Source organism: Oryza brachyantha, chromosome 11 (assembly GCF_000231095.2).
Source record: "Oryza brachyantha chromosome 11, ObraRS2, whole genome shotgun sequence".
NCBI lineage: Eukaryota > Viridiplantae > Streptophyta > Magnoliopsida > Poales > Poaceae > Oryza > Oryza brachyantha.
The window spans coordinates 3,610,599-3,752,617 of NC_023173.2; the positions used below are offsets into that span (position 1 = coordinate 3,610,599).

Here is a 142,019-nt window from a genome sequence, read left to right on the forward strand (position 1 = left end):
TCTCACACAATCTAAATAGTAGTTAAACTCTCAAAAAAAAAAAATAAAATGACAACAACATACCCCAACCACAAAAGTGCTTGTCATGATATTTCAGAGACAAGTGAAACGAATGGCATAATCGTACACACTACTAATCTAAACCACTTAAAAATAGCTCAAAGAATAATGACAAAACACCAAACATCTCTAACCCAAATTAAGACTACACTAATCATGCATCAGTTAATTGCATGTTAAATAATAAGCCGATTTAATTAAGGTGATAGGCACCCCGGAGATAACCCACACACCGTTGGATCCACTTGGACCTAGTAGCACGCAGTACAGGTTTCTCCACACACACACACGCGGCCGGCCGCCGGCGGCGATCGAATACCTCGGCCGCCGCCGCCGCCGCCGCCGCCGAAACCACGCGCGCCGCCGGCCAGAATTAAAGCCCAAAAGGCCGTATCAAACATAGCTAGTCCAACAGCACATGCATCCATATATCCATTTGTATAACACGGAGACGATCGATCGATCAAGTTGACGTGGATCCAAGGAAGCAACTGAAGAACACGACGACGACGAAGAAGAAGAAGCACATCATCTAGGTTGATTGTTTGGTTTTTGCGGGTGGTATATTTGTAAATAAGAAATGATTTATGAATAAAATTTTTATTTATATTCTTTTAGCTAGCGATCTAAAAATCAAGACTAAAAAATAAAATACGATATTTTTTTCTCAAAATCTACTCTAAATTTCAATTTGGTATATAAGAAAAAGCGAAAGCGAAAAGATGAGGCGCTAGATATTTTTAGTTTACAGGTCGGCATATATCGATCTTTCTAGTGCTAGTTGCTGCATGCCAACAATCTGATATATGATCAGTACGTGGCAGCGTCATCAACTTGCATATATACGCTAGCTTAGCTGCAGGACCATTATATTGATTGATTAATTACAATTAGGCACGTTGTATACATGTATGGACAGCAGCAGCTAGCGGCAGGCAGCATGTGTGCACGACACGAGCCAATTTGAGCCAATAATTAACGAGGGTTTGGCCATAGTGGGGTTGCAATTTTGCCAACCCAACCACAGGAACATACATGTGTGGTGGAATGGTGGATTAATTGGGGGGTGAAAAGGAAGGGGAGAGGAAAAGGGATGGTAGCTTGCACAACTGCACAAGTGGGATAGTTAGCAGCTTTGGCTAGCTTCATGGGTGTCCATCATTTTGCCTATTCTATGAATAAGTTTATTTACAAATAAAAAATTAATTTATGAACAAAACATTTATATACGTGTTCTTAGTAATCTAAAAGATAAGGCTGAAAAATAAACTATGATAAAAGAACCTAAAATTAACTTCTAATTTATGCTTCAAAATTCAATTTTGGCTTATAAGTATAATCATAAGAAAAAGATAAATGTGATGGTGATGGGTATAGTTGTCTTGTGGTGGTATACTGCAAGAATCATGGATAATCATGTTAGAGGTGCGACATGTCTGATGGTTACTTGTAGTTAAGCTTGTTTATTGGTGTGTTTTTTTTTTGCATATGTGTTGGAGAGCGACAAAAGGAAAAATATTTCGATCTAATGATAAAAATAACCTAAATTCACATTAGTGTAGTCCTCTGCAAGAAAACATGCTACTATAGAGGATCCCAATTCAGTTGGGGGCTAGAAAGAAGGGATACTAATAGACAACGGTAGCGGTGGGCTCTATAAGTGGAGTATAGGTGGTAGTGTGTCTGAATCTATGGACGATGGTATAGGGACGAGACCAACGATGCGGCAATGCTGAGAGAGTAGGAAGGGTGAGGGGTAGTGTACTAGGGTCGTGGGTTGGAAAGTGTTGGTTTTTTTTTTTTTTGCTTAGTTTTAGATCTTGTCAGGCAGAGGCTATGGAAGTGAACTTGGAGTTTTTTTTTTTCAATCGGTTTATCCTGTTGTTTCAATTAACCGGGATAATAACCGAATTGATCGATTAATTTGGTTAACTATGAACAACTTTGTAACTGAAAATTAGTATCGGTGTTGGTCACTTTGGTTCATTTTTTCGGTCTTAATGCCCATCGTTTGTTGTATTTTTATGGCTTATTAGATGGTTCACAACTAAACATATACTTTTATGAAACCTATTTAAGCAAATAACTAGCAACAAGGTGATATGTATATATATATATATATATATATATGTGTATATATATATATGTGTGTGTATATATATATATATATATATATATATATATATATATATATATATATATATATATATATATATATATATATATGTATGTATGTATGTGTATGTATGTATGTATGTATGTATACATATTTATATCTTATGCTCCTAGCAAGAATTGCGTTGGTCCCTTCGGTTTTGGTTTTTCTGTCATAGTTACTTTTCCTATCCATAGTCATATTTTTGTAGATTGTCACATGCTTTGCCAACTAAACATGTACTTTTATGAAATTTATTCAAGCAAAATATAGAAATGAATGATATATATCATTCTTATGATCCTATACCTACAGTACAGTATCCATGTATGCATGAGTCCCCCGTTGCTAATTGTTTGAAAGTGTCCATATAAAAATAAAGTCAGGAACTGTGTGCCACTTGTTGCTAGCTAGAGACTAATTACTTAGCTTAATTCCTCTGTTAACAAAAGGCGAGTACTGTCTCCGTTTCATATTGTAAGATCTTTTAGCTTTTCTAAATTAATCAATTGATAAATATATATAATTTATATATATATCTGGATTTATTAGGATCCATATAAATCTAGGCAATGTTAGAAAATCTTACGTTGCGAAATGGAAAGAGTAATTAATTAGCTTAATTATAGTGGCTGAAACTCGAAACTGAATTTTATATGCACAAATTGACACGACTTTGTCTCCTCGGTGGACTTCAAAATGGACGTCCATTGAGTTGGCTGTACGTATACACACACTAGCAGTCCAAGTGTACATACGAGGTCAACTACAAAATTAATAATTAAATATGCCTCGTAATTATTCTTCTCTCTATTTTACATTGTAAGTTATTTTTGTTTTTATCCTGAGTCAAATTTATATAAATTTAACTAAATTTATAGAAAAATATACAAACATCGATGTAGAAACTTATATTTTTCTATAAATTTGGTTAAATTTGAAAAAAAATAACTCAGGATAAATCTAGAGTGAATCATAATATGAAACTAAAGGAGTACTACCTCCGTCCTGAAATAAGATCATTTTTCAGTTTTTTGATAATGTTTTGACTCTTCGTCTTATTTAAAATTTTTTTGCGATTAATATTTTTATTCTTACTAGATGATAAAACATGAATAGTACTTTATGCGTGACTAATTTTTTAAGTTTTTATACAAATTTTTTAAATAAGACGAATGGTCAAACATTGGACACGGAAAAACGAAAAATAAAGTTATTATGAGACGGATGTAGTATATGACTATGCTACCTTGTTTGGAACGAAATAATGTGAGTAATTAAGAAAAAGAAAAGGAGGACAACTAGCTGCAGGTTGCAATGCTTATTCTTTGGATAATCATATCGGGTGCATGTACCTGAAATATATAATTTTTGAGTCAACTCACTTGTCGCGATGTGCTCAATAATTAATGAACTTTGAGATCACTGATCAGGCAAGGGATCAGGTCAACGAAACCAGATTGGGAGAATACCACGATCGATTTGGTTAATTATTCCACGACGATGATCCATCTCGATCTCGGCTACTATAGTAATGTTATGCTAGCTGTATAATGTATGGAGCTGAGGGAAGTATATATGCCACGAATTTGGTCATAGGTTTAATATTATGATAGTTAATTTATCGCCAAAAGTATTTTCAATATCCACAAAATTTATTTGTTCAAAAGGATATTTGCTTATGAAATTTTATCATCTACGTACCACACCTTCTGCCTTTTTTTTAAATATACGATATTGTTGATTTTTCGATGTGACATTTGACTATTACTATTATTGAAAGAATTAGTATAAGTATAAAAACACAGGACATATTTGAAATACCTTAATGATAAAGCATGTCACATCTCACAATAAAATGAATGGTACTTATATATCTTTTTAATACAATGAATAGTTAAAAATTTCATATACAAAAGTTAATACATCGTAAATTTTAAACCCGAGATAGTAATTTTTTTGTGCTTATACCCTATGGCTACATCAATGACTTGCCACATGATTCAAAACACCCTAATGTCAGACAAGTCTAAGAAACTCCACACTTCAAAAGTGTAGGGTTAATTTAAAATATAGCAAATTTCACAAAACCAGATATACTTTGGCTAAATTATTAAAAGGAGCCAATTCAAGTTGTTGTATCATAAAGCTATGGATTTAACATCAATTTTAGGTCAAAACTACAGATTTAAGGGTGAAATATCATAAAGCTACATATTTTTTAAAAAAAAATTAAAAAAAGTTATCACAAAAGTGTAGATTTTATAGTTCAAAAATCCAGCACAATCCTTTCTTGAGTCATAAATGTTGTAGTTTTGTTATTAAATTGGTGCTTCATATGCTGTTATAAAGTTTGTAGTTTGTGATACTTCCCCTTAAATATAAAGTTTGGTGATAAAGTTAATGTTGAATTTATATTTTTAGGATACAATACCTTAGTTTTTTAATATGTTGGTTAGAATATACCTAGTTTTGCTAAATTTACTCTTTAAAAATATCATCCTCTTTAAAAATAGTTTCAATTTTTTAGACCTTCACAGTGATATACATAGTAAAACATATATTTTCGGTAGAAATATTTATTTTTAAAACAAACCATCCCAAAATATACTTTACAAAATCTAGACCATTTAAACATGCCATCGCACCAGACGTGTAAATATAACACGGTTGGCGTGGCTGTGTTTTGTCACGACGGTTTAACTGCTATGGCAAAACTTTTGTCATGTTGGGGGCATGTTAATAAAAGATATATAAAAATTCCAAAATATGGCGAGGAGATAAAAACAACAAAACATTCCATGCGCATCATTCTACCCTTGTACGTAGAAATCTTCTTTTGTTTTTTTTCTTGCTTGCACGTGACAGAGAAAAAGAAGAGCATTGTGGGTAGCTCGTGCGTGCGACTTGCTCTCAGAGGCCGAGATTGCGACGCATGCATCTGATCGGCACGCATAAAACGGCCGATAAATCTGTGCGTGCTCTTCCGCTTGTTTTTATAGTTAGGCTATTTCTTTCTTACCGAAAGATTTTATGACCTTTCGATAACTATTTAATAATATAAACATATAATTAACTGCTACTTTGGTCTTCACTGCACTATTAAAAAACTACTTTTAAAAGTTGGGATAATGAACATCAACATATTTTTTTGAAAATAAAATACAATATTTAACTGTTTTGAAATCTTGTACTTAAGAAACGAGCAAAAATGTGAGAAATGGGGTCCGGATTCTGCTATAATGCAGAGGATCATTGTTCATGTGAGTTACACAGTGAAAAAATTCCATAAACAGTAATGCAAATACTGCTTTGGGTACTGTACAATCACTGTAGTAATACTGTAGTAGCAGATCTGAACAATCCGTTTTAGATCTAACGGTTAAAAACAGTGCAAATTTAGTAGCAGTAGTAGATGCTAGTACAGAGGATCCAACTTTGAGAAAAGAAAATAGACTTAACTGTGGCAGCAGATGAGAGATATTGTGCAGCACTGATGACGATGATGGGGGCATGCTTGCATGTGGAGTGCGTGCGTCACCGGTGACGGCTGCTGTGGGGAGGAGAGGGATTGATTGCTTGGTCCACACCATGAGGTGTTGTAACAAAAACATGTCAGACCAGGGTTATTTAAGGTTGGGTAACCGTTTAGGATGTGGTTTAGCATACCAAGATACGATTAATTTAGGTCTAATCTTTTATGTTTATCCTTATCAAATACTTCTCGAGGCTGTTTTTATTTATCAATTGTTCTTTACGGGTCTGGCTAGCGTAGTGGGCCTAGTTTCTTTAGGTCGCAGTTCGATTCTTAGCAAGCACGTCAAGCCGGAAGCCAATACGTCCACCACGCACATGCAATAATATAAAAGTCCAAAATGGATGTAAAATAATAGAACGAACTGAGTTTTCGGAGGGAGTATAGTACTAATACGGCGTTGAATCAGGTGTAGCCACATGTCCATGTGTATGAACGTACTTTGTCAATTATATGATACTAATGAGTCTAGACACACATATATTAATCCATGAAAAAAATCTAGGTTAGACCAACATATCTTATATTATTATTTCAAATTTAATGTTTGATGTCTTGGTGAAGAATTGCGTATGTAAATATTGATTGAATTAAACTAAGGAATACGTAAGCCCATAACTACCCAAATGCTAGCTTTTATATATATGTAAAAGAATTATTACTATTGCACTTTGGCAACATATAAATGGAGTTATCGAATAATCTGCAGTAGAGTTGATGTATTTGCCTGAAGTGCAAGTTTCTAACCGTGCTGAGTACATCAGCCTAGGTACATGCATGTTAGGCAAGCACGTACAACCACATACACGTAATGCCCTCCTCCCTATTCATTTCTTGTCCCTCTCAACAAGTTGGTTATTAGGACCACCAAGATCCCATCAATATTTTTGTAGACATATATCATCTCTCGCAGGTCGCAATGCCGTATCTATAAAATAGCATAGATGAAAACATTTCAAAAACACACACGGATACGCTCTCGTCTTTTCGTTTATGTTTATACTTATAAGACAAAATTTAAAATTTTAACTTTAGATTTGGAGTTAATTTTAGATTTTTTCATCGTAATTTATTTTTCGGTCTTTGCTTCTAGATTACTAAGAGCAAGAAAATAAAAATTTATTTATAAATTATTTTTTGTTTATAAATATATTGTTTGTCTTTTTGCTAGAAACCCAAACAATAACCCCCGTATATATACAATACTATACACAAATGATCGGTAGTAGTAAAGCTACATAAATCTAGATGCGTGTATAAAACCACAAACTTATAACACCCTCGAGCCTATTCATTGGCTCACCTTCTCGATCAGCACGTTGGGTGGAACGCAATAGTAATCTCGTCCGGATATTCATATACATATATTACCCACCATTATATATATATATATATATCTAGTCACAAAACCACTTAACAGTTTACGAAAACAATCCGTAGGCGCGCCATCCATCGTCATCCTCAGACGGTGGTGGCAGTGCATCCGCTACCCGTGTGCGCGGAGCAAAAAGAAATGGATGCATGCTGTGGCCAGCTTCTTCCCCAGCTGCTGCCGCAGGTACTGGATGGTTGATGGATGGATGCAACGTGACAAGCAGCAACGTATTTAACGCGGCAAGGCAGGCCGAGCCGATTCGATCGATCGGTGGCCGGATCGTTTTGGCGGCGAGCGAGTTGCACGTAGCGTGTGCCACTAGCGATATGATCCAGCAAGCCACCAGATGGACACACCGCTATCTAGGCCAAGTGTGATAGCTCCGGGTGTAAATACAGCAGCGAATTAATATTGTAACTGATTAATTAATAATTATAAACGATTTAAAAAACAATTATTATGATTTTTGAAAATTCTAAAACTTTATTTAAAAAAATACTCTGCTTTGCGGTGCGAAAAATGTGTACATGAAAAACTGATAATATAGGTTAGGAAATATTACATCCGTCCTTAATTAATTAACTGTGGACTTTCGTGTCTAAAATTTAACAGTTTGTTTTATAAAAAAATATGACAAAATTTTAAAAATAGTCATATATATATGTTCTACCATCAAGTAACAATAAAACTATTAATCATAAAACATTTTAGATCAAACATTAAATATAAACAGTAAAAAATGTCCTTTTTTACTACAAATATACGACGAGAGTCGCTAGGTAAGCAGTGGGGGATGGACGCGCATGCAGCCGAAGCGTACGTCTCCACCATGAAAGCAAAAGCTACTACTGGTACTGTAGTAGTATGCTTGCCTCCATCAAGCCAGCTAGGCGTGGATCTCATTCTCATCTCATCTCATCTCGCCCCCGTTTTAATTCGGATCCGATATCCCTCCACCTAGGTTTTGGTGTAGCTTTCCCCCCGATGGTATATGCTTCGAGGCTGAAGATTCTATCATCTCCTTGAATTTGAGTTTCTACTGCATTTACTTCCATTAAAAAATTGATATTTAATTAAGTATTATATATATATATATATATAACATTTTTTTGAATTTTAAAATTCTTTTCATTAGCTACTGAAGAACAACATATTCCTACCGTTCTACCAATGTTCTTGACCATATGGTTTGATGGATGTTTTTCCATCTACCCACCGGGCCCTTGAGTCCTCCACGAGGATCACGAACAAGAACCATCGCCACTGATGCTATCAACCAACACAGATTTCTTTATGGATTATGAAATCATTTTCCGTTAGCAATTTTTTCACACAAAAAACTTTCTATATAGAAGTTATTTTAAAAATGAAATAAATTCATTGTCAAGCTTTTAGTAATTAATTCTTTATTGATCATATATTAATAATATTTTTTGTTTTACACATGGCTAATTAGCCGAATAAACTGCTGAAAAGAACACCTCCTAAATTATCATTGCGGAGGTATAGAAAACCTCTAAACCGATGTAGATACTCTCGTACGGACGCATCGAGCTGTAAGCAGCTACGTGTCTATATATTATCGTGCAACATTCTCCTATGCGAGTTGATTTCCCTCTCCCAACAATTGATCTCACCTTTGCCGTCCTCTTATTGCCTTACACCTAGCATCGCCTCACATGAGGAGATCGCTGTCACCCCCTATTGCCCTCTCCTTCACGCGAACCATCTCTTTGGCATGACGTCCCCAAGATCCTCCTACTTTCTTGGATCTCCCTTTCACACGTTCTCTCACCGGCACGATCACCACTACCACCATGCTTACTCATTGTTTTCTCTTGTTACCTCTACCAACACGATGGTCATTTGAAGCTCTTGGACCAACAAATCTAACCACCTAGAGCTCTGGAGGCATTGGCTACCACAAGCTTGGGCGTGGCAGAATCTGGCCAATGTGAGGGGATTGATGGCACAAACTCACTCCACATCCTTAGTGCAGCGGGGGGCTACCACAATCTTCCTCTACACATAATAGGCAACCACTGGTCCTCTTGCTCTAGGTTGCTAGATTTGGCTGTCTAGAGGTTGGAATCGTGACGGTTGGAGGTCCTTGTGCGTCAGACCTAACTATATAACCATATAACTTATAGTGCATCAATTGATGTAACTCATATGTCATAGGACAAATCCGATGATGGTGTGATGTGATGTTATTTAGTTTTGTTAGATCCTTATTTGATTCTCAGACATGAATAGTTCATGTTGGGTCGTGATTCAGGTCTACTAGCTCAGAGTGATTATGTGATTTTTATAAATGATTTATCTAGATTTTGTGATCCACCGCCTTGTATGAACTGGCTTAGTGTTTTAATTTAATTTGTCAAAAGCCATTGGCACCGGTTCACAAATCCGATACTAATGATTACCCCTTATTAGCACTCCAAATGTAGTGTGGTTCTAACACCGACAATATATATATATATATATATATATATATATATATATATATATAATAGTCATTGCTATTTTCTATTAAATGCTGTCTAAAAACAAAAGAAATAATATTTTATATGTACATTTGTCTCAGAAGAAGGTGCTACTTTCATAAATTTCATAAACTTGGTCAAATGGAAACTTCATCATCCATTTTTAAAAGAAACTTATCGAAAACATCAATATTAATAATTAGTCAGAGAGATTGCAATGATATATGAATATTCTCGTCGTGCATTAATTACCGGAAGACTTACATGGCTAAGCTATCCTGGTTAGTCGCCTGGGTACACAGTTTGTTATCGATATAGAACGGTATATATATCCCGGTTTATTAGTCGTGGAATTCGTCTAGGATTAAAAAATTTCTTGGTTCAGCATTATATTGTCTTATTATAAGCTAAAATTTAAATTTTTAACATTAAATTTAGAGTTAATTTTGATGTTTTTTCATTGTAGTTTATCTTTGACTTTTAGATCGCTAACAACATGTATATAATATTTTATTCACAAATTATATATATATTTTTACAAATATACTGTGAAATGATCGCCTTCTATATTTACCTAGCAAAAGTTGACAAATATATATAAGTCCCATTAGATCTCATATTGCACCTCTGTCTAGCTATAGTTAGGTCATATATTAGCGGTAATCATGCTACATAATGTATATGCATGCTAGCTCATAAAATATTTATTTAGATTATCCTGGTTTATTTTAGTAGTAGTTTATATATACAATAATGTTTATGTTGGAACCTACCAGAATGTCCATGAACGAGATTAAAATAGCTGGGAAGATAGGCATCCATCCATGCAATCGATCGATCTGTGGTTAGGCCGAACGTTTCCCACGATCGTCGACAAGATAAAGTTTGTTTTTTTTTCTTTTCGAGCTTTTTTGCGAATGGGTGGTACGTGACGGTAGTGTTCACCTTTATTTAGTTTAATTATTTTTTTCTCTCTCGTTAATTGTTGTTGGTTTTGTGTGTTTCAACTCAACGTGTCGTACACGTGCTAGCCTCTTCACAACTTGTCACTGTTGTACGGTAGTCGCAAAAACTGAGTTTGTTACCTGTATTATTTTTAGTTTTTTTTATTAACTTGTATGCGCGTATTTATCGAGCTACTGAACAATATATATATTTTTTTGCAAATGTTTTTTTATAAAAATTTATCGTCTAATCTTTCTAAAATATATTTTTAACTTTCTATATTCTATTGTTTGCACCATTTAATAGCGATTAGATAAAAAAAATCTTTCGTCTTTAATCTACTTATGAAAATACACAGCTATAGTGTGTAGTCCTGATAAATGTGCGTTGTTTTTAGGTTTTAATGTCCAAGCATGTGGATGTGGATAAGAAGGAAACCACAAAGGCAGATGATGAGCATATCTGATGGAGACAATGCATGCTTTATTTTTTGCTGCTTGAGAGCAATATTTATTCATTTATTGGCTGTAAAAGGGGTACATAATTTAAAGCATAGCTCCAAAAGTTAGGTAACATCAACCTTTCACAAAATCCATGATAAAACAGTAAAGATTTACGGCCACCACCGTCATCATCAGATCAACATCTTGTTTTACAGGGACTCCTTTGTGAGAAGATGGCTTGTTATGCAGCTTATGCTACGTAGCATATATACTGTTTCTCCAACTTTTTCGCGTGTGCAACTCTCTAATTCTTGCACTCTAATTTTAAATTTTATGTATATGTATATAGTTTTACCCAAGCCGCTTGATTCATAATTATGCATATGGTAAAATTATATCTATAGGTAGCTAGTATTATAATACCGACAATATCATATTATCATCTATAAAAACAATCTAAACCATTATTAATTGACATATTTCACAACAATTTGCAAAAATACTTCTAAAATACAATTATCAATATTTCGTCGAAAGCTCTCTATATATAACCCTTTGAATGAAATAAGTATAAGAACCGAAAAGTCTCGAGTATTTCTTCCCTTTTATAAATAAAGTACATTGGGCACACCATACTCATATAACTATAAACGTGTTGTCCCTTGCATACTCTCTAGGATAGATAGTAGGCTCTAGGGCTTATTGTATCAACTAGCATATTACACATCTATTGCAAAGAGATTTTATTAAAAATATCATTAGTATCTTATTAAAATAAAGTTAACAAACAATATTTTAATATATGTCTTAGTTATTTTTTATTTTAAAAATAGGAGATGGTTAGTGATGGGGTAGATGACAGATTCATCGTCACACCACTAATCCTCTTTATTAGAATACAAGATAATGAGCAGTCCTAATGAGCACATACCCATATGTATGCCTTTCTTTCCTAAGAACCTGAAACAACTGTCTAGGCAAATAGATGATTGTTTGGCTTATTGAGACACAATTATAAATAAAAATATATAAATAAAATTTTATATATATGTTTTTAGCGATTTAAAAGCCAAGTATTAAAAGTAAACAATGACTAGAAAACTCTAAATCTATTCTAAATTTTAAACTAAAATTTTAAAATTTAGCTTATAACCGTGAATAGAAACGAAAGAGATGGAGAGAGAAAGCCCAAGAGTCGAACTCATGACGGCCGGCCGGACACCCACGTCATTGCAGCTGCCCTGCCACGTAAGCTACAGTCGGTCATCATTTCTATCACCACCAGTAGAGCCCACCAGAAAAACATATACAACGTGAAAAAACAAACAGCCTCCATACGAAGCTTCTTATTGTCCTAGTTAACCCAAACCTCCATGCATGATGCGAAGGTGACACGGCAACAGCGCGCACACGCCCCCGCAAACGTGTCACATCTATTTTTCCCATGCGATAAAAACGACCAATTAATTAAACGGAGGTAGCACCAGTGCACCACAGCAGTGCTACTCCCGCGTTCGTTACTCCAAGTTAGTGACCCAAATTCTCTTTATCTTTCACATGCACGTTTTTAAATTATCCAACAAGAGACAAGGTGTTACTTTTACTAGTTTTTTTTTGAAAAAAGGGCTTTTAAAAAATCACATCAGTCATTTTTTTTAATTTTTTATAATTAACAGTTAACTAATATTAATATGTTAATCTTTTGCTATGATTTTTCACCCGCCACTGATCCAGACTAGATCAGGACCCCCATATGTAGTGGGGCGCTCTCTCTACATATATATCTCCTTGGTGCCGCCGCGGCCATGGATGCATGCACGGGGGCGGTGATCGAGCAGCGCATGTGGGCGCCATCTGTCGCCATCACCGGGCCGATCGACGAGGATGAAGAAGAAGAAGAAGCTACGACGACGACGACGCATGAATCATGCATCATCAATTCAGCCAACCGGCGGCCGGCCGGTGATCGATCGACGTGCGGACGCAACACGGCGCGCGGTACAAACGAAAGCTCCCGTGGAGGCCCCAGCTACTCGCTAGCTAGCGGCCGGCGAACCAACCAGCTACTAGAAGCGAGCCTTTTTTGCATTGCGTGCGTACGTAACAGCGGCATGGACGTACGCTTGCTTGCTTGCACATTTCCTGGCTAGCTTTGCTAAGCCTTAATTAATTAATTTAGCGGCGGCAACGTACTAGCTGGAGACTTTAGGGTGAAAATTGTCGCAAGCTACTCTCCCGTCCACAAAACAAATCAATGTTTTACTTTTTATCTATAATAATCGTCTTATTAAAAAAATTACGGTTAATATTTTTGATTTTGTTAGAATATTACTTTACGTATGACTAATTTTTTTTAATTTCTTAAAATACTTTTAAATAAGACGGATGGTCAAACGCTGGACACATAAACCTAAAGATTGGTTTGTTTTGGGACGGAGGGAGTAATTTATTAGTGAGCTAGGTCCTTGAAAGAAAAAAACGGTGTTATATTAACTAGTACGGGTATGTAGTCTGATAGTATCGGAAAATACTGGTTCGCTTTATTAGTACTAAACGTTATGTCTGGGTTAACTGATTGGCTTTTAGCGTTTCATCAAACTTGGTTATTGGTTACCTTTAACTTTTTTTTTAGTTTTTGGACCAGAAATAATCAAGGTGTCAAATACCTGAATATATATATTTGCATTTTTGATTTATGATATTAACTATTCAAGGGTATAACGACTAAATTAACTTTTATTTTGTTTTAGGAAACCAGATAAGTGATTTTTACATATAATTAATTTTTTATGAAACACATCATTTATACTTAGAAAGACATGCTCATAAAAATAAAAAATCTAGCAGAGGAAACGGATATGGCCACATTCTCGGCATGTTGAAATTAATAAACAAAGGAAAACGGATAAGTTGATTCTATATGTGCAATACAGGATCATTGTTGTTTGTAACTTATAATTTCTCCCAAAATGTAATCTGGTTTCGTTGTATCTGGTTTTCTATTACAACGGAGAATCTCTACTTCCATATAATGTATATTATAGTTGGTAGACAATATAAGATCATATTCAATATTCGCATACTTTGATCCACCCGTGTTAAAGGCATACCACTCCTCTATCTTTTCGCTTATGTTTATGCTTATAAGTTAAATTTTAAATTTTAACCTTAATTTAGAGTTGATTTTTGGTTTTTTTTACCGACGTTTATTTTCCAGCCTTGGCTTTTAGGCCGTTAAGAATACGTATATAAAAATTTTATTCATAAATTATTATTTTTATTTACAAATATATCATTTGATTTTTTTTCATGAAACATCTAAATAATCATCCCGTATATGTATGGCCACCTATGTGGATGTGCTCCTAGTGCTTGAGAATTAGGTTGAAGGCGCAGTGGAACCGTTAATTAAGGATAAAGTATAGACGCTATTAGTTCGATGTACGAAGATGGGTAAATTAATGATGAGTATGACATCCAGCATATATGGCATGGTTCCAAAATTCACGGATGTTTTGGGAAGGCAAAGCAAAGGGTAACCGAGAGCAATGTTAATATAGATAAGATCACAAGTATATCAAAAATATACTGCACATGTCTTTGAATGCTAATAAAGTGAATGTGTCTCTTTCATAACGAAACAAAAGGTTATCTTTTAGTATAGTGTTGTTTTGATCAGCAGGGAAAAAGATCCAAGCACTGCAATGAAAACAGCATACTCTGCAGTAATAATAAAAAACACAGAACTAAGCTAAGCATCAAGTGAATATATAAAAATGGTTTTTTTACCCAGCTAATTGGGTGTTTCAATTTCTTGTTTGACAATGTCAACCCACCATTACTCTCCCTGTCAATTAAACTGGCTCAACTTTTTATCTAAGTGACGGCACTCATGCCAATCAATCTTAATTGCATCACCATTATGGCATTCACAATTAAATAAGTTCTCCCTCCGTCCCAAAATAAACCATTTTTTTACTTTTTACCTATAATTTTTGACTCTTGGTCTTATTCAATTTTTTTGCGATTAATATTTTGTTTTTATTAGATGATAAATCAGGAATAGTACTTTACGTGCAACTAATTTTTTTTTAATTTCCTGAAAATTTTTTAAATAAGACGGATGATCAAACGTTGGACATGAAAACTGGAGAATTGGTTTTTTTTGGACAGAGGGAGTAAGTTGTCATAGATGACGTAACAAATAATGTAATACAGAAAGAGAAAAAAACACATCTTCATGCATGATATATACTAGTTTTTGATGAGTGATATTATATTCATATGTATTAAATTAATAGTTTATATCATAGACTGAGTTCGGCCATCCAAGTAAGTTATTTATCCTTCCTCAGTTTTTCACGCGTACGCTTCTCGAATTGTTAAACGGTGTATTTTTTTAAAAATCATATATAAGAAAGTTATTTTAAAAATCATATTAATCTATTTTATATTTATAATAATTAATAATTAATTAATTATATACTAATCTATTATTATTTTTTCACGCTATATAACTAACCCTTCCCCTTACCGACCGCAGCCATAACAGTGGTCTCTAGTACTGGTTTTAGTTTTTAATATAGATATAGAGGTATAGAAATCACGAATTCACGATCAACATCATGCATTAGGATTGCTCTTATTAACGCCAATTAACACGAAAAGCCACGTGTCTCCATCGCGAGATCATGCTGCCTCCCCTACCCGTTAACCCCTCCCTGTACCCTACCCGACACGCCGGGGCAACTCCACGTCACACCTCTCCCGGCCCCACCCGCCAGAGACACGCACGCCCCACCTCCGCGTGGGGCCCGACCGGCGGGGCGGGGTGAGGCTGCCAGGCTGGACACGTACACCCGGGACAGCTACTGCTACGTGTACCCCGCGTGACGCACCGGCGCGTACATCCATCTGCTACGGGTACCCCGCGGGGGGCTGGGGCGCGGGGTGTGGGCCCCGCAACGGCGACCCCGGTCGTTACCACTACAAGAGTCGTTTCCCCCTCCGCTCCTCCGTCTCCCTGTGGCCGTAGCCAAATTAGCAATTTTTTCTTTTCTGCTTCTTCTCTCGCGCGGCGGTGGAGGAGAGGGAGCAGGATGCCGGCGTGGTGGAAGGGGAAGGGGAAGAAGAGCAAGGGGGGAGGCGGGGCGGCGGCGGCGGCAGTAGCGGTCGCCGGTGGGGAGAAGGCGGGGAGGAGCTTCGACGAGGCGCTACTCGGGAAGGGGGGAGGGAAGCAGCAGCAGCAGGTGGCGGTGGTGGTCAGGCACCCGCTCCCGCGTCCGGCGTCGCTGCCGGCGCCGCTGCCGTCGTCGACCACGCCTGGGTCCGGGTCCGGGTCCGGGTCGGCGTCGGCGTCCAGCGCGGGGAGCTCGTCGCTCGGGTCGTCGGCGGCGTCCGACGAGCCGCCGGATCTCGGGACTTACAGGTGAGGAGGAGGAGGAGGAGGAGGTTTTGGTTGGTACTACTCCGGTGGTTTGCAATTCGTTCGTGCCGTGCTTTCGGGTTTGGTAGGTGGGTGGGGTGGGGGGTAGTTGGTTGGTTTGGTTCATCGAGTGGCTAAATTATCAATTCGAGCTTCGGTTGTCCTCTGCCGTGCTGAATTCGCCGTGGAGATTTCGTTTCGGTAGCTTCTAATAACTGCGCCGTGGCTGCTGCTCATCTGATGAACTTTTGCCGAGAATTGCGTGATTGTGCTCTGTTTCCGTGGGTTTGGTGGGAAATTGGGGTGGAGATTGTGCAGTTCGTTTCATCTGTTGCGGGTGTCACGGATTTGATTTGGGAGGTTCTTTGCTTCATACTTTTTGGTGCTCTACTTTTTTTGGGGTGGAATTGGAGCTGTACACTTTGATGCTTATCTGGTTTGTTTTCCATCCAGGTATGTACGTTAGTGGCGTGGGCTGTTTCGCCCCTGGAAAGTAGCACACTTGTGCTCTACTTAACTCAATTAATTATGCGATTGGGGAATTAGTTCAATTGGAGATTGATTCTACTTCCCAGTTGACTAATCATCTCAATCAGAGGGGATCCTCGTTTGATCCATCTCTTCGCTGTATCATTTGCGATTTTTCCCCCCAGATTTTCTTCATTCGATCAATTTTGCTCTTAGAACATTTTTTTTCTCTATTTTGAATGCTTTTTCTTCGCCTTTCCTTTTTTTTGAAATCATTTTTTTGTTTGGATTTCCGTTTAGTGATAGATCGTCGTGATCAGCTCTTTGAATCAGTGTTTTTTTTGTGTGCCTGGAATATTTGTTATAAATGACGTGTGTTTTGGGGACAATTCCAATTGCTGCTGTGTTAGTCCATCGGATTTATTCGGTATGCGTTGATTGAACTAATCCAGAAACACTTTTGGGTCCCCAGTACCTGTGTATATGCTTACAAACATAGGGGATGATAATTGCCTAAGAGGCAATAATTGGTGACTTCCTCCGAATGTGGGATACTGCGAAGGGCATTATTTGTATCCCAATTATTGTTTTGAGATATGGTAGCTCTAGATGTTGAAGTTACTGCCGTCAAGTGATTGTTCCTTTAATGACTATGCCTTTTAATTTTTAACTGAAGCTTGTTCATGTCTGATTCAATAGGGTGCCAGATGCAAGCTACGCGCTTCCGGGCAGAACGCTGGCTATTGATTCTCGGAAACAAAGCCCTTTGCTTGAAGAAGGACGCTTTTTCACAAACAACCAGGTTTTGGACCATGCGAGGTTGTCTGAAACTTCAGTTTCTCCAAGGAAAGAATCGTACCTTCTCAATTTGGATCTTTCAAATGATCGAACTGCGTATTGCCATGGTCGGAAATCAACGGAGATTGTTTTCAACACAAGAGTGCCAAGCTCTCCCCCTAGCTCTAAAGGCCAAATTCCCTGTCCAACCTCCCCTGTGCAATCAAGAGCATTTGGGCAGTGCCCAGGATCCCCCACTGCATGGCAGGATGATTCACGTAGCTCAAGCTCACCTCACCCTCTTCCCCGTCCTCCAGGTCCTCCTGGTCCTCCAGGCTCCCCATGCTCATCATCACGTTCCGTCAGTTCACAGTGGAAGAAGGGCAAGCTGTTAGGTAGTGGTACATTTGGGCAAGTATACCAAGGATTTAACAGGTGCCTAATTTGATTTTGAAAGCATTTTACTGTTGTCCGCCCTTTTGGAGCTGAACATTTCTTTTCTACAATGCATACTGACTGAATTGCTATTTAAAATGTACGGAATGCAGTGAAGGTGGCCAAATGTGTGCAATTAAAGAGGTCAAGGTTATTTCTGATGATTCTAACTCGAAAGAGTGTCTCAGGCAGCTACATCAGGTAATAATCATCTTGTCAACATGTTGCATCTGCCAGCAGAAATTTAAACTTTTATCTCTTTTATACTGATTACTTCCTATGAGCAGGAAATTGCGCTTTTGAGTCAGTTGTCGCATCCAAACATTGTTCAGTACTATGGCAGTGATCTGGTAAATATGCAACTCGTGATGATTTTATGATCTTGCCTTGGACATGTAGTTGCATCATAAGTTAAACAAATACATACAATCAATCATTACAAACTCTGAAATTAGGCAATGACAACAGTTAGATTAATTGTCAGTAAATATTTCGTCATATACTACTGTTGTGATTTTTTTTGAGGGAAACACTGGTGCATATTTTAATGAAATACAATTTTATTTTGCTATTTTATGTATCATTGCCTGAGTATGCTTCATTTTAAAATGCAGTCTAGCGAGACACTGTCAGTCTATCTTGAGTATGTTTCTGGGGGATCTATCCATAAGTTGCTTCAAGAGTATGGTGCATTTGGGGAGGCAGTCCTTCGGAATTACACAGCACAAATTCTTTCTGGCCTTGCATATTTGCATGGACGAAATACAGTGCATAGGTATGACACTGATTTACATCATTAGTACTGCATGTAACGGTATTTTTTTTTGTGGAACCACATGTTACTCTTAATTGTAGTCGCTGAAATATTACCTTTTTTCACAGGGATATCAAAGGTGCCAATATACTTGTAGATCCTAATGGTGACATCAAACTTGCCGATTTTGGGATGGCCAAGCATGTAAGTACAACAGAGTGTTAATTATCTGATAATTCGAGAATTGTAATGGATCTATTGTCTTCCTATGATATCATTTTGTTGACTCATTGTATTTATACAGATATCAGCGCACACATCTATCAAGTCCTTCAAAGGAAGCCCTTATTGGATGGCGCCCGAGGTAAGTTGACAGAAAATTAAAAATCTTCTATACTCTGCCACTTTAAGTTTAATGCCAATCAGTTTATATTGTTTTCTCACGGAATTTCAATTTTCCTCAGGTTATTATGAATAGCAATGGCTACAGCCTTTCAGTTGATATTTGGAGCCTTGGCTGCACCATTATTGAGATGGCAACTGCAAGACCTCCTTGGATTCAGTATGAAGGGGTAAGTTTGTGTTATGATTTTTGTATGGTATAGCACCCAACTTCCATTGAGACCATGCTAACCTTTTCGTAACTGATTCACAGGTGGCTGCAATATTCAAAATTGGCAACAGCAAAGACATACCTGATATTCCGGATCATCTTTCTTTAGAGGCGAAAAACTTTTTGAAACTTTGCTTGCAGCGTGATCCTGCTGCCCGCCCTACTGCTGCTAAGCTAATGGAGCATCCCTTTGTCAAGGACCTAGTTGCGAACAGAAGCTTCAGGTCTGGCATGTCAAAGGACCTCTCTCCAACTTCCTTCGACAGAAAAGGAGGAATGGTACTACTTCTACATACAATCTTTGTGCTAATCAAAGTGCCAAAAAGTTCTTTTCTTTTATGAAACATACTTGTGATTTATATCATAGCTAGTCGTGAACAATTGTGGGGAAAGACAAATAAGAATGGGCACTGTCATATCTTGCCTTCAACTCCGAGTAGTTTCTTACCATTAATGATTATATCATTTCAGGTACAGACAAGCAACAGAAGCTTATCTCCTCTACGAGATCCAGACCTCACGATGAGAAACTTACAAGTACCAACTTCTGCCATTCCTTCAATTTCTACCCGCAGGATCTCTGCCATGTATGTTCCCCTTTTTGTCAAAATCATCATAGATCACATCTTGCATTTTGTCGTCTTTTACATTTGTCTAACAGAGTGTGCTTGGTGCAGCAATCCATCCAATGTGCGGATGAACATGTCCCTACCCGTGTCACCCTGCTCTAGCCCATTACGGCAGTACCGGCAGTTGAATCGGAGTTGCATGCCATCACCTCCTCATCCAGCCTATTCAGCTGGAGCAGCCAACTACAGCCCTATCAACAATGCGCTGTACCCAACAAGACCAAGCAACCATCTTCCAGATCCATGGCTCGAAATCTCTCAATTGAAAACACCACCATTTGATTCTCCAAGAAGATTGTAGAAAACCCACTCACTGTCTGTATACTGGAAATCTGGAATGAAAGATGTTCCATAAGTTAGAAGAAAAAAAGGGGTTCTTTTTTTTGTTGTTTCACCCTTTCTGTATGTATCTTCCTCTCAGGATGCTAGTCGCATCGCCATTGTACAAATGCACAAATGAGTTCAGTGAAAATGAGTAGCATTTCAGATTACACCTGTACCTGTTGTCTCCTCCTATGATCAATGTCTGGCTTGAATTCTACCATCGAAAAATGAATGCTCAGTAATCTTCAGAAGTTGCATCTGATTTTAAAAAAGATGTTGCAAAGCTGAAAAAAAATATCATGGAAGCTGTATCTGATGAACATGGAACACATCCCCTCTGTAAGCCACTTGCTTCTCTTCAACACCCAAACCCCAGATATGCCCTTGCAGCTTCAGTAAACCCTTGGCATCATCTCCATGGCCTTTCTTGGCCATGGCACCCTTGCCACTGTCACTGGCATGATCACCACTGTCAGCATGCGCCGCCTCCCAGACGAACCGGAAGACGCCGAGGGCGCGGCTCAGCTGCTTGACGGCGCTCCTGATCGCCGGCTCGTCGCCGTCGGTGAGGAACATCGCGGCGTGGACGGTGACGTTCTTGCCTCCCTTGCCGGAGAGGTGCTTGCCGGCGTGCACCTCGACGTCCCGGACTGTGCCGTAGAGGTAGAAGAGGAGCAAGGTGTAGAGGCACTTGGATGAGTGGCCTAGGCTCTTGGAGAGCTTCTTCTGCACCAGGCAGTCTTGCCGGCGAGCCTCCTTGAAGGCGATGTCCCTCTCGACGACGACGTTGCGGATCTGGTACAGCCCCTCCTTCATCGCCGACACCTTGTGCGCGTGGCCGGCGAGGCGGGCGTCGGCTTCGAGGCTCTTGGCGAGGTCGGTGAACATGTCGAGCACTTCTTGCCATGTCTTCGACGGCGGCGGCGGCTCGGCTGGCTTGTTGAAAGGGGTCGGGCGCATCCAGGACGGGGACGAGGACGTCGCCGCGTCGGCGGTGTCGGAGAGGAAGCGGAAGCAGGCTGCGGCGATCTGCTCCGCCATCTGGGCCGCCGCGGAAGGGTGGCCCAGCGCGGCCATGTCGGCGCGCAGGTCGCGGAGCACCTCCTCCAGCGCGCCCCGCCAGATGTGGTGCTGCGTCACCTGCGGGCAGATGGTGAGCCGCACGCTCTTCCTCAGCTGCGCCGACACGCCGAGCACGTCGCACACTAGCGTCAGCGAGCTCAGCGACGTGGCCTTCAGGGGCGGTGCCGCGCGCTGCCACGCGGCGAACCTCGCCGCCAGCTCGTCGAACTCCGCCATCCGGTCGACGACGCGCGCCTCCGCCCCGACGGACCCCGTCGCCGCTTGCCGCGGACCGCCGCCGCCGCCGCTCTCCGACCCGGCGAGCCGGACCATCCTGGCGTAGGCGGCGCGGTACCAGCGCCGCGACGGGGGCGGGGCGTTCTCCTCCTCCTCCTCACCGCCGGTCGGGCCAGGCACGAAGTGGATCCCGCGGAGGCCGCCGCCGGCGAGCACGCGGAACGCCGCGTCGGCGCGTATCAAACACTTCACCTTGCCGCGGCATTCCATCGAACACGTTGTGCGCATCCGCAGAACACCTAGAGCTCACGCGCGCCGTCCTCTTCACTCACGCGAGCCGCCCAGGTATGCGGACGCTTTCCCCCGAAGGGCTTGCTACAATATATTATTTACAAATAGGTCCCTGGTTTAGAGTTTCAGACAATTCCAAGGACTTCTCTGCATAAAACCAGAACGGCGATTGCTCGGCGGCGGCGTCGGCGGAGGCGCTCTCTCCTGCGGCGTCGCCGGCGGCTGCGCTCCATGTGGTACATGCCTTCTCGCTCTCTGTTCCATACTCCATAATAGATCGATTTGTTTTGGCGTGGAATGGAATTTCATCGACGGGTATATACGATTTTAGCCCTAATTCTAACGCTAGGTTATGCGTATCTTGGCAATTTAATTTGGGATTTGTTTTGGCCACTGAATGTCCTATTGGATGATCACAAGAAATGTTGCTGTTGTGAGTTCTTGGTCGTAGTTGCAATGCGGCTTCAGATCGATTTTGTGCAATCTCATCACCCAAGCTCAGTAGATTTGGTACCATTCAATCTGTTATCTTAGTGCTGTTAGATACTCTGTTGTGACTTCCATTTGTGCCTAGAACTATTAATTTCTTTTTCCACAAAGTGGCCGTTGCAAGCGTTTTGGTCGTCTGTTGAACCAGATGGTTATCCTGTTTCTTGTTTGCGGTTGCTGCGTTGTGATTTGTGACAAATGATCAAAAATCATCATGGTTTGTTTTTCGTGTGCATCAGTTGGTGGTACTGGAACCTGGATAGAAGTAGAACCAAACTACTGAGTCACTGAAGCCTAAACCTAATCTTCGATAACATTGCATGGTATATGAGGATCAGTAAATCTTACATTTTTTATGGTTTTGTAAGGCTATATGTTTTATTGTATTTTATTGTTTAAAGTAGCATTTGCTTAGTTGACAAAATACCGTGGCTCTCATGGTACTTGATCTCTACTCCTGTTTAGGACTTTTTTAAGTTAAAACATATAAGACTTGTGTGCAAGAATTCTTAGGCGAGTCCTTTTGTGTAATTTTCAGTTTCTCCACGAAGATGAAAAGGGGGCTGCTATATATAAACCTTAGATTGTTGTGAATCCAAGCAAGAGGTAATCTCATCCAAGGTAGAATAGGAGCAATAGGAACAACTCTGATTGGGTTGTCTTCTTATAATTTTTGCACTTTCCTGTTACAGATCATACTTGCTGCTTATTCATGATGATGTTACTGAGCTTCCTGAATTTTGGGCAAACATATGAAAGCACCACTCTAGTACTAATCATAAATTGTCCTGTTATTTGACTCAGAAAGGAAGGACAAATGAGAAATTAAACAAATATTAAACCTTATAACTTTATTCCAACTAGGCTCTGACCTATTATCCTGTTAATCTCATCATGGCCATTCTTATTCATACGCTTTTTGCCCTGTTTGGTAAATGAGTTGAAAAATGGGATTGGGACAAGGAAATGAGTGGACGATTAGGATGAAATGAGGTGAAAATAATGGATGGATAGGATTGAACATTACCCTTTGGTGGATGTGAAATCCTTTCTCAGTTCCATTTGCCAAATGCATTCTTATTTTGCCAAATGCATTCTTATTTTCGAAATAGGCATTGGACCTATGTATAGAACTATGTCTCTGAGCATGTCATCCACTCTGTATAACCCAGGAATGTGGGATGGTTGTATGAATTCCTTCCTCACAAAATCATCAAAGCAATTTGTTGCAACATACTCTATGCTATTTTTAATCATACCATTGTCGCTGATGACACCATTGCTCATCCAATAGCTTATCGTTTCCTCGCTTGTAATGGTCTAGCGTGGATATGTACTGAACACCCCAAAGTAGCATTGCAGGTGTTTGAGAAGAAGTTTGCAATCCAGCATGAATGGAGTAACAAACTTGGAACTGGATGCCACAAACTGCTCGCAGAGACTCAAGACAGTGTATCAGTACTTCTCGTTCAGTTTTTCTCCAAACCATCCACAACTTTTGCAGCTAAAGGACTGCACTACTGTAGTCCCTCAATGTCTTAGCAATCTTTTTCCAATAACAATTAATTTCTGGTATTCTTCAGGGCGTGCACCAGCTAGGGTATTTTCAATGAACATGCAGCCAAGGTCTTCCTAGTTGCCAACTGTTGATACATAGTGGTATTGATGGCCTTGCTTCCTGCTCTACATTGTGGCAAAAATATTATAGTATGTCATTCATTCCCCTGGGGTAGCTAGAAACACCATCAAGAACAAGTAGACATCACCTTTGCTGCTATCCCGTGGATCACATTTGAAATATCAATGGTGATATTAGCAGTCAAATCCGGCTTCCTGCACAAAGACCTTACCAAGACCATAGCTGGACTAGGATGTTCTTTGCAATCTACCCATATTTTCATTGAAATGGTTCCTCACCTTACGATTGTTTCATACAAGCTGCGCAAGTGTGGTTTTACCTACTCCTTTGACACCCCAAATGGGAAGCACACAACCTTATGGAGGAGTTGATCCATTCTTGTTCCCGTGACCAATCTTGTCTATGCAGACGCTGGAGAAGTGGTGCAGAGGTAGCTTCAGCAATAATCAATGGCCTGCTTCCTCTCATTGACTGTGCCAACCATCCTGTCATGGATTGACATAAACATGATTACTGGTCGATCCACCACTCCTCTGCTTGCACTCCAGTCTGAGGAATTGAATGAATTTGGGAATTCCATCAGCAGCTGCTTCTAGCTTCTTGATAATAGCAGCTATCTTCATGGTGGTTTCCTTGCATGGAAGGGGCTGTGCTGTTGCGATCTTGATGCATTTGAATGTGTTACTGGAATTTATGGTGGAGCTTACCTTGTTGGACCTTTCTCCCCAGTTGTGCAGTGTTTGATCACCTTGACATGCAGCGTCCTCAAGATCACGCAGCCAGCGTAGTAGCCATGAATTGGTGATGGCACACCCATTGGCTTCCTCCAGAGCGGTATGAATTTCGATGAGAAGCTGCTGCAGGTGATGGATCTTCTCATCGACATGGTTCTTGCTTATGCGATTCTGTATAAAAGAGACTATTGGTTGGATTGTCTCTCCTATGACCACTGGGCATAGTGCCTCTTGTGGATCCACCGTGTTTTTCCCTTGCAATTACTGAGAAGATCACACAAAGAAATGAATATGGTGTGTAGCCAAAGGCTGCAATAGGCTGATAACCAGGGATGAGCTCCAGTCTTCAGTCTTCGACATCAGAGAAGCAAGTAAGTATTGGATGCCAACAGTATAATTAAAAGGCAGATGTTTGCAGTTAGTCAACAAAATGCTTCAATATTTTTTCTTAAGGAAGAATCCTAACTGTTTTCATTTATTGATGGTAAGCTGTCTACTTCAGTATGACCTCATTTTATAACCAGGAAGTTTCTTTGGTGCCTCTTATATCTTGAAATCAACTGGTGGTATGAAAAACAATGTCATTGTCACTATCTTGCCTAATTGCCGCTGACTGCTTCCACTTCATTCAGAACATGGCCGAATTGTTTACATGACATGTTCAATTATTCAGGTTCATTGAGTCATTTTCTAGTTTGACTCCATTGGTAGTGTGAGCAATCGCCAAACTATGATCATCATTATTGTTATTATTATTGTTGTTATTATTATTATTGTTGTTGTTATTATTATTATTATTATGTTTTTATATTTCCTGTTGATTAATCCCCATCCCCCTCCCCCCCTCCACACACACACACACACATACACACGCGACCACCACAAAAAAAAAATGCAATCATTGTGCTGCTTTATGCAGGTTCTGCGAAGTGCTTGACTCTGAAAGATGGGAATGCCCTTATTGCCTGTTTACATTGGCGTCTGACTCGTTGGCCTGACAATTGCACTTTAGAGACCTAGCTAACTGATTCAGAATCATATCTTGAATCCTAGAATCCTCTCTTAAACTGTCAACTATGCTAAATGAAACATTGTTCTGATCATTTTGAGTGACTAAAGAGTTACTACTGTGCTAAATAAACAGCCTAAGGCCCAAGGGTTTAAAAGATCATTTGGCAAGTTCTGACACCTGAAGTCCTGAGTCACGTATTCAGAGGTGAATAGTGAACTGCATAGTAGCAAGACTTGACCTACAAAGCAGACAAATGGGAGTTAGCATTCTGGAATGGCACTGCAATGATCAAGTGACCATGAAGCTTTGTTTCCTTGGTTGTTTACCCCTACATTAGGTAATTCACCAGGCAGGCTATGCCCTGAACTTGTTTCAACATGTGTTTGTGTAAGCCTCCAACTGTTACCATGAACATTGAACATGTCGAAAAAAATGGTCTTCCCATGTTTCAATAATTCAAGGTAAATATGGAAAACGTGTCTCTTTCTGGATGATCTGATGGGTACCTCCAATTTTGCTGATGATTAATTCCACAGTGGGGCCTTCTCAATGAGAAAATCCATCAGGCTCAGTTGGAAAGAAAATGACTGCTGAACCTCTCTCAATCTCAAGTGTCTTCCTGCAGACTACCTGCTGTGAACACAATCTAATGGTGTTAATAATATTCAGTTAAGCAAAACAGATAAACAAGGATTATGAAGTCTGAACTAGTTGGGCATACTGCTTTTAGCAATATTTGCTCAACAAAAATTATCAGATTCAGATTTTGGAACAACTAGCCAATCCTCAAATGCAAAATATCCTAATGGATTTTCCTTCAAAACAAAAGTTAATATATACAGAAATAACAACAGCAGGAACGTAATAAAGTTATTAAATACACAATTTTGTAGATTCTGCAATTAATGGTCATCCTGCAACAGTTAGCCATCTGTTCACCTCTAGCAGTTTTGCAACTTCAGTTTGACAATCTAGAATTTCCGGTCACAGAGTCATATGTACACCTTGGCTATATAAGTGTGACCAAATTGTTGACTAGGAGTCTGGAATTCATCTTATGTTGTAACCTTGTCTATAAGACATAAGCAGCTTAATTTCTTTGGTCTTTCACTGTGGCAATTTGAATAAGATGTAAGCATTTTTTCTAGGCCAGTTCTGCCATTCTGATTTCTGAATATACTGCAGTTTACTTGCATTTGTGCAAATTTGGAGGGAATGCATAACTGTCAAACTATTTTCCAACTACAAGAGGAACCACGCATTCAAACAGAAGCTGCACTCTAGAGCTATGTTTCAGATGTGAAGAATCATTATTGCCTTACCTACATTGATATACTAATAGTCTCTTTGTCCAGTCTTGCATTACTTTTTTTTTACTAAAATAGACTTTCTTCTGCATTTTTGCACAAACAGTATCAATAACTGAATATTATTGCACCAACAACCATGATACAATATTGATTTGATCAGTAGTTTGATTTTCTACTTGGAACTGAACACATTGACATGAGAAGTTGAGAACCTCTTCCATTGATTTATTTTCCAGTTTTGGAAGACCGCTAGTTCAGAATTCAGAAGATAATAATCCAAAATTTTAATTACCAGGATTGATTAATCCCTTTTGATATCAGGCTAATGCTGTAGTAGTTGGAAGCCTGGACTTTGAAGTCAATATCAATATGGAGTTCCAAACCAGAAACAATCTCTAAGCAGCAACTGCATTCTACAAGTTACCAACTGCCAAGACCTACTGTCTGCAGAATTAACAGTGTGTGATTGATCAGATCTGTTAACTATTGCCTTTCTTGAGAAGCCAGTGCCAATCTGTCCAGTTCCTACTTCCTTCAGAGTTCAGACAGAAGATCAACAGAGACATATATATGCTTGCACATGCATTTGCTTTTCACATTAGAACAGATGATCCATCCATGGTTGGCAGAGTGGTTTAATGATCTCTGACGACATGCATGGGAGAGAATCCTAAGTTTAGGCACCAGTTAAGGTTGCCACTCCAAATGGCACCTGACTCCACTGCATCACCCATGGAGGCAATACTTCCACTGCATTTGTGCAAAGGTGGTAAGCAAAAATGGCATTCATTCATGACAAAACCAACAATAGTTTCTTGTTGCTATCATGCATGTGCTAGCAAGGCTGTGCCTCTCATGAATCTTGGCTATTTCATCCTGTCCAAAAAGAATCTTGATGATCAACAATAATTACTCCTCTATGTCATGATATTTGACAATTTTGACTTCACATTTTTTCAGTTTGACCACTCCTATTTTGTAAACAAATTTACAAGTATTACAAAAAATATATTACTGGTATGTTACATGGTAAACTTAAACATATAACCCCATTCATTATAATCAAATGATTTAAATGATATTAGCGGCTTCGCCTCTAGAAATTAACAAACATTACGAAACAGAGAGAGTAACAAAGTGCATGTATGCATGCAATTAGGATGATGATTGTATTTGGAGCCTTGTGTGTGGCTCTACCTCTCTATCTATGATATATGAAAATGGTAGGGATGGCTGTTGCACCAGTGCTGCCCAGGGAGGATTAAAAAGCTTGCTAATTCTGGGGTGGCTGGTGTATATAGCTCACCACTTATATATGCTGGGTAGCTTCTTCTGACCAAGATGTGGTCATGGTAAGGAAGAAGCAACTGTTGGAGACAACCAATTGGTTGCAACCTGCACTAATTCTGTATCTTTTCAGTTGCTTGCCTGCATTTCATTGGTGAAATTAATCAAGCTTCATGTATACATCTAATAGGAAACCTGAAAACCTGATTGTGTACTACTAGCAAGCTGTATATAACAGGTTCTTCTTGCTATTTTATGGGATGAAATGAATGATTCTTTTTTTTTTCAAAATTTGTTGTAGGAGTTGCCTTTTATTTGCAGTGTACTTGAACTTTAACAGTTCAATTGCATATGTACTTAGGATGATGACCGTCAGAGTGTCAGTTCCATGAGGGAAAAAAATCACATATATTCTTTATCTATATTTATATGAGATAGATTATACAGAAAAGAGAGGAAGAAAGTTAGTTGGATCAAGGTCGACTGTTCAGAGCGAACCAGACTAGTTTGGTCAGACCTTGTTCAGCTACGCTAATCTACTACCTCCTGACCTAATCCAGTACATGTGTTCTTATGCAATTTAGTTAGTTAATTAGGCTGGACTTGGTCACTTCTGAGTCGTCTCGGTTTAGTTACCATAAGTCCATAATATTCCAGATACAGTAATCTAAGAACAGTTAAGCTAATGACATATATTATACATACGAATTGTGAATTCGGTGATCGATGAAGAGAAGAATTGTTCCTCAAGTCTCAAGAGAAAAAACAGTTAATGCTCTGCATTATTAATATATAAGTGACTGGAGCAACGACTTATGTATAGTTAGGATAAACAACTTCCTCTAGAAGTAAACTATTCATATTTACTTGAGTCAATTGAGTGATTCTGTCAATGCTATAGCCACCAAATCTACCAAAACACCATTTCTTTATTCCATTGTATTTGCCTGTTTACACCAAAGTGCTCATGCTAGCCAGGACAAATTAACCAACCAAGGAGTAAAATTACCTGACAGAACTTAACCAGAAGAAATTAAAGTAGTATTGCTAGTTCATGTGTCACACAATCAACCAGTTTAACATGCATAATGGTACAAAATGTTAGGTAAATTGTGATCATAATTATCTGATTTGATCAAGTGAAGATTGCTTACCTGAAAACCATCAAACCCATGATATAGTACTGATTGTGATACGAACACAGATACAGAATACAATTCATGTTTTTTTCTTGCATTTTTAACACTTAACACGTTATTTTCAACATGCACGTGCATGTTTATATATATATATATATACGCGTTCACATAATATGTTTAATTTCAGGTGTAGATGTGTTGTACTGAATCTGACCTGGTCATGATGTACTCAGGCCAGCCAAATATGACCAAGTACACAGAAAGATCATATAATGTCCAGACACATTTGTTCTAACCCTAGCTATGGTCTGAATGATTAATCATCCATCCCATGAGCTCAATTGCTACTAACAAAGCATCAGCTGGCCAGCCAATGTTACTAATGCCCACAAAAATTTACACTGCATAGTGGGTACAAAACAGAACCCTAGTTACTTAATCATGCATTGAATACATCACATACAATAAATTCATGAATGGTTACAAACACTAATTAATCATTATATTCTTTAATTAAACATCCTAATCTCTCGGTAGTTGGGGCATGGAAATAGTTTATGCAAATGCATGGTTAGCTTGTTAAGGATGAATACGAAAGCATGTAGCTTTGATGGAGTTCGTTTTCTTGTCATTCCCATCTCTTCTTGGGATTGGTTGCAAGTCTCTGTCAGTGATGGAAAACAATCTCATGCCTTTTGAACATTAACCGATTAATCCAACCGTGCATGCACACTAATGTTTCCAGCACCTACGTCACCAAGGAACCCTAATTTTTAGCTTGAACCATACGTGTGTTGGTTCTTTCAACTTAATTAACCAAACTCTGCTGAGTCACTGTACCGTTTAACGATCACAATTATTTGCACACGAATTCTCAGGTTAAGTATCCTAAATTACACATGTTTTTCTAGATGATGGATAAGATTTGTACTAATTTGTATCACTTCAGTAATATATAGGCTGATGTATATCTATTATTATGGAAAAAATATTCAGTTTAAGGAAGAAATTAATAGCATGGCCAGCTAATAAAGTGCAAAATGTTACTTGCATATACAAACCACTCTAGATATATATGTACGCACACCATATCAATAATGTTCAATCTTGTAAAGTTTATGATACTTTTGGTTAATTCTCAAGGATAATCCATGCCATCACAGCATATATGCATCTGCTAACGACAAAATAATGCTTATTACCACAAAATTTCCTAAACAAATTAACAAAGGTTAGTTCGAATGGATATACATATATGTGATCTGACTTATATTTAACTAATGGTATGGTCCACACTAATTCTTCAATTGTGTGGTGGTTATTTTGTCAAAGCTCACAATCTTTTACCAAGCAAAAACTTCTTCTATACTACATTGATTCAGAGATAGCTTTCCTACTTTTTTTTCCCCCTTTGAATCACTAGATACACCCTTTTGTTACATCACTAACAAACTTTCCAGGAACCAAATCAATTCCAATTGCAACAAGGTAAAGCTACATCAATAACATATGCCAAGTCAGAGTGACAAAACTAACTTTGATTAGGTACTAAATTATTGTTCATATATTACCGGCTGTTGCGAGTGTGTTTTCATGTTTTCTTGAACGGAATCAGGGACCTGAAATCATATACAATTCCTTGTTAATAGTTCTTGGTCTCTTTTCAACATCAGTATCTCATAGGTGAAACTGCTTTGACTTGAAAATTCATCATGTGCTATGTTAATTCGGTTGCCCATGTATACTAAAGGAATTAATGCAACTGATTCGTCTGATTGGTTGCTTCCAGGAATATGATAGCAGATATCATTGTCAAACTTATAGATAAGCTAAATTGGTAACCAAAATGTAATAATGATATTCGTTGGTGGGTTAATTAGTTTTGAAAGATCAGCTCTCAACACTGCCTTGAAAGGTCTATTTAGCAAAGGTAGCAAAATTACTTGTACACACATGCTTATTTAATTATCTGATGTTCACTGCAAACTTAGATTTCTTGCAAATTGTTTTGAATAGTGGTTGTATCAAATTTCCACTATTTGCTTTTCTTCTGTAGATTTTTTCTCCATTGTTCCTGGGGCCTACCTTTTCTTTTAGAACATACTTTTGGTTGTGGCTCATTACTTAGGCTAAACAGCTTCCTGTTTTTGGTTGCATAAACATGTGCATGCCTCACTAAAACTAAACAAAGTGACAAGAATTATTATGAGCACATCTGTTTGGGAATCGAGTATGGAATCCCAAGACACATATCAATCAGTACTACCACCTTGCATATATCAGATAATATCGAGAACAGAATTGCAGACAAATGCAAGTCATATACCAGTTAAGTGGCATGCTTAAGAAACTAACCTCAAAATGACCTTATATTTAGCTCCTGAAAGTGAGAATAAATTTTATTAAACCACAAAGAGTATGTGTACATTCTACGGGGGTGTGATCGCTTGGCTTTTGCTGGAAAAAAATAAATGACAAATTTATAAACAAAAAATAATTTGTCAATAAATCATTTATATATGTGTTCTTAACAATCTAAAAGCCAAGGCTAAAAAATAAAGTATGATAAAGAAATCCCCCAAATCAACTAAATTTAAGATTAAAAATTTAAATTTGGAATTGTAAACAAGCATAAGCGAAGAGATAGAGGTGTAGATCTCTAGTGCCATGTCGTTCTTGTTTTATTAATTAGAGGTTGGGTGCATCTTATGTATACAACGGCCGAAAGTGGTCTTAGAGTAACTGTATCACTTTGATGTAATTGTCTAATATCAATAGAGCTTCCTTTTATCTAAGAAACTGCATCTCCGTGAAACGGCATGTAGCCTAATGGTTGCAGTGACCTGAGTAGCACCCAGGTCCTAGATTCAAATCTCTATAGGAGCATAAATTTCAGATTTAGGTATTTGAGAGGCTAAGTTCTCTACTTGGGCTAAGTTCCTAAAGTTCTCAAAATAAAAATGTCTGTATATATCCGAGTGGATATAGAGGCCGGGTAAAAATACCCTTCTCTAAAAAAAAGAAAGAAATTACATCTCCACCCTCTGCCCTAGGGGAATGTATTACAACAAACACCACATTTCCTTATCAAGTACATATACATGTAGTTAGAGGTGAACATCAAGCTCATCAATTACAATGCAAGCAAGGTACACAAATATATCATCACACTGCCAACTAACCGCTCATCTCTCTCTGATCACATCCATGTACACAACATATATATGTGTTACTCCATATCTCCCATACACAACGAACAGAGGCAGCATGCAAGCTTGAATGCGTCCCTTCTTTCTGCAGTGCATCCCATGCTGGAAGACACTGCAAAATCATCTGGGCTTTCGACGACGAAACATACAATATATGTGCAGCCAACCACCCCTCATGTACCCTAGTTCATCGGTCATTACTAGGGTTTTCTGTTTCTGTTGAGTATGGCTGCAACTGCAGAGCTGGAACGGTTTTGCCTCCTGTGGGAGCTAGTGTGTATGGGCTCAGATGTTGACCATAACAAACTTTTGCAATGGAAGAGAGATCATCTCCAATTCTATCTCCATTGCATTTGCATGCAGTATATATGCATTGTATAGTAGTACTAAGCATATAGTTTAAACTTTACAAGCTATATATCTGGGACCAAACAATTGACCAAACTTAGTTTCGTCGAATTTCCTGCGCAACTGTGTGCAGAGATACTCTAAAGTTCATTTGAAAGTATGTTTGATATATAGGTCTTGTTTCTAGGGTGAAGCTAGAAATTTAGTTCATCGGGGTCGGATACACTAATCTTGCTTAATTATTAGTATCATATTAGCTACTACAATAGATTTTGTTGGAGGTCATCGGGGTCAGCTTCATCGGGGTCAGCTGACCCCGACGAATGACTCTAGCTTCACCCCTGCTTGTTTCTGTTTCCATAAATGTAGATGAGGAGATCGTGATATTGTATTTGAAGCAGACATGGTAAGATTGTATTTAAAAAGTTAAAGTTCACAAATTCGCGCCAACAATTCGTTAACATTTTGTTGAATTTCCAGCGTAGTTACGCTGACAGACCGAGGTTCATTTGAAGGTAATAATTAATTAAACTAATCGAATTTCATTTCAAAGTATAATTATGAGTAACAATTAAGTTAACTAAACGAATTTCCTAGAGCTAAAAATAAATGTACATTTGAAAAAAAAGTACACAATAAACTCCTTTTAGCTACTTCTCTCTTTATAATGTAATGCTATAGATTAAATGCATACTTTTTTAGCGTAAAAGTTTTACAAATGGATTAATATTTCAAATTTTTGTTCCGTATATGATGTTGATCACTGACCATATATTTCATCTTATAACCATCTAAGATAATAAAATGTGATGCATAGAAAATTTTCTTTCAGACATATTACCATTGATCACTACAACTGTTTTCTTTTATTGATGAAGGATAAAAGATTATCTGATTTTGTATAGCTAATTAATGTTATAAATGATTGAATTAACTACTAAAAAGTTAAAAAAAATCTAATGTGATATGACTAACTTCTACGTATATAATTTTTTTAAAAAAACAAACCATTTAACTATTCGGGAAGAGTGCGCGTGAAATTTAAGAAAAAAAACTAATAATAAGCTAGAGAGAACAACACAATATATACATGTCCACGGAGCTAGCCCATTTCGTTTTCTCCCTAGATGCTCAAAGACGTAAACAACACGAGCATTGGGCAGATAACATCTTTAATTAATTTGTTGTTAATTAACAATACTTTGGTGATGTCGTCTTGCATGCATGGAGATCTCGAGAGAGAGATCTAGAGAATATTGTTAGAGAAGTTAGAGAGGAAGTACAAGGCACAAGTAATCAAGGGATTGGTTTGTGTTTGATGGGAGCTGTGAGAGGAGTGGTCTTCATCCAATACCCAAACATGCAAACCCAACTTGCTGAGAGCGATATATATAAATACATATACACTTAACAAGACACACGCACATATATATAGATAATGGACTGTAGATTAGCTAGAAAGAAAGATAGACATATGTTATTATGGTGTGTAATTAATTATATGCTAATTGTTTGATTAGTATGGAATTAAGGAGGCCCAAATTAACCTTCTTGTCATGCTTAACTAAACTAAAGGGGACCTATCATCCAAACCCTAACTTAGTTAGCTAGCCAAGACATGTGTCTCTCTCTCTCTTGTGTATATATATGGGTATCCTAACACTGCCCATACCCCCTTCTCCATCACTCAATCTCCCATTTCCCCTCTACTATTACTACATAGTTAAGCTTGATTAGCCCAAGAAACATTTCCCCCTTCTCTCCTCTCCAGCTAGCCTCTCACTTATCATCAACAAAAACTATTTTGGATCTTAATTCGATCGATCGAAAGAAAAGATTTAATTATTGTATGATAGCTAGCTTGAGGTAGCTAGCTAGACTTTTGCTTGGTTAGTTTCGATTTGGTCTTCCGGTGAAGAGATCGATCGATCGATGGGGTCGTCGTCGACGACGAACACGTCGGACGGCGCCGTGAAGCCGGCGTCGTCGGCGTCGTCAGCGTGCCCGAGAGGCCACTGGCGGCCCGGGGAGGACGAGAAGCTCCGGCAGCTGGTGGAGAAGTATGGGCCGCAGAACTGGAACTCCATAGCCGAGAAGCTGGAGGGAAGATCAGGTTGGTGTTGTTGGTTACACTAGTTTTCATCTGATCATTAATTTCTTCTTTGATGTTTACCTTGTTTCATTTGTGATATGATGCTAAAGTTGCAAGAAATATGGTGTGTCTTGTTCATCTACCTAGAGTTTTGGTTGTGTTCTTTGCTTCGATCTTTCTCATGGAGACGATGAGGATTATATTCTTAATTTTGTCTACCAATTAGTAGATGGGGATTATATTTTGTGTAGTTCAAAATTTTAGGGGCATCTATATATACATGCGTTTGGTTTGAACCAGATCGAAATTAATCTTGGATGCATATATGTTATGTGTTATATTAATTTGTTCCTTTGACACGAGAGTTGTGGAAAAGAATTAAATTAATTTGCTTGATTTGGCCTCCTGTCCTGCTTGTGTGTTAGTTTGTGGGCAAAATTTCTGTGATGCATGTACTTTAGTCTAATCCTTTGAAAGAAATTACCCATGCTCCCCATACAGTTCTTTTTATAGGTCATTTAGTTAAATTAGAGCTGCCACAGATTAACTGCGGGTCGACCTGTGACTATTCCTATATATATTTTTATGAAACGAGCGTTTTAGTTTTTGATGCTCTTAATTATTATTTTTTTCATATCTTGAAGATATATAGAGCAATACAGTTGTCAGGATATATCTGAAAGTTCTTCCATTTCTACAACTGGAAATATCACAATAATCATTTTATTGAAAAGATAACATTTTCCTAAATAGAAGACAACTATATAGGCCAGGAGGACTTTTAATTTGATCCTGGGTCTAACCTAAATTACTAATGTTGCAACAAATATTGTTAATTTTGCAAGGATTATTCTGCCATTTGAAGTTTCCGTTCAAGCATATTGTTTAACTTGGATGTACCTCTTTTATGATCAATTAAATTTTTTTATCAATCTAATTATATCCTAGCATACTTGAACAAACATTCTTCAAGTTTGCACAAATTATGATGTCCCCCTGTTCCAATTTCATATTTCAAAATCAAATGAATTAATTAGCTATCTCCAAAAGTCTTTCTATGATTCTTTTTGTCAAGGGAGTGTATGTGTACTATTAGTTTCTTGATTTGAAAACAGTTGTTTGAGTATATAGTAAGACAAAAATTAAATATAACTACCAAAAATAATATAATGAAAAGATGAGCTAGCTTGCATGCATGAGCAGTCTGGGTTGTTCATACGACTCACCCATGCATGCATGTGTGTGTCAAAAGTTGATCACCTACACGTACACATGGTTTTCACTAATTAACCTCTCATATGCAATCATGTCTCACAATAGACTATATATATATGCGCCAAGTAGATACATCTATAATTATCATTTACAGTATTATCATACGATTATCAAGTCATACAAGGTTTACCTTTCAATCTTTCATACTTTTTACGCACTAGATTCCGGCCCTAGTGGTACGACATTTTTGGCTAAATTTCTACCAAAATCTGGTCGAATTTTACTATTTTATATTTCAATTCTCAAAAACCATTAATCCAAATGTCGCTCGGAATCTGCATGAGGGTCAATTTCCTGTTCACCAGGTGTAATTACTTGTAAACAAAAACAAATTATTTCACAACATTAGCAGTTAGGTAATTATATTTTGACCAATAATAACAACGTCTATTTGTCTCTAGATGTTTGACGCCGTTAAATTTTTTATACATGTTTGATTATTTGTCTTATTTAAAAAATCTCATATTATTAATTATTTTTATATCATTTCATTTATTGTTGAATATACTTTTGTGCGCATATATATATATATAGCTTCACATATTTTACAAAAGAATTGAATAAAAAAATAATTAAATGTGTGTCAAAAAGTTAACGGTGTCAAATATTTATAGACGGGGAGTAATAAGCAAATAATTAATTGCATGTGAGATTGATTAATAGTGAAATAATTAATAATGTGGTGATAAATTGGGTGGTGGAATGGATCAGGGAAGAGCTGTCGTCTCCGGTGGTTCAACCAGCTGGACCCGAGGATCAACAAGCGGCCGTTCACGGAGGAGGAGGAGGAGCGCCTGCTGGCGGCGCACCGCCACCACGGCAACAAGTGGGCGCTCATCGCCCGCCACTTCCCCGGCCGCACCGACAACGCCGTCAAGAACCACTGGCACGTCGTCCGCGCCCGCCGCTCCCGCGAGCGCTCCAGGCTCCTCGCCAGGGCCGCCGCCGCCTCCTCCTCGTCTCACCCCTACGCCGCCGCCGCCGGCGCCAGCCAGCTTGACTTCGGCGGCGGCGCGTCGTCGTCGGCCGCCCGCGGCTCGCTCTGCTTCGGCTTCGGCGGCGGCAACGGCTTTTCGTCGCTGCTGATCAACACGTCGTCTTCTTCTTCCCCGGCGCCGTTCTTCAAGCCATTCACCGGCGCGAGCTTCGAGGCGCCCATGTACGGCGGCGGCAAGCAGATGAAGACGCTGCCGCCGACCGCAGCCGTGGCGCCGCAGCCGCCGCCGCCGTCTCTCTCCACCATCACCTTCGCCTCCCCTCCCAAAAGAGAGGCAGCGCTGGAGCTGATGGCGGATCGCCGCCGCGACAACGGCGACGATGGCGACGTGCCGCCGCCGTTCATCGACTTCCTCGGCGTCGGCGTGTAGTCTTGTTAGAGAAGAAGAAGAAGAAGATCAAATTAATTTGTTGTTACTTAATCCATCATTAGTAGGTGTTGCTGCATCATTTGCATGTTAATTGCGTCGTATGCATGCACTAGAGACTAGCTAGGGTCAGTGCTGATGGATGGATCGATCAAAAGAGCGGATCGATGAACATAACATACCCTCCTTTAGAACTTTGCCAAATAAGGTTTAATTCCCTAAGAGGTGAATCCATTAATTAATTAATTAATTACCTGCTCATAGTACAAATTGTGAGCTTTCTTGTTTAATCATACTCTTTGCCCCTCTCTCTATTTTTTTTTTTTTGATGTTTCTCTTAGCCCCTTTGATGGTCACATGCATTACTAGAAAAATGTTTTTTTTTTCTTTCGCAGGTCACCTCGAGGTTAAAAATGTCCTGCAAAAAACTTTTTTCGTGGATGGTTGGGAAAAATGCCTATACAAAACCCCCATTTCGACGGGTCTTGCATGGTCATCTGTTTGCATATTTAAAGAAAAAACCAAATGACATATTTATAAATGAAGAATAGTTTATAAATAAAAAACCATAATGAAAATATTTAAGAATAATTTACATATATGTGTGTATGTATGTGTGTGGGTGTGTTTTCTTAGTAATATAAAAGCAAAAACTAAAAAATAAACTATAATAAAAATACTCTAAAATCAACTCTAAATTAAGATTAAAAATTTAAATTTTGATTAATAAGTATAAGCCAAAGGTAAAAGACGAGGCTCGATCTTAATTGAGCCACGGGCGGTTCGCTAAACGCTCGTGAAATTAGGTTACCGATCGCCGGTGACGTCAGCTCATTTCGTTGATCAATAATGCCCTAATTAACTGGTTGTACAACAGCGATTAGGCCACTTAATTAGTTTTAATTATCACTAAAAAGGCACTTAGATATATATAAGTCGTCGGATGAGAGGAGCTGGAATGTTAGAATTATAATCAACATAAAAATGGATAAATTTTTAACGGTGATTAAGCTTTGGTCATGAACAGTTAACCAAACCAGTATTATTGATATAGTTAATCACAATATATCTTGTGAATGATGTTCGATTCCTAGCTTATATGTGTCGTCACATGTTAATCCAATCAAACTAAATAAAGTTTAATTTGACAAAACGAAAAACATGCATGGTGTTCATTGCTTTTTGAGTACAATTCCTTGAATTTGGAAAGAATTAGAAACGGTACGAAGTCATGTCATGAGATGCAATATTCGAACGAGGACAGATAGCTAGCTCCCAAAAATACTTTCAACCCGACAAATTTTAAGAAGTAATTAAATTCGTACAACCTCCGGTTTAACTAATGATAGACGCATGCATTAGCGTCCATTCTGTTTGCATCAATTGCTACCTGTTCGAGTAAAAGTACAAAGTGACCAAACATTCGTGCAGAGAGAGTTCAAAATCTGAACGACTGATCATGCATCTTCAATTCTTTGACAATTATATTCAGGTTGTTGCAACTCCTTGCCATTTTTAACATATATAGTAATTGCATGTTTTTTGATTGAGATTTGTTCCGGTCCAACAAAAATACCTCGAGGTACTGGTACTTCAAGGTACCAAATCATTTTTTACCATTGGATCTAGCTGAGTAGGATATGCACTGTTAAATCCAACGACCAGAAATAATTTGGTACCGCGAGGTACCAGTACCTCGAGGTACTTTTTGTTACTTTTTGTTGGACTAGAGTAAATCTCTTTTTGATTACAGCAAGCAAAGGAGAGAGCTGATCAGATTACTAACATATATACAACTGGGTTTTATTAATTGTTTTGTATGAGGCAGAATGTTTAAATTAAACATGTTGGTTAAAACATTGGGCATCAGATGTAACTATCATCTCAGATATGTATGGTGCCCTAATTAACAGAATGCGTAAAGTATGTACATCCAAGTCAACAGAGACCTTGAGCATATATACATTTGGTGAAATAAAATGACATCTGTTAGGATGGTAGTTGGGATTTGGTGTATACTGAAACCTTGGGTTTGTGTTTATCTTTCAAGGTAACCAATCAAGTAGATTGTTGACATGCTGTGATTAATTATATATAGGTGAATGGTGCATCATACCTCATGGAGTGTTCAAGATTTCCAAATTAATATATGTATATACAGTGAGCAAAAAACTACTGTCTATGTGCTATTTTTCTTGCTGGTAAGTCTAAGAATCTTTGCAGATCAAGAAGTGTTAGGAAAAACATATATCTTCTACCAAAAGAAATTATTTCAGAAATAAAAGTTGTGTGTTGATTGAACGCAAACTATTTAGTTATATTGAAACATGAAGGTCAATGAAGCAAACTTTATATATTGTAGAGAACTAATAGTGATGAACATATATGAACATCAATGTTGATTAATTGACTACTAATTAGGTCCTAATCAGCCACTACAGATACAGATTTAAAAACCGACCACACTACATGTGGCAACATTACTAGTTCATCGATCCTAGCAGAGACAAACAGACATTTTCTGTTAAGAGAGGGGATGCAGACAAACTCTTCCAAGGCACTATATTCAGTAATAGGAATTTTAATGATATACTATCTCTAGGAGTGCAAAAGCATCCAAATATAAAGGGAAAAAAATACATGCTCCATAGTCTATCAACCTATTACAGTACTATTTATTATACAAGCATCTTTATTAAAAATATATAATCCAATTTTCGTAAAATAATATATCAGCCTTGAATCATAATTTACAAATAGACTGAATTCGAAGGGAATCATACACAAACAAATACAATGTGAACTAGTTAGACACTCCCCCCGTTCTATATTATAAGATGTTTTGCTCCTACCTAGATTTATCCCTGAATAATCAATCAATATGTTTTATATATTTGTCTAAATATATTAGTATCCATGAAATCTAAGGATCGCATGTAGAACAAAAGTAGTATTGTATATTCTTGTGTCTGCCCTAACCATACAACCCATAAAAGTTTTTGCAAAATGAATATGCTTCATATATGGGAAATAAAATGGAAGTGTATTTTGGTTATAATACAGCAATTGGTCAGCAAAATTTACCACAATTTGGCTCCTAGCTAGCAATCCCAAGGCACCAAATTTGAGCTTATTCGTTCTATGGATCCACGTATGGATCTTTAAAAATTTCATGTTAACCCAATTAGACCTACACAAGCCTGGCCCAAGACAGCGGCACTGGGCTATCTAGCTCTGTAGTATCGCCAACAAAGCATCTCTAAGGGCCCTTCTTAATTCTCATACTGGTAATCTCCCATCCTAGTTAAAAAAAGGTTATGCAGAACCCTAAATTTACTGTTTACTATTTGTTCAAATGTCATATATCTTTACTTACTGATAATAAAGATATTTTTTTTCTCGAACGCAAAAGATTTGTACGTTAAAATAATATTAGAAGGAAAGAGTTTTGATACACGACGTCTAGAAGCCTGACAGGCTTAAGGCACAGACCTAAGAGGTAAAAATAGGGCGACTCTTGATGTTGCGCTTCGTTACAATAAGAATATGAGATGGGCATTCACGTTACAATCAACTGCATAGGATATATTAATTGTTCCAAATACAGCATGAATGAATAATTATGGCACTTTTCACCAGGGGCCGTTCGTTTCCAATGAGGAATTTTAGATTTCCATAGGCACGCTTTTGAAGCTCATAAGCAATAAGTTTTGTACAAAAGTTCTTCATAGAATAAATTTTCAACTTTAAAATAGTTTAATCGTTTATTTATACTCACAAATAGATAATTGTAACATCGTTTAATCTCAGTTATCTTAAACATCACCTCAGCTGTGGTAGAACTTAGGAGCGGAACCAAAGATTTACTACGCTTGAGGCTCAATAATAGAATATAAATATTTTGGATAAATTTTAACTAAAACGTAGTAATTTTCAATGCAATTTTTTTACCTAGTGGTATTATTCATGTATTTTTTAAAAGATTTCTGATGGAACATATATTGTCAAAAGTTTTAATTATGAATAACCATAGTGGCAAACTATAGCAAGACATTTATAAACAACATCTAAAAAACCCTTACAGTGTTGTAGATTAATCCATTACATAGAAAACTTAGCAAAATCTATTCCTTACTATAATAAAGGTAATTAGGACTTGTTTAGCACAACTTCTGATTTTGGCTTCTCAAAATAAAAAGGAGCTAAGCCAAATGGAAAAATTCTAAAGGAGATCTGCATGTCCAGTTCGGAAAGATCCTCTGACGTAAAGTCATAAGGATGTTGTCACTGACATGTCGGCCCCACTGTCTATGGGCACGCATGTCAATCTCTTGACTCCCTCGGACTTCACGTAGAGGATCTCATTCTGTCTAGTTCCCCCACAAGCTAGCTTACGAGAAAAGACTACCTAACATCATTCATCCAGACTACTTTTGCAATCCTTCAAAAAACAAAAAAGGAAGAACCTATTATACTTGCTCCATGGTAGCCGCAATGTCATCAACAATATTCTTTGCGTCCATCATAATACCAGCTAATCCTCTCCCCGCAAATCCAGCACAGTAGAGTTCATTTTCACCTTTGCAGTGGTTTGGAAAAATCTTTCTTAGGAAAGCTAACTTTTGTAAACATCCTTTCACCGTTCTGCAACCAACATAAAGAGATTTTTAATCTTTATTATGGCTCAAAGTACTATATATACATAGAAAAATGAGGGATGTTCAAGAGCAATTAATGGACAACCAATCCTTAATAATCAAGGTACCTTTAGCCATGTATTCACTGTCCTTTTGTAGCCTATGGCGAACAGAATGCCATCAAAAGGAATTTCGAGATTTGCCACCATGAAACACAACACTATTTACATTGATAGTAGATATTCCAAAACATCTGGCATAGAAATAAAATAAACTCAGGTTTAGAAACATATATACTACCATAAATTATAAATATTTAGAATTAATGTGTATGCTTACTTTGATAACTCCTTGAATTAATTTTGCCGTGCCAACATCAATGACTGTAGACCGGCCTGTCTGTGTAAGAGAGGGCCCATTTTAGGCCTCATAATTCCATATCTCCAAAAATGAAATTTGCTGCCATTACAAGAAGAGAGTCAACTGTGGTCACATGTAAGCCTAGATTTTGCACCAAGGTCATTCCAATCTGTATTAGTTCTTTGGTCATTATGTGTACCTACATTCAGGTTGCCATGCAACTATCAGTTGACCTTTCAAAATTATATTTAATTTCACATGAAATGAAAATAAAAGAATGATTGATTAGATAATGGACAGGAAAATGCATATGCTATAGCAATCAAAATGTGTGCACCGGAAAAAGCTTGTATTTTACTTTTCATGTATGGAATAATATCCTATATAGATGGCTCCCCCAAAAGAATCATACATGAAGGCTATAAATATTACATATGGAATTTAACATGTCCATTCGCTACTAGATTGGCTGAACTCCACAAAATGAACATTTTGTTATCCTAAAATGTCATAATAGCTAGGGAATTATGTGATGAACATTTATGTGACAACTGTTACAAATTAAAAGTGTGAACATGCAAATTATGAGAAACTACTCACCGGACTACGGACAACTATAGAGGTGTTGGATCCATGGGTGGCAAGATCATAAGCGATCTCCATGCGAGAGTTCAAAGCACCGACTACCAACACATTCTTCCGATGACAAGAAGGACCACATTCTCTGCCATCTCCATGGTTGAGATCAAGCAGAAAGATGTAAAATAGTGAGAACTAGTGAAGAGGACAATGATCTATATATGTGTGGTGAATTTTGTGTTTTGTGCTGCTCAATTATGATGCTATATTTATATGCTAGTGATGAGGATAAGCGGTGGTATTTGTAGCGTGGGGAATGGGACGAGTTCACATTGGTATGTAGCAGATAATGTAGTTTTTTATGTAATTCTGGAAGATTCCAATATATATTGCATTTATGGCTGCACAAAGCCTATCTCTATATGCTTATCTCATTCTGGTTATATGTTGTAATATTTTATAGTGTTAATTTGGAAAGAAACTGGACAGTACATTGAAATGAGGTAATTAATAGGAAACAAAATGAAGGAGAAACTTGAGAGTATATTCAAATGTGGTAATTATCTAGGAAACAAATGGAAGGAAGTTTCCATGTTACCCTAAATTATTTCATAGCTCCCATGCTACTAATGTCCCCTCCCATAAAAAAACAACTTTTGGAGATGAATCTAGACAAAACTACGTCAAGCAGGCTGGTTAACACTATCCATATTTGTTGCTACCAATAGGCGTTCATTATCCTAAAGTATATGTATCATTTTTCTGATAATATGAAAACATCCTTCCATTTGTTTCATAATTAATTACCCCATTTGAATGTACTCTCATGTGTTTCTTTCCAAATTAAACAGTATAGTATATTATCAGTATATAAACGGAACAAGATAAGCATATACATGCAGATAGGCTTTGTCCAGCCATAAATGGAATACATATCGGAAACTTCAAGAATTACATAAAAATTTGTATTATCTGCTAAATACAAATGTGAACTCGTCCCATTTCCCATCCTACAAATACCCCCACTAATCCTCATCCTTAGCATATAGCAGCACAAAAACACAGAATTCACCGCAGATAGATCATCGTTCTCGGCACTAATTTTTTCAGTTCTCACATCTTCGCATTGCGCTGCTTGATACCAACCATGGAGATGGCAGAGGAGGTGGTCGTTCTCGTCATCGGTGCAGAGCCAGCGGGCCTAGTGACTGCGGCCTGCCTCGCACGGCGACATGTTCCTTATGTCATGGTTGAGCGAGAGTCGTGCAGCGCGTCGCTATGGCGACACCGCACGTATGACCGCCTCAAGCTGCACCTTGCCAAGGAGTTCTGCGAGCTACCACACATGGCTTACCCGATGGGAACACCGACATATGTACCGAGAAAGAGGTTTGTTGAGTACCTTGATGGTTACATCGATCGGTTTAGGATTCGGCCGAGGTACCGCACCGTTGTCGAGTCAGCGGTGTATGACGATGGGAGGAGTCGGTGGGTCGTGTCTGCGCGGGACATGGCCATTGATGTGGAGGTTAAGTTTGTTGCGCGGTTCCTTGTCATTGCCACCGGCGAGAACAGCAAGGCAAACATCCCATTAGTCCCTGGTCTCCCCGGTTTTGTTGGAGAAGCCATCCTCTCATCGGTATACAAGTCTGGGAAATGTTACACTAGGAAGAACATATTGGTAGTCGGTGCTGGAAACTCAGGCATGGAAGTCGCTTATGACCTTGCTACACATGGAGCCAACACCTCCATAGTTGTCCGTAGGCCGGTAAGTAGTTTCCTGTGTCTTGCATGTTCATGTCCATTATCCAATCAATCATTCTTTTATTTTTCTTTCCATATGAAATTCATCATAATTTTGAGTGGTCAACTGATAGCTCAATGGCAACCTGAATGCAGGTACACATAGTGACCAAAGACCTAATACGGCTTGGGATGACCTTGGTGCAAAATGTAGGCTTACCTGTGATCATAGTTGACTGTTCTTGTGATGGCAGCAAATGTCATTTTTGGAGATATGTCAAAGCATGGCATTGTGAGACCTAAAATGGGCCCTCTCTTACTCAAGTCACAGACAGGCCGGTCTGCAATCATTGATGTTGGCACTGCAAAATTAATTCGCGGAGGATTTATCAAAGTAAGCATACACATTAGTTGTAAATACTTAGAATTAGTGGTATATATGCTTCTAAACCTCAGTTTATTTTATTTCTCATTTAGGTGTTCACAGGAATATCTACTATCAATGCAAATAGTGTTGTGTTTCATGGTGGGAAAGAAGTTCCTTTTGATGCCATTCTGTTCGCCACAGGCTACAAAAGCACAGTGAATACATGACTAAAGGTAACTTTGATTATTATGAATTGGTTGTTCGTTAATATCTTCTTGACATCCATCATTTTTGTATGTATAGTACTTTAGCCATTATAAAGATTAAAATCCTTTTTTATTGGTTGCAGAACGGTGAAAGCATGTTTAAAGATGGCTTTCCGAAGAAAGGTTTCCCAAATCACTGGAAAGGTGAAGATGGACTCTACTGTGTTGGATTTGCGAGGAGAGGATTAACCGGTATTGCCATGGATGCGAAGAATGTAATAGAAGTATTGCTAAAATAGCTAGACACATGATGTTTAGTCTTTTCTAGTAAGCTAGCTTGTGTGGGAACTAGGCATGTAGATCTCCTTTAGAGTTCTTCTATTTGGCTTAGCTCCTTATCTGGAGAAGGCAAAACCATAAGTTGTAGCAAACATGCCTAATTACCGTTAGTAAGGCAGAGATTGTTGTTAAGTTTTTTTAATGTAATGGATGAATCTTCAACAGTATACAAGGTGTCTTGAAATGATGCTTATAAATATGTTGTGATAGTTCACCCCTACGGTTATTTATAATTATAACTTTCGACAAGATATAAAATTCCCATACACGAAGCTTTATACTGATGCCTAGCATGGTGTGTAGTAGTATATATTTACCATGCATAATATATAATAGCTGAAAGGTTAATGTTTAAATCCATTTATAGAAGCTTTGTGGCACCTATGGATTACAGGTAACTCATTGTGCACACCATAAACTATTTTCTTGGTTCTTCTCTTTCTTGGTTAGTTTGCCAGCCATGAAAACAAGCTTTGCAGCCGTACAACCAGTGGAGCCCAGGAGAGCTAGAGTGGCATTTCAAGGTGCATGTTGCAGTTTCTAATTAAACTGCATCATGTCTTTCTCAAATTGTTTTTATTTTCATCATACTAGCAAAATACACATGCTTTGCTATGGTATTGTATTACAAAATGTTATAGAATTTTTTTATCAACTATACTAATATCACTTGTTTGAACCAAATATGAACTATTCCACAATATCAGGAAATACTACGGGCTAATTTATAAAAAAATGGTAGAAAGCAGTGGAGTGGCAAATTCACTGTCACTCCACCACTATATACCATGGGCTATTTACAAAAGAATTTTATAAAGCTGTGGGGTGACAGATTCACTGCCATCACTACTAGAGACATTTAAAGTAGTATAGATAAGACATTTAAAGTAGTATAGATAAGGCATAGAGACTCCTCATACAGAGACTCTCTCTAACTTATAACCATTATATTAATGGTGGGTCAAAATGTTTACAAAAGGGAAACATAACTGCCTGAGGCCACGTTCTTTTTGTGTGGGGGTAAGTTAACTTATCCCGGCACGGAAAACGTAGTAATAGATTAATACATGATTAATTAATTATTAATTATTAAAAAATATAAAATAGATTAATATGATTTTAAAAAAACTTTCCTATAATTTTTTTTGCAAAAAATACTTTGTTTAGCAGTTTGGGAAGCGTACGCGCGAAAAACGAGGGCGTAAGTTAACTTATGGGGGGGGTGAACGAACACGGGCTAAGTAGGCAAACAAATGACTGAAAAAAGGAATACGAAAAAAAAGATGATAGAAAGGTGAAAGAAAAATAAGAAGGAAGAAGAATTGGAAAGAAACATTAATTTGATAGGTTCAATCGAGCTTGGCATACCACTGTTGAATCATCGTACGATAGTTCGGTTTTTCTCAAATTGTTCCAACATAATTATCATACTTTTGAATGAGTACCTCGCTCTGTGATAGCATTATTATCAGTATCTACCATGCATACCTAACACAAATTAACATCTCATATTCATATACAAGTCATATGTGCTACATAGGACAAAAGATTAGTATAAACTTTGTTCAAAAACAAAATGGCTGACAAGCCAAAAAATATACAAACAAGTAAAGAAACAATAAAAACAAATATTATTTGTCGATGCTCTTGGTAGTAATACTATGGAGTGGCTAGCAAGGCGCAAAGATCAATGGTAAGCAGTAGACAAGAGGTTACCTAGGTTCAGACACTCAACATGAGATAATATTCTACTTCTGCTTGGATATTGTATTTCGGTGGAGAATAGATCAACAATGAAATAGCTAATCTAATGTAACGTGCCCCTCATAGGAGACCCTTGCCTCCCTTATATACCGAGGGATAGGGTTATAGATAGAGACCTAATCTGATAAGACCAAGGCCTACCAGGCCTAGATTCAGTATAGTCCAACAATCTTGGCATACAATCCGAATATTACTATACTCATAACCGACCTAGTACAAGATTACATTGCCCTTCCTTGTCTAGTACCCTTTCCTATACGAATAGGTACAGGTTAAGGATACCACATATATGGATATCCTACAATATTAAAAATTCTATATATGTCTAGTAGTTGTGCCTCATACCAACCCCCACAAACAAGTGATAGTTAATGAAAAAGCCTACAAAGAACTGTTGTTAACTCTTTCCTAACTCTAAGGGTCCCTTTGAAATACAAGATTTTCAAACACACGGGAATAGAAAAAAAAGATTGAAGTGTTTTATCAACCCAAATTATATGGATGGGTGAAACACACGAAAACTAAAAGAACAACCATTTGGGTCGAACACAAGAAAAACACAAGGTCCAAATTAAGGAACCAAACAAGCCCCCCCCTAAGGGCAGATTAGGTGAACTACCACACAACATGAGATCTGGCCACTCCCATGCACGTCCTAAGCTCTAATCTAGGTAGGTTAGAGCATCTCCAACAACAGACTAATATGAGTCTTAAAAATAAAATATTGACATTAAAGACTAAAAACGCAGTCCAACAGATGACTAAAAACACTCCTAAGTTTTTAGCATCCCCAAGCACCGGTACTTTTTGAGCCAAATTTTGGCCTAGCACTAGAGTTCCCAATCTCACAATTCGTGCCAAATCACAGTCTTTCCCTCCATCCACATATGACATATCACAATCTTTCAATTATATTTGTACCATTGAATGGTTGTGGTTCTAAAAATATTACCGATGCAGCTAGTAATTTTCCCTGTTTCAAAGGATGGTATGATGATGAGTTGTTACATATTAGGGATTACAGTAATTTGGAGAGTCAGAGTTTCGTTAGTCACTGAACATAGTACTAACAAATTAAATTATGTGGCGAAGGACCATGCATGTGTTGATCAGTTTGTTAGGAATTTTTACCAGCAAGAGAAATACCAAATGACTGACGGGGACCTAGCTAACAATAATTTCCTACGTGGCCAACTAACGATTTTTTAGGAACTAGTTTTAGAGAAATTGTTGGAGTTGGGACATGTTTTGGGTCTAAATTCTTTTGAGATGACCCCAATCCAAAAGTCCAAATTGATGGCTAGAGAATGTTATAGTAAAAAAGATCAAACACCCCCCTATTTTTAGGGGTGGACTAAAAAGAATCCCACTTTAGGGGATGACCCGCTTACCCAAGACGGGCCTCATAAGAAAATGTCTACAGAAAAATATTTTCACAGACGGTGGAGACTATGCATGAACCAGGCCAAGCACACCCACTCTCTTTAGGATGTGTTTGTTTCAGGGATGGAATGGGTTGGGATAGAGCCAACTCATCCCTGACCCTGTTTGGTTGGTGGATGGGTGAGATGAGTTGGACTTATGAGAGAAATATTCCTCTCAGATCTAGGTCCAACCCATCCCACCAAAACGGTGGGACGGATCCGTCCGTCCTAGGACCACCACGACGCACAAAGGGAGTGTCCATTTTATTTATTAAATTTATTTAAAATATATTATTTGTATAAATATACATCCAATTACTTTAGATTATTCATGTGTTAATCCTAGTATTTAATATTTTATTTTGGATATGAGAGGTAACTTTTATCCCATTTCATCACTTTAACCAAACAAAAAATAGGTCCAATCCATCACATCTCATCCCTCCCACTAAACAAAAAACAGGGTCCAACCCATCCATCCAACCAAACAGAAAAATAGAACCAACTCATCCTACAATCCAGGATACATCCAACCCATCCCACCTCGTCCACGAACCAAAGACATCTTTATTTTCTCTTGTTCCACCCCTGTCCTCTCCTCAGTCTTAATCTCTCTCACCGTCACTTTGGTGGTATTATCCAGGGTTTACGTTACCGCGGTTACCGCCGCGGTAACCACGGTAACCGCGCCCTCTACGGAGGCACGGTTTCGGTAAGCCGCGGTAACCGAGTTTAAATTTGAGGAGAATTTAAAAAATTTGAGGAAATTTAATGAAAAAATATATGTTGTATATGTTGATATATAGTGTAGTTTTATCAAATAAATTAATGAAAAAAATATATTCCCAGAGTAATTAAAAATCATAAATGAGTATTTCGGAAAACAAAATTAAAAAATGGCATATTGCAATTAATATTTCATAGAAAGATGGTCAAGAATATTTTGTGTTGAGTCATTATTATTTACACTAGACACTAGGGTATATAATATTGAAATACAAATATATAACGATATATATATGAAAAATATGTATAGAGAAAAATTATATGTGCATCTTAGTACATACATAATAGTTTTATTCGTAATAATTGGTAGTGGTTATAGTTGTGACACAGCAATCAAAATAAAGTTGTTGTTACTTGTTATTGGTGTGAATTATTTGGTGAAGGGTTATATGACGGTGTATGTTCGTATGTTGCAATATCAAGAATTTAGAAAATGTCATGTGAAACTTTTCTTGTTTTCCCTATAACATGTCATATTTTACCTATGTCATAAATATAGCCACAAAATATTTTTTTATTTTTCATGTATTTTTTTAGATTTTTTTAAATTTTTTTTTGTATTTGACATCACACCCACGGTTTCCTCACGGTAACCGTGGTTTCGGCTATAAAAATCACGCGGGAAGCCGCCGTAACCGTCGTTCTCATGTGCTGTTCCAGCATGTAGTTACCGCGGCTACCGCGGTAAGCCGCGAAAACCACGCGAGTTTAAATTCAAATTTTTTGGATTCAAATTCTTCACGGTTTTTACGGTTACCGTGTGGGATCCGCGGGAGCGCGGTACCGCGGTTTTAACGGTTTGCGCGCTAAGGAGAACCCTAGTGGTATCAGGAGCATCGGTGGCAATCGTGGGAGGGGTGGATCTGCCGCCCCTGGGTACAAGAGCAGTGACGACGATGATGTCGGCCGGGGAGAACTATTAATTATTTGTTTGATGATGCATTAAAATTAATATATCAACCAGGTCAAGCGAAACATTTTAAAGAAGAATTTAAAAGAACATTTAGAATAAAATAAAATAAAATCTCACATGAAAATTCACACTCTATGCCTGATGCCCCATCGAGAATTACTGGCCACCAGTTTGCCATGGGAACGAGGAAAGTTCCTAGTTTGTATTTTAGTAGTGCCGTTGAACAAAAATATTCTTAGAACCTAATTTCCAGCCGTGTGGAGTGGTAATTTACAACATATGAATCACATTGCATATTCTCTCTTGATGTTGGAATCTCTAAAAATTAATCTTGTTGCCCCCATCGTGTGCATGCCAATCTCATTATGTGTCTTGATTAATTAGTAGCCAGCTAGCCTAGCATGCACAGCCTAACATAAATAGTTTCATATCCATTCTATGACTCAATTACACTTTGTACAAGGCAATAACTTGGCATACATATTGCTCTCAAAAAAAATAAAACTTGGCATATATATGCTGTCTGAACGATTGGCCAACCGGAAAATTTTATATATACTGTATATCAAGTGAAGAGTAGCAGACAGAGGATGCATAGAAACATTTGTTTAATTTTGTCCCGACACTCAAGTGAAAGGAATCCCTAAGAGCAAAATCAATTTCTTGAAAATGTGTTTAATTACTAGTCCAGTAGATCAGAATGAACGGTTAGAAAAAAAAATAACTTTCTAAAACCTCCATTCTACATATCATAAGTGGATTTAAGCCTTACATTTTTAGTTATTTTGGATTATATGCATCAATAAACATTGCTTCTCCAGGTCAGGCAACTTCTTTTAAGAAAATGGAAAGTTTCAACATGCAATATATTGTTAGATGTTTCAAACCATTCATAGTGAGAAACTATCTCAAAATATTAAGAACATTATAGTTAAAACATTGTGGAAGAATCATATTCGTTACAAACTCCACAAAGTGACAATGAGAGACAATTAGGCCCCTGTCTGAAACTCTAATCTTTCATGCAAGTTCTCCATACAATGAGAGCAGACATTTTGCAATAGCTTCTAAATAAGGCGAGCTGTTTCCACTAATTTTTGCATACAAATTAAGTTGGATTTTATACCAGCAGAAGCTGTGCAAACATAGCCATGTCTTAACATCATGTTCAAGCAAATCTAACCCTTCTTCAGAAACAAATTTTAACGAGGCACTTGATCCATGGTGGTGACGATGTCATCAGCAATATTCATGGCATCCATGGCAATACCAGCCAGTCCTCTCCTCGCAAATCCAGCACAATAGAGCCCATCTTCGCCTTTCCAATGGTTTGGAAAACTTTTTTTAGGGAAACCATCCTTTGTAAACATGCTTTCACCATTCTGCAACCAACAGAGAAAAGGATTACATATCCTTTTGCAATAATGAACAAAAAAAGAATTATACATGATGCAACTACATATCATTATGTAAACAAAGAGATTTAGAAGAAGAGTTTAAAGAACTACAGATAAGTTTTTTTTTACCTTTAGCCACATATTAACTGTACTTTTGTAGCCTGTGGCGAACACAATAGTGTCAAAAGGAACCTGCCTCCCACCATGAAATTCAACATTGTTTGTATTTATCTTTGATATTCCTTGGAACACCTAATAGAGATGAAACAAATGGTGTTTTAAGTTTCGACATCAAGTGAGGCCACAAACTTCACTAGCACCAACCAAAAATAATTTTATATCTTAAAGAGTATAGATGTATAATTACTTTGATAACCCCTCCTTTGATTAATTTTGCGGTGCCAACATCAATGACGGAAGATCGGCCTGTTTGTGACTTCATTAAGAGAGGACCTATTTTAGGCCTTGTAATACCAAGAGTTGACATATCTCCAAAAATGAACTTTGCTGCCATCACAAGAAGAGAGTCCACTATGGTTACTGGTAGCCCTAGATTTTGCACCATATTCATCCCAAAGCGTATTAGTTCTTTGGTCATTATGTGTACCTGCATTCAGATTGCCATGAACCCGTTAAGATGACCATTGTATTAGGTATAATTATGTTGCTAGAAAGTGCAAAAATGGCAGCATTGGATAATTTAGAGAGATATATAAGGACATTCCTCATGTGTCATGTCTGAGTGAATGATGAGTAAATAAGGGGATCAAGTCAGAACCGGGGGTAAATAAGGAACCAAGTTAACTTTCAGGGTAAATAAGGATTTATCCAATGATAAAAGTAGCACAAAATTTGTACTACACGGAGAAATCCTAATTATATAACAATAATGGAATTAACATATACCTTCACTAATAGTCAAATTAACACGCAAAAAGGTAACACGACATAAAGTGCAACCATATATGCAGGATAAATAAATATGAGTACGTACCGGACTACGAACAACTATGGAGGTGTGGGCTCCATGCGTGGCAAGGTCATAGGCAATCTCCATGCCAGAATTCCCAGCACCAACAACAAGCACACTCTTTCTAGAATAGTCTCTTCCGGACTTATACTCCGACGAGTGGATGGCCTTGCCCTCAAACCCAGTAAGGCCAGAGACCAGTGGAATGCTTGGCATGCTATTCTCACCGGTAGCCACGACAAGAAACCGCACAACAAGCCTTGCAACAGCACCAGTGTCCGTTTCCCGTACCAAAACAGACCAATGCTTCTTGCCTCCATCATACATTGCCGACTCGACGGCGGTGTGGTACCTCGGCCGAATCCCAAACCGATCGGCATAGCTATCTAGATACTCCACAAACCTATCCCTAGGGACGTACGTCGGCGTGCCAGCCGGGTACGCCATGTGTGGCAGCTCACAGAACTCCTTGGCGAGGTGCAGCTTGAGACGGTCATACGCGCGGTAGCGCCACAGCGACGCGCTGCAGGACTCACGCTCGACGATGACACAGGGGACACGCTGCTTGGCAAGGCACGCCGCCGTCGCCAAGCCCGCCGGTCCGGCGCCGACGATGAGAACCGCCGCCTCCTCCACGGCCTCCATTGGATCAATCAAGGAGTAGCAAAACAATGCAATGGGTGAAGTAAACTAGCCAAAGTGTAGATAACTGTGTGTTCTGTGGTACATGATGATGAGGATTAAGGGGGTATATGTAGCACGGAAAATGGGACAGATTCACATTGCTACACAGGTAATTAATGCTTTTTTTACGGTTTGGATGCAATTCTGGACAAATGTTTATCCGTTGTTTGCATTAAATGCGGCTCTATTTTCTGATGTTTGTTGCGTTTATATGTGCATATTGTGTTACAGTGTTAATTTGGAAATTATAGGGACGACGTGTGTGTTCAAACGAATTGATTATTTCCATATGAGGAAAAAAATTGGACGCTTTCACACCATTCTTTTTTGGAATTTCGTTTCCGGATATGCGGCTAGTCTTGGCGTCTATTCGTTTCAAAATTTACGAACATAAATTGGCTGATCTTTACACGTCCTGTTTGCATGGCAGCCACAAAGTGAAATATATCGTATTTTTCTTTAGTCAACACCCGCCTTAATGAACGTATATTTTAGGAATTTTTCTATTTTGTATTTACTCTATTACATATTATAAGATTTATATGATTTTACATAGATTCATATATATACTAATAAATCTAGACACATATACATTGATACATGGATGAATATAGATAAACTCAAAAAGTCTTATAATATCAAGTGAAGGGAATAGAAGATAAACACATACGATCGATCATACATTTGGGCACGCTGAGTGTGCCATGTTAAACATGATGAACAAACAAATGTTAGGGTTGAGATTATAGATTTTATAAGCACCCTAAATTGAATTTACATGGAGTGAGTATTGTTATTTTCAGTGAAAAATTTGTATGACCAAAAATTTATCACTCTCTTAAGCATGTTTTATAAAATCTGCTCCAGCTGTCCTCTTCATTCTTCCCTTCCCCCGTCTCCTACAAGTGTGAAGTGCCACACGTTTTGAAATTGGAATAGGATTAAGAGCTAAATTTGAGAAATAGCAGCGTATTGTCTCCATTATTTTCTGGACTTACCTAGATTCATCTATGTATAAATGTATATGTATATATTTTGTATATATGTCTAGATTTATTAGAACACATATGAATATAGACAATACGAAAGTGTTATAATGTAAAACAGATGGAATAATTAATTGGTCATATTCTCAATCCTACAGGTGCTATCTCAGCTAGATGGTATGCCAACAAACGATGCCAGTACCTACACAAAATGCCTCAATATCCAATCACAGTGGAACAGTACCTACTTCCTCCATTTTGATAATTCAAATCATTTAGAACAACGATATGGCCACCAAAATATTTTTTTAACTATGATTTTTTTATTATAATATATAAATAAAATAAATAGTTTTTTGTTTTTTAAAGTACTTCTCAAGGCTTACCAACGAATCATTTCAGTATTATAAGCCAAAAATTTTTTAATGTGTTTAAGAGTCAAGGTGTTAAAAGTTTAAGTTTAATCTTGTGTAATAGAACATGGACTATTATGCCAAAGGGAGTAAACACAAACGCAGTTAGCACCGAGAATCATACCGGTATAGAAGTGAAGAAGGATCCGATCTCGCAGAGTCTCAAGGCCAAAATCTCACGCAATGATCAGAAACACAACGAAAAGAAAATGACTGCCACTGGAGATTGCAGCAACCAAAAACATGCTACATGACTAGACTTCTTAAGGGTCATACGCAGTAGAAATATAGACTATCATACTCCAAGGTTATGATACCTCTAAGCCCTTGTTCGGTTAGTGGGGGATTGGACGGGATTAGGCCACAATCCCCGTGGATTTCTCTCCCGCGGAATAAATCTTAGCCCACAGAAAATTGTTGTTCGGTTAAGCCTAATCAGAATTCTAGCCCGACCCATTCTAGGATTTTCCATTGTCTTGGCCAAGGAATTAATCCTCTCCATCGGTGGTGTGGAAAAAATCCCGTCATCTTACGTGATAATGTGTAAAATTTCAACCTACTGTTTTATGGAAGGGATTATGGAAAAGTTGAGGATTCAAACCCCACAGGGATTGTGTGACACGGGAGGGATTCACCCAATCCCTCCGGGATAATTTTTCTCTAGGGGATTAAATCCCAACTAACCGAACAGGGCCTAAGAGTTTTTTTTTAACATCTTTAAAAAAGTATATCAAGGTACCACTTTTTTTAACGTGAAAATTTAGTATCCTAAGATACAATGTACCTTGAGAGTGTGAAGTGCCTTAAGGTATAATCGCACCAAACTGCGATAATCATGTGGTTTGATGTCCAAACTGCGAAAATTTTTGAGTTTTGAATTCACACGGCTTTTAATAATAATCATGATTATCATCGCTCCGGCCAGGACCAAGGTTTCGGCCTCCTCCAAGATAAATGGAATCCTGGTTTAGCATCAAAGGTAGAACCAAAGTGCTAGCTCAGCTAGAAATGTTGTGCCAATACCTAAAGGAAACGCCACAAAATCCGACCAGACCGTAACAGAAGCTAAACAAGAATGCAGAGTTACACGGCTAGAACAGCTCACACAATGATCAGAAAACACAGAGGACTGAAAATCCCTGCCACTGGAGATTGCAGTAACCAAAAACATAAACTTTCAAATTGCATTAGTCCTAGAACGCTGAGTTCTTTAGCATCATAAGCGGTAGAGATATAATACAAGCAGTCATACTACAAGGACCCCTCTGAAGTTCATGTTCATGCAGAGGTAGATATCGTGTAAGAGCTTTTTTACCGTCCTTGAAAAAGTACCTTAAGGTATCATCCTTTCTAGTGTGGTACTTTAAAGTGCTAAAAATTTGTACTAGAATCCTTAGTACCTTAAGATACTTTTTAAGAATGGTAAAAAAGCCCTATCGTATAACATATATGGTAAGCACAGACATGAGTCACTACATAATCAAATGACAAACACCAAGGTTGTCAACCCCCCAGTTCTTCTGATGACAAACACCACGGGTGTCAACAGCTCAAAACATCCGGCCGCTGCTTGATCCGGATGGCGAAACAGACCTCAAACCTGTATGGGAGAAGTGACACATTCAATTTTTTTTTGTTAATAGAATAATATACTGAATTGCAGGATTGTTCTTGGTACCGGCCAGTCGCTAAAATTGTTTCTTAAACAGTTAGCCTTATAAGGTTGTTCTTTTTCCCTATATTCAAAACAGTGGTCATGAAACCTTAAGGATATCAGAGGTTGTCTTTGATAGAAGACTCCTGCATCCTCATAGACAGGCCTTTCATACAGAACTTATTGTGTCTAGTGCACAGCGTTTGCTATTTTTTTCTGGTCATAAGGGTAAGCAGTACAGTTTTGGTGGATCCGAATAATATGGTTGTTATATATCCTAGCCTACCCTTTATTTGTAGGGACAATTGCAAATTTAACACTGCTTTAAAACGTTATTGCAAAACTGCCATTAAAAAATTACAAAAATACTATTAAAACTGTCATTCGGGTGGCAACCTCGTAATCTAGAAAAAAACAGTGGCAAATTTACAAATGCCCCAAATTTTTAGCATGTGCATGTCTGATTGCAAACTCGGAAGATTGCATGGTAATCAGAGAGAGAGAGTTACATAAGGTGGACCAATTAGGGCACGTACAAAGGTGTCTATTAGCTGACTCTCTTAATCGTCACGTAAGCAAATTTGGTGATGTGGAGGAAAGAGAGGGAAGGAGAGAGAAAAGCTATTGCCATGCATGACAACGGCTTAGAGTCGACTCTTAGCATTTATTAAAGAAAACTTTTTTTGCATAACAATGTATAAAAAGGAAACTAACTTAATAAAAATATTTTATTGCATTAATAAAGAAACCACATCTGACTCTACCTTTGTACGTATCATTATAAAATAGACTCTTGTTGATGACGTGGCTTTAGATAGAGCCCACAACGGGCTCTACCTTTAAACATGCCCTTAAATGAAGAATACCACTGGGGTGTCACCTGGAGTCATGTAAAATGGTTAACCAAACAGTTCATGCCGAGTTCTTACCTTTGTGCAAGAATGCAGATTGCATGCACATAAGCAGAAAATTTCAGCTAATGAGATAATCACTAGAAGTATAATACATTTCGAAATAGAAAAAAACAACTGCACTGTAAAAACATCAATAAAATACAAACTTAACGCAGAAGGTAACTTAAAATTGCATTAAAAAAAAGTGCTACTAACACACAGAACAAGATCTAAAGTGTTCCTTCTTGTTCCTTTTGTGTGGTACAGTAATTGTAGAAATAGAGGAAACACCACACACCCCATGAGGGGGGGGGGGGGTGACCATGTATTAATATAGCATTTCCAATATAAAAGATCCCCAATTAGAGGAGTATACAAGGAACTAGAGGATACAAAAGAATCCTATACATATATGGCTATATATTCCTAATATTAATGTTCATACTATCCGTAGATATAGAAAACAGCAACATCTTTTGAAGCTAAAAACAGCAACATCACAACCACAAATCGGTTACATATGTAGCAAAGTAAAATACGATGGCATACCCATCTAAAGCCAAATGATCTAACCTCTATATGCAGTTGAAATCAATACAGAAAAAAAATTCAATCAAAATGGCCAGGACAGGACAAGGAATAATATAGTATCTACCCATAAAGTATCAATAGCTGAGGACATGCAAAATAATATCGATAAATTACCCAGATTTATACAACTCAAATCTGCTTAGTGTACAATTTCGTGGTGCATATATTGCATTTCAACGATTATAAAGACTTAGATGCTTGCTGTATAGTTCCACACATCCTTGACTTTCTCTTCAACGTGTACATGCAATAAATTTCATGTGCACTCAGATTGTGAGCAATTAATTTCTTCTAATTAAATAATATTTTGCCTCTACATGGTTTCCTAATTTATACGCATATTAACACAATTTAAAAATTAAAAATGGAAGTGTCAATAGATTACTCACATCCATATCCATAGAGTTCACTAGTCCGTTTGATGTTAATTCGCTCGATTGCTATACCATATCTACCCAGGGTCATCAAACATTTGCAAACCCACAAGTTGACTTCTTTGCATTCAATTTCAACAACCTTGAGATGTCTGGATGCAAATGGCCATTCTGGTGTACTGACATCTACATCCAACGAATATTTCGGTGCCTGTAGCAATCAAATATGATACTAGCTCAATCAACCATGGACAGTAACTCTAATAACATGCACCTATAAAACAATACCTCTGGGATTTGAATAGTAAGTCTCTCCAAAATTAGTGTGTTTTGTAGAAACCAGATAAGTTCACTGAATTCAGGAGTCACACACCATTCACCGAGCAACAAAGTCTTCAACTTAGCAAATGTATGATACGAAAGGTGCAACTTCAAATCCCTCCTGAAAACATACTAAACAAAGTGCAAAGGAATTAGATGTAACATAACCAAGGGGAAGCAATGGAAATATTTAACAACCAATCTCTCTACAGGTTTATAGATCTAGCATTTCCATATATACGTCAGACAAACTTAATGAGCTAAACCAGAACCGGAAACATAATAGTTGACATTGTTATCTCCATTTTTCATTATAATACATTATGGGGATGCAAGAACAAAGAGTACCAAGCATGATGAAAATGACTAAACCATGGTTAAATCACATGACGCTACCATAGTCATGGATATGCTAACTACATATATATGTAATGGTGGAAATAGAACTATAATAACAAATAATGAGAGAAGAAGTCTGAATATACTATACGTTTGCAACTTCAGCTGACAGCTCCAAGTGTGTTGCTTCCAACAAGCTTTTGAGACACACGCAGCTGGTGTGGTCAAAACGAGAACCATAACAACCTTCACAAGAATCATCGCCACAATCACCAAAGGCACTCTTCTCACATCTGTCTGCACAATACCCATCAAATCTAACAATGGCTTCTACCAAGGATGGCATGCTCTCAAGAAATGGAGCCCTACCATGGCAGCTCTTTAGCTCCAGTGAAGCAAGACTCGGAAAGGACATGTGAGTGCGGGTGGCTGGATGGAAGTCACAGAAGACAAGAACCAGTTTTGTCACGGAAGGAGACGAGATTTTCTGAGCATTGATGTGGCAATTGAACATCTGCAGATGCACCAGCGCTGGACAGTGCGAAAAATCGAAGAAGTTGTCGTTGCCAATTACACCCGTAACCTCTAACTTGGTGAGGCGATGAGAGATGAGAGGCAGTTCAGGCAGTGCGAAGCATCGGCGCCGAGACCGAGAGGCTTGCAGTTGCAGTACTCGAGCTTGGTGGATCACCGAGGCTTGCACGATCCAGTCAGTGACATGCACCTGCCATTCCCACCACCTCTTCTCCGGGAAATCGAAGTCGAATTTGCAGTACTCCAGACGCGCGGCGACGCGGCGGGAGCTGAAAAGGCCGTCAACGAAGCGGACGAACCTGGCGGCCGGCCACGGATCCCAAACGGTGACGACGCGGGCGACGCGGAGGCCCGGCGCTTCCCTCCAGAGGTGGCGCCACCGCGGGCGAGCACGCACGTCCGCACCGCCTCGTGCGCCGGGAGCAGCGACAGCACCCGGTGGAGCACGTTCTCCGGCAGAGCGCTGATGCGGTCGGGGCCTCCGCCTCGCTCGAGCATTCCGTCGAACGGCTGCCGCGCGTCGCCGCTGAACACGTCGCACCGTACCGCATACGCCTCGACGGCGCGGCGGGAGTGAGAGAGATATAGATAGATGAAGATTGAGAGAGAGAGAGAGAGAGTTGCTCTTGATCGCCGCGCCGCCGCTCCGGTCTCCGGGCCTCCGCCGCTTCGGTCGCCGGACGTTGGCTTGAATTAATGCGACTATTTGATCCTTGTGCTGCACTGCGCTTAGAGCAAGGTCTTGTTCGGCTAGTCTAATTAAAAAATAAATTATAGATTTCATCAAGAAATTATGACACGAATCTTTTAACCTTAATTAATTCGTCTTAGCACATGTAGGTTACTGTATCACTTATGGCTAATCACGTACTAATCAGGCTAAAAAAGATTTGTCTTACGATTTCCTCTATAATTATGCAATTAGTTTTAGTATTCATGTATATTTAATGCTCCATTTAGGTGTCCAAAAATTTGATGTGATGTTTTTAGGAACTAAACAGGGCCCAAATTCAATAGTATAGCCAACTATTAGCTTCAATTCATCTATAGTCAATCTAATAGTCAATTCATACAATAGTTACCTACAAAACATTAATACATGGTTTAGAGCCCGTATTGTAGCTAGTTATAAATTACTAGCTCACTACTCTCTGTCCTCTCTTACTTCTTTAAAATATGTTGAGAGAAATCCCTATATGCCACTGAAATTATACATGGTTTCTTTTATGCAATGCAAAAAATCAAACTTCCCTTTATGTCAGTGACTTAATTTTTTTCTGCCTTATATGTCACCGTCGTTAACTTTTCCATCCAACTATAGCATTTTGCTTATGTTCCTTTTATGCCACTACATGCTAAATGACACGAAATATAGAATTGAAAATTGATATTTTTTAATAAAATTTGGTATTAAGACAACAAAATTGAAAATTGATATTTTCGAATAAAATTTGAAAATTGATATTTTTGGATAAATTTGAAATGACCCGCAAAATAGAATTGAAAATTTAAAAAATTTGCTTATGTTCCTTTTATGCCACTATATGCCAAATGACCTATATTCTTGCCACACCTTAGCACATTAACCATGAGAATTTTGAAATTTTCTTTAGCGCTGGGAAGTTTTAAATTTTATTCAAAAATATTAATTTTTAATTTTATGTTTCGGGTCATTTGGCATGTAGTGGCATAAAAGGAATGTAAACAAAATGCTATCAGTTAACGGAGCTGGATGAAAAAGTTAACAGCAATGGCATATAAGGCAAACAAAATTAAGTGAATGATAAAGATAGAAGTTTGATTTTTTACATGACATAAAAGAAACCGGGTATAATTTCAGTGGCATATTCTCTCAAATATATTTATAGCTAGCTTATAACCTCTACTATTGTACCTGCTCTTATTGGTTTTGAACTTTCGATGCAATGCACACATAGCGCCATCATAGTTTTACTATAACCCAAAAAACTTATTTTATAAGTAATACTTTTATATACAATTTTTAATAATTTAAAACCAAATGTTGGAAAATGAACCATGATAAAAATAACTTGAAAACTAACTCTAAATTAAAGGAAGATCCTCCACCGGTTTCTTAGGCCATTCAGAGTAGTGTCTTTCATTTCACAGTTTTCAAATGTAATACGTCAGCGATTTAGGGGGTGTTTGGGACAAGGGGTTAAACTTTAGCCCCTTGTCCCATCGAATGTTTGGACATTTATTATAAATAGTAAACATAGACTATTAATTAAACTCATCCATAATTTTGGGCTAATTCACGAGATGAATCTAATGAGCATAATTAATCCATGATTAGACTATGTGATGCTACAGTAAACATGCTCTAATTATGGACTAATTAGGCTTAAAAAATTCGTCTCGCGGATTAGCTCTCATTTATGAAATTAGTTTTTTTATTAGTCTATATTTAATACTTCAAATTAGTGTCTAAACATTCGATGTGACATGGGACTAAAAAGTTTAGCCCATCTAAACAACCCCTTAGTTTTGTTCTATGAAATGAAAGGACATCTCTTATATTTCTCTGTCATTTCACAGTTTCATAGACTTGGTAGACCATTAAATTCCTGCATGAGAGTATGATTAAATGTGCCATACAAATTACAGATGAAAGAAATGTTTGGCCTCAATAGACTTTTATTTGCTTGGAAAATGCCATGAGCCTTTCACTAGGATAAAAGGGTTTTGTTCTCTTTACTAATAAAATTCTTGTCATGTCATTAAAAAATCTGATGTGACACCTAATACCAAATGAAAGAACCACTAAGAATGACCTTATAGATTGTTGCTCTTGCTTGTTGCGCCACCACTTTAGAACATTCTCGGTAGATACTCATATCATCCTGCATCTTATATCATCCTGCATCTTGAAAATAGAGTATATGCGAAAGAAATGTTGCTCTAGCAAATACATCATCTCATAATAAAAAATAGAGTTATATGAAAAAAATTGAGAGATCTGTCGAGGTACTCTTCCAACTATGTTGCATGATTTACATAATACATCTAAAAAGGAATACAGGAGACATCCCAGGTTGTTGATGGGGACATTGTTATTCTGAACTCATAGGCTCTGTAAATTTTTAGCAGCACTATATCAGTTTGTTATCATTTATGAACCATAAATATTTTGTTTGTGTTCAGCTATTCACTTCACACAATGATTTGGTGAACACAAACTTTGCATGATAGTTTGATATAAGAGATTTTTATCATCTTTGAAATAGTATCTACTATAATTTTTTAGTGTAAAAGATTATTACCTTGAGATATAATATATCTTAAGTGCCAGAATTTCACACTAAAGTTTTGGTATCTAATGATACTTTTTAAGTATGATAAAAAAAACTATTGTATAATGTTATGCCCTGTATAAATAATAAATTGCCATTGGTCGACGGCGCAGATAATCACGGTAAGAAAAGCTAATATCTGATCAAATCTGAAGCAAGACAAACATGGGAAGCAGAGGATAGTCAGCAACAAAACACGAGACATAAACATTAGCAATTAAAATAAGATATAAAATCACGTTGTGAAATGTAAATAGTCAGATGAAGCGCTTCTTCCTGTCAAAGATTGGGAACTATCTAGGGGCATCTTCAGCATCTCATTTCAATTTGATCATTATATCTTTATTTAGATTATCATTTAAAACAGTTTTATTCTTTAAATCTCTTCCTACTCCAGATCATTCATATATGACATATTGACATCTTCTATATTTCTTTAGAATAGAAAATAGAGAGAACATGTAAATATGTATTTTCTCTCTCCTAATATAGATGACATCTAAAAATAGAAGATGATATATATGATCTGCTGGAGCTCAACTTTTACTCCTCATTCTCTATTTTTGGAATAGAGGATAAGATAGCTGATCTACTCGGGATGCTCTAACAAGCGTGCCCAACATACCATGGAGAACACGCAATTGGCTGCTCAGTTCTGAAATCTGCATCTAGATACGTATGAACAAAATTAGTCACATTTTATTTCTTGAGTTTTGACCATTATGTTGTGCTTTTTTCTTTGACATAGTTTTCTCAAATATGAGTTTTCTATAATAAAGTATTTAACGAGACAACAATGTAATACCGGTATTAGTAAAGGTTATTACTCCTTTTTCCACCCATATTTTTAGCAACATTTTAATCATCCTTTATTCTCTATGTATTTTTTTTATTTTTACCCATTTTTCCTTCATTTTCTTTTTTCTCCATTTCCTATATTTTCTCGACCATTTTCTCATTTTATTCTCATCAGCCCCAATTGACACGAGCAAGCTAGACGTGACACGGTCCGGAGGCTCGATTTATCCTGGCCGAGACATTGGTTAGTGGACCGGCACGACATAACATATCAGAGCAAGGTCCAGAAAAGCTAACTATGCTTTAAAATCTTTTTATGTTAGTAAGTGCTAACATAAAACTAATTTATATAATAGTTACACATGAAACATATAGTATATCATAAATATAAGTTGGATTTATCATACACACATAATATTTTAGAGTTTGTGTCGTAGCTGGTTATAAATTTATAGTCTGTTTTTCTCCCCTCTCTCTTATTTCTTCTCTTCTCCATATAAATATAAATATAACATGGTAATTTTTAGAGTCCGCTTAGATACTCGCTCTTACAGGAGTCATGTCTTAACATGCCAGTTTGACTGCCGTAGAGTCATTCTGTTCTAAATCCTTAGGGAAAAAAAACTAAGGATGTAATCATTTAACTTCTTAAAGATAAAAACGAAACATCATATTTCTAAATAAAAAACTATTATAATTTTTTTATGTAGGTGTTTTTAAGGAAACAATAAAAATAAGCCATCATAAAATAAAATCCCAAAATCATGAAAATTTAAAATTTAACTTATAAACGGAAGCACGTGGGTGCAAATCCATTCTCATTTCCTTTCGCTGCACTTTCTTCCCAAATCCCAAACCCCGCCGCCGCCGCCGCCCGCAGCGAGGCATCCCGGCGAATGGCCTCCCGCCTCCTCCGCTGCTCTGACTCCGTAACTCTCTCTCTCTCTCTCTCTCTCTCTCTCTCCGTTGCGCAAGGTTCCGTGATTCGCCGTGGCGGCTAGTTCTTTTCCCCTACGACATTTTTTTGGGCCTCCCTCGTGTGTCTCGGGGAGGAGACGGGAAGCCCAGGCGGTGCGTCGATGCGGTAGCCCGATTCCGCGGGCGATTTTTCTTCTTCTTCTTCTTCCCCGCGTCGCCCTACTCACCCGGCTGATGTTTTGACAGGGGATTTAGGTTTTGTGTGTGTGTGTGGGGGGGGGGGGGGGGGGGGCTCGCATCGGGTGAGGTTGCCCTGATGTGTGGGGGTGGAGGAGGGAAGAATTTGTGGTGTCTCGGCTTAGGATTAGGGTTCCAGGTTCCACCATGCGCTCTTGCTGTGTGAAATATTGGGATTGCTTTTATCAGTTTTTATTCTTCTTTTCCCGGTTCTTGTGTGTTCCGTCTTATGTCTTGCGTTTTAGTGACCCTGTTGGTTAATGATGATATTCTGGTTAAATGTGATGTATGCTTTCCCTGGTTGATGCCACTATCATGTCAATGTCTATGGACTCATGCTATGCTCCATCTTGCTATGTGTATGACAAAGGCCTAGATTTAACGATGTTATGTACTCTGTATTAGAGATCAGTATAGTTTGTGTGATGAACTTATTAATGGTAATGTTATAGGCACATTGATATGTAAATAATTTGGCTTTTATGTCATTCAATGGTTAATCAAAGCTCAATGTTCACCATCACCAAGTCCCAAATGTACCGTTCTCAACAAAAATATAAGGAGATCATTATCTTATTTATGCAAGATAAGCGTCCAGAACTCCAGATCAATTGACTTTTCTAGAACCTGCTTCATATTAGTGCTCAGTTCGGTGGGAGCATACGTTTCAGAAAAAAACATGTGCAAAAAATTACAGTGACATTTTGGGATGAATACATGGTGTGTTCTACGGCTCAAACCAGAAAAGTTTTAAAATTTGAGCACTTGACTACTCTGCTTAGCCGACCTGTCTATGTTACTGGTACTGTCTTCCAATTTGGTCATATGGAAATAGTTTATCCACAGTTCTTGTAATTGTGTTCACATGTGCAGAAATACATAATATACAATGTTGTGTTTAATTCTCATTTTATATGAAATCTACACTATGCCATCTACTACTCATGTTTGCTAACTTATTTTTTTCTTGCTAATCATTCTGATTGACTTGCAGACTTTAGGCCTATTCAGGAGTTTTACACATGCCAGGGACTACAGCACTCAACTTTCAGGTTATTAGATGACATCTTCTATATTGATCGCTAGTGATTTCTAGCTTTGGCTCTAATACGTAGGTGTTTTTTCAGCTCTTATTCCAATTGGTTCCCAGGACTCAAAGCTGACAAGGTAAGTACTATATGTATAGTTCTTTATATGCTATAAAGTTATATTCAGAGGTTACATGTCTAGCTATATTTCGTGGTGTTCTCAGTGCGCTTCTTTCTATCATTACTCGGTGGGTTGTACAACTTGTATTATTCAAGTAGTTCCTTTTTCTCCTCTATTAGACCAAGCATTTCATATGCATCTTCAACTCTCTGTACAATATTGTTGCTTGGTGGTTTACGACCACGTGCTTCATGATTTTTGAAGAGCTCAAATCATCAGCAGAAATAGGAAAATGTAATCCACATAAGTAGGCTTTATCTTAATATGAAATTTGTAAAAACAATTTGCGGCATCATCAATCACTGATGACCCATCAGCTTCTTTAAAAAAATCATCAACTTCAGTTATAAGAACAAAAAGTACTTGATGGACGAAAGCTTGAATACATACCTTGACAAGCCTATCTAATCTATTATTTCTATAGTAAATACCCAACATAAGATGGCAAAAGCGCCATGGAACTAATTGCAGATCATGTGCTATTTTTTCCTCCTAGATTCTGTAAGCTTCCTTGGCTTTATCGTCCTTCTGAAGCTATTTTATATTATATCTTGTTACTTTATGATCTCGGGCGGCATGGACAAAACCATCTCAGGCTGGTTCTGGCCATTGCCATGTGTCCATGCTTCCTTCTCTGGGCTTCCTAGAGTGGCGTCAAAATGTGGGTTTTTCTTACATGGGATCTGATGGGCTTGACCCAAATAACCAAATAACGAACTGTCATCATCCTCCATCACTGTGGCAGCCTCCCTTTCTTCACATACCAATTGGACTCAGAGGCTCTTCTGCCGCCGCCACCGTCCTGATGTTCATCCACCTCCGGCGACCGTCCTACCGACTACCCATCACCAACCTCGCTGTCTACTCATAAGAGTAATTCCATTTCCCTTGTTTTGTACCGTCCCTCTTGGTTTTTTCAAATCATACTTGCTACTGGCCAACTGCTTGCTATCTTGCTTGGGTTCTTGCTCCATTTAGAAACCCAGATAATATCAGGATTCAACCTTGTTTTGGACATGCTGACGCCATCACAGCATTCTTTTCGTTTTATTGGCCTCTAGTTCAACTAGGGCAAGCAAATGTATAGTTAACCTAACGATTGGAGATGCTTGGAACTCTGGCATTGATAGAGTTATGTGACAAAAGTATTTGGTGTTGTCGGTGGAGTATGACTTAAACTGGAGTATAAGTCATGAGCTTTTAGCTTCTTTGTTCTTGTTATTGAGTGTTATTTCTTAACAAGATTGCTTCTTACTATAATCCTTAGAGAATCTTTATGTTGGTTGATCTGTTTCTTATGTCACTGTTCTCTACATTGTGCAGAATCCCGAGTTCACACATTGAGGTACTCTCCTTTCCTTCACATATGAGTTTGCACCCCTTTTACATCTCAAGTCACTGTTGCCTTTATGCCCCTCTGTTTTTAGCTCATCGCAGGTTGGTGTAGCAACCATACTACCAGAAATTTATCTGCACATGCAAGTAATAGAGTTTTCAATGATCGAGGGTATCAACAAGGGGAGTTGAAACCAAGTCTCGTGAAGGTGTGTACACAAAGTTAAAATTTGTATACTTATTTTTGTGGGTCTTTCATGGCTCATGCTACAACTCTTGAACTTTAACATCTCTCTTAGTTGCTTAGTGTGCCAAATTGGCATAATTACAATTTTAGATCATACTTATGGAGGATTATCTATTTGTTCACGGTTAATCAACATGCCCTGGTATTTTGCTACCATGGTAGAGTCCTTGCTTATTTTCCTGGTTACTCCCCTCATGTTTTATATTCAGCCCATTTTATTTCTAATCCAGCCACAGCTTCACTTGGCTTTCCACTGGTAGATGGTTTTGTTTTTGTGACATCGTGACTCATGACTCTTGTCTCTTGAGATTAGTGGATGTTTACCTTCAGAGTCCTAGAGTTATACAAGATGGATGATTGATTGTTGATTTGCTTTATGTTGCAGGACGATGATGTAATCATCAAGCGCATACAAAATAGTACAGAGGAATTGAAACAAGGGCCAGTTGGAAAAAATCTATCATCAACAGAAAAAAGAAAATTTCTTGTCAACACTGTACGTACAGCTACTCTTCCATATTGTTGATTTACTGTTTAACTGTACCAAGTCTCCATGATTACTTGGTCTTTGTTTATAATTGCATCCAGGTAGACATCAATCTATTATTTTGATGAGCTAACGTATTTACCACTTGAACTTCCAAATTGTAGCTGCTTGACCTCGAGGATTCAAAAGAAGTTGTTTACAGCACCCTCAATGCTTGGGTTGCCTTTGAGCAGGAGTTTCCTCTGGTCTCGATAAAGCAAGCACTGGTAGTTCTTGAAAAGGAGGAACAGTGGCACAGAATTGTCCAGGTTTGAGTTATTATAACTTGCATGATTTAAATTGTGTTTTGTCGTTTCTGAACCCTAGCTATATTAAATATTGGCTAACTGCGTTGTTAGGTGATAAAATGGATGTTGAGCAAAGGACAAGGGAAAACTATCAGAACATATGAGCAATTAGTGTGTGCGCTTGAGAAGGACAATAGAGCTGAGGAAGCTTACAGAATCTGGGAAGACAAAATAGCACATGATCTGCAATCAGTTCCATGGCGCTTTTGCCGTCTTATGTTGGGTATTTACTACAGAAATAATAGGCTAGATAGGCTTGTTAAGGTATGCATCTCAAGCTTTCGTCCATCAAGTAATTTTTGTTCTTATAATTGAAGTTGATGATTTTTCAAAAGAAGCTGATTGGTCTTCAGTGATTGATGATGCCGCTTAGTTTTTTTTACAGATTTCACATTATAAAAAAGCCTACTTATGTGGATTACATTTTTCCTGCGTTTCTTGATGATTTTAGCTCTTCAAAAATCTTGAAGCATGTGGTCGGAAACCTCCAAGCAAAGATATTGTACGGAAAGTTGAAGATGCATATGAAATGCTTGGTCTAATAGAGGAGAAAAAGGAACTGCTTGAAAAATACAAGGAGTTGTACAACAAGCCACCGAGTAATGGTAGAAAGAAAGGCAGGCGAGCCGTCCAAAAAAGCTGAGAACACCACCAAATCTAGCTAGACATGTGGCGTCTGCACCTCTAAAATTATGGCAGCGAGCGTCAAGGAAAGCAAATGAAGAACATCTGAATATCTGCCAGTACAGTAAACTTGCCGTTGAGATAGAGATCTGATTGTCAGATTAGAACATCTGTATGGTAGTGCAGTTGTTAGAATTTTAACCTGTGGTCATTTTTTATAGAAGTGCCGCTCAAGCATTGTTATCAAAGTTTCATTCTTAACCAATCTGTAAGAAGCAATCCGTATGCAAGAGATGGATGTCGTGCATGCATAGAGATTGTTGAGACCGAATTGTATTTGTCAAAGATTGGGAAGATTAGAGTATGCAATGGTAGTACAGTTGTTGGAATTTAATCCTGTGATGAGTGTTTCGTAGAACCGTCGCTCAAGCATTGTTGCTATTTCCTTGTTCCGCTGTCCAAATTTGTTGCTAACAGGGCATCCGAAATGAGTTGAGAACCTGATCTGATGCAGCGAGCAATTGATGGTGTTTGCTATTTGTTTCTTTTAACCTAAAGAAGCAGCCCCGACTGGTAGCATGATAACCGTGAGAACATCAGCGGTTTGCCATAGTTGTCCTGTGGTTTGAAGCAAAAATTGCTGCTGGTGGTGGTTTCACGCCGTTACCGTGGTGATAACCAAAGGTTTCGTAAATCCTGACCATGATTATTGAGCTTGCATTTAGGCTATGCCTCATTTATTATGGCTCTTTGGGATGACTGTAATTTCCGAACTGTTAAATGATGCCTGTGTTTTTTTTAAAAAAAATCTATGTATTTCTTCTTAAAAATCTACTAGTTAATTATTTATGCAACAAGCGTAAGATTTCAGCTTGATCGAACCAAGCGTTAAAAGCAAGTAGTCATGTTTACAGAAAAATAAAACTATTTTTTTGAAAAAAAAGAAACATGTAAAATTTATTGGGATTTGACCCGTCTTCGTGGTCAACAAAGCTGCCGAGGGGGCCAAGTTAGAACCACGTTTTCGAGTTGATCAAGGTCGATTCCGTTGATTGTTCAATAAAATTGACGGCCATGTTAGAGCCATGATTTCGAGTTTGAAGGGCACACAAGTTGACATATTTTCTTTACGTGCCTACCTGAATTTGTGCGTCTGTGAGGCTTCCAGTTCCAGCCTGATATGCCAAGAGACACGTTGGTCACGAATTTTTTTTAGAATTAACATTATTTTAATGAAAAATCATAAAATTAGAGGGCATCTATGAAAAATCACAAATTTAGGGTCCTATTGAATTGCCGTAACCCCTATCGAATAGTCAGCAGTCGACTAAGGAGGAGATCAGACTAAATCGTTAGCGTTGCATTTCAATAGAGGCCTGTCTAACTTTCAAATTTAGATTTATCTAACTTTAGAAGTAAGACATGCCCCCTATCGAACTGCGGCAGTTCGACAGGCCTGACTGGCTCAGTAGTCGAACGAGTGGTGGGCCCTATCGAACTTTCTAAGTTCGATAGGCGATAGGTCCCAGTTGGACGCCCACCATTCGATAGATCCCTAAATTTGCGATTTTCCCCGGATGACTTTTACTTTTACGATTTTCTATTAAAATAATATTAATTCTCAAAAAAATCCCATTGGTCACTATGCCAGGCCTCAGCTAGCTAGGCAAGCGGCTTCAGAACAGAAGAGAACTAAATGCATAGCTGCAGTTACTTTTCGAACAAAATGACACCATTAATTGTATGAATAAAAGGTAGAAACACATCCCAAGTACAGATGCAGAAAGCTATGTCGAGACAGTCTTAAAAAGATAGGATGAACAACCAGCTCCAGCAGCTAGACGGCCATTTGGTCTGAACAACTCATTTCTTTCCCAGTTGTTCGTACTGGTGGAACTAACATTAGGAATCTCACAGACGAAATACAAAAGAGTTCATGTCACTGCGAAATCAAATCCTTGCATTCCTGAATAATTAAGAGGGGCACATCAAGTAGAAGATTCTTCGTCTAGGTTTGAACCCAGATGTCCTTCTCCTTCCTCGAAACTGAAGACTGCAAATATATGTCGAGTACAAAGTTTTATAAGGCATAGGTAGGTGTGACTCAATCAACAAGGGCTATATCACAAGTCAACAATATTACTTGTGTTAGTATACAGACCTACTCATTAAAATCTGTGTCACTAACTGGAAATTAAAGCTATTCAACAAATAAGCAGCTTAAATTTTAAAAGTCCATATCATATGACAATATCTATATTTATTTAATTCAATAGGAAAAAAAAACTCTGTATACTTTCATGGATCATATTTGATAACAAAATGCATTGGATTATGCTTTCTCTTTATCCCATCCAAATGCTGTTTGACCCTATCTTTTTTTTTTTGGCTAAATTTGTATTTGTAATTTTAGTTCTTTCTTTCGCTCATTCACAGATTACAAAAAAAAACAAATTACAGAAATATTGAATGAATGGAAGTGTCAATATTTAGCTTACGTGTTGCCGACCGGTCCATCCTTTTGATAATAACTTCAACGTCCAATGTAGTCAAGAACTTCAAAATTTTGCAAACCCCCTCATCAACTTCTTTACAGTGGACTCTCACTACCTTAAGATGTTTTGATATTGCGGGTGGTTTCACTAATGCACTGTGATTTTCTTCTATGCCTATTATAGGTTTAGTTTCCTGTATCAGGGAAATGAATTTCACCTTCAGTTAATCATGCCCAATAACATTAACAATGAAGAGGTTGTAAAAGCATATACCTTGGAAACTTGAAGAGTGAGCTTCTCCAGAACCGGTGAGCGTTCGAGAATACAAGCCAGTGCCCAGAAATTAGTAGCAACACACCAATCATTTAGTAACAAAGTCTTCAACTTGCTAAACATAGGGCACCATCTTAAATCACTCCTGAAAATACGCTGCACAAAGTGCACATGAGAAGGTCAGCCAATCTTTGTTGTGAAAAAATGATTGCTATAGTGTCAGATGATGAATATAGAGAAATGCTACAGAATAAGGGACAGAAGAAATAACTTCAAGCAATACCATTTCAGGTCCAGCTATCAGCTCCAAATCCCTAGCTTCTGATAAACCTCCCAGGAGCACGCATTTGGCACTACCATCCCCAATCTCATCTGCCATACCATAACAACCCTCACAGCTTCCATCTTCACAACTGACAGCGTAAGTATTACCACACCAGTCATCACAATCCTCGTCAGGCCGAACAAATCCGGTGACCAACGACGGCATGGCTTCCAGGAACGGAGTTCTTCCCCAAAAGCAATCGAGATTGAGCGTAACGATGCTCGGGGCGTGAACGCGAGTGCGGTGGTGTTTGCTGAACCGGGGACAGCGGAAGCCAAGACGCTGGATCGACCGGGAGCTGATCTTCTTGACGGAGACGAAGCAGCAGCTGTCGGTGAAGCACAGCGCTTGCAGCGCGGGGCAGCTCGAGAAGTCGAGGGAGCACCTGTCGAACCGCAGGCCGGAGAGCTCCAGCGTCGTCAGGTGCCGCGAGACGAGCGCGACGCCGGCGTCCATGTCGACGTACGTCTCCATCAGGTTGGTGATCTTGAGCTCCCGGACATGGCACACCAGGGCGTACATCACCCACATCATGACGTAGCGGTACGCGTTGTCGTCGTCGATCACGTACTCCTCTCGGCACGGCTCGATGCCCAGCTCGAACCTGTGCAGAGGGTTGCTGCCGCGGGAGAGCACGAGGTGGTTGACGAACTTGTTGAACGCCTCCCAGTGCTTCCATCTTCCCGAATCGGCGACGCGCAGGACGGCCGTGCGTCGCCAGAGATGGCGCCACCGCCGGGACAGGACGGAGGTCATCACGGCCTCGTCCGCCGTCAGGAAGGACAGGATGTGCTGGAGGAGAGCGTCCGGGAGGACGTCGATCCCGTCGTCTTCACTGGCGTGCCCGTGCCCCGTTCGCTCGCTCTTTCGCTTAGGAGACATTCTGCCGAACAGGTGGTTGGCCACTAGCTAGCTACCACGACTGGTCGCACCTTGCGGGGCTCATGTGGGGTGGGGGAGAGGGACGCGGCGGCCGCGGATCTCGCCGGAGGAGGATTCGCCGGCGGCGTCAGGGGCGGTCGCCGCTGCTTTATCATGAAAATTTGGAATCCATCAGTAGATCTAGCCCTAGCTGTTGGATCCAACGGCTAGCGTATCATCTTCAACCTTTGGATCAGTAGATCTACCCTCCAAATCAGGCAGAAAACCTACGAATTAGGATTTTAGGGTTAGAGACGGTGGGAGGAGGCAGGGGATCGGTAATGGCGGCTTTAGAGGATGGTCTAGATGTTGGAAGATCAGCGGCGTCTAGTGGAGAAGGATGGACGGCGAGGTGCCAATAGAGCCGCCAAGGCCACGTCGATGGAGGCGGGTGGTGGCTAGTGGAGAAGGATGGGTGGCGAGGTGCCAATAGATCCGCCAAAGCCACGTCAATAGAGGCGGGCGGTGGACCGGTGTTAAAGGTGGGGAAACCTCAATACTACTTAGAGGGACGAGGCTAATTGGGTAGGGCTTGTCGACATGGTTGGTGGCTTCCCAACGCCGGTGAGCCGGGGGTCGCACGTCGGGGATAGGGGAATCAAAGCTGGAGTTGAGAAAGAGGATGAAAGTGGTGATGCGAATCTAATAGAGATGAGAGATGGAGAGGAGGGTGGGAAGCGATGGGAAGGGGATAGTGACGGCGGCGGCCAAATCAAGAACGGAGTGAGGAGAGAAAGTTATATTAGGGTTGATACTCTAGCATAAATTTTGAATTGATTATAGTCGTTAAAAAATAGATTGATGGGCTAGGCTCTTTTTACGCAATAGAACAATAGGTGGGCCCAACTAAATTTTTATTGTTGCCCATGAAACCAATTAATGTCTACCCTCGTGAACCCATGTGTTGTATAGGTTACTAATATTGATATCACAAAAATAGAAAAATTAACTATGCAGTGAATATTGTGTTTATGGAATTTTATTGTGAAGTTGTCAACTTCTAAGAAAAATAGTTTTAATTTAGTAATAGATCCAAAAAAATATTAATTAGAACATCTACATATAGAATGCATGCTAATGTTTCTCTCGTTAGTTTTAGTTTTATTGTTCAAAATTAATAAGTCTCAAAGTATTGGTTCTTGCTCATCTCAAAGTTTCAATTTGATTTTCTTAATTAATTCAGACATTTGGAATTTCCGAAATACCAAGCTGTAGTTAGTCTAGAGTATCACACGACTAAAAAAACGATATTCGTAGAAACCCCCTACTACACCTACTACACATGTGCGTAAAATACAATCATATTATGATTAGTTAGCCAGGAAGAGAGGGAGTGCGCTTCCTCCGCACATAGAAATATCTATATTTTTGCACGCAAAAGCACCCATAATATTTGGATCCAGATTTTACATAGTCACAATAGTGACTACAACTTATAGTTGGTGTTGTCACCACAAGATGGAGATCCGACGGCCTAAACCAGCAGTGCGCACTGTTCAAAATCTATACCAAAACACTGCAGCATATTTTGTTGTTGACAATATTACTGGAACGGTCATTACGTGCCGTTGACCATCAAAATAAATGGCTAAAATTGCATGCAGTTCTTGAGATGCGGTCACAAATGTGATCTCAATTCATAGTATTTAGCTTCTTTCCCGAGATGCTTCTTTCAGCTCATGGTTTCTCTCTCCAAAAAAAAAGGTAAATATAGGGGAGAGGTTTTATGAGTCACCATTTCGTGGCTTTTTCTCTGCAATAAATTTCTAAGTATGTTACTATTGTTCGAATACTACTGGTTTTTTTTCCAAATCAACAGGGAAATTTTCCTTTTGATGGATGAATACACACTCACATTTCGGCATGCTCAGGGTTTACATTTCTGAAGCATTTTCTGGGGCACCAAAATTCTCAGAAAATTTGGTCCGAGAATTCCAAAATTAATTCAATTAAAATCATCGAAACGTGAGAAAGTACGGTAAGATCATCAAATAAATTAAACCACATATAACCGAGATTTCGATCTATCAGTAGGTACTTTTTTTTTTTTTTGAAATCTTGGTCTGCCATTTTGAACCCTGATCATGTTCAGCTTGCACCTGCCAAGTAGTATCTCTAAAGCAATTAGCAAAATGTCAGTAACGGCTTCTTCAATATTAGCAAAATGAAACACACACAATCACAGGCAATTTTAGTTGTCATATTTGGGAATAAATAATGCAGGCATAACTATAATCAGTCGTTAAAGAAATGCAAACAAGAGAACACGAGATCGCCATGTTATTATTACATTATAACTTTCAGTTTGCTGAAAACATAGACTGACAACTCAAAACACTGACGCATTTACGAAATATTACAATTGAAAACTACACATGAGACCTTTGAGCTATGGCTGCAAGCAGCCTTGGCATGGGGGCCATGTCAACATCCTGCAGACCTTCTAGAACGCGAAGCACTTCGCCCATCGATGGCCGATCAATTTCGTTTTCTTGGATGCACCAGCACGCGACCTTGCAAACCCTCTCAGCCTCCTCCAGGTTGAAGTCGCCGTGCAATCTTGGATCCAGCAGATTCTGCACATCACCCTCATGGAGCTTGCCGATGGCTTGCACGGGGAAGTAATCAAAATGGTAATTGTTGCTGGTCTGTGCCTCGGACAAGTTCCTCCTTCCCGATACGATTTCCAGCAACACCATGCCGAAGCTGTAGACATCAACTTTTGGAGTAATCGCGACTCCGCTAAGCCACTCCGGTGCGAGGTACCCTTTGGTTCCCCTGAACGTTGTCAGGACCCGGCTAAAATCCCTTCCGACAAACGCCGCCATCCCAAAGTCTGCGATCTTGGGGGCAAACGACGCGTCGAGAAGTATGTTTTCCGGCTTGATGTCGCAGTGTATGATGCACTCGCGGCAGCTCTCGTGCAAGTAGGACAATCCTCTGGCGACTCCCATGGCGATCTGATGCCTGGTCCTCCAGTCTAGGATGGCACCATTGCTATGAAAAAGATGGGCATCCAGAGAGCCATTCACCATGTGTTCGTACACCAGCAGCCTCTTGTCACCCTCGTAGCAGAATCCGATCAATTTGACTAGGTTTATGTGCTGGATCAGTCCCAGTGAGCTCACCTCGGCCCTGAACTGCTTCTCTCCCTGATGCAAACCGTCCAGCCTTTTCACTGCGACAGGAGTCGAGGAATTGCTTAGCACCCCCTTGAACACGGAGCCGAAACCACCTGACCCAAGCTTCTCTGAAAAGTTCTTGGTAGCATGGCTCAAATCGGTGTATCTGAACGCCGCTATCCCACTGCTGCTTTGGCTGTGGTGCAGTGGCACGCCACAGCACTTGGATTTGTTCCTCCGAATCAAGAACAGCATCAGCAACCCAAAACCAACGACGCCTGCAGCTGCAGCAGCAGCTGCAGCTACAGCAGCTGGCTTTCCTCTGCTGCTGTTGGCTGAAGAAACTGGCATGTCCTTGGCAGCGAGACGGAGGAAGAGGGTGTCTTCAGAGAGGCTCTCGATGCTGTCACGCAGCTTCACGTTGAGCAGCTCGCTGTGCCAGACGAAGCACGTGCTGTCCTTGTAGGCGTAGGCGTTGCAGGAGCAGTTCCTGAGGCATGCCTCCTGACAGTCGCTCTGCGTGGCAGCGTTGTCTTGCCGCTGCTGGTTCGCGGGCAGCGCGACGCGCGCGATCGCGTGGAACATGTCGGTGGATCTCCGGTCGCCGGAGGGGCAGTCCAGCGGCGTGTTCCTGACGCAGCCGCCGGATCGATCCTTGAGCTCCCAGTCCTGAGGCGACCTCCGTGAGAAGCTCTCCAGGCAGTCGCAGAACGGGTCGGCGTTGCCGTTGCAGACGCCGAAGGGGCCGCACGTCGCGAACGGCGTGCAGGCGTCGGGAGGCTGCGCGTACACCTCCTTCCACGACTGGGCCGACGGCGACCAGATGCTCAGCTTGAGCTGGCCGGACATGTCCACGGAGACGAACGAGGACGACGACTCGTTCGACGACTGGTACATGAAGTACTCCTCCTCGTCGTTGTTGACGTAGTACGGCGTCAGGAAGCCCCTCGTCTCGGCGTTCATCTGCAGCAGCGAGTTGAGCAGCGGGATCATCTTGTACGCCAGGTTCACCGACGACCACGTCCAGTACTCCATGTAGGGGTCGTCGCGGGAGAGGATGATGCCCCGGGAGTTGAGCTGCACGGAGTACGCGCCGGGGCCCGGGTCGATGAGGTTCTTCTTGGAGGTGCCCCTGCGCTCGACGCCGGTGCGCTTGTTCCACCCGAACTTCATGCCGGGGATGGCGAGGTCCGTCGGGTGGTCGAAGCTCTGCCACAGCGACACGTTGGGCGGGGCTCTCAGGACGAGGTTTCCGCTGTCCAGGAGAACCGCGGTGGTGGTGCTGTTCATGGTGGTTGTGGCAGCGTCGGCCTGTGCAGACCAGACGACGATGGATCCAGTGCCGTTGCTGACGACGACGGCGAGGCTGCTGTTGCCGCCGCCGTCTTGCGAGAGCTTCAGCTTCGCGAGCTTCATCTCCGCGTCGGTGATGGGCCTCGCCCTGTTGGCGACCCACACCGGGGTGCAGACCGGGATCATGTTGAACCACACGGCGAGGTACCAGCCGGGGGAGGTGACGTTGCCGACGAGCTTACTACCTGCGGGGAGCGCGGGCTTGTAGAAGCCGAGCGCGAACTTGCCGTTCCTCGAGACGAGCTTGTCGCCGGCGGCGAGCGCCTGGCCGGCCCCCGCCGCCAGCGTGTCGGTCGTCGCGGCGGAGGCGCATGGCGGGGAGGAGATGAGGAGGATGAGGGCGAGGGCGAGGTGGGTGTAGAGGTGAGGAGGCATGGAGGAGAGAATGTTGGAGAAGTGAACAGAGAAGATAGTGGGTTGGAGGCGTAGCAGAGGAGAGCGTGGATATATGCAAGAAATTCTATGCAGGTTTGACTGTTTGATGTTTGAGCTGCCAAGTGACATTAGTTAGGCCCTCGTTGATTGAAAAAGGCAAACGTTGTAAACGAAAAAAAAGCTATATATATATATAAATAAATTTAAAAATAAAAGGCTGAATTTTGATTAAAACCATAAAATCAAATTTTAATTAAAAATAAAAATTTAAATTTTAAAAAAGAGTGGTTGCCCGGACTGAAACTGAACTATCACAAGACTAAACGTTGATTTGGACATGAGTGACAAGTTGGTTAGCCAAGCCGCGTGCGTGCATACATACAGACACACAGTAGCCTTGGAATTCGGCAAGTGTAGACTGGTCCCTATCGGCGTTTATGTTGGTCAATCGGCAAGACCAGTCGGCTGCCTCTCCAGACTGGCAGATTTTGGATGCATGCAGGTGCAGTGCACAAACGAAGCAGTTTTTTTTTAAGCAGTTTTTTTTAAGCATATGGGTGTATGTATACTCGTTACTTGTATATTATTTAAATAGTTATTAAAAATTATGAAAAAATTTAACAAGATAGTTTAATATGAGTTATATCACTGCACCAACATACAAGTTTAAATTCAACTTCTACAAGTTGTAGCAAAAATAACAAAAACAATTATGAATATGCGTATACATAGTTTCAATTTTGTTTGTTTTTTTGCTACAACTTATAGAAGTTGAATTTAAACTTGCATATTTGTGGAGTGATATAAATCATATTAATCTATCTTGTCAAATGTTTTCATATTTTTTAATGACTATTTTGATGACATGCAAGTACACGGGTGTAGATACACTCGTGTGTTAAAAACTGTTTCCCGTGCAGAAATGAACAGGAAGCTAGTGCGAAGCTGCACTTTGTTAATTTAGACCCCGTTTAGTTCCCAAAAATTTTCGCCCAAAAACATTCCATCAAATATTTGAACATATAAATAGAGTATTAAATATAGATAAAATGAAAAACTAATTGCACAGTTACGTGAGAAATCATGAGACGAATCTTTTGAGCCTAATTAGTATATAATTAGCCATAAGAGCTACAGTAACCTCCATGCGCCAATGACGGATTAGTTAGACTCAAAAGATTCATCTCGCGGTTTCCATACTAGCCGTTTTTTCATTCTTGTCCGAAAACACATTCCCACACCCAGTTAAACGTCTGATATGACACGCAAAAGTTTTCATTTCACCAACTAAACACCCTTAGCTGTTGAAATGACACGAAGAAAAAAGAGGATGGGATATGTGGAAAAAGAACAGATGCTTACTGTGCAGCTTCGTCTTGGGGTTGTCGTGGACAGGACTGGACCACCAAGGCACGTTAGTGTGTGTGTTTGGCATAAAATTCAGGGGAATCTTCGTGTGGTCTCTAATAGATTTAACACGGTAGCGAAGACCCGAGTTCTACCGCCCCCACGTTAAATTCTCCCTTTTGTGTTTGGTTACGTTACAGTTGGCTCGTATAAGAGATATAGAGAAATGTTTTTTGGTTGACTACGGACGTGTCAGTCGTGTTAGAGCAAGAACGTGCTCATGCAAACTCCATCCCATCGCCAGGTGGCCAGGCTGAGGAGAAATGCTCGGCCTGAGCATCGCAACTTAGCCTGGCCCGTGCAATACCCCGCACCGCACCCGCACATGCATCGCATTGCACCCACACATGCAAAAAAAAAAATCCCATAAGTTCACCGCGTGGCTTCTCACGGCCTCCTCATTTTTTCCCTTCCACCCATGAACTAGGGTTTGGGCATCCTCACCACTGCCTCATGTGTTGTGTATCAAAAGACACACAACAACCTAATACAAATATAATCTCATGGTTTGTGTTGTTTTTTTATCATGACACGGGATAGGAGAAAACACTCCAGATAGATGGCTAGAAAGTCAAAACAAGTCAATCTATTGTAGTTGTTCTCCTCCTACTAGCTAATATGCTCGTGATAATGCTATGGTGTCATGCACATCATCTTGATTGAACTTAGTACATGAAACTATTAATTAAGAATTAAAATAAACATTATTTTTAATTTTAAAGACCAATTTACATTACACATTGTAGTAATATGCATTAAGACACTATAAAGTTGGAATTGAAGTAATAATAGAATGTGTACAGGTTAAGTAACCAGTAAATAATGCACATTATAATTGTATAGATTTGTGGTATGGGTCATATGAAATGAACAAAACTATTGTGTCACTCTCTAATAATACACGATTCAACACCTAAAATTTATGCGAGGTTAAAATCAAATATCATTGTATCTTCTTCTCACAGTATAATAGATATCATAGATTTACCATGTGAGTTTTTTCTGTTCGAAAAAGCATAAGGTTCTGACCCTATGCCACGAACAAGAGGGAATAGACTGTAGAGGCAATCTCCGTACCTATTCTTATAGAATATGAATTCGGGTAAGCAATGCTCAAGAACCACCGTAATACTCATTATGATGTAATGTGTGTTCGGGGTATTATGCTTTTATAACCCTAAGAATACATGTAGAAGTTACCAGAATACCCTCTAAAAGAGTAGGTGTTATGCTCAGAAATTTAGTCAATTTCCAGATAATTTTGCATGTTAAATCCCCCTCTAGGAATCAAACTGAGATACACATGACAAAACAATATACACAGATACATGCAAGAAATAAAACGTATAGTAGAGGCATCTAGTCCACACAAAGTGGTTGAAACAAGCATAGCTCCATTCCGTGGAGGATGTAGAGTCGATCTAGGCCATTCGACGTGTAGATAATTCTGTATCGTTGGATATGTCCCGTGAGACAATGAGTCATTGGTCACATTAGTTAATGTACTATAGGAGAGATGACTATATGAAAGGTCATGACTATAAGTCTACATTGTTTGTAACAGCAGATAATACAACAATTCAATAAACCGATGACTTTTCGTCATCAACCAAGTTATAGCCATAGATATATAACGTTTACAACTGTGCATGTCCATGTAAAATAAATATTGCTGGAAATGAAATTCATATAAACAAATAATTTATTTTCTATGAGCAATTAATACGAATGATGGAATTATCAAATAGTTTATGAAACCATAGTTATTTGAAACTCTTACAGGAGATATAAGAAGGACGAAATTTCTCTATCTAATGTTACTGTAAAAAATTTCAAATGTACCATGAACACATGCAAACCCAAGACAAATGGCAAGAGCTCCACAATTGGCCGGCAAGATTGCTCGTCGCACACCATAGCCGACAGCTATTCATCATTCTCTCAGGCGGATGCAATAGGCATACATGAGGGCTGAGGATCAATTCTGCATGTATGTGATATGAGGCGTATATTTTGGGTGATAGCTAACATACATAGGCAGTGGGATCAGGGTGATTTTGGGTGCAAGGCTAAGGGAGGCGCTTGTTCGTTAGATTTGATGCAACTTAATATAGAGCATCGGATGTGTCACGCGATGATGATGATAAGTAAAACACGTTTGTGCACCATAGGATAGATAGGCCTCAGCCATCTAAACTACTCAATTCATTAAAGTTAAGTTTAATTTAGAAGGGTGGGACTAATGTACATAGCCAATCACTTCTTCACGCTTGTACACTTAGATGGGCTACTATTGAGGCCCATCTAAACGAGGGCCTGATTGATCCAGATGCAGTTAGAAAACGAAGGCCAATCACAGCAAGCGAACGAGCTGAAATGAACACGCTCTCATGCAGCAGCTTAATGAAGTGACAAAAACGAAAAGCACACATCAGGGTGTTACAACATTCAGAATCATGACCAAAATACTTTACCAGATGTAAGTACACTTAAATATTTCAGGCTGTGCAATGCTGACAAAGCAGGGAGAAAAATCTCATATGGTACCACCTGTAAGCAAATTTTGGCACAACCAATATCAAGTAGTACTGCTAAACAAAATCGAAAGGGCCAAATGCAGCAGGACAAGAAGCTCCTATAGTATGGGCACTGTACAGGTAATGGTAATTTACAAACATGGCACATCTACTTTTGATGCTATTTGGGATATCACATAAATACCAAGACAACAATCGCGCAAACATAGCCCTTCTGCTGTCTCGGGTGACTCCCAACTCACATAGACGGATACATCTATAATTTACAGTTACTTTGCATCATGTATGGCTCCATCCTCTCCTAGATCCAGTCCAAGCTACGTCAATCAATTGTCTGTACAGCAAATGCAGCTCGGGGTACCGAATTCCAATAAAAGTGAACTGGGAAGCTTCACCAGTAGCAAACCTCCTAGTATGGCCTCAACTAGATCACTGCCGATTACTATACAATTCTCAACCACTCAATGGGAGACATATGGTATGCAAGTTGCAATGCAGGCGCCAATAGCCTCTGTGCTTCACAAGGGACTCCAGGTATACGAAATGTAAAACACAAAAGCGTGTTTCACTCATAGAACTCATATCGACTGTACCTGGCTAGTCAGCCCCAGACTGACCTGTGCTGTCTGAAGATTTTCACAACGATATAAGCAAACTGATTTTTCAAAGGAGCCAGGTGCTCCTGAGGGCTATATCATAAAATCCCATTCAATACTCTCTGGTAGTAATCATACTGCCGAGTACGCCAGGCATCCATGCTGCTACTGATCAGTGAAAGCACCAGAGACACACATTGCTGCAACCATACCAAGACAGCATTAGAACTGTAGATCGCCCATCTGCAAACGATGAATATACAAGATAGTTGACCAACCTCTTCAGTAAGACTCAAGTGGAACCTCTTCCTCAAATTCTGAATAGTGCGAGGACCACCTTTAAAGCACGGGAAGCCAGAATCCTGATGGATGCACAGTTTGGCATTATACACATGAAATATGATTACGGTATTGACAGATTTAAATTGCATGATAATCACAGAATAGAAGAAAATAATACTCCCACCGTATTTTAATAGATGATGCCGTTGACTTTAACACATTTGACCATTCATCTTATTAAAAAAAATGCAAAAATCTAAGCTGTAACAAAAATATATTTAAGAAATCCAATTAAAACAAAATATATGGTAATTACATAAGTTTTTTGAATAAGATTAATGATCAAACGTGTGACAAAGTCAACAGCATCATCTATTAAAATATAGAGGGAGTATTAGGTACATAGATGTAGACCCCACCCTCAAAACAAAAAGAAGAGGAAATTAAAAATGATGTGTATGAGCAACCTGAAGCTCGGAGTAGGCAACTGAAACGTTTCATAACCTTGATATACTATATGGTAAATGAGTTTTAACCTAAACTGAAACTCGTTAGAATGGATCTTCTGCGCATTCAAGATAGTCTGGCGCACATGGATGACAAATACTACTTCCTAGTTATGGTATGAAATGTTCTATACACTTGGTATATTTATGTTTTTTTAACTCAATTCAACTCATTGGAATAATCATTCTGCGCCCAAGTCCATTTGCAGTAAGACATCATGCGACAACCCACATGCCAACATCATGCAAAACCAACCGCCTTTGCAATAACAGTTCATATCAAGTAGAGTGCGCAGTAAAATATTCTGCAGACATGCAGCAGCAAGTTTCCATTTCAAGTTACTGCATGTATTTCTGGTATTATCCTTGGGAGTAGAATAGATACGCTAAATTTGTTTAGTGAGACTCCAGGTGTGCGTTCAAAAATATTTTTCGGAAATAGGATGCTTGCTTCAACAGAGCAGCTTGTATTAGTGTGTGTTCGTCTATTCTGGGATAAAGCACGTCTGCACGTGATTTTGGTTGAACAATTTTTTTCAGCTTTGTTATGGTAAGTTATTTTGTAAGAGATGAGGTGGTGATGCAAGTTACAACCAGTTTCGTTCAAACTAATATAGTGGGATACATTCAGATTTAGGACCAGATAGTCCATCACTTCAATTGCCACTAGTCTGAAGCATGCAAGCAAAAACCTGGGTTACTTAAGATGAACAGCATCTGATAGGCCCATCCAATATAACAAGGGTTCTAGACAAACATCAATATTTTTAGATAGAAACAGGTACCTGCAACATTTCTACTAGCAGTATAATACGCTCTGCATGCTTCCGGCAAGTAAGGAAGCCTTGAATGCATAGAACCTGAAGAATAAAAATTTACATGGCTAAATGAGACAATTGAACTTGGAGATGTCACAGTAACCAAGAGAGAGTAATTCAGTGCTAGTCAAACACCTTGAAGTAGTCAAAGAACTCACTGGGGGTTCCCTCTGCATCAGAATCCATCACCTATCATAGTCCCCACAACAAAATTTATTATAACTCTTCAATTTACCATACAAGTATATAGCTTAAGTTAAGCTGCCATCTTACTTCAAGAAGTTCCCTTGTCAGTTTAAATGGTGCACTTTCAAAATTAACCCCTCCAGGAGAGTTGGAAAGCATAAAGCCAAAATCAATATGAATTATATGCCCTTCTTCATCTATTAAGAGATTTCCATTGTGACGATCCTTGACCTGCAATTTTTTTATCAAAAGTAAAGTCAGCAATTCTTTAGACCCAATCATGACCAAAAAGAGTATAGCATTCACAAACAGAGTTAATTTAGTTCTACATAATGAAACATTTGAGAAAAAATAAAAACAAAATCAAACAGCCTTTCTAAAATTTGGAAGTAAAATAACTATATTAAATGTGTATTGCAAGCCAAGAAAAGTTCAACTGAAACTCTAAAGTGATCTTACGAAAATTATGCAGCACAATAAATGCACTGGAAATTCCTTTCGAATTATGACAAACATCCAGCACATTAAATATCCAGTCACAAGTCACTGGCTTCCCCCTTTCTCTTTAACATAAAGGCTAGAGGACGTTAATATTAACTCCATTTCACAATATAAGATGTTCTAACCCTCCCTAGATTCATACAGATACAGATACAAACAGATCAGGATGAATTTAGGTATGTCCAAAACATCTTATAATACGGAACAGGGGAAGTAGTTAATTTTGGCTAGCCCTTAAACCTTTTGTACTTTATTAACAATATTCCAGAAAGAATCTATACAAATTGGAACCGTTGGATGCTCAGTTGACCCAATCAAACCTCAGAGAAAGAATGGGGATTACAGGCCAAAGTAGAAGAGCAATGGATTCGTTCGAATAGTGCAACAGTTCATTGGTAGCTAATTTTAGAACACGAGGGTCCAAAGCCACTGTCATTTGTTGAGATGACCTTAACTTCTCAGCCCCCACAGAACAATACCAACAAAATGATTTCCATAATTTAAGAAATATCGGATATTATAGAGTAATAATTAGAATCGTATATGCATTACACATATAAACTACAATATTGGATTTAATACCTGGAGCAGGTAGCACAGGATTGAATATCCAGCCATGCTTTCCACAAAGTTTCTCTGTTAGAAACATAAAATAAATCAATAAGCTGTTCAGATGCATTCTTAATAGTATGAACTGTTTTTACGATTCATTTAGTGGACACTACTGGCTAGTGTCTAAAGGAAGTTCAAACTGAAACATGACATTAAATTCCACATACAGAAACAAACCAATCAGCACTCTACCTGGGCAAGTTTGAAGTTCGGAGAATTTTCTTCGTACTTGGCTACATAGTAGTCACGGAGACTTGCAATATTGGGGAACCGACTCTTGATGGAATGAATTGACGCCTGCAGTAGCATGACAGAAAAGGCCACGCTAATAGCTTTTAGGATGCACAGAAATTCTGAAAGCTAACTTAATTATAACGGAAAGATGATTACCGTATCAGGAATAGTCTCAATTAGCGCTGTATATGCAGATGTGACGATAACTTCATAAGGTCGCAGCCAAAGTGGTAGACCAGCTTCTTGATATATATCTGAGAGTGCAACAAATTTTCAAGGCAAGTTACCTGTTAGAGACATTCTAAATGTTGCGATCACAAGGTAAAGGCAAATCAACCGATGAAGTTCTTTCAGAATATCGACCAAAAGCAATGCCATAGTAGACAACAATACAACATGACTATATCAGAACTGCAATTCCAGTAAGCAGTGCTGGTAGACTAAAGTACATTAACATTGTGCAAAATTCAACTATGATAATCCTCGCTGAAGTGGACTCTGGACAGAATGGGGGTGTTTTTGTGCAAAATAGTTTTCATGTACCTCCACACATCATCATTTTCCAGTTATCAGGACTTAACATGATAAATTGTTTTCCTATGTCCTATATACTTCAGCAAACAGCACACTGACATGCTCATATCTGAGACATATAGTTGCTGATGTACCAACTGGAATTCAAACATATCCACAAGGATAAATTTGGTATGTCTTCAGAAAAATGGTACACATTTAGTAATAACCAATGCTTGATGAAGCCACAAAACAAAATGGAAAACCTCGACTTAGATCAGGACTAAAAACTATCATGGTAAGATAGACTTTTTACCATAAAAGTGTGCAACAAGCTGTACAGCTAAGTGTTCCTGTCGGCAATCATCTCCACTCTTGACAATAACCTGCAATTGGTTCAAACATTTCATAAACCTGGCATTAACTGATGCATTTCATATGCTCAATCTGAAGCATGACAACAAAGGTTAGTAGATCGCTTGCAGTTTAAGGGCTTATTTGATTCCTAGGATTTCCAAATCATGGGATAGGATAGGAATGCATGTGCAAAACCATAGGATTGAAGAACATAGGAAATTTTCCTATAGTTGCTGAGCCAGCCAACCAAAGGATTGAAAAAATGGGGCTGGCGTGGATTTTTTTCCCCTTACTTTTGCGCCAAAAGTGAAGGGAGAGGAAATTTTGTTGTTGTCTTCCTTTGGAACATTCCTTTGAAACGAATAATGCTACAGTGTCCATTCCAAAGGATTGCGTGTTTCCTACACTTTTCCTTTGAAACAAACGGGCCTTAAAGTTAGGGGCAAAAATTCAGAAAAACCGATTCCATGAAAACCCTGACGGTCTACTTAGTTCTCCACAAAATTAGGTAAATTATTTTATTTATAAATGCAGATAATATCAATCAACTACATTTTGCTGATGCAAACTTTAATATGAACATCAATAGATAAGTCGATGATATAACTGTAAAATAAAGGGAGTAGGGAGCATTGAATTGAGGAACAGGACATTAGGATAGGGATTGAGATAGAATGGTAAAGTAACCCTAACCCTCAATAGTTTCCCAACCGAATGTCCTATTTCTCCATCTTTCCCCAACTCTATATCCCAATCCCTATCCCACAGTCCAATTCTTGACTAAAACACAAATATTTATCAAATAACAGCACATTATTGGAACTTACAGAACGCAGATCCCAGCCAGGTAATTTTCCATGAACGGAAAACCTCCGTATTCTCTCTCTTTTAACAGCCCAGAGTTCGCCAGCCAAAGCATCAGTTGGTTTAGGATCTCCACCATCAATTGCCTATGTGAAAACAGAAATTAATAACTTAACAAAGATCGACAGAAGAAACCAAATTATTAGTGATTCGAGGATTCACCTTAGAATCTATATTTTGAGCACTCTGACCAACTCCTTTCAGTGGAAGACCAGGTGGAGCTGCTCCTTTTAATGCTGCAGCCTAGTCAAGGAAAACAATTCAGCAAACAGTTGTATAAGAGGTACCAAACTGTAAATTGGACGTTCATGCAATAAACCACCTAGTCTTATTGATGACTACTAATTCCTATTGTCGGTTAGTTAAATATCTAGGATATTTGATACTACCTCCATCCCATAATAATCTCATTTTTCGTTTTTCTGTGTCCAACGTTTGACCATTCGTCTTATTTAAAAAATTTGTACAAAAACTTAAAAAAAAAGTCAAAGTACTATTCATATTTTATCATCTAGTAAGAATAAAAATATTAATCGCAAAAAAAATTCAAATAAGACGAATGGTCAAACGTTGGACACGGAAAAACGAAAAATGAGGTTATTATGGGACGAAGGTAGTAGTTCATAAAAGAATGATGTTTAGCAAGATTGCAAAAGTTCATAAAAGAATGATGTTTAGCAAGATTGCAAATTACAAAAAGAAAAGCATAGTTAGAGAAGTGATGTTCAAATCTTCAGCTCTAATTAAATTAAAAATCAAACTCATAAATCAGCTGCACCTTGACTTCCTCTATGGCGATTGTACTTGGAACACGACGATGGTCCTTCTTCCGGATTGGTTCATTGTCATCAACATCATCCATGTTAACTCCTGGAACCGCAGATAAAGTAACCTTTACCCACTCCATAGGCTGATCAGCCATTGGTTCAGAATCTCCCGAAGGATCATGTGAATCTGCTGTAGATTGTCGTGACCTACGTCCCGAATCAGAAATTGCAATACTCCTTGAACGACCAAGTTTCTCAACTGAGAAATTAACATTTACAAATTTTACTTTGGCCTCCCACAATTGAGCCATAGCTTGGTCAATAACCTGAGAGGTAGACTTCAGCATTCTGTCTGTTTCATAATTTTGTGTTTCATGCCGACTCCACAAAGGATATGCCCATGGAGGTGGCTTTGGCAATTGCACATCTCCATTAGCCAAGGGTATCCCACCTTTTGACAGTTTGTTAACATCTGACCCTTTGGACTGACTACAAACCGAAAAGCAACTGAGTGAGAATGAACTCTGGCTTAAGATCCAATGATAAATAAGGCTAATGAAGATCATCACTTTTGCCATTTAGCAAGCATAAGGTCCTTTTCGACAAGTATATAAAAAAACACTACTAACAAAAACAACAGGTTTTACCATAAATTTCATCAAGATTGTAGACAAACCTTGGTGCTTCAGCTTTCAAAACTTCAACACATATAAGATAAGGAGCTTTTTCCCTGGAGTTAAGAAGCACAGCCTCATCTTCAGGTATATGAACCACTCGATATATACCCTTTCCCATCGGAAAGCATACTCCTATGCAAAAAACAGAAGGCAGATTAAAAAAAAAGTGAGGGGGCATGTAGTTGCTGCTTTGCAATATGTAGCTAGTGTCAATGCTTAATCCAAAAGGCAGCATACATTGTTTCTTTTCTTAAGATTTACTGGCACTTTGTTAGAGATAAAACAAAGAAAAGAAATAACAACAGCCCTTTTAGATGCATGGCAATGCATAGTTTACCATTTTGCTGCCTAGACTTCAATATAGTCAAAACCAGATTACAGTTTACCAGCTTCAGTAAATGGAATAACAGTGATACATAAAGAATAAATGAAGATAGCAACTCATGCAACAAAATTATAAAAGAACAGGCCAGCTAATTAAACTACAGGTGATTTTGTTCAGTTATTATTGTCTTCATTGGCTCATTTTTCTTTGCACAAAAACCAATATGTACAAGGGCGCCCCAAGGGCGCCCATAGAGCATTCAAATCTGATTCAAAAATAAGATATTTTAACTTGTGAACAAGAAATGTTTATCAATAAAGAAAGGTGGCCAGAATTCAAACTGCAGCCAGAAAAACAATGGAGCAGTAAAGCACAGGCCATCTGGGACAAGTCAACTGTCAAGTAGCTTCCACCTAAAGATTATAATGTGATTGTAGAGTTACAGCACCAAGATTTTGATGCTGCAAGGCTCTGGATACTTATGAGTAAGAACTTAAAAAGCAAGTATAGCAAACTACGAGGTAATGAACTACAGTGATATCCATTGGATTGCAGAAACTACCTCCATTTTTCTCGGTAGAAGCAATCTGGGAATTGATCTCTGTAAGCGACTGGCACAGGAAAAGACAGCCCAATGGGATAATTAGAATAGTTTAACTATTATAACATAAAAGATTTAAAATATGACAGAAAGGGTGTAAAGCAAATATTAATACTGTTGTCAACCTAATAAAAATTCTGCATACCTCTCGAAGGGCAATCTTCCGATCTTCCATAGGAAATATGTCTACCAGGCCATAAGATGTATCACACAAAGATTGCACGAGCTCTAATGAAGCATAGTAACAGCCTTTTCGAAGCTCTGCTATCGCGTTGTTTGGTAAAGGTGGTTTTCCACTTTGCTTATCACTATTTCCATTGTTAACAAGGTTTTTCTGAAAAACATATGGCTTCAGTTAGGAAGGCCTTAACACTCCCAGAAAAAGGTACAAGTCAAGAGGTATACAGGCAGTGCAATCAGAGCAGCAGATGTTACCATCATCAGACATCTAAAATTCATCAAATTAAATGCGCTTTCAGGACATATAACAGAATTATATCATAAAGCTGGGCAGTTGGCTAGAAAATATGTATTTCATACATTGGAAATACACACATGCAATTGCAAGGAATGAGATTAAATTAAACAGTGAACCAACAATGCTTTACATAAGACAGCCCATATATGATATTAGCTTCTTTATCAGCATGATAGACTAGTTGTAGCGTTGTACAATCCTATTTTTCCTTTTGCAGGTGAAAACAAATAGGAACATACTTGTAATAACTTCTGAAAAATTCAAACCTAAGCTACACCTGAAACACTACATGTTGCACATTGCACTAATAAGTCACGACTCATGGGTAAATATTGTTGGTAACTACTAACTAGCCATAAAATGCCATCTTACACCTGAGGTAACAAATATAAGTTTGTGCTGAAATCAGAAGAGGGTACTACTAATATGGCGATGCATGGTACTACAAATATGCATATTGATATCTAAATTTCACAAAAAAGGAATTTCAGAGAGCAGATTTCTTGCCTCTTTCAATATCTTTGAACTAAAAAGCTCAGAATCTTCAATTGAGCGGTCTCTATCTCGGAATAGCCGCTTGAAAAAGCTCTCTGATCCTGGGCTACCCTCAGAAATACTGTTAGGCTGACCACTTTCAATATGCCCACTCTTAGCATCTTCAGGGTGCACTCTAAACAACCCGCGGAACGACAAGAACTCTGAATTTTCCTCTTCATCAATACCACTAGTCCCCTTACCATCATCATCATTTTTATCAATCACCTCGCTTCTCCTCTCATGCTTGTCTTTAAATAATTTGCGGAAGAAATTTTCCTTGTCACCTTCCTCACACTTATCATCATCATTCCTGTCATGAGATGCTCCCTTTTTCTCTTCATTCTTGTCCTTGAAAAGCCTACGGAAGAAATTATCATCATCCATGGTCCGATGTCCTTTGTAATCGTCCTCTTTCTTGTTTGGTGTAGTGCCTTCTTTTTTCTCTTCGTTTTTCTCCTTGAAAAGTTGCCAGAAAAAACCATCCCTCTTGTCCTCTTCGATGTTCCCAACAGACTTTTCCTTATCATCTTGCTGTTTACTATGCCCTCCATCTTTCCTCTCCTCATTTTTATCTCTGAAAATTTTGCGGAAGAACCCTTCTTTATCATCATCCTCCAAGCTCTTGCCCACTCTTTCCTCATCCCCATGCCTTCCATGCAGGCTTTCTCTCCTCTCCTCATTCTTGTCCTTAAATATCCTGCGGAAGAAACCTTCCTTTTCATCATCCTCACCCTGCCTATCCTCCTTATCACGGAAAAGTCGCTTCAATAAACCCTCTGAGCTTGGTGTCAATTCCACGTCCTCATCCTTGCTGTCCTTTAGCAACCTGTGGAAGAAGCCATCTCTATCTCCTTCTTCCTCCTCGTTCTCCTTCTCCTTCTCCTTGCTAAGCAACCTCTTGAAAAATCCTTCCTTGTCACCATCCTCTTCCTCCCTGTCCTTGCTGTCTCTAAGCAACCTTTTAAAGAACCCTTCCTTGTCCTGATCGTCATCCTTCTCCACGGAGCGCCTAAAGAATAATGCTGCATCACGCACCTTAGGTCCAATGCTTAGTCTCTTGAGTAGCTTGTTATCCTCTGATGACGGTGTCGCTGGCTGCTTCCCTCCACTAGCCCCAACATCCTCTGCAGCAGCTGCATTGCTTACACCTGCCGGGGGGCTCAAGCCAAGCGAGGGTGATGAGGCAAGGGACAGAAGGCGCTGCTTCGAAGAGCGTATCCTGCTAAGCATGGGATTGCCGCGTGGACTAGCGATAGGGGACGGCGGCGCAGGCCGGACGAGCGGTGGCCACTCTCCCTGCACCGTGGCCGCAACCTGGCACTGCTCCTGCACCCTGTCAATCCCATCCACATCATCGGTGTCCTCGAGCTCGAGCTCGGCAGCGAGGAGCCAGTGCACCTTGAGCGCAATGCGCAGCGACTTGGAGCAAGTGTCGATGACGAAGCGGTCGAGGGACGGGCTGGGCTTGTGCACGAGCATGTAGCAGACCTGGAAGAGGTAGGCCTCGAGGCCAGGGAGCGGGAGCGTGTACATGCGGTTGCAGAGGTAGTCGCGCACCCCCTGGTGGTCATGCTTGTAGAGGTAGCTGACGGCGATCCACTCGCAGAAGAAGGCGGAGTCGAAGAAGCGGACGAGCCAGCCGCTGCTCCCCACGGGGTGCGCCGCCGCGTCGCCGCCAGCCGCTGTGATCTCCCGCGGCGACTCCTCCGGCCCGAAGCTCAGGCTCCGCAGCCCGAGAAGCCGCACCATGGCCAAGCCTCGTCACTCACCCCCTCCTCCTCCCCCACCTCAGCACCACCATCGGAACCCGAACCCCACCCAGGGAGACGACCGCAGCTCGATCCGCAAACCCTAGGATCCGGAGCCCGAACAGCTCGCGCTCCGCCACCGCCCCCAAACCCTGGCCTCCCTCCGGCGAGGGGAGGGGACGGGACGGGACGGGACGGCTCCGGGCAGCTCCGATCCGGAGCCGCGCGAGCCCCCCTAGCTCTCGGAATCGAGCAGCCGAGCAGCGCCCGAGATGAGATTCGAGCGAAGAATCGGAAGCGAGCGAGCGAGCGAGCGAAATTGGGGGAGGATTCGATTCGATTCGATTTTGGTTTGGATTTGAAATGCCGCGGCGTCGTCGCAGCAGTTTGTGGGAGACTTTGGTTTGAATGAAAAGAAATTTCCCGTGAAAAAGAAAAGATTCGTACGGTTTTCTTCTCTTTTCTCTTCTCCGGCGTGGTGGGGGCCGTGGTGGAATCGGCTGAGGCTGGTGGGGGCGGTGATGGCCGCGTCTGGATCCTCTGTGGCTTCTCATCTGCTTCTGCTCCGTGTGTCGTGTATTCGTGTTGCTCTTGGTGTGTCGCGGGCCTATGGATAATTCTTTTTTGCGCCAGTGAATAGATATTCGCTAGATCGCTAAATATTACAGGAATGGTTAGGGCCACGAGTTCATTTAAAACGTTGGTAAGATAACTTAGCCCGCACAAAAAACGTATAATATATTAGTACATAATTAATTAATTAATTAATTATTAAAAAATATAAAATAGATTAATATGATTTTTTAAAACAACTTTTCTATAGAAAATTTTTGTAAAAAATACACCGTTTAGCAGTTCAGGAAGCGTGCGCGCGGAAAACGAGGGAGATAAGTTATCTAACATGGGGGAACAAACGCAGCCTAGATTATATATCTTATAACTGAAAAAAAGTAAAAATGGTTTTGCAATATGTTGATTCGGTTGAGTATATATAACTCGGTTGAGTATATATAACTACGCAATGCTGCAAAAAGAGATAGTCAAGAGAAGTTTTAATTTAACTCTTTGTTTTCTTATAAAATAGATCCTAACTATGCAAAAAAAAGAGATAATCAAGAGATATCTATTGTATAAATGTTTGATTTTATAATGTATGTCGTCATTTGATGATATATAAAACCACTAAGCTCTACCATATGCATACGAAGTATGTGATAGCCTACTCTCCGCTGTATTTACCCAACCCGGCCATTGTTATAGCATGGTGGTAGTATGCATTTTTTTATTGAGTGAAAGAAATGATTCGCAGAGAAATTACTTGAACCGAATGCTTCTAAGGAAGCTAAGGGTTGCCACACAAAAAAAAAGGAAGCTAAGCGTGTGTTTGGTTGAGTTATGGCTTTTGGAAAAGCCACCGTGAGCTGTGGCATGTGGGAAAAGCCGAAGGCTAATTGGTTAAAGCAGTTGTGATGAAATACTTGTAATGCCCCTAAAGGCCCGTGGCACTCTTTATATGCAAATTACTCATAAAAAACTAATCTATTTCATATTTAAATGGCTAATTAGAAATAAAAAAACCTACAACTGTTGGAGGAGCGCCAGCGAGTGAAGGGCGTTGGCGGGGCTAGAGGGCACCAGGCCGCCCAACCTAGCCAGGGGTGGCACGTTCAAGATGAGAAAGAGATGGCAAAACAGAAAAGAAACAAAAAATTTTTCTCATGACCTGTGTGGCAGGTGGGTAAATATTTTACCCTATAATATAAGCCAAAGAAAGTAGGGGTAAATGTGCTTTCGATTTGTATTACAGTAAAAATAGCTTGTTGAAAAAACAGACAATGGCTCTTAGGTTGGTTTTTGGCTTCTGCAAAAGAAAAACAGGTTGAACCAAAGGCACCCTAAATATCAAACCACCCAAAAAATCGTCTCTTTGCCATATGATTTATTTGTATGGCTAATTTTAATACAAAGTCAAAGCATAGATAAAAATATCACACATGCTTGCCATTACGGTGGTAATAGCTTAGGTCAGAGATAAATAGAGTAAATCCATATCTGACCTACCGACTGACCCATGACAAAAACTTGAACTGCACATCAGACACGGTACATGTGAGTTCATGGAACCGTGGGCAAAATTACCATCCACACTCACAACATTAAAATAAAAACAATGGCAGATTTACATAAGCAAACTTTTTGTGTACAAATAAATGCATATGGACAATTGAGGATCTGAAGCCTGTGGCCCAATCAGATGGAGTGGGCCGGCCCTCCTGACGGCCCATTAGGCTGATATCACGGAGTGGAAAATGTCGGCCCATGGGCCCTCCCGTTTGCTTGCCGTCGTCCATCCCGCCAATCTGCCTTGGTCTTCTCTTCTTCTTCGACTTGTGAAGGCAGCGTGGCGATTAATCAATTGACGGCAGCAGACGGCAAAGCTTGACAGCTGAAACACGTCCGAAGGAGCAAAGTCGACCTGAATATACATTAGTGGGGTTGATTGTTTGGCCAAACGGCATATTTACAAGTGAAGAATATTTTATGAATAAAATTTTTATACATATATTTTAGCGACATAAAAATTAAGATAATAAAATTGGATGATAAAACATAAAATTAAAATTAAAGTTAAAAATTTAAATATTAGCTTATAAGCAGATGCAGAAACGAAAAGATGCGTCATCTGCTCGCTGCTGCTACTGCTACTGTTAATTACGAAAGCTGTGTTGACCTTGCGTGTCTGTGCGTCCACTTGGCGGCCAGCGGACAACGCACCACTGCCAGAAAAGGAGCGAAGTCAACCTCTGAATCATGTTCAGTTTGATCGGTTGAGGTGGGAGTTCAGATTGAGAAAATTTTTGAGAAATTTTTGAGAGAAATGTCACGTTAAATGTTTGACCAGATGTTGGAAGGGGTATTTGGACACGAATGAAAAAACGAATTTTACGGCTAGCCTAGAAACTGCGAGACGAATCTTTTGAGCCTAATTAATCTATCATTAGCACATGTTGGGTACTGTAGCACTTATGGCTAATCATGGGCTAATTAGGCTCAAAAGATTCGTCTTGAGATTTCTTCCATAACTGTGCAATTAGTTTTTTTTCATGTATGCTTAATGTTTTATTTAGGTGTCTAAAAATTTGATGTGATGTTTTTGGAAAAAAAATTAGAAACTAAACAAGACCTTACTTCGTCTACTGCTGCTGCTCTTTAATGTTTGTTTGCCTAAGGTTTGTTGATTTTTTTTTCTTAATGACCGCGGCCATTTGACAGCCATCGACCAGTACCGGCCGTAGCTAGACTATGTTCTAACTCGATCAAAAGAATTGAGATTTTATTTTATGTTTGTGATAGTTATTTAATAGTATAAACTGTTAAAAATATATTTTAAAAATATGAGCTAGTGACTTATATATAGAAACTTATTTTTAAAAAGAGAATCCACCATGTGTCCTGGAGTTTGTTCTATGCTTTATACCATGACTTTGTCACATTCTACAATATGTTATTAACTTTTACTTAACCTATACAATTTATTCGGTTATTCTGATCCGTTATGGTTGTACAATTTTATCCAAATAACAAAAATACTCGTAGGACAAACTTTCAAAATTTGGTCAAAAATTCTAAAATGTTGGATTATAAGTTTTCGGCCAAATGTTGGAGTTTACTACCTTATGTTTATAATATGATTTCAGAATAGGTATATGTTCAGACAGCCATGGAGAAACTCTGGCTTAGCTGGGCTTGACCCATTCAAATATTCCTCCAGCTATGTCAATTGACAAGGTCTCTCTTGTGTACTATAATGTCAAACACCGGCACTCCAGTTAATTACTGCACAGCTAATTGATTACCTCAACTTCTTCTCTGGTAAGAATGTTCTGCCTGCTTGGAATGGATCCTCAGGAGAAGTAGCTTGTTCTTCAAGAGGTAATTAATTAATTAGTTCTCACCACCTGTGCCGTATGGGGAGAAATAATTAACTTTTTGCCACTCTTACAAATGATCACTGGACCCATATGTCACTCACTGGATCCATATGTCATAGACATATGAGAGCCCACATGTCATAGACAGCGGGTGGTAAATCTGTAACGTGTTGTTTGTGAAAGTGGCAATGTTTCTCGAGTTCTAAGAAATTAATGGTCATTCTCTGATGAGACTACAACAACTCTGAATTTGTCATACGAAAGGCTACCTTGCTAGCTAGACAACAAGACAATGCCATGACTTGCAAGAAAGCTCTACCGGATTCAGTCATTCAGCCAGTACCCAGTGGACAATTAAACAAGCATGGCAGTGCATCCGATCGATCTGTGCAATCCTGCATTAATCGAACAAAGAATTCGACCATACTCGTGGCTATGTCTGCATATATACATATGCATGCTTGCCAACCAGTCCTTTGCTTGCTTGTTTGACATGGTCACTCTCTGAACTTGTTTATGAAGATCTTAAGTTAGTGGTACTCCCTCTGCTTTATTTTTTAATTAACGTATTTGATTTCTGTATCTACGTTTGATTATTCGTCATATTAAAAAAACTATAATTATTGACTATTTCGTTATGATTTAAATCATTACTAAAGTAAATTTAAGCATGATATATAATTTTATATATTTATATATAAAAAATTAAATATCTTAAAAGTCACTGTATCAATTAAAAAAACGGTGGTAGTACCCCCTCCATCCCAAAATAAACCAGTTTTTCACTTTTTACCTATAATTTTTGACTCTTCGTCTTATTCAAAATTTTTTTACGATTAATATTATTAGATGATAAATTATGAATAATACTTTATGTGTGACTAATTTTTTTCTAATTTTCTAAAAAATTTTCAAATAAGACGGATGGTCAAACGTCGGACACAAAACCGAAGAATTTTTTTTTTTTTACAGAGGAAGTACGTGGTATTAAGTTCGAAGCTTCTGAGGTCATGCATCAGGAAATGGAGGCCATGCATCGTGTTTCGTCTTGTCTGTCTAGTCGTTTACACATGGAAATTTGATGGCCTTGGATAGTTAGCTGTCGCGCGTGTTGATGATGGTTGGGAAACAGGTGATAGGCCTGCTGCCTGCAATTGACTTACCATGCAGTGCCGGATGGCTGCTCTTTCGGTCCAGAAAATGTAGGGAACAGTGATGTGGAGAATTGTTGTTTTCTATTTCAGAAAAAAAAGAATGGTTTTATGACCTTCGGTGGAAATTATCGAGATTCTTTTTCCTCAAATGCTTATGGTACTATTCTATCACTCGCTCGAACCGTTGCAGTCTTACACCACACATTGGATGACAGGAAATCTTTTTATCTCTACTATTTTAAAAAGAAGTTTTGTTCACCCACTCGCTCCTTTATCGCACTCAAAAATTCATTCCCCCACTACAAACAGAAAAGAAAAAGAGACAAAAAAATAATCAGCCCACGTAAAACCACTGACCGAGAAAAAAAATCAGGATTAAAACAAAACTTAAAACAACCCATTCTTGCAATGTATGGTTATCGTACTAATGATTTATTTTCCGGCAATTATGAACATCTATGCGTTTTCTTTTAAAAAAACAGTACACATGCCCATATGACTCTGTAGGAAAACTGATGTTCGTCCTAGGATGGGCACAATCAGTCATGCTAAAATCGATCGACGGTATTGAAAATACATCGGTGGTTGCATATGAAAACATGGTTTAATTTCCTCTTAACACATGCATCCAGATGGCACGAGCGTGCCTTTTGCAATCAAGAGGGAGTACCAAATCGTACATGTGAGACATCACAAATATTTTGTTACAGGTGTTAAGCCACAGCGACACAAACAAGCTACCACACTCTTCAGTTTTGCTTGTTCTGTGGTTAAGACACAATTTCGCTTATGTTTATGCTTATAAGTTAAGATTTAAAATTTAACTTTTTATTTAAAGTTGATTTTGGATTTTTTTATCATAGTTTATTTATTAGCCTTGGATTTATATCGTTAATGACACATATATAAATGTTTTATTGATAGATTATTTTTCGTTTAGCAATAGGATGTTTGTCTTTTTTTAAAAAAAAAGAAAACGCCAAAAGATGACCCTGAGTTGAAGGAAATGGCAGAGTTTTCACTGTAGCTGGTCTGACAAAATTGAGTCATAGCCTATAGCCATGCTCTTCTGCTCCCAAGTAGTCAAGTGTCTTTTTTCTGCAGGGTCTCTTGAATGAGACAGGTAATCTGCGTTAACTCCATTTTGAAGTACTCTTCGCTTGTGATCCTTCCAAACGTGCCACCTAATGTAAATTGTCACCTCTTCAGACCTGAACAAATGGTGTGATATCGACGTATGCGAGAAGATGCCACGTAGAAATTTTGATGATGTGTTGTATGTTAATTACAAGGCGGTCTAATAGATAGCTTAATGCCATCTATACAGCTGCACAACTGTATATGAAATCAAACCATTAATGAATTATTTGAATATATTTGAAATAGCTAAGTCCCTCGTCTTTTCAGTCATGCTTATAAGACAAAATTTAAATTTTAAAATTTAAATTAAAGTTGATTTGTTTTTTAATTGTAGTTTATTTTCAGTTTTACTTTTTATCACTAAGAATATATATAATTTTACCCATAAATTATGTTTAATCGTTAATAAACAATTTCGCCTATGCTTATAAAAAGCAAAATGATGAGGCTAATAGACATACGACCTATGTTTAATCGTTAATAAACGGTTTCTGCAATTGACTTAGGGCATGTTCAATGGTATAGCCTATTATGAGCTCTATCTAAAGTCATGTCAGCAGAAAAAAGTTCTATACAAATGATAGTCTCTCAAACTGGCTCATCATAATTATGGACTAATTAATTTTTTGTTCACATTCTATCTGGTCGGCGTCTCTAATTAGAGTCAGTATACGTGCAAAGCAAATTTTCTGGTTGTCTGCTCGTTTTATGCGTCAAGAGTCGATGTTTTGCTGACACCATGCAAAACAACTCATTTTCTCTCTCTTGTCGTATTTCTTCCATGTCATGTCAGCAAGCATGCGACGATAAAGACAATAATAAGAGTCCTTTGTACATGCCCTTAGATGTTTGTACATGCCCTTAGATGCTATGCCGGATGGCTGCTCTTTCGGTCCAGAAATCTTGGGAACAATAACGTGGAGAACTGGTGTTTTGTTTTTCAGAAAGAAAGAAGGGGTTTATGACCTTGGGTAGAAAATATCAAGATTTTTCCCTCAGATGCTTAATCTCAGATGCTTAATGGTACAATTTTATCACTCGCTAACCCTATAATCTATTTTATCTCTACTTTTTGAAAGAGAAGTTTCATTGGTCCACTCATTCCTCCCTATCGCACTCAAAAATTCACGCCCCCCCCCCCCTACATACAGAAAAGAAAAGGACCCAAAAAAATAATTGGCCCACGCAAAAACTACCGACCGAGAAAAAAATCAGGATTAAAAAAAACTTAAAACAACCCATTCTTGCAATGTATGGTCATCGTACCAGTGATTTCTTTTCCGACAACCGAAAACAGTTTTTTAGCACGTGGGTGTATATACACCTGTTACTTGCATGATATCTAAATATCATCAAAAAATATAAAAAAAAATTGATAAGATAGTTTAATATGAGTTATATCACTCCACTAACATGCAAGTTCAAATTCAACTTCTATAAGTTGTAGCAAAAATAATAAAACAATAATTAATATACGTATACCTAGTTTCAGTTTTGTTTGTGTTTTGCTACAGTTTGTAGAAATTGAATTTAAACTTGCATGTTTTTGGAGTGATATAACTCATATCAATCTATCTTGTTAAATTTTTTATATTTTTTATGACTATTTAGATGACATGCAAACACACGGGTGTACCTACACCTATGTGCTAAAAACGGTTTCATGTTTTGTTTAAAAAAAGACAGTACACATGCCCATATGTCTCGGTGGAGAAAAACCGATGTCCTAGGATGGGCACAATCAGGGGCGGATCTAGCGTGGAAGCTCTAGCCCCTTATACGCTGGATCTGAATGAAGAAGAAGATAACCAGTCCCTAAACTTCTCAGATCCTAAATTCGTCCCTGAGCACAATCAGCCATGCTAAAATCGATGGACATCATTGAAAATACATTGGTGGTTGCATATGAAAACATGTTTTCCTCTAACACACCCGGATGGCACGAGCGTGCCTTTGCAATCAAGAGGGAGTACCAAATCGTACATGTGAGACATCACAAATATTTTTGTTACAGGTGTCAAGCCACAGCGACACAACAAGCTACCACGCTCTGGAATGGGATAGATACTCTTCAGTTTTGCCTGTTGTGGGGTGAGGACACAATTTCGCTTATGCTTATGCTTAACAAGTTAAAATTTAAATTTTCAACCATCTATTTAAAATTGATTTTGGATTTTTTATCGTAGTTTATTTTTCAACATTGGTTTTTAGATCATCAATAACACATATATAAAAGTTTTATTTATAGATTATTTTTCGTTTATAAATAAGATGTTTGACTTTTTTGAAAAAAACGAAAGATGATCCCGAGTTAGGGGCATTTAACTTTTTGCCACATGCTACGGTACTCATCTTAACAATTTGTCACTCTCTGTGTCTATGATATGTGAGTCTAGATCACATATGGATCCTGGACCCACATGTCTCTAGGAGTGGCAAATCGTTAAATATCACGAGTTGGGAGCAAGGCCGGAGCTTTCACTGTAGCTGGTCTGACAAAATTGAGTCATAGCCTATAGCCATGCGCTGCTGCTCCCAAGAGGTCAAGTGTTTTCTTTTTCTGCAGGGTCTCATGAATGAGACAGGTAATCTGCATTAACTCCATTTTGAAGGACTCTTCGCTTGTGATCCTTCCAAATGTGACACCTAATAATGTAAATTGTCACCCCTTCATACATGAACAAATGGTGTGCCGTATGGGAGAAAATGCCATATAGAAATTTTGATGATGTGCCGTATGTTAATTACAAGGCAGTCTAATAGACAGCCTAATGCCATCTATACCGCTGCACAACTGTATATGAAATCAAATCATTAATGAATTATTTGAATATATTTGAGATAGCTAGGCCTCTCATCTTTTCGGTTATACTTATAAACCAAATTTTAAATTTTAAATTTAAATTAAAGTTGATTTGGATTTTAATTGTAGTTGATTTTCAGCTTTACTTTTAGATCGCTAAGAATATATTATATATAATTTTTACCCAGAAATTATGTTTAATCGTTAATACACGGTTTGGTTTATGATTATGAAAAGCAAAATGACGAGGATAATAAACATACGACTTATTGTGTGTGTTGTCTAGATATGACAGTGGATAGAGTATAGATAACAATCGCCTAAATCATTGTTCATGCGCCTATGTTTAACTCTTCTCTCTTTTGGGGGAAATACAGAGGGAGCCATATCTTAGATCAAAACTTGTAAACTTAAAGATTTTGAAAAATCTCAAACGATCACACGTGTAGGGAATACGTAAACAGAGAATCACGCAAATGGCAAAAACAAACTTAACTTCGCTTGTCAGATATGAAATTAATAAACAACAAATACAAAACAATTTGCATGGTTTGTCAATCTCTCCGTGGTTTGCCAATTTTATATCTCCATGGTTTGTCAGTTTTAATTATATCTCACAAATGAAGTTGAGTTTATTTTGGGAACTTTGCATGGTTGTATAATTCACCTAAGCCATGTGCCTGATTTTTTTTAAAAAGATTTTTTTAATATTTGTGGATTCAATGGTTTTCACCCTAGATGTGTTTTTTCCATATATATTTAGCTTTATTTCTCGTTTACATGGCCCGTACCAATCTTCAACATAGTCGTCTCTTGCGCAAGGGGATTCAAACTGAATGACCCAAAATTCAGATAATTTGGTCCATTTCGATGATCGAGACAACATTTGGCCCTCATTTACCCTTTTTTTTCCCCCGATTGTTGATAACATTTGGTCAATCTTTATCTGAAATTTCTTCATTTTTCCATTTCGTTTTGGGGTCAAAATTTTGTGCAATCGAATTTCAATATCATGCTCAATCCAGCGTATTGTAAGGGCCAAATGGTAGCCCCCCTCCAAGGTCAGGCTAAGGACCAAATGATCCAGGCATTGATACTTCATCAGTTTGCATTTACTTGTCATTTTTGATTTTCAGTACTCTAATTTTGTCCGTAAATAATTCAAAATAGCTTTCCTAGAATGAATAAAAGTTTTGTAGTTATGTTTTACCTTTATAATGTGGAATTTTTTTAAGTATTTGTACTTGTGTTCAAAAAAAGATGAGTGGTCAAAGCAATGCCATGGTGCCAAATATTTGTGGGGTGATTATTTTCATGAAAAAACCAAATAATATATTTACAAACAAAAAATAATTTGTGAATAAAAATTTTATATGTGTATTCTTAGTGATCTAAAAGCCAAGGTTGAAAAATAAACTTTAGTAAAAAGTCTCTAAAATTAACTTTAAATTTAAGATTAAAAATTTAAATTTTGGCTTATAAGCATAAGCAAAAGACGGGGGTGTTGCAAATGGAGGCAGTACAATATTCCATTAAATTAAAATTACTATGATTTTCAATCAGTGGATACTGGATAGTATTATGGTAGCGTGCGGCTGACCTCTGGGGAAAAAATGGTGGAGATGGTTTACAAAATTCTTTCCCTGACCTCTATAGCTGCTAAATCATCTGCAATTAGGATTCTACTATAATAAATAGGACCCAGAAAAGAGCTTGCATTTAGTTCTTTTTTTTTGCTTGCCAAAGATGATAGGCAGAAACACTGTTTTGACCTGTAGATGATTTCGTATGAAAACATCCATCTAGATATGATCTATTATTCTGCATAAAAAATGCCTGGCATTATTTAAATTACTAATCGTATTTTTGTCAAAAGGAACTTACATCTCAGCCTACTGCGAATAGTTCTTCTACTATACATCGATCTCTCGTATGCCCATCACATTCTTGCAAGTTATGGGAGAAAATCTGAAAAATACGCTATTTATATTTGCCATTGTATCGTTATTCAAAACTGTATTTTTTTTACACGTTTGCTATTGATCAAACGTTTAATTTTTTTTGTTATTCTATCAAACACACGTGCAATGTATGGAGGCTAGAGGAAGGATGTGTATGAGATTTTTGATTTACGTGCATGCTTTTATATTATCATCCGATTGGATTTGATGAATAGAATTAGAACTTTCAAACATTTAATTAATAGGTGGACCCTTCTATTTATATACTTTATCCATTCCTAAAAAAGCCATATTTCTACCCACGAATTTAGACAAACACTCATCTATATTCCTAGCAAAAAAATAGTTCTTTTAGAACGGAGAGAGTACGTTGTTCCGTTGTTCCTCTAACTTTCATTAGGACACAGTTAATCAACATAAGATTGATTAGTTAAGTCACAATCGAAAAAGAACAATGTCAAGGTCCACTCCCTCCGGCACGCTGGCAGCCGTCGGCCGATCGTCATACGTGTCCGGCTCCGGCAGCGAGCGCGCGATCCTCCTCGCGCTCTCCAAGTAGCCCTCGAACTTATCGGCCGCCGCATTCTGGGCAACGCCGCCGCCGTCGTCAGTGTCGCTGCTGGTGGCGGAGCTGGAGCTGCCGGCCGCGGGGTGGTGGTGGTCACGGCGCAGCAGCTCATGCGTCATGAGCTGACGCTTGAGCGCGGCGCGGCGGAAGGACCAGTTGCCGGTGGCCCAGTCGAAGGCGTAGAGCGGCAGGAAGCGGTGGCCGTGCGCCGCCACGAAGTCGATCGCGGCGAGGATGTAGCGGAACTCGTCGGCGGAGAGGTAGTAGGCGAAGCTCACCCTCGTCCACCCCGGTTTCACGCCGTGGTGGCCCCCGACGATGGCAGCGCGGATGCGGAGCGAGAGCTCGTCGTCGACGCCGAGGAGGGCGTGGCCGTACGGCCCCGCGCAGGCGCACCCGCCCCTCGCCTGGATCCCGAACAGGTCATTCAGGAGCTTCGCGACGAACCGCCCGTGAAGTGGCAGCCGCCTCCTGATCCGCGGCGGCGTTGTGCCGTCGCCGCCGCCGCCGCCGCCGCCGGGGAAGACGAGGAAGGAGAAGATGGGGAGGCGCCTGGCGGTGACGTTGCCGAGCACCTTCACGTTGGGGTTGCCCAGCAGCCACCTCATGGCGGCGTCGGCGTAGACGCGCTCCCGGAGCGCGACGGCGCCGCCGCGGCCGACGCGCTCCTTGACCCAGAACGCGAGCGCGGCGCGGACCTTGCCCACGATGGGCGGCGTCCCGGCGTCCTCCCGCTCCTCGACGTCCCCGTGGTACACCGTGTCGGACTCGCTGAAGCCGTTCACGTAGGCGACGGTGCCGCCGCCGCACGTCGTCGGCGGCTGCGACGACAGCCGGTAGAGCGCGCGGCTCATCAGCAGGATCCCCGGCGTGCCCGGCCCGCCGACGAACTTGTGCGGGCTCAGGAACACCGCGTCGTAGCCGTCCATCTCGCCCGACCTCATGTCGATCTCCACGTAGGGCCCACTGGTCAGTCAGACAGACAGACACGTCAGCTTCAGACACGCATGCATGCATGCATGCAATCATGGGTGATAAACTAATCCATGAATATTTTCAGAAAAAATATATTGATGTTCAATTGTTTTAACTGAATTTAAAGGAGTTTCAATTATATGTTGGCATTAAAATTTCTGGTTGTGTGATGATATCAGTATGACAGTATGAACAGCAGTACTGCAGAGAAGAGAGACGAAGCAAATCATAATGAAGCATTGTTCCTGAACGGCAAATGAAAATAATTAATAATAATTTCAGTCTTCAGAAGCTAGCTCAGAAGTTCCGATGGGTTATGACAGGGAAGGTCAATGCCCTTCACTGTCAAGATGAGCTCCTAACTAGACTATTCCTTCCTTCTAATAAATTATATACAACCAAAAAAAAAATTGGAGCAAGGAATTGGTTCAAGATTGCTCCAGTCATCATCAGAAGAAAACACCTACAAATGACTGAATAAATCTCTACATACAGTTTAATTAATGTGTGTGTGTGTAACACACATTCTTAAAGTCATTCTTGCATGTTAATGTATTGCTTTGGTGTGCCATTTGGTACATATGATAATTAATCACTTATCAGGTCAAAATGGCGATGTCATCCACTGCAACATGCATGCAGCAGCTGGCAGGTGGATTGAAAGCAAAAAATAAAAGTCAGATTGGAAGTCAAAACAGTGGAACAAATCAAGAAAATTTACCTGTTTCTGAAGAGGAAATCTAGCTAATCAGGAAACGCGCTATCTAACTCTCCTATGTAGTTAGGTTAAGTTTTGAACAAATGCTGATAAAAATTACTCATCCATTTGACCAAGAAAACACACCATATATGGATTTCATCAGCAGTCCGTACTAATTATGTAATGTGTCAACTGTCAAACTGGTGGATAGCACAGTGTCATTTTCTAAGAAAATGAGAGTTCCTTGCACCACTTGGAAACCCTAGCTTCCAATTCATAGACTTCTGATACTTGTGTGCCATCGTATTCATACTTCATCAAAAAAATATTTTGGAATGATAAAAAAAATAAGAAATGTGATCCATACATTTCATTCATCAAATCATGTCATGGTAATCATAGGCTTCCTGGGCCGGCTCGAAAACATAAGCCACTCTCGGTCAATTTCAAAAAAGTTCGAACTAAATGTTAGTATTTTGACAAAATTTATCTGGATTTCATTGGGTTTTTTACTGTGGTAGCTAATCAATAGTTAATTCATTAATAAATAAATAATTGGATTTGTTGATTATTTTCTGCGTGCATGACACGTGTACCTGGCGGCGAAGTCGAAGCAGGCGAAGGCGCCGTGCTGGTGGAGGAGGCGGGCGACGGCGCGGGTGTCGGTGAGGACGCCGGTGACGTTGCTGCAGGCGGAGAAGGAGCCCAGCATGGGGCGGTCGGCGTGCGCGGGGTCGCGCAGCGCGGCGCGGAGCGCGGCGAGGTCGAGGAGGCCGTCGCCGCCGGCGCCGACCTCGACGACGTCGGCCAGGCTCCGCCGCCACGACAGCAGGTTGGAGTGGTGCTCGTAGGGCCCCACGAACACCACCCACCGCTCCTCGGGGCGCAGCAGCGCCGCCGCGAGCTCCCGCAGCGGGCCCGGCGGCGCCGCCACGCCCATCGCCTCCTGGAGCCGCTTCACCGCCGCCGTCGCGCCCGACCCGCAGAACAGCAGCGCGTCGCCGGCGCTGGCGCCCATGCACCGCTTGATGTAGCTCGCCGCGCTCCTCGCCATCCTCGTCGTCTTGCTCCCGACGTAGCTGTCCTCCGTGTGCGTGTTCCCTACAGAGATCACCATAGATGATCGAGATCATGTCAGTCACGCCATCGCCATGCACGTCGTGATCGAGCTCGAGCTGAGCTCGCATATATCCATGCATGGACGAGGAAGCGACGGCAAGAAGTGGGTGGACATGGAGGCGCGGACCGTAGAAGGGGAGGACGTGCTTGAGGACGTAGTCCTCGACGTAGCGGAGGCTGCGGCCGGAGGCGGTGTGGTCGGCGTAGACGAGGGGGCGGCGGCCGAACGGCGCGTCGAACTCGGCGCCGCGGCCGACGAGCTGCGACCGGACCCACTCCACCTTCTCCTCCGCCTCGGCGCTCCGCTCCGACTTGGCCCGGAGGAGGCTGAGCAACGTCGTCTTCGTGGACGTGCCTTTGGCGGTGGCCGTCATTCCCTCGCCGCCGCCGCCGCCGTCCATGGCGACTCGAAGGGACGGCATGCTTAGCTTGCTCTCTTGCTTCAAATGCTTACAAAAAATTGTGGCATGGCATGTGCCATATATATATACTATTCACTTATTTTCTTTAATTTTATGAGAACTGTGATTTCAGAAAGTTAATTAAACTACTCCAAACATATATCTCCTGTTTCATGTATTGATTCGAAATGAAGATACATGTTGAAAAATTCAAAGATACTAATTTATCTCATTAGCATTAATTAATGTTAAATAAAATAATCTATAGATCGTGATTCATAAGATGACTTATGGGGATTTTGGTCATGTTTGCCAAATTGCGGTCGTCTATCCATCGATCGATCGCTGTGCCGATCGAGTTGTTGAATTATAGATCTTGTGTTGCATCAGCTTGGGGATTTTTTTTTCTAAGTTCTTGGGCGATAATCCAAGTCGTAGGTGGTTGTTTCCCATGCTTCCATTTGGTCGGTTTTCAAGTGTAGGTGCATAAACCGTGAATTTCGTCAGGGTTTAATTTAATTTACTGACTGTACATGCCGCCGGCTGTCAATTCATTCGCGGACAAATATCGTCAAACAATTCAAATTCTTTTTGGGAAAGGAACAAAATTGGTGAATTTCTAGAGGGTTTTACGCGGCGACCGGGATGCCAACATATGAATTTTAATCCGAGCGGATAAGCTAGATTAATTTGAGGGGAGACTTCAAGTGCAGCACGGGTTGTAGTTTGATGAATAACCCTGGTGTGGTACTCGTTTACGAAGACATGCTCCATTCACTCCTAAATATTCGACTTAGGTGCTATTTATTTCCATAAGTCCTACCACTAAAAATTAGTTATAGGATTAAAATATAAGTCTCTTTTAGTCTTACCTTGTTTGTTTGGAGAGACTAAAAAGGACTAAAACCTCATTAAATAACTTATTCAATAGTACACAACACACATAGTTATAGGCCTAGAGTAGTGAGGTGAGTGTGCTATAGGCCTTTAGTCCCTTTTATACCTCTCCTAGGGACTTATAGACCTAGGTAGTTTTAGTCCTTTTAATTCCTACTGTTTGATATTTTAGAGGCTAAAAGAGACTAAAGTGGAATGACTTATGGATTAGTCCCTCCAAACAAACAGCCCCTTAGTTGTTTTTATCTAGAAATCTGACTATTCATCTTATTTAAAAATAGAGGCATTTAACTTTTAACTTTTTATCACTCTTAGAAATGGCACCTAACATATTTGTCACCTCTGTCTATGACACGTGGACCCAGTGGCAAATATGTTAACATTATTTTTAAGAGTGGCAAAAAGTTAATTATTCCTTAAAAATATTATGTAAATATTATTTATTTTATTGAGAATTGTTCTTATTATTAAATTAATTTAAGCATGACTTATATTTTTACATATTTGCATTGAAATATTGAAGGTTCACATGTATTAAAAGAATGAAGCCTAACATGGAGTGTTCCTTTTTAGAATAAATGATATAGGTAGGATTAAAGGTGGTAATGGGTCTATACCCATCGAGTACCACCATCCCATACACACCACTATGATGAATGAGTTCTTCCATTGGAGAGCTCCGGCGAGCGACAAACATTTGAATATAGATAAATAACCAATTGAGATATCATAAAAATAGTATTCTCTCCGTTCTATATTATAATAATATCTAGCTTTGCTTAAATTTATTCATAAATCACTTTATATGTTTTGTTTATATGTGTCTAGATTTATATCGTAAGTTTCGGAATATGGATAACCATTGACAGCTCTATCTGTATATAGGATTTGTTGAAATATCATATAATATAAACAACTATATAGTGGAAAGCACTGCCAGTACATTTCAACCGCAGAAGGCGGGGATGGTGTCGTAATATTGGAGCTAGAGCTCCTAAACGGGATATAAACGTATCGCATTTTTAGGCCTAGGTTTATATTTAGAGGCCTAAGTTTGTTGGGCCCCAGTTTCAACCAAAACCCATTTCCAAAGCCCAAAAGACACAAGAAGCCCACCCTATTCAACTGGGCCTCGTTTGCTCCATTTATGGGCTGACCGTGTCATTCTGGCCCAGTCCTTTAGTGCAGCACACTGTTCACCGGCCCACGAAAGTGAAAACTGTGACAGAACTAATGGGCCGTGACAAGAGGCCTGTGAGATGAGGAACGGCCCCCCACGCAGCGGTTTACAGTTTTTTTTATTAAGTTATTCTGAGAAATTATTTTATTGAGTTTAAAGTTGGTTCTATGTTGGATTTTATATTCGAAGCCATTTTTTTCTTTACGGAAACTATAGCGTGCACTTTGCCTATCTGACAGGGTTGAATCGGATTATTCAGAGATGATGGGAAAAAAAGAATACTAAACAACATATTTACAAACAAAAAATAATTTATAAATAAAAAAATTATATACATATTCTTAATGACATATAAACCAATGCTAGAAAACAAACTTCAATTAAAAAACTCTAAAATTAACTCTAAATTTAAGATTGAAAATTTTAAAATTTGGCTTATAAGTATAATAGAAACGATGGAGGTATACCTAAAAAGATCTGAGTTTATTAAAAGTATGTTGGGGTTGGACTTGTCAAAGTTTGATTTATTTATCCAAGTTATCGACGACTGATGTCGGCAATAAACTTATAGGTGGCTACCAAGCTCGAAATTCGATGGTTAAGATGAAGAGGGATACGATTTACCCAGGTTCAGGCTCTCGATGTGCAAGATAATACCTTACTCCTGTTTGACGATTGTATTGCGCAAATGAATCTCCGTTACCCTTAAGGGGGCACCCCGTACCCCTTATATAGTGGGGGAAGGGTTACGGATATAATAGAGTCCTAATCTAACAAGACTAAGATCTATCCCAATTCGGTCACGGTTCAAGTCCGAAGTACTCGGCATGCAATCCGATACGTACCAGACTCCTAACCGATACCATACAAATATATTCTCCTTTCTATTCGGTACCCCGTTGACCGTACGTATTCGTGTAGTCTCTGGATATCTCTGGTATAGGTATCCCACACAAGTTTAAACAGATTATTTATAATATTTTTTGGGGAATTTCCCCTTGAATTCTGAATTCAATTGTAAGCCCTCTCTTGTGACAACATCATCTACCGTTGTTACTTTTAAAGCCACGCAGTTCTGATTATGGATTTATGATTTTTTTTACCAAAATGCTTTTTAAATTTCTAAATAATATATTTCATCCAAAAATTCTCTTAGGATAACCTTTTTAAAGAAAGTACAACATTTTATTATTTAATTCGTTGGCATATACCCTGAAATGACGATCACAAAATCAAATAATTCCAAAAACCTCAAAATATCACGAGAAACAAACGGAGCACAGAAGGTGAGCTATCATCTGTTCCAATCACAGCGATACAAACCGAGTCATGAGCTTACTAGCTCTGTCTCTGTCTGACTCTGACAGCGCCATGGCAACAGATTACCGGCAATGCACCACGGACAGTGTCACAATCGCAACCAGTCGCTGTGTCTACCTACTTAATTATAGTTACTTAATTAACGGCCGCCTTCTCCGGTGTGCTTCTACTCCATGTTTTTGGTGGTGTGGAGCTCACAAGTCACGACACAAGACTGACAATTCGAGCGGTTTCAATAGCAGGATATAAGCCGGCTATAAATATATTTTAAAAAGACAAGAGAGTAGAGAGAAAAGGAGCAGAAATTTGTAGCCAGCTGCAGCACGAACTCTAATACATAATATGTATATGACATGTGAAACATGGTGATATATGTTTTGATTCGCTGTAGATGAATTGAAGCTAGTAGTGGCTATACTATTGAACTTGCTCTTCTGCCTTTCTCCATAATTATTGATGTTTAAAGTCTCTAAAACATACCATCCCCATTTCACACTATAAAACTTTCTGATATTGACTAATTCATATGGTCACTAATAAATTTATACATATAATATAAATTAATCAATAAATAAATTTAGTATATCTAAAAGGTGTTACCTTGTGAAAAAGGAGGAAGTATTTTAACTTTACTTTTAGAGCATTTTTCCTATCCTCAAAAGATATCAAATTTTACGTAGAAAACATTGGTACCTCCTGGTAGATTCTTAAATATGGTAAAATTGCTCTTATTTTATATTATAATAGATAAAAGAGTAAATATTAAATATATGAAAGTATTTTCTAAGGCTCATCTATATATTATGGTATTGTGTATTCAAACTCAATTTATTAAAAAAAATATGATAGTTTAACTTTAAACATGTTCAAAACATCCTTTCTGAACTGACATCAGGCGTTGACCATAAACTATTTTTAAATGATTATATTATAATGAACAACATTGTACGGTTATATTATGACACTGCACATTTCAAATTAAACAGACCCACAATTATCTGGGCTTATTGCCTTGCAAGTAGAAAATAAAGCCTAAGCTCAAACATATTTTCCTCTTCCTGTTTAGTTTTTTCTACTAAAGATATAACCATTTGTGCTAAACCAAAAGCATGATTTGATTCCTTTTTGTCTTTAAACCTCTGTAAACTTGAAGCTCAAAAAACTTATAATCTATAAACTACGAAAAGAAACTAAAAAGACAGCTTATGATCATGAAAAGCTAATAACTCCATACCCAAACAAAATGGTCCAAGTCAGTGTACTAGGCCCTATTGAACGAATTATTGCTACATATTATCTACTTTATTATAGAGATAAATTAAACATTTTAAGATATAAAATTAGCAAATAGTTTTGAACAAGAGGCTTAAGCAATACCGTATAACAAATATTTTTGAGAAAGTATATTTAAAACATTACATAAATAACATGTTTCAATAATCTGGTGAATAAACCGAAAAGAACAGTGAATGCCTATTCATGCTAAATCAATTTACCAATTTTGCAAATTTTTACTCCATTTTTCTGATTCTGCTTATGTTATAAGCCAAAATTTAAATTTTCGACCTTAAATTTAAAGTTGATTTTAAGGTTTTTTCACTAGACTTTATTTTCCATCCTTAGTTTTTAAATGACTAACAAACACATATATAAAAATTTTATTTATATATTATATCTTATAAATATATTATTTAACTTTTCTATAAAAAAACAAACGGTCACCCGTCTTGTTTGGATTAATGGTAGCACCAAAAGGTAGGTACGGTTCCCTTCATGTGATTGTGTGCTTTAATTACTACAAGGCTTTCAATCTGTCCGTGTTGTCAGCACTGCACAATTCATCTATAAACTCTAGTGGCTTCACAAATGACAAACCTAATTTATTAATTTAGCAACAGCAGCAATACCGTACGATTAAAAAAAAACATTTTGGGGGACCAAATGTACTTGGCGATGACAATTTTACATCAGTGCTGTTATTACCATCCATTGAGTAGCCAACACTCATGGTGTGTATTACAGAAGTATATTACAATTTAATTCATAAATAGCCGACTAAGCAGCTACAGTTATTAGCGTAGTTGAGCCTAGATGTACTCTTGTCTTGCTCATTGTTAATTCCCTATTTATGGCCATTTGTACAACTTTTAGTGGAAGACATTCTATAATTTAACACCAATTCATTCTAGCTAATGATCAATTTTGTAAGTTCGAGAAACATAAAAGCGGTATATTACATCAAAGAGAGAGAGAGAAAAAAAAACCAGATTGACCAAGATCATCGGCCAAATTGTTTGGTTGTTTTTTTTTAGTAAACCAGGTAGTACCATTTTCTTTATTTCGATAGTCTTGACATTTACTAAAACCTTGGTCATAACCAGAATTAGTATCCATTAATTTCACAGTGACGCATTAATTATATCTAGTTACAACCAATTAGTATCCATCAATTAGAGTTGAACACAATTAAATTTGGCTAGGACCTCTGAAAATTTCGGTTATGAGACCATCATATTAAGATTTTCATTATTCTTCTTGACCTAACAATAGTGGGTATATTATATAGTTATGCTCGTAAATTTACTTCGACAAATCATATAATGCATGTCCTCTACGTATACAACATCGCAAAATTAATTACTACTTTGTTTTTTTTTAGTTTTGTACCAAGGAAAAGTGAGCATTGCATCTTGAACAAAAACCAAAATTGCAACACCAGAATTCAAGCACCAGATCTGGAGAGCTGGAAAAAAAAAGAAAATGGATTCAAGATCGATCTAGCTAGCCTGTGATTTGCATGGGACAGGTTGACAGAATCACATGTACAAGCTATCTATCTTTTCTTTCTCACAGCATTGTAGTTTTGCAATTTGTCCATGGACAGCTAAGCCCAATTGAATGCAGCCTCCTTTTGTAGTTGCAAGAATATAAGCTGCTGCTGCTACTAGTCTACTACTAAGGTACTCTGTTCTTGTTCTCAATAAAAACAGAGCTCAGCTAACTGCTAACACTGAACTACTCACAATGAGGCATGGAACCAGAGTCAGTCCTGAAATATTTGTGAATTAACAGAACATAATACATTTATGCTTTGAAGATTATATTTAACAACTAATGAAAGCAAGGGATCTACCTGAGTTCATATTAGCACAGATAAGAGTAAACACAATATGCAAATCTTGCTTGGAAAAATACAATAGTTAACCTAATAGGTTACAGCTTTACTTTTCATTTTGTGAAAAGTATGCACTACTTGGCAATTTCCCTAAATGCGTCAAAACTGAAGAAATATTCATATTGTGCTAGGCCGGGCCTAACAATATAAGTGCACTTTAAAGCTCAATGCAACAAGCAAATGGTAGCTTTTAATTTGCAATCCAACCAGAGAATACAACTAATTAAGCTAGGGGGACATATTGTTCTGGCACCACTTAGAATTAATTGATGAATTCAACACTTTCTTTACAGTTTCACTCGGCAACAAATCAATATAATACCCAAACCCTTGAACAAAATGACTATTTCTCACTTGTACATATATATGTATATATATAAACATGTAGACCAAATGTCACTTATAAACTCCTTGTCTATATATATTTCATCTTCTGAGACCACAGAAAAGTTAAAATGCACAGATCCATATCCAATTTAATTTGGACCTCTGTGCAAATTTCCCTTTTTGTTCTGTCCCAGCAAGATGCACATGAACTGGATCAATTCGTTTTAATTTGAAGTAATTTAAGATCTACAGAAATTGGTAATTAATTTCAAGAAGAAATTAATTAAACGCGCGCCATGGATGGATGATTGTACCAGCTAGCTAGCTAAGGCTGTACGTTTCAGTTGAACTTGGAGCAGACCTTCCTGACCTCGCCGGCGGCGCCGGTGAGGACGCCGATGCTGCCCATCTTGACCATGGCGTCGGCGAAGTCCTCCCGGAAGTAGGGCCCGAAGAAGGTGCTGAGCATGCTGGAGTAGGCGTCGACGACGCCGACGGTGGCCGTGGCGTTGTAGAGCGCCGCGTCGGAGGCGATGACGGCGAACCCGTTGCGGATGTTGCGGAGGATGGAGGTGTCGAAGTCGCCCTCGCTGCCCCGGTCGAGCGGAAGCCGCGTGTTGAAGTCGCCGGGGGCGCACCGGGACTGGAGCTCCGACAGGAAGCCCTCCGGGATGGCCGGGTCCGCGCCCTTCCCGCCGCCGGCGAGCGGGAAGTTGTACAGCCTGTCCTGGAGGAAGAAGCACGCCGTCGTCCCCACCGTGTGCGCCGCTGCATGCGTGCACGCGTGGGGGTTGTTAGATAAGCTAGCTCGCTCGCTCCTCGCCGGCTCGTCGCCATGGACATGGACGTCGGCGGAGGCAATGCACGCAATGCAGCAAGCTAGGGTTGCCTGTTCTTACAGCTGAGGAGGACGAGGTCCTTGTCGTCGAGGCCATTGGCGGCGAACTTGGAGCGGAGCACCTCGATGGAGTCCTTCACGTCGGGGAGCACGTCGGCGTCCCGGATGTTCGATGTCTTCCCGTCCCTCCGCCCCGTCGGCACGTCGAACGACGGCCCGCCCGTCTGCACGCACGCATGTACGAATTAGCAGCTAGTACGATCGACCGACGGCGCCGTGCGCCATGGCCGGCCATGAACCGCAGCATGCATACGTACGAAGGCGAGGGCGTCGCGGGAGGCGAGGACGACGATGTCGGCGCAGGAGACGACGCCGGGGCACTCCGACTCCAGCTGCTGCTTGGCGCTCTCCACCACGTCCATGCCGCGCAGCCCCTGGTGCTTGTTGTTCTCCACCTCCGCCTTGCTGCTCCCTCCTCCTCCTCCCTTGATCAGCACCGACGCGTCACATCCCTAACAATCAAGCCAAAATTTTTTCATCAAACACCAAACCATTTCAGCAAAATTTGTCAACTTTGCGAAGAAATTTGATATGAACCTTGACGAAGCAGTCGTGGAACTGGAGGCGGACGAGCGCGGGGAGGATGGTGCTGTCGGCGTCGGCGAACTGCCGCACGACGGAGGCGACGGTGGACTCCGCCGTGGGGCACGACTTGGAGTAGAACCCCACCTTGAGCTGCCCGCTGCACACCGCCACGCCGGCGACGAGCACCACCGCCACCAGCAGCATCGCCGGACCACCCCCACCACCTCTACCCATCTCAGCTCCAAACACAAGCTACAAATTCAGAGAGAGATAGCTCGAAGAAAAGGTGCAAGAAGGCTGAGGAGGAAGAGGAGCGAGCGAGCTAGCTGTGTGCGCTGCGTTTAATGAGCTTTCATTTATAGGGTTTTTGCTTGCTGCCATTGGTAGGGGGATGGATGGATGGGAGCTTGCACTTGCTCGCAAATGGCGCGCATGCACGGTTGTTGTATCACTAACACATGTGGTTGCACTGTATACGATTTGACTTCACCACAGAATTTTGGGTGGGTGACACTCATAGTTTCCAAATTTTTTTTCAAAAAATATAGCATCGAATTTTTGTACACCTAAATAAAGCATTAAACATATATGAACCAAAAAACTAATTGCATAGTTATGGAAGAAATCTTGAGATGAATCTTTTAAGCCTAATTAGCTCATGATTAGCCATAAGTGCTACAGTAACTAACATGTGCTAATGACGGATTAATTAGGCTCAAAAGATTCGTCTCGCGGTTTCTAAGCTAGCCGTGAAATTCGTTTTTTCATTCGTGTCCGAAAACCCCTTCCGACATCCGATCAAACATTTGACGTGACACTTCTTTAAAAAATTTTCTCAATCTAAACACCACCTTATTTAGAGCAGGTACAATAGCAGGATATAAGCCCGCTGCAATTATATTTTAATAAGATAAGGGATGAGAGAGAAGAGCAGTGGCCTACAAATTCATAGCCAGATACAGCATGAACTCCAAGACGTATTGTGGTGGTGCTAATTAATTGCTGACAAATATACAATGGATTTTAGTGGATTAACCATCACCTCGAAATTTAAACTATCTACAACTATAGGTACCATTGTTTTTTACATGTGTATATTTATAGCCCTTAATTAAGATGGTATCAGAAGTTATCATATTTTTCAGCATAAATTTTGGTATCTCTAGGTACTATATATTTTTGAGATATCAAAACTTTTAGTCTACCGACACTTTCTCAAAGATATATTTTTGAAATTCGTCTTCTCCCTTCTTCTTTTTTTTTGCTATAACATGGAATTAAATTGTATGCATGCTAGCAAGCATGAATCTATCTTGGTTTTTAAATTCAATCCTGAATACCTTCATGAATGGTGTACAAAACATGCACACACTAGATAGCTAGTACAGTACTACATGCACAATTTCAGAGCCAGAAATTCCCAGTGGACCATGGTTAAATTGGCCCAAGCATACATGCACGCATGTGCACAGGTCACCGGAGTTTATGTAGGGCGGTTGATGGATGAAGCCCTTTTCCGGGCAGATTGCCACGGCAAAACGGCATTCAGATGCACGGAGAAGCTAGCTAGCTAGCTAGCATGGTAACGCATGCAAATGCTGGTCCTCACATGATGGCTGGCTGGATGAGAGGAACAGGAGTAAATTCAATCGCCTAATGAGCCAGCATGATTAAACCTCTAAATGTTGGGTCACATGAGCCTGTCTGCTGGGATCGGGTTCATATGTTTGTTAGGGCTTAGATTGATCTGCAGAAGCTGCTAGTCAGAATTGATGGCAGGCAGGCAACAGGTACACTGACCGACCTGCTTGAAGAATGGTAGTAGTATCTGGTATCTGTAGCCGCATGCATTTCTGAACTTTGGGATCTTCTCTCTTCAGAAGAGAAGAAGAAACTACTGATCCACCTGCTGGGAAAATGTCATGTGTCATGCAGTCAGAGCCAGGGAGTTTGGTTGGTGTTTGCAGTCAGAGCTGTTTGCCTGACATGCATGTGTTTGTCTTTTTGGGCTTTTTTTTTTCTTGTAATTAAGGACACATGGCTGATATTGACCCTACCATTCTTCAGAGTTGTCAACTGCACACGAGTACTCTATAAAATGCTGGTTCAATTATACACTTATACTCAGGTGATTGAAACCCCAGAGGTGTCATTTTCACAAGGTATCCAACATTACCCTTTTTTGAGAGGCATACACTGTTAATTTGGTGTCATTTTCTCAGGGATGGCTCAATTTGACCTAGGCTTCAGATCCAGGTCAAAACATCTGTACTGTACTCGTATGCCCAACTATCATCAGAAAGGAGTAGCTAGGTACATTGTGTTTGAGAGCGAGAGGGTACGAGAGAAAAAGGAAATACTCCAGATTCTTGTTTATCGATAATATATTTATACAATCTGATACGATGGAAAGCGTAGAAGTATGACATTTTGGGAATCATCGTACTCGTTCCTCATGAGGAACGTTGGTATGACATGATTTATTCTATCCTCCTTGTAACCATCTTTGTATCTGGATGGATGGAATCACTCTAATATTTCATAACACTCCCCCTCGATCGAATCTAGACTTGAAAATATCTGTAAAGGTAATTTTTACGAAAACAATTGTAATTCATTATTTAGATATATCAGGTAAAACTCCTCAAAATTCAATGGGAAAAAAATAAGGAAAATAACGTGATATATTAAGAGATTGGGTTAATATTACCTCATTAAAAACTTTGAATGAGAAATCCAAAGGGTGAAAAAAATATTTTTTAATTATTAATAAACAGTTTTGCTTATGCTTGTAAACAACGAAACAATGAGAGTATAAGACTCAAACGGTCCTTTTGTGGTTCACACTCAAACTGCAATAAAGCAAGAGACCATAGAATTGAACACAAGCAAGCAAACATATTGCATCAGTAGCTAAATTAATTATATATTAAAGAGAAGCTCTCCAAGCTGACTGTGCATATATCCAATTATACACACAAACAAGTCGGCCATTTAGCTGTGCCGATTGGGACTAGGCATCGACAGACAAGTATATTTATTGTACACATTATATAAACAAGTTAGTAGCAATATATAGCATGACCATGAGTTAAGCCAAGCTTGCAACTGGAGCTATCTTAGCAAGTTTGTCTTCAAAAATGAACAACAAAAGGGTTTATCATACGTGCACACGTACGGTTGAGATTGATCACTGAACGGTTGCTCCTAGCTACTTCCAGAGGTTGAACGGCCTTCCCATTTATTGCCCACACGTTGCATGTCTCCTCCCAAGTGTGCCTCTTTGGAATAGTGCCAATGTGGCTAGCTAGCTAGCTGCACTTGCGTAGTACTTCAGTTTCTTGCAAAATGCAATTTGGAGGTGATCCAACTAATCATGCATGTTTTCAAAGGCCATCATAATAATGGAAATAGCGTGTGGTATAGTTTTTCTAATAGTAGGATATGTGTTCTTTTTGTGATCATACTTCGTAAGCGCTCTTTAATTCAATTTATGTTAGGTGATCCATTTTAGTAGTATTTTATAAGAGTTAAGAAAAGTTTTTTTTCATCTAAAAAGAGTATGCATTTATGGTGTTAAATATATTATTCTACTATATGTCGAACAATAATTGTGAAAAATACAAAAGGTGTACAACATTCTTATGACTTAGTTGATGGATCATCCACAAAAACAAGTCACCGTAATATATTAGGGAAACTTTGTCACTTATCTTACCATGATCAGAGTTTGCAATATCACGATTATCGATCATACCGTCAAGGTACGATAGCGAGAAACCACAGTTATGATTCAATAAATATAATGAGAGTTCAAATATTTCGAAAAAATGGAAGAAAAATCCAGAAAAAATCATGACGATATATTCGAATAATCACGGCATATTGCACATTTTTCACCAAGTTTATATGAAAATGTATTAACATCTGTAAGACTAAATTAGGTTCAACAAATTCATCATTTAATATCCTTTTATAGTTCTGTTGAAAATATTGTTTTATTTAAATAGGTTTGATTTAGGATAAAACCAAAGTGACTCGAAACAGGCGGGTTATACCGTGCATTAAAAGCTTCACCTAGGTTTCCGTGATGGTAATTTAATTAACTGTCAAACGGTTACGCCGACAGTTTTCCAGTACCTGGAGTAACGTAACTTTCTCGGTAACAGTAAATGAGAGCTCCCCTACTCACAAGCCGTTCGATGGAAAAAAATGATCGGATCAAGCAAGTTCAATATTGCAGTATAGTCAACTATCGGCTCTAAATATTTATAATCAATCTAATAATCAATTCTTATAATAGCTAGTTATAAAATATATACTATCATGTCCCACATGTCATACACACACTCTGTCTTAGAGTCCATATGCATATGCAGTTGGCTATAAATTTATAGTTCACTTTCCTTTTCTCTTCTTTCTTACCAACTTAAAATATATTTATAGTTTGCTTATAGCCTGCTATTGTACTGCTCTCAGATGATTGCATCAGTGAGATAATGCTTGCAGGATAAATATATTGATCATTGCATCGTTTCAGTTAATTAATGCTGACGGTTTGCATTGTGTATGGTACCAGGTAAATTTGGCACCTAATTCAATTTTGACTTCACTGGTGAGCAAGTACACATTTGCTCGATGCTTGCTGCAAATTGCACATGCTATTGCACCTAATCGCCCATCACGTACGCCATTATATGTACAGATGACTTTATTTATAATCGTGCTGAACTGCTGATCGTGTTGATGTTCAATTTAATTACTTTCATTATTGCACCGATAACTTGGAATAGTAGGCATATGAATCATATCTTTTTAATCAATCATCAGATGGGGGCATGCTGGTCTTTTGCTTCGAATAGTTTTAAGCTGACTGAGAGTTATTCTTTGTTTTTTAAAACATATTTACAAACAAAAAATAGTTTATGAATACACACTTTATATATGTATTTTAGCGATTTAAAAGTCAAGACTAGAAAATAAACGTCAGTAAAAAACCCCTAAAATCATCTTTACAATAAGCTTAAAAATTTAAATTTTAGCTATATAAGCAAAAGTATAAGCGAAAAATGGCAGGGTGAATTATCACAACTTATAACTGAAATGAGATGAGAAAGAAAAATCAAATAACATTATTCTATGTTCTTTTTTCTTAAGAAAACCCCGCATTGGTCTCACGACCTCGTTGTTTCACTTATACTTAATTATGTTTATAAAACAAAGTTTGAATTTTCAATCTTAAATTTATAGTTGATTTTAGGGTTTTTATCGTAGTATATTTTTTGATATTTGTTTACAGATAGTTAAAGAACAGATAGTTAAAGAACATGTAAATAAAAGTTTTATTCATAATTCTAGATTATTCCTCGATTTTTGCAGGCATATTTTGTTGAACCGATAAAATGATATATTTAAATGTTTCAGTATAGAAGTTATACTCCAAAACAACTATCATAAAAATCAGATAATATTTTATCAGGGCATTTAACTATTTGACAACTTTCTTAAGATTGAATGGTATCAGATTTGTAACTCGTTATCTATTATATATGTATCCAATGATAAATTTATTAGCAATACTCGCAACAGTAAAAAAAAAAGTTAATTATTCCAAAAACAAACTATCTATCTATCGATCGATCGATCAACCTCCCTTCCTCCGATTAGTTAATGCATCTCAGAATGAGAAAGTTAGCTAGCCTAAGTGATCTGAAAGCATTCTTGTCGTGGACCTACTGTATGCATTAATCAAGACGACAGTTGACACATGACGCAGCTACGTACACGTAGAGTCTTCTCACGTTTATATACGAAATTTCAGTCTTAATTTTAAATTAATTGAAAAATATTTTATCGTAATTTATTTTCCATTTTCTCATCGCCAACGCACGTCGATAAAACTTTTATAGACTATTTTTAATTTACATATATATATATTGTTTGTCGATTTTTTTAAGAAAAAGACCAAATAAATACCCGATTAGGTAGATGCAATACGTACAGTAGTGGTACTGTACGATGCACGTGTCCGTTGCGTAAACTACACACACGTAGGCATACGGTGATTAGTGATAATACTGTACAGTGTGTCAGTGTACACTACACTACGTAGAGTAGAGAGTATAGATGCACGACACATGCATGCATGCATGCATACGTACGTGGCAGGTGGTTGGCCGGCCGGCCTTGCATTGTTAATGCACACGGCACCGGTAGATCAGAGAGAGGTGTTACTGTGTTAGTGATAAATGGGACAACTGGACAAATCGTGGGCACGCATCATTAGTTTAGGCATTTGGCTTTAGCTATTCACGATTGATTGCCGAACATTGTATTTTGCAAAAAAAAAAATTTATAAATAAAACTTTTATATACTTATTCTTAGTGATCTAGAAGCCTAGTCTAAAAAATAAATATCAGTGAAAAAACCTAAAAATTAACTCTAAGTTTAAGGTTGAAAACTTAAATTTCGGCTTATAAGTATAAACAGAAATGAAAAAAATGAACCGTCGAAGCGTCGTTGTTCCGTTAAATTAAGTACATATGAAATAATTTATCAATGATTAAATAATTTATGGGTAAACTATGTATACATGTTCTAGTGTTTTAAAAGCAACTGAGAAAAATAAACTAGGATAAAATAATTCTAAATCAATTCTACATTTAAGTTTAAATTCAAAGTTTGACTTATATAAGTATGAGCGAAAAGACAGAGCTTAAAAATGCATATCCAGAGATGATTATCCAAGCTTAGCTCTTTATATGCTCCCTCGGTAAAAGGAAATTCTAAAAATAAATTTGAAAATTGGAAACTGGATAATAGGTTTAATGGTTTATTTTGGGATGAAACGTGTATACATCAGTACGTGGGTGTCATTATTTGATAGAGGTTTATTTATAAAAGTTGGATTATTTCGAGACAGCAGAGTACGCACTAGTAAGCGCGGGTCATTATAGAATCTTGCCATGTTCAATTCTTTGATGCGGAATTAATGACGATGATTTCCGAAAGATTAGACAAAGTTGCAAGAAGTTCTTCTTTTTTTCGTGTTGCTGATAAATCAATCCACATCTCCGTCTCCAGCTTCTCGCCGGCGGAGCGCCACCGCCTCGGCGCCTCCGTTCCGCGGCGGCGAGTGGCGCGAGGTTGAAGAAGAGAACGTCACGGCTGTCACATGAGGGCCCATACAAAATAGGCCCAACTGGAATCCCACCTCCGTGACGGCCCATGTTAGATGGGCCGGACCAGAAATACCAGCTTACGTGCAGGCCCAAGTTGGTTGGGCCGGAACGGGACTCGCATCTTTTAGTGGGCCTGTGTATAGGTTGGGCCTTAACAGGCCTCCGCCTCCGCGTGGGCCCGATCTAGCTAGGCCCGAACGGGAATACCGCCTCCGTGCAGGGCCCATTATACATAGGCCGGATTCCCAAGTTGGAAAAAGTCCATTGAAGGTCTCTCAACTTGTCAGCGAGTTACAAAATCATCCTCTAACCGCAAAACCAGATATCTGTGTCCCTTAACTATTAAAACCGGGTCATACTTGGTCCTAGGGCAGTATTGCACCCGGTTGAGTCATATGTGTCACTTTGACCATTTTCGTTGACGCTGAGTCAGCACAGGGTAGTTAGGATATGTTTTGGCGCGGTTGGCTTCTTCCTCGCGAGCTCGGCGACGGTGAACCGTGGGCGTGGCACCAAGTTCATCGACGCGATCACTGCCACGGCGCACCAGCTGGTGACCAGGGCCGACAAGTTGTCCGTCGTGCGGGAGACCTTCTGCAGCGGCCTCCTCGACATGGGCTACCTTGGCCGCCACATGCACCATCTTCCTCCTCCTCGTCTACCACCAGGGCCTGCGCATGACTCCGTTGGTGCAGCCATAGAACCCACCACGCGGGCACCAAGGCGACGCCTACAACGTCCGCCTCCTCTATGTCATGTATATTGTATAATCTTTACTCTGGTTGTTTTCTTAGTTCTGTAAAGATGAAAGGACAACATGTATTCACATTAGTTAGTAAAATACAATTTGACATCGGAAGAATGCATGCAACATTACCGACCTGCGCTGCTTCTAGTAGTTTTTCATCGTTTGTAACTTTGGAAGAATGCATGCAACATTTCTTTGGGAAAATGCATCAACAACATTACGGACGCTAGCGCCGGCCACTCCGTCCTCGTGGGTGGAATCGCTTCCTACATGACCTTGTCGTCGAGCATGGCGAGCGCGCTGGCAAACCTGCCCTTGGCCGCCGTCGCCTTCCCCGGTCATCGCTGCAACCCCCTTTCCCCACCGCCATCCTCACCTCCCTTCTCGATGCCACGGCTGGTTGTCCCTCTCACTGGCACCATAGCCGAACTGCCCGAGCTGGACGGGCCTCATCTGCCACGTAGCACGTCGGACGTGGCAGGCATCCCGCCCTCAACCGCCGCCTCCCCCAGTCACCGCGCACGATCGCCGCTGCCACCCCCCTCACCAACACCGGAGCCAGAGCCGCACGGTCCCTCGTCTGCCATGAAGCATCCAACCCACGGCAAGCATGATGCGCTTAGCCACCACCGCCGTTTCGCCTTCCCCGGTCGTCGGTCGTTGACGACCCCGCCTGACGCCTTGGCGCTGCTACCGGTGGGCGATGTCCTCTCTTCACCAGGAGAGAGATGGAGGATAGGGGCTGCAGGAAGCACGCCGCCCTCGGCCGCCGTTGCGGTCTCGCCTTCCTAGGTCGCCGGCCAACGACGACCTCGCGTGCGAAGCCTCGCCGCCGCCGCCGTCCTCGCTTCCCCAAGCTGAGCTGCCAGTGGGCGCCGTCCTCTCTTCACTAGGAGAGAGATGGAGGACAGGAGAGATTAGGAGTGAGGATGACATGTGGGCCCATATTTATTTTTTTGCTAGCTAAACGCTTAGTCAGCAGGAGGAGACTAGGTCAAAATGTCATGTCAGCGAAATCACTCTTCTATACAGCCTTAGGACCTATTTTAAACGGGATTTGTAAGTTTAAGTTCAAACATTTTTGTATTACGATTTAGGGACGATTAAAAAACTCGACGTTAAGTTAAGAGACCTTCTGTAAACTTACTCCTCCCAAGTTTGTGTGTGGCCCATGTATATGAGTTATACTGCATGGGCTGTTGTTAGGTAGGACCGGCCCATGTGAATTTTACAGAGCAGGCGTTTGGGATTCGGGGGTCTGTCCATTTACAAGTTTTTAAGTTTTTAGATTATATAATACTAGTTTAAGTTATATTTGTTATTTTTGTTAGGGATTGAATTTATACTTGCACTATTTTTAGAGTGATATTAATCGTATAAATCTATATTATCATTCTTTTTTCATATTCTTTAATCTGTTTATATGACCATGAGTAGATGTCCACCTAAAAAACGATTTTTTTTCACTGAGAATTAAAACACTATATCTGCGGTAGGTGTGTACATAATATGGGAAAGAAGCGCACTGCAAGTGCGGGGAAGCGAGGGGATGAAGATGGACGCTTACATTTTTTTTTAACTAGTAGAGGCTATTAACATGTTTGTATACTATAACCACGTGTTTAGTTTTTCCATAAGTTTGACTATGCATCTTATTTTAAAAAAACTTATGTTATTATCATTTATTTGTTCTGATTGAATTTTTTTACTAAATTTATTTAATTACAAATTACATTTTTTTATATTTGCATAACATTTTTAGATAAGTCGAATAAGTATGTATTTAAAAAATTAATGACGTTATATATTAAAATACAAATAGGTACTTCCAAACTTTTTGTAAGCTTATGTGTGGTGTTTGTTTCTCTTCATTCTTTAACAAAAGAAAGCATGTAGTTTGTGACTACACAGGTTAAAGAGAGGTGGAAAAGGGGGCCAAAGAATCAACTGAACTTTTCTCTTCACATCAAGGCATGAAACAAACAATATGTCCCTAAATTTAAACTAAAACCGTAATATGTACTGAACTTTTACACAAACCATTCATCATCATCTTCATCATCAAGATGAGTGGTGATCGATGCAGATCAATTCAGAGCAGGCCAGGGCGGGAGTGGAAGGGAAAATGGTGCACCAAGATGGGAGCTGATCCACCTTTCTTCTTCTTCCTCTCGACCTTACTCGCATCTCCTCCTATCTTCTTCTCCTCCTCGCCAGCTGCAGCATCTGCTTCTTTCGAGCAATACTGCTTCTGCTGCTCCTGATTCTGAACTGAATCAGGTTGCTGCTGCTGCTGCTGCTGCTTCGCCGGCGACACCTTCTTCTTCCCCGTACTCCCGGCTGCAGCAGGAGCACCCAAGCAGCTCAATCCCAGAACCATCGCTAGCTATGGAAGATCTTGTTGCCCTCCTACTGTGAACTAGCTTGTTCGTTCTTGCTTGCTGCTATGAGTACGAGCGCCTATGGTGTGATCAGATCGATCTGGGCGAGCTGCTTCTGCTTTTATAGCTGCATCGGAGGAGGAAGACGACGACGACTGAGCTGGTCAGGTGGCTTCGTTTCGTTGACTGAGCTCAGCTGTTGCATGCATGCTGCTGCTGCCTTGGTCGCCAAGGTTCTATACAGACAGCCTACTTACTACTATAGCAGGACATGTGAATCTTTGGTCAAATTGGATGCGATTCGAAAGAGAAATGGGAAGCATCGTGCTGTGTGTAGTATGCGATGCTGGCCGAAAATGACATGCGTCGTGTCTTGAAATATCACGGATTTTATTCTGACGGAAATTAAAGGAGGCGTCACTGTTTTTCATTTAAACCTTTTTGTTTCAATTTTAAGACTACACACTCATGTATTACTATTGAGGTTTATTTTAATTCAAACTTTTCAACACTGATGAAGTTTGACCAAATTTTACAAAATTATAACAATATTTTAAAAATATGTCCATAGTTATTAACGCTGCATGAAAAAAAAAATCTAAAATAATGTGCCGTATGCCAAAGATGACATCCCACCAAATCTTCACGTAAAAGAACGCGCCCAATATTTGGTCCCTTCCTGACAACGTTTTCATTTCTCTAACCTCACTTTTCCTCTGAGGTTGGAGGTTGACCATACAAGTTGTAAAGCTCCCATTATTGATATTCGGCTCTCTAGCTGAAAATTTTACTACTTTTTAGCCTTTTTATTGTTAATCTTAAAAGTAGATCATTTCAAAAATTTATTTTTAAATCTAAACATTTTTAGCTATTACACCTAGCCTGTCGTGGCCACACTATCATGCCCGCTTATTGATATGTTATTATTCTTCTACCACCTTAGTTTTTGATTGACGTGACCATATTATTATTCTTTTACCACCTTAGTCTTAGTCTTCCAGATTGTGTGGGGGTAAAGATTTATATTTGAAAATATGTTTAGGGAGGGTTTAGTTTTAAAGGGGTGGTCTTTTGGCTTTTTCAACAAAAAAACAAATGACATATTTGCAAACGAAAAATAGTTTATGAACAAAACTTTTATATAAGTGTTCTTGGTGATAAAAAAGCCAAGGTTAAAAAATAAATTATGATAAAAAACTCTTAAAATCAACTCTAAATTTAAGGTTAAAAATTTAAATTGTTGCTTATAAGTTGAAGTAGAAGCGAGCGAAAATTAAAAGATAATTAAAGATATTAAAAATTAGTATAAATTTGCCGGTCCTCTTGCGCGATCGGTTTTACTCCGGTTCTGCTTCTGAGCCGCGAGTCTTGCTTTTACCCATCGAGCCAAATCTTGAGCGGAGAAAACAGCACAAAAAAAAAAAATTGGAACCGATGCGTTTTCATCGTTGGATCCTCGTCCACACGGAAGAAATTTAGAGGCTAGCTGCAGCAGATGGGTTTTGCAACCCTCCTGAATCATTTTTTTTGTTAGTTTGATACATGCCATTACAAATTTATTGTATTAAAAAAATACCATTATTAATTTACTATTTGTGATATCAGCTATATGCCACTTTAATTTTGTAAAATTAAATCCATATCGTTGCCGTCATGTTTTCCGTCCCGCTCTTTTTTCTCCGTTCTTTTCTTCTCCTCTACTTCTCTTCGGCGGCCTCCGTCCCCATGTTCATTTGTCCGCGACCATGGCCGGTTGCAGCTGCATCCATGGCAAGTAGCCGGTGGATGTCATCACCAAAGACATTGTCGATCGACACAACACTTGAGCGCGTCAAGCAGCTTAATTGGAGCGTCCACCTCCTTGCGCCTTGCAACATGAGTGCCTCGGCGATTCCGACGGCGGCATCGGAGCTGGTCACCCCTACCGTGCTCTTAGTGAGAGAATCAAGCTGGGAGAGAGAGCGTGCGAGCGAGGCGGAACCATCGATGGAGCCCTCCCGGCGGCGGAGCGCCTCGAGCCTCTGTGAGCTATTGGTACATGTATAGGTCGGTAGCAGCAGCTGCTACCACTCCAGCTCCCGAACCCATCTCCCACGGCGCGCTCGCCGCCGACTCCATCCTCACCGTTGCCTCCGCCGCTGGAACGGGGCATCTAACCGATACCGCGGATAGTAATTAAAGTTTTCTAATATTGCATATTTATAGTGGTATGGATCAAATTGATCCATTTTTCTGTTTAGGATTTGGGTCGCTCGGTTTACAACTTCTCAACGGGCCATGCTCATATGATTGGAGATGGGTTAGAAAGATAGATTACGATACAATATTGAATCTGCGGTGTTTGTGTGGGAAGGAGTGGATGGACACATTATGCACCACAGTATGAACGAGGAGACGGAGGATGAATGATTCGATAGGTAGTGTATCCGTATATTATAATAGATCTATATTATTAAGAATGGACTATATAATGAAATAGCTATACGAAATTAGATAATCTTCCATCTTTCATGGTTTATACCTTTAAATAACTATAAGTCTTTCATTTTTCATCCGTCAATAGAACAAAGCCTATGTCTGTTGACTGTTTGTCCTCATTTGGAGGTTAAAAATGGAGCAATTTTATCATCCTTGAGAAGGTACTAAGAGGTATTATTGTTTTCTACGTAAAATTTGGTACTTCTTGATACTATTTTACATAGAAAACAGTGATAACTCGTAGTACCTTATTAAGGATAGGAAAAAAGCTCTAAAAATAGGGGAGGAAGACGACGAAAGAATCAACAAAACTTCTCTTCACATCAGCGCATGGAACAAAACAAACAATCAAGGTGTCCCTAATTTAAATTAAAGCTCTTAATATGTGCTACTGAATTTTACATAAACCATTCATCATCAAAAGATGCATGGGAGGTGATGCAGATTAATTAATTCAGAGCAGGCCAGGGCGGGAGTGGAAGGGGAACTGATGCATCAAGATGGGAGCTGATGATCCACTCTTCGTCTTCTTCCTCTCGACCTTCTCCACACCACCATGACCACCATCTGATCCTCCAATCCTCTTCTCCACGCAAGCTGCAGCATCTGCTTCTTTCGAGCAGTGCTGCTTCTGCTGCTGCTTGTTCTGATCTTCAGGTTGCTGCTGCTGCTGCTTCGCCGGCGACACCTTCTTCCCCGTCCTCCCAGAAGCCGGAGCACCCAAGCAACGCAGACCCAGCACCATCGCTAGCTAGCAATGGAAGCTCTTCTCCGATCCTCGTATGTGTTTGTTCGTTGATGCTGTGAGCATGTGATATGATCGGATCGATCTGGGCGAGCTGCTTTTATAGCTGGAGGAGGAAGACGAAGACTGAACTGGTCAGGTGGCTTCGTTTCGGTGACCGACTCGGCTCAGCTGTTGCATCCATGGCATGCTGCTGCTGCGTAGCTTGGTCGCCAAGGTTAATTTCTTCGTCCCTTCGATCGATCGCTTACAGCTTAATTAATTACTCAATCTCATGTGAGAAAAATCTCTGGTCAAATTCGAGGAGCTTTCGAAAGAGAGAGGAAGAAACATCGTATGTGCGTCTGCAACTGGACGAAAATATTGGTGACTGCTGAAAACGACAACGTGAGGAGCACGCGTCGTGTCCTGAAATATCACCGAATTTCTGCTGCTCTTCCACCATTTACTTTCCCCTAAGGTTGCAACTGTTCATTTTTTTTTTGTAATATATCATCGACGACTATGAAATTAACGACATATGGAAATATTTTTAAATACCAATCTAATGGTATACATGCATGACATAAATTATATCTATTATTATCTCAGTTATTATTTAAGGTTTTTACATATTGAAATTCCAGAAAACAGGATGTCTGAGTATGCGACAGTGAGAGTACAGTTCTAAGGACTTCCGAATTTTAGGAAGAATATATGAATTTTGTGACATATGAATCCTAGGAAATTATTATGTTTACTCCTTGAAACAAAGGATTAATACTTCACAGTCTATTGAAATTTCTATGGAGTAGCTGAACGCAAGTGGTTTTATTTTTCAAAAGAGTTAATATAATGTCCAATCTTATAGAATATATCTTGTACGTCTAATTCCTCATATAAGCTATCATCATCATTCTCATCTTTTCGTTTATACTTATGCTTATAAGTTAAAACTTAATTTTTCAATCTTAGATTTAGATTTGATTTTAAAGTTCTTTATCATATTTAATTTTTCAGGCTTAAATTTTATATCATTACAAATACATATATAAAAATTTTATTCATAAATTTGAAAAAACCAAACCATCAATCCTGTATATCCATGTCAATCCTGTATATTCATGTCATTCAAAATTGTTTGTTCGGACCTCATCGACATATTTATAAACAAAATATTTTACAGTTGAAAATTTATTGTCGTACAAACATAATCAGATGCAAGAAGAAAAGGATGATGAGGCTGTTACATTTCGGCGCACAGTAGCTTGGAAAGCCCACAATAATCCCGAAATCTTCAGATAAAATAACGCGACAATAAGATTCGAGGTTGGTAATGCAAGTCGCAAAGCTTCCATTAATTAAGTGTAGAGGCGCCGGCTGCTACTCTGCTAGCAGCTAGCAGAACGACTCATGGATCACATCCTGAGCACACAGCTAATCTCTACGACTCAAACCAGGCAGACGAACCCTCACACGAACATCTATCAGTAATTCAGTATCCAAGTCACCATGGAATTCGCACAAAACACCACATCTGGATCATCCAGGTCACAAAGATTCAAAGCTCTGAGAAGCGAACACAGATCAAGAACTGAAACTCGTATGTTTTATATGATAATATTACGCCAAAAGATCACAGGGGGTAATAACTCCATACTACTGCTGATTGACAAAGCCGAAATTTGCCCAGGATACACAGGAAGAACCGTGTGCATCATCACCACCACCATGGACAGGCTCAAGCTGCCATCATCTTATTACCCAACACCCCAGAAAACCCCAGAAAACCTCTCAGTTCTCCATGCGGATGATGCAGCGGATGCCCTCTCCCTTGTGCATCAGGTCGAACGCCGTGTTGATCTCCGAGAACGGCACGCTGTGCGTGATGAACTTCTCCACCTCCAGCTCCTGAACCAGAAAACAGCAAAGTGATTGAGCATTCACAGCAGGTTCTTGAATCTTGAGGATGAACCGTCTCAACATTTCTAGGCTAGTAGCTGAAATCGTTAGCTAAGCTGAAGAAATTTGGGGTGTTGTTCTTCACCTTCTTCATGTACAGCTCGACGACGTTGGGCAGATCAGTGCGCGGCTTGTAGTTGCCGAAGAAGGTTCCCTTGAGAGTCCTCTCGTTCAGGAAGTTCATCGGGTGGGTCTTGAACTCGGCGTCCTTGTGCGGCACACCGACAAGAACAGCGACACCCCAGCCCTGCATTTTCAGCAGCAATTTTAGCATCCCATCATTGTCAGAAAACATCTGTAACTTCAATTCTTACATCATGAACACATTCAAAGGCTTGAATCATGGCGTTGATGTTGCCAGTGCATTCAACACTGCGGTCGACTCCACCGTTGGTCATCTCAGCAAGTACCTAAATTATCACAACTCTTGTATTAGTACAAACCAAGTGGTACAATTTTTCTGTGACATTTAACTTTTTGCCACTCTTATAAAAATAAAATGGCAGATAACAGATTTATCACTCGCTGTCAATGACATGTGGACGCTCGTTGTCTATGACATGCGGACGCTCATATGTCTGTAACATGTGGACCCTCATGTGTATATAACATGTGGATCTAGTAGTAAATCTGTTATCACCATCTCTAAGAGTGGTAAAATGTTAATTATTCCCGATTTTTTCTTTGCGTGATGTAAAGTACATACCTGCTGAACTGGCTTGTCATGGTCCTTTGGGTTCACAAATTCTGTGCAACCAAATTTCCTAGCTGGAGATATACAAGATATATATAAGATCAGTGCCAACACAAAACCGTGAAACAAAATCAAAAGGATTTACCTTCTTCAAATCTGTTGGGGTTCAGGTCAACACCGATGATCCTGGATGCTCCTGAAATCCTTGCACCTTCTGCGGCCTAATCATACAATTCGTAGTGAAATTAATTGGACCTCCCATTGCAATTGATAACATTCAAGAGAGGAATTTGGATACTCACAGCAAGGCCTACAGCTCCTAGACCGAATATCGCCACAGTTGATCCCTTTGGTGGTTTTGCAACGTTGATTGTAGCACCGAGACCTACAAAAATAATGTGGAGCAGCATCTCAGGATAAATCCTAGCAAGTAACAAGAACACAAGAACAGAACAGTTCCGCTTACCAGTAGAAATACCACAGCTAAGAACACACACTTTATCAAGGGGAGCCTCCGGGTTGATCTTTGCCACGCAACCAACATGCATGACAGTGTACTCACTGAAGGTCGAAGTCCCAACGAAATGGTAAATAGGCTTCCCATTGATAGAAAACCGCGACTTGCCGTCGCCAATCATCACGCCCCTGTCAGTGTTGATCCTGAGTAGATCACACATGTTGCTCTCTGCTGACTTGCAGTGGGGACACTCCTTGCACTCCCCAGTGAACACAGGGAGGACATGGTCACCAGGGGCAAGATCAGTCACACCCTCTCCAACACTCTCCACAATACTGCAGAATGAATACATTTCAGGAGATGGAAAAACAATAGTTTTTGACTCGGTTAAAGTACAAAAATAGTCCACATAATGTAGTTCAGGGAATACAAAGGATATAAGTCATCTGTTAGGTAGCAAGGGTCAAGAAACGCCTAGTGTACACATATTTTGTCAACTGGGAATACTTATTGCAGAAAAGAAATCTTCAATAGGGTCAAGCAACGCTTAGCATAAATGCAATTTGCCAACATCGAAAAGAAATTTGTCAACTAACTGAAAGAAAATGGCTTCTTCCCTGTAAGTTTGTAAACTGAAGTACTACTAAATCTATTAAGCTCCAAATGCAAGAACATGTAATCATATAATTTGACAATTGACAGAAGTAGCACACATTAACAAAGTTTGACACCAGCAACAGCATGTGTCATACGATTCTTCTTTCCCATGTTGTCCACATTACCTCAGCCAAATGTTTACTACTGGCAAGCAAGCCAATAAACAACGACCACTAAACTACGATTATAGAAAGATTCAACCACAAAACATAGTTTAACGAACTAGCAGCATGCCACATCAGCAACCAGAGCAGTAGAGCAACAAAGCACTAACAACAAATGAATTAACTAACTGCATGCTACATCAGTAACCAGAGCAGTATAAAGTAACCAAGTATTAACAACAAACCAATTAATTAACAACAGAACACGCCGCATCAGCAACCAGATCAAGTAGAGTAGCCAGGTGCTAGCAACAACAAATCAAGGAAGAAAGATGTAGAGCACATACCCTCCAGCTTCATGGCCGAAGATCCGAGGGAACACGGGAGTCTGTCCCTAAGACATCAGAAGCCAACACGGAGGCGCAAGTCAGTCAACCACACATTGGAGCAGCAGGAGGTTGCAAGAGTGAACCGAAGGTGTGATGGGTGAGTGGATGATACCTTGGCCTCCCAGAAGTAGACGTCGGTGTGGCAGAGCGAGGTGAAGAGGATCTTGACGCGCACCTCCATGGCCTGCGGCGGCGCCACCTCCACCTCCTCGATCACCAGCGGCTTCCCGGCCTCCCATGCCACCGCCGCTGCACAGATCCAACAAAACCACCACCCGATTGGTTAGCCCGTGCTCCACCAAAATACAATCTCGGACGACACCAAAAAACCACCACTTTTCCTTCTAAAAAAAAGAAGCAAATTTCCCCCTCCAAGATGGGTACTATACAGCAGTTCATCCAAGAAAACACTGACAAGAACATAATCCAAGTCTCACAATTAACCCAATCACCAAGCAGCCTACAGCTCGCGAATCCCAAGCAAAAGCAAAGCGAGAAACATGCGAGATGAAAAAAGAAAAGCACGGACCTTTGCACTTGATCACCTTCCCGGCGGTCGCCATTGTTCTCTTCTCCCCGAAATCCAAACCAAACCAAACCCTTCCCTCCAAGAATCTCACTGAACACAACCTCAGATTAAATCAAACCAAATCGGTGAGGATCCAAGAGCGTCCAGCCCGGTCTATATATAGCTCCTCCTCGCAGAAAGGAGGAGGAGGAGGAGGAGGATGGAGGGTGAGGTTTCGCCACCGCCTCCCTTGGGCAGCAAACCAGGGACGGTAGGGGGGGCGGCGTGGCACGCAAACCGGGCCTCGTCGCCTCCACCTGGAACGGGATCGCGCCGCCGTGGTTTTCGCCTGCCTTTTTCCCCTTCCGCAGGATAGCCATGAGGCCACGGCGGTGGCCGTCGGATGTCGGTGGATTTGGAAAGTGATTAGGGAGCGGTAATTGTTGATTAGTGAAGTGATTAGTGCAGGTGAGGAGGCGCGGCACATGTGTGGTTTAGTGGACGGGAACACATTGTTTCCGGGAATTCTAGAGCGCGTCGAACTGGAGCGACAGCGTGTGATACGCTGACGATTTTATTTTGGTCGTCTAATTTAGAATGTCAAATTTTGCTGCGTCACATTTAAAATCTGGGTAATTTGCTTGATGTAAGTTGTAAAAAAGTTAACATGGTTCAAGGGCACCTTCGACATTGATAAGTTGCGGAGGAACACGGTGGCCATTATTTTGGAATTTTTGGTCTAATTAGACAGAGAAACCGTGTTAAAGTAATAAATCTGTTACTCGTGCCCATAGATGTTGCTCCAATTGGTTTAATCAAACTATACCATCTCTCCTTCTATCCCCTCCAGAACCGTAGAATTAGAGACGACAATTTAGGTACGGGTATCCAACCCAATAGGAACAAGGACAGATACATGTATAATTTTTTACCTGCGGATAGTACCTGTACCCTACGTGAATCAACACGGGTATTTCTCTCCACCCGCGGATAACCCGTTGGTACCCAAACGTAGTCCACATATTGAATTTTGGCTAAAATCTTATTATGTTAGTCATGCAATAATATTTGTGATGTACTCTCTTTTAGCTAAACATTTTGATGTGCGATGCAACATTGAATGGTCGAATCTGAACATCAGATAATGTGCTATGTGTTATTATTATTGTTATGATTAGTTTGTTGTATTTGTTGCAATATTTTATTATGAGCAATATGTTGTATTTGTTAAACTTTTTATGTGTGATGCAATATTATATTATGAGTGTTATGTTTAGTTTGTTGTATATGTTGAAATGATTATTTTGATGTGCTTTTGATATGTAAAATGATAGATTCAATGGGTACCAGGTACCGATACATGCCTGGTACCCGATGGGTACGAGTACATGTATCATATTTTATCCGTGGATATAGGTATATCTAGAAAATTCTACCTGCAACCATTGAGTTAGCGGGCGGGTAATTGCTCTATCCGTACCAAACTCGACCCGTTGCCATCCCTACATAGAACGGCCATCCCAAGTACATTTCACAGCTTTTCCATTTTTTTCTCTTAAATATTTATTTGTTGGCAAAATTTTGACTACACATTATGCAACTTTCAATTTGACATCACCCTAAATACATTGATATCACCCTAAATATCATATTTGATCTTCACTATAGTGTTAGGTTAAGAAGCTTAGGGCCTATCGGTCATTGTTGTCTGTTTAAAGAAAATCGCTCTCTAATTAGGCTAGAAATACTAAAATAAAATAATAATGGTACGGTTACCAATTTTTGTCAATAAAATAATAGATGCAATGTACTCCGGAAAATTAATAGTGTTTGGAGATGTTTTCCAGTCATGACATGTTTTTATGACATCGATTTAGTGTCCGTAGCAAAATTAGTTACTTAAAAGTAGGCTACCTAGTTCGGGCTTATTTGAAATACATAATTGAGTAAATGAAGGAATGAGAAAAAAGATCTAAATATGAATGAATATATAGGATAAAAAATTATAAAACACGAAAAAAATACTAAGATGATGTGATGGTTTGAATAGACCATTAAAAAAAGACATGAATCAAATAAGAGAGATAAACTAAAAGAAAATTTTATAAGAGGTCAGAGCTCTTGTTAACTCCAATATTTTTTTCTAAAAAGCTATATAAAAATACTATAGGATTGGAATCATATAGAATTCATACATAAATCATTTGAATCAAAGGGGTCCTTAAGTGTTTGACACTAGATTTGCTAGAAGATCTACATGCCATTGCTTATCATCTTTAAGTACTCGTGCCACGATTTGGTGGCTCTGGGTTGACGTCGGCTAGATTTGAGGTCAGCGATTTGTTTGAAACTTAGAAATTTTACCAAAGTTTTATAGGTATCTGTTAGTATTAGTACTACCAAAGGAGAAAATTGTGTTCTAGAGAACTTTAATGGGTCATCCGTCCTCACCGTTGATACATCGATGTCACAGTTACGGTTCTGGGCTGTCCCTGCCCAGATTTAAGGTCAACGATTCGTTTGAAACTTTGAAATCTTACTAAATTTTCATTGGTTTCTGTTTAGCATTAGTACGAATTAGGGAAAAAAATTCTAAACAGCGTATCTATTATAGGGTTGTTGCGGATTGGGGTCGGTGTAGGGAATCGTGGTGTGCTATTGCAGATGCAGCATACAATAGTGGAGTTGAAAAATACTCGCTCCGTTTGTTGACTTGGCGCCACTGAATTATATCTTTGGTCACTCGTCGGGTTTAAAATTTGGTCATTCATCTTTTTTAAAATTTTATGTAATTCTGTAAAATTATAAGTCAGGTCTAAAATATCTTTTGTAATAAATCAAATCATAATTAAATAATTTTTTGAAAAAGATGAATGATCCCAAAAGCTAACACATCAAATAAAAAAGTGTAGAACTACCACTCAAAATATTAGTTAATTGGAGAGAATTTAATTTGGTAAATTAAATTCAGCTTAGGAAATTTAAGGGGATATATCCGAGGTCCTAAAATCTTACTCCTAGTTGGTGATGAAATTTTTGGTATAAATAGACGAGGGGTTGAGGCCCTAGACAAAACTTTTGTAAGATAAAATTTTAGAGTTTGAGAAGAGTGCTTTTGTATGCGCTTTGTAAACATAAATTGATATAATAAAGTTGATTTACTTCTATCTTATCTTTGGGTTATGTTTTTAGTGGCCAGGTGACAACGATGACTTTATCAAGTTAGATGATTCTTTTTAATTACTAAAAAGATTTGGTTTTTGGTGTTTTATCAGGCTTGGTTGTTGTGTGTGGATCCTAAAGGTTATACATGGAGATATACGATCGAGTCACGTAAACATGCAATAAAAGTTGGAAGGAAATTCTCTTTAACTATCAGAAGGATTGTAAAATCAGTTGTCTTGATGGGAACTTATAAAACTCTTATTCACAGAGTTGTCAATATCACCTCGAAACGTCTCAAATGTTTCTTTGCCACCACACTGCCCATGGAGTTTATGACACCTTAATTATTTGATTAGTTTATGCACTAGATGTATAATAAACATCTTAATCAGGAAGCATGCATATATTGATCAACCGCAAACCTCCGATACCAACCGATTCCATTTTCACACAAACAACAGGGGACACCGCTATGTTTTACGTAGGACAAAGGGTTCGAAGCTGTCCGGTTTGTTCTGGCTCCTCTTTTCTCTTTTATTTATACTTATAAGTTAAAATTAAAATTTTTATTCTTAAATTTAGAGTACATTTTAAGAATTTTTTTATTTGAGTCTTGGTTTTTAATTGCTAAGCACATGTATATACATAAGTTTTATTTACAAATTATTTTTTACTAACAAATATATCATTTAACTTTTTTCATAAAAAATAAACAATTATCCCCGAATTGTCAGTATGGACAGGTGGCATAGTAACTTGACCAAAAGGGCTAATGGGTGAACATTAATGCACCCGTTAACCCGCGTGAACACTGTATATATACACTTTTTTAGTGTAATATTCGTATATATATTTTTTATGATGATTTTTGTATAGATGTTTTTTCTACTAGATAGTTTTATGCTAGAAATTTGTTTCTATGTATAAATTTTCTATACATAAAATTTTTAGTATAAAGATGAGCTTTATACATACAAACATAAATTATTAAAAATGAATATATAAACTTTCAATACGGATCTATTTGCACTTGTTAACGGACGCGTGAACGATCGCTTGTTAGACCCGCCCAGAACTTGATGCTTGGCTGTTTATGTTTTTTTCCTCTGTTTACTACCTTGATTATATTGGTTTCGAAGGAAAACCAAAGATCTAATTCTTAATTCTTAAGGATTAAGTTCCTATAAAAGTCATTCTGTTTGTAGAAATGAACCATAGGAAAATTAAAAGAAAAATTTTCCTTCCTACGAGATATAGAGAAAACATAGAAAAATTTTCATCCACTCAAATCTCTTAGAAAAATTTCTATGAATTGGTGTTGCCATACATCTCTATTCCTTCACTTTTCCTATTTCTTTAGATCAAAATTTCTCTAAACTGAATAAGCCCTAAATATTCTTGTATGGTTTGGCTTTATATATCCATTCGTACATATAGAGATCATATTTCTATCTAATATTTTAAAAAGAAGTACGTGAAGTGTCAGAGTAAAAACTGGACTGGACCTGATGACCGATAATGTAATAAATCGGCTAGAATGTTTTTAAGCCATATTTAAATTATCTTTTTTTTGGAAAAGTTTGTATCCTGCTGCATCATATTCACGCTATCAAACATGCAATAAACATATAGTCGTATATGATATAATCATGCACGGTGTTTTTTTATGTGTAAGCCTAGCGTCGCCCCGGGCTTGTTAGCAAATGATCGGTAGAAATTAGGGATCGAAGACTATAGAGTTTTCATGGCGAATACTCAACGCATTTATATTTGCTCGGGTTCTAAATATCTTGTGGTCTCACCACTGTCTATTTCTAATTTGTGGCGAATTCATGTATTCTGCAAATTACCATTAAAGATGTTCAAATCAAACTAAAATTTCAATACTTTATTTAATTAATAATAAGTAGGAACGTCCCTCTGCATCGTCTTGGATATAGATTCTCACGTCAGCGGGCTATAGACAATTCTCACCGTAGGAACCTAGTACTAGAAACAATTTCCACCGTCTGGTTTCTTACATACACGCTTCCAAAGATTCTAAAGAGAAAGCGGCTGAGGCTCTGTCTGGTCCGACCATGCCAAACACCCAACCCAAGTGGCGTGTACAGCCACTTATATTAATCAGTAGCAAACGACGCGACTTATTAACAATTAAAAAATAATTTATACATAAAATTTTTATACATAGTTTTTTATCGATATAAAATCAATTTATTTAAAAAATAAAAAATAAACTACAATTAAAAACTTTAATTTAATTTAAATTTAAAAATTTAGCTATAATTATAAGTTCAGGCGAAAAGACAATGCTTTCCCCAAAGTCCGGACCCCACGCGCTCGTTCCAGCTTCGGCACTGGCAGCAGCGCCGCGCGCCCACAGCATCCAGCCATCCACTAATCGCGCGGTCCACCAGCGGCAGCGGCAGCAGCAGCGATCACCCCACGAGAAGAGCATAAAAAGATCCTAAGATTCAGACGGACCCCGTGATCGTGATCTGATTCCAACGTCTCAGAGACAAACCCGCTAGCTGCTGTGGCTGTCCGGTCAATATCCAGCGGCAGGCAGCAAGTAGTACTGCAGCCATTCGACATCACAATCCCTTGTCGAAAACCAAGAAAGAAAAAAAAAACAAACGTGGATTTGCTGGAGCAATTTTGTCATTTTTAGGAAATATCTTGAGGAAAAGTATCCGGATATGTAAATGTGGTACCTAATAATACTTTGGCTGTGTTTGTTGGTGTGAAGGTAAGTTAACTTACTTCGGCACGAAAAACACAGTATTAGATTAATACATGATTAATTAATTATTAATTATAAAAAATATAAAATAGATTAATATGATTTTTTAAAACAACTTTCCTATAAAATTTTTTTATAAAAAGTACATCGTTTGGCAATTCGGGAAGCGTGCACGCGGAAAACGAGGGTGATAAGTTAACTAATATGGATGAACGAATGCGGCCTTTGTCAAAATAATAAAATTATCTGTTTTATCGGAAATGTAATATCAATTACCTGTATTTTCTATTCTAGTGTTAAATTTGATGTCTCCTTTTACTATGTTACGGTAACAAGAGGAACGAGAGGAACTTTCTACTCAAGAATTTTGAGTATAAATTTTAGTAACCAGAGGAACTTTCTGTTCAATAATAAAACCATCGTAATCCTGATCACAGTTTGCAAACGAGGCAGAATCAATGTTTCCGTTACCGTGGTTACCGCCGTGGTAACTGGCCCTCCACCGAAGGGCGGTAATGGCATGGTAGCGGTTTGGACTTTAAATTTAATGGGAATTCAAACAATTTAAGGAAATTTAACCCAAAAAAATATATGTCATAGAGGTTCATATCAATTTTAGCATTTGACCGTCTATAGCAGTCATATCAATTTTATTAAGTTTTTTAGTTATTCCTTTAGCATATCGCTTTGTTTTAGCCAATCTTAGTATTGGTGTTTTTTTATGGATTGCCATTTCAAGTATTGCTCCTATTGGTCTTCTTATGGCAGGATATAACTCAAATAATAAATATTCTTTTTCAGACGGTCTACGAGCTGCTGCTCAATCTATTAGTTATGAAATCCCGTTAACTTTTTGCGTACTAGCAATATCTCTACATGCAATGCAGCTTTGTCAAAGTAATTGATGAAAAAAGTGTATTTCCGGCGTAATTAAAAATTGTAGTTTCAGGGGAAATTTGAAAAATGACACAATTCATTAGAAGGCCCATCAGGGCCCAAGATAAGTAGGAGATCAAAATATATGTCCTCCATCCACGGGCAGTGGACCACAAGCTTGCCGTCACCTTTATCCGAGGGAAGGAGGCCGACCGCGCGTCACTGGCGCTAGATCCATCGCAGACATCGACCGGAGCAGGGAAATCGCACGGTTTTGGGCGGAAACCGTGGTGGCACGGGCGGTTACAGCCGACGCGTGGTTCCCACCGACAGGTTGGCCAGTAACTGCGCCTTAGGTGGCTCGTTCCGTGTGGTTTCTAGATGTAATCTTTGTTTTTTATGTTTGCTTGGGGTTTTATATGTGCGCGGTAACCGTGCTATTTACCACGGTAACCGTGTGCTCTGGCGAGGTTTGTCAACATAAACAAGGCGTTTGTGTTAGTATGACGGTTTGAACAAATTTTATTGGATGTAGCCTATTGCAAATAATATTTCTTAAGAAGATGGTTAAGAATATTTTGTTGTGGAGAATTATTAATTTGCAGGAGGCACATGCTGTCCAGAATGTTGAAGGGGCTATTGTATAACTGATCTTATTTTGAAAGCTAACTACAAATTTGATCCGTTTTTCACTTTGCAGTTTTGATTATGGTTTTTAAATTTAAAGCAGTCAGTTGCTCCTAGTCCGTTAAGTAAGAATAACG

At 39.3% G+C, this 142,019-nt stretch overlaps 14 protein-coding genes, 1 long non-coding RNA gene and 2 pseudogenes across 16 annotated transcripts; 5 read left to right on the forward strand and 12 right to left on the reverse strand.

Moving 5' to 3' along the window:
• The first annotated feature begins 16,093 nt into the window (after positions 1 to 16,093).
• On the forward strand, positions 16,094 to 20,590 carry LOC102709411 (mitogen-activated protein kinase kinase kinase 3-like). The gene is made up of 11 exons (XM_015842105.2): positions 16,094 to 16,427; positions 17,592 to 18,104; positions 18,218 to 18,305; positions 18,392 to 18,454; positions 18,719 to 18,879; positions 18,987 to 19,062; positions 19,163 to 19,222; positions 19,323 to 19,430; positions 19,514 to 19,750; positions 19,943 to 20,058; positions 20,149 to 20,590. The coding sequence occupies exons 1-11, from the start codon at positions 16,099 to 16,101 to the stop codon at positions 20,399 to 20,401; spliced, it is 2,004 nt and encodes a 667-aa protein (XP_015697591.2). The 5' UTR covers positions 16,094 to 16,098; the 3' UTR covers positions 20,402 to 20,590.
• Positions 20,591 to 20,640: 50 nt separating this feature from the next.
• LOC102709690 lies at positions 20,641 to 22,055 on the reverse strand. Its single transcript, XM_040529178.1, has one exon. It carries the CDS (start codon positions 22,009 to 22,011, stop codon positions 20,722 to 20,724), a length of 1,290 nt encoding a protein of 429 aa, XP_040385112.1. The 5' UTR covers positions 22,012 to 22,055; the 3' UTR covers positions 20,641 to 20,721.
• A 699-nt stretch (positions 22,056 to 22,754) lies between these two features.
• On the forward strand, positions 22,755 to 23,947 carry LOC121055825. The gene is made up of 3 exons (XR_005812817.1): positions 22,755 to 22,826; positions 23,042 to 23,109; positions 23,866 to 23,947. It is a non-coding gene; the product is annotated as an uncharacterized LOC121055825 (long non-coding RNA).
• Positions 23,948 to 24,557: 610 nt separating this feature from the next.
• On the reverse strand, positions 24,558 to 25,099 carry LOC107305317 (annotated as a pseudogene).
• A 9,776-nt stretch (positions 25,100 to 34,875) lies between these two features.
• On the forward strand, positions 34,876 to 38,170 carry LOC121055796 (transcription factor CSA-like). Its single transcript, XM_040529069.1, has 2 exons — positions 34,876 to 35,294; positions 37,260 to 38,170. The coding sequence occupies exons 1-2, from the start codon at positions 35,114 to 35,116 to the stop codon at positions 37,913 to 37,915; spliced, it is 837 nt and encodes a 278-aa protein (XP_040385003.1). The 5' UTR covers positions 34,876 to 35,113; the 3' UTR covers positions 37,916 to 38,170.
• Positions 38,171 to 44,635: 6,465 nt separating this feature from the next.
• Positions 44,636 to 46,103, forward strand: LOC102710538 (annotated as a pseudogene).
• Positions 46,104 to 52,232: 6,129 nt separating this feature from the next.
• Positions 52,233 to 54,042, reverse strand: LOC102710825 (probable indole-3-pyruvate monooxygenase YUCCA10). The gene is made up of 4 exons (XM_006663224.1): positions 53,422 to 54,042; positions 52,795 to 53,034; positions 52,557 to 52,679; positions 52,233 to 52,412 (listed from the first exon to the last, which is right to left on the reverse strand). The coding sequence occupies exons 1-4, from the start codon at positions 54,040 to 54,042 to the stop codon at positions 52,233 to 52,235; spliced, it is 1,164 nt and encodes a 387-aa protein (XP_006663287.1).
• Positions 54,043 to 56,662: 2,620 nt separating this feature from the next.
• LOC102711107 (putative FBD-associated F-box protein At1g78730) lies at positions 56,663 to 60,700 on the reverse strand. Its single transcript, XM_015842107.2, is given in 5 exon segments — positions 56,663 to 57,080; positions 59,008 to 59,203; positions 59,281 to 59,445; positions 59,804 to 60,570; positions 60,573 to 60,700. Coding segments are annotated over 5 exon segments (1,290 nt in total). The 5' UTR covers positions 60,685 to 60,700; the 3' UTR covers positions 56,663 to 57,030.
• Positions 60,701 to 65,125: 4,425 nt separating this feature from the next.
• On the forward strand, positions 65,126 to 70,091 carry LOC102718118 (pentatricopeptide repeat-containing protein At4g18975, chloroplastic). 2 transcript variants are annotated; one of them, XM_006662749.2, is made up of 9 exons: positions 65,126 to 65,227; positions 66,448 to 66,505; positions 66,581 to 66,620; positions 67,986 to 68,007; positions 68,090 to 68,206; positions 68,630 to 68,740; positions 68,896 to 69,039; positions 69,130 to 69,342; positions 69,530 to 70,091. In XM_006662749.2, the coding sequence occupies exons 1-9, from the start codon at positions 65,195 to 65,197 to the stop codon at positions 69,719 to 69,721; spliced, it is 930 nt and encodes a 309-aa protein (XP_006662812.1). In that variant the 5' UTR covers positions 65,126 to 65,194; the 3' UTR covers positions 69,722 to 70,091. The 2 variants fall into 2 exon arrangements, with proteins under 2 accessions (XP_006662812.1, XP_015697767.1); XM_015842281.1 differs by lacking the exon at positions 65,126 to 65,227 and adding an exon at positions 65,507 to 65,592.
• Positions 70,092 to 71,378: 1,287 nt separating this feature from the next.
• On the reverse strand, positions 71,379 to 74,093 carry LOC102718400 (F-box protein At4g09920). The gene is made up of 4 exons (XM_006662750.2): positions 72,754 to 74,093; positions 72,471 to 72,626; positions 72,201 to 72,390; positions 71,379 to 71,755 (listed from the first exon to the last, which is right to left on the reverse strand). Exons 1-4 carry the CDS (start codon positions 73,675 to 73,677, stop codon positions 71,691 to 71,693), a joined length of 1,335 nt encoding a protein of 444 aa, XP_006662813.1. The 5' UTR covers positions 73,678 to 74,093; the 3' UTR covers positions 71,379 to 71,690.
• A 1,945-nt stretch (positions 74,094 to 76,038) lies between these two features.
• On the reverse strand, positions 76,039 to 78,591 carry LOC102718686 (G-type lectin S-receptor-like serine/threonine-protein kinase At2g19130). Its single transcript, XM_006662751.3, has one exon. The coding sequence runs from the start codon at positions 78,564 to 78,566 to the stop codon at positions 76,086 to 76,088; it is 2,481 nt and encodes an 826-aa protein (XP_006662814.1). The 5' UTR covers positions 78,567 to 78,591; the 3' UTR covers positions 76,039 to 76,085.
• A 3,963-nt stretch (positions 78,592 to 82,554) lies between these two features.
• On the reverse strand, positions 82,555 to 93,522 carry LOC102718963 (phosphatidylinositol 4-kinase beta 1-like). Its single transcript, XM_006662752.3, has 16 exons — positions 91,335 to 93,522; positions 90,495 to 90,683; positions 90,311 to 90,359; positions 89,423 to 89,555; positions 88,758 to 89,235; positions 88,142 to 88,222; positions 87,943 to 88,065; positions 87,075 to 87,144; positions 86,402 to 86,499; positions 86,204 to 86,308; positions 85,982 to 86,035; positions 84,986 to 85,129; positions 84,848 to 84,901; positions 84,680 to 84,754; positions 83,385 to 83,468; positions 82,555 to 83,306 (listed from the first exon to the last, which is right to left on the reverse strand). The coding sequence occupies exons 1-16, from the start codon at positions 93,111 to 93,113 to the stop codon at positions 83,205 to 83,207; spliced, it is 3,618 nt and encodes a 1,205-aa protein (XP_006662815.1). The 5' UTR covers positions 93,114 to 93,522; the 3' UTR covers positions 82,555 to 83,204.
• Positions 93,523 to 104,537: 11,015 nt separating this feature from the next.
• On the reverse strand, positions 104,538 to 107,886 carry LOC102711386 (probable cysteine desulfurase). The gene is made up of 3 exons (XM_040529183.1): positions 107,592 to 107,886; positions 106,942 to 107,446; positions 104,538 to 105,636 (listed from the first exon to the last, which is right to left on the reverse strand). The coding sequence occupies exons 1-3, from the start codon at positions 107,884 to 107,886 to the stop codon at positions 104,538 to 104,540; spliced, it is 1,899 nt and encodes a 632-aa protein (XP_040385117.1).
• A 6,678-nt stretch (positions 107,887 to 114,564) lies between these two features.
• LOC102719243 (peroxidase 43) lies at positions 114,565 to 116,520 on the reverse strand. Its single transcript, XM_006662753.3, has 4 exons — positions 116,200 to 116,520; positions 115,920 to 116,114; positions 115,664 to 115,826; positions 114,565 to 115,532 (listed from the first exon to the last, which is right to left on the reverse strand). Exons 1-4 carry the CDS (start codon positions 116,419 to 116,421, stop codon positions 115,105 to 115,107), a joined length of 1,008 nt encoding a protein of 335 aa, XP_006662816.1. The 5' UTR covers positions 116,422 to 116,520; the 3' UTR covers positions 114,565 to 115,104.
• Positions 116,521 to 125,957: 9,437 nt separating this feature from the next.
• Positions 125,958 to 126,570, reverse strand: LOC121055803. The gene has a single exon (XM_040529091.1). The coding sequence runs from the start codon at positions 126,495 to 126,497 to the stop codon at positions 126,210 to 126,212; it is 288 nt and encodes a 95-aa protein (XP_040385025.1). The 5' UTR covers positions 126,498 to 126,570; the 3' UTR covers positions 125,958 to 126,209.
• Positions 126,571 to 129,207: 2,637 nt separating this feature from the next.
• LOC102719527 (expressed protein-RZ53 family-1) lies at positions 129,208 to 129,935 on the reverse strand. Its single transcript, XM_006662754.3, has one exon. It carries the CDS (start codon positions 129,719 to 129,721, stop codon positions 129,431 to 129,433), a length of 291 nt encoding a protein of 96 aa, XP_006662817.1. The 5' UTR covers positions 129,722 to 129,935; the 3' UTR covers positions 129,208 to 129,430.
• A 1,350-nt stretch (positions 129,936 to 131,285) lies between these two features.
• LOC102719808 (alcohol dehydrogenase 1) lies at positions 131,286 to 134,802 on the reverse strand. The gene is made up of 10 exons (XM_006662755.3): positions 134,493 to 134,802; positions 134,076 to 134,212; positions 133,922 to 133,968; positions 132,823 to 133,148; positions 132,659 to 132,741; positions 132,502 to 132,577; positions 132,369 to 132,430; positions 131,977 to 132,072; positions 131,748 to 131,909; positions 131,286 to 131,611 (listed from the first exon to the last, which is right to left on the reverse strand). Exons 1-10 carry the CDS (start codon positions 134,524 to 134,526, stop codon positions 131,495 to 131,497), a joined length of 1,140 nt encoding a protein of 379 aa, XP_006662818.1. The 5' UTR covers positions 134,527 to 134,802; the 3' UTR covers positions 131,286 to 131,494.
• Positions 134,803 to 142,019: the final 7,217 nt, after the last annotated feature.

Bases quoted from the DNA above. Each gene is read 5' to 3' on its own strand.
- LOC102718400 (XM_006662750.2), bottom strand. From the start codon at position 73,677: ATGTCTCCTAAGCGAAAGAGCGAGCGAACGGGGCACGGGCACGCCAGT. The intron at 72,627-72,753 runs GTATTGCTTGAA...CACTTTGTGCAG, and splicing joins TGATAGCTGGACCTGAAATG to CGTATTTTCAGGAGTGATTT. The intron at 71,756-72,200 runs GTAAGCTAAATA...ATATATTTGCAG, and splicing joins GATGGACCGGTCGGCAACAC to TCTTCAGTTTCGAGGAAGGA.
- LOC102711386 (XM_040529183.1), bottom strand. From the start codon at position 107,886: ATGCCGTCCCTTCGAGTCGCCATGGACGGCGGCGGCGGCGGCGAGGGA. The intron at 107,447-107,591 runs GTCCGCGCCTCC...TGATCTCTGTAG, and splicing joins GCACGTCCTCCCCTTCTACG to GGAACACGCACACGGAGGAC. The intron at 105,637-106,941 runs GTACACGTGTCA...CTGACTGACCAG, and splicing joins TGCTTCGACTTCGCCGCCAG to TGGGCCCTACGTGGAGATCG.
- LOC102718963 (XM_006662752.3), bottom strand. From the start codon at position 93,113: ATGGTGCGGCTTCTCGGGCTGCGGAGCCTGAGCTTCGGGCCGGAGGAG. The intron at 86,500-87,074 runs GTAAAAAGTCTA...TTGCACTCTCAG, and splicing joins GCTTGTTGCACACTTTTATG to ATATATATCAAGAAGCTGGT. The intron at 84,902-84,985 runs GTAAGATGGCAG...GGACTATGATAG, and splicing joins TGACAAGGGAACTTCTTGAA to GTGATGGATTCTGATGCAGA.
- LOC102719243 (XM_006662753.3), bottom strand. From the start codon at position 116,421: ATGGGTAGAGGTGGTGGGGGTGGTCCGGCGATGCTGCTGGTGGCGGTG. The intron at 116,115-116,199 runs GTTCATATCAAA...CTTGATTGTTAG, and splicing joins TCCACGACTGCTTCGTCAAG to GGATGTGACGCGTCGGTGCT. The intron at 115,533-115,663 runs GTAAGAACAGGC...GCACGCATGCAG, and splicing joins GGACCTCGTCCTCCTCAGCT to CGGCGCACACGGTGGGGACG.
- LOC102719808 (XM_006662755.3), bottom strand. From the start codon at position 134,526: ATGGCGACCGCCGGGAAGGTGATCAAGTGCAAAG. The intron at 134,213-134,492 runs GTCCGTGCTTTT...GGATCTGTGCAG, and splicing joins GAAGGTGATCAAGTGCAAAG to CGGCGGTGGCATGGGAGGCC. The intron at 132,073-132,368 runs GTATGTACTTTA...GTGATAATTTAG, and splicing joins ATGACAAGCCAGTTCAGCAG to GTACTTGCTGAGATGACCAA.
- LOC121055796 (XM_040529069.1), top strand. From the start codon at position 35,114: ATGGGGTCGTCGTCGACGACGAACACGTCGGACGGCGCCGTGAAGCCG. The intron at 35,295-37,259 runs GTTGGTGTTGTT...GGAATGGATCAG, and splicing joins GAAGCTGGAGGGAAGATCAG to GGAAGAGCTGTCGTCTCCGG.
- LOC102719527 (XM_006662754.3), bottom strand. From the start codon at position 129,721: ATGGTGCTGGGTCTGCGTTGCTTGGGTGCTCCGGCTTCTGGGAGGACG.
- LOC102709690 (XM_040529178.1), bottom strand. From the start codon at position 22,011: ATGCGCACAACGTGTTCGATGGAATGCCGCGGCAAGGTGAAGTGTTTG.
- LOC102710825 (XM_006663224.1), bottom strand. From the start codon at position 54,042: ATGGAGGCCGTGGAGGAGGCGGCGGTTCTCATCGTCGGCGCCGGACCG. The intron at 52,680-52,794 runs GTAATTATACAT...CATCTCTATTAG, and splicing joins TCAAAGGAGGGGTTATCAAA to GTGTTCCAAGGAATATCAAA. The intron at 52,413-52,556 runs GTAAAAAAAAAC...TGTTGGTTGCAG, and splicing joins CAGTTAATATGTGGCTAAAG to AATGGTGAAAGCATGTTTAC.
- LOC102718118 (XM_015842281.1), top strand. From the start codon at position 65,533: ATGTGTGGGGGTGGAGGAGGGAAGAATTTGTGGTGTCTCGGCTTAGGA. The intron at 65,593-66,447 runs GTTCCACCATGC...ATTGACTTGCAG, and splicing joins GCTTAGGATTAGGGTTCCAG to ACTTTAGGCCTATTCAGGAG. The intron at 69,343-69,529 runs GTATGCATCTCA...TGATGATTTTAG, and splicing joins GGCTAGATAGGCTTGTTAAG to CTCTTCAAAAATCTTGAAGC.
- LOC102709411 (XM_015842105.2), top strand. From the start codon at position 16,099: ATGCCGGCGTGGTGGAAGGGGAAGGGGAAGAAGAGCAAGGGGGGAGGC. The intron at 18,306-18,391 runs GTAATAATCATC...TCCTATGAGCAG, and splicing joins GTCTCAGGCAGCTACATCAG to GAAATTGCGCTTTTGAGTCA. The intron at 20,059-20,148 runs GTATGTTCCCCT...TGCTTGGTGCAG, and splicing joins ACCCGCAGGATCTCTGCCAT to CAATCCATCCAATGTGCGGA.
- LOC121055803 (XM_040529091.1), bottom strand. From the start codon at position 126,497: ATGGTTCTGGGATTGAGCTGCTTGGGTGCTCCTGCTGCAGCCGGGAGT.
- LOC102718686 (XM_006662751.3), bottom strand. From the start codon at position 78,566: ATGCCTCCTCACCTCTACACCCACCTCGCCCTCGCCCTCATCCTCCTC.